The sequence below is a fragment of the Coregonus clupeaformis genome, chromosome 7 (genome assembly GCF_020615455.1).
Source record: "Coregonus clupeaformis isolate EN_2021a chromosome 7, ASM2061545v1, whole genome shotgun sequence".
In the NCBI taxonomy this organism is placed as follows: Eukaryota; Metazoa; Chordata; class Actinopteri; order Salmoniformes; family Salmonidae; genus Coregonus; species Coregonus clupeaformis.
Genome location: NC_059198.1, coordinates 22,098,158 through 22,223,157, shown reverse-complemented (window position 1 = coordinate 22,223,157; position 125,000 = coordinate 22,098,158). Strand labels below are relative to the sequence as shown.

At 44.1% G+C, this 125,000-nt stretch overlaps 5 protein-coding genes across 9 annotated transcripts; all 5 read left to right on the top strand.

The window, feature by feature from the left end:
* The first annotated feature begins 26,186 nt into the window (after positions 1-26,186).
* On the top strand, positions 26,187-27,765 carry LOC121570467 (C-C motif chemokine 20-like). Of its 2 annotated transcripts, none has more exons than XM_041881930.2 (4): positions 26,187-26,357; positions 26,555-26,654; positions 26,947-27,024; positions 27,227-27,765. In XM_041881930.2, the coding sequence occupies exons 1-4, from the start codon at positions 26,279-26,281 to the stop codon at positions 27,267-27,269; spliced, it is 300 nt and encodes a 99-aa protein (XP_041737864.1). In that variant the 5' UTR covers positions 26,187-26,278; the 3' UTR covers positions 27,270-27,765. The 2 variants fall into 2 exon arrangements, with proteins under 2 accessions (XP_041737864.1, XP_041737863.1); XM_041881929.2 differs by having other exon boundaries at positions 26,552-26,654.
* A 24,008-nt stretch (positions 27,766-51,773) lies between these two features.
* On the top strand, positions 51,774-52,859 carry LOC121570468 (C-C motif chemokine 20-like). The gene is made up of 4 exons (XM_041881931.2): positions 51,774-51,944; positions 52,123-52,225; positions 52,529-52,606; positions 52,733-52,859. Exons 1-4 carry the CDS (start codon positions 51,866-51,868, stop codon positions 52,773-52,775), a joined length of 303 nt encoding a protein of 100 aa, XP_041737865.1. The 5' UTR covers positions 51,774-51,865; the 3' UTR covers positions 52,776-52,859.
* Positions 52,860-53,674: 815 nt separating this feature from the next.
* On the top strand, positions 53,675-74,563 carry LOC121569276 (transferrin receptor protein 1). The gene is made up of 18 exons (XM_041880090.2): positions 53,675-53,790; positions 56,410-56,467; positions 59,302-59,521; positions 59,754-59,931; positions 65,672-65,809; positions 68,229-68,316; positions 68,542-68,667; positions 68,749-68,844; positions 69,164-69,303; positions 69,372-69,541; positions 69,766-69,885; positions 70,967-71,052; positions 71,801-71,864; positions 71,949-72,096; positions 72,224-72,314; positions 72,523-72,750; positions 72,895-73,044; positions 73,186-74,563. Exons 2-18 carry the CDS (start codon positions 56,423-56,425, stop codon positions 73,396-73,398), a joined length of 2,301 nt encoding a protein of 766 aa, XP_041736024.1. The 5' UTR covers positions 53,675-53,790; positions 56,410-56,422; the 3' UTR covers positions 73,399-74,563.
* Positions 74,564-75,861: 1,298 nt separating this feature from the next.
* LOC121569277 (activated CDC42 kinase 1-like) lies at positions 75,862-91,575 on the top strand. Of its 4 annotated transcripts, none has more exons than XM_045221241.1 (19): positions 75,862-75,965; positions 77,119-77,278; positions 79,248-79,330; positions 79,518-79,599; positions 83,247-83,395; positions 83,608-83,760; positions 83,873-83,968; positions 84,098-84,279; positions 84,417-84,543; positions 84,635-84,781; positions 84,922-85,016; positions 85,166-85,360; positions 85,687-85,778; positions 85,895-85,939; positions 86,074-86,291; positions 86,374-86,556; positions 86,652-87,338; positions 87,504-87,599; positions 89,919-91,575. In XM_045221241.1, exons 2-19 carry the CDS (start codon positions 77,119-77,121, stop codon positions 90,042-90,044), a joined length of 2,916 nt encoding a protein of 971 aa, XP_045077176.1. In that variant the 5' UTR covers positions 75,862-75,965; the 3' UTR covers positions 90,045-91,575. The 4 variants fall into 4 exon arrangements, with proteins under 4 accessions (XP_045077176.1, XP_045077177.1, XP_045077175.1 ...); XM_045221242.1 differs by having other exon boundaries at positions 75,862-77,015; positions 79,248-79,318; positions 79,521-79,599; XM_045221240.1 differs by having other exon boundaries at positions 75,862-77,015; positions 79,521-79,599.
* A 10,465-nt stretch (positions 91,576-102,040) lies between these two features.
* Positions 102,041-124,182, top strand: LOC121570469 (pinopsin-like). Its single transcript, XM_041881932.2, has 5 exons — positions 102,041-102,535; positions 102,870-103,058; positions 103,594-103,733; positions 122,046-122,279; positions 123,642-124,182. The coding sequence occupies exons 1-5, from the start codon at positions 102,169-102,171 to the stop codon at positions 123,927-123,929; spliced, it is 1,218 nt and encodes a 405-aa protein (XP_041737866.1). The 5' UTR covers positions 102,041-102,168; the 3' UTR covers positions 123,930-124,182.
* Positions 124,183-125,000: the final 818 nt, after the last annotated feature.

Sequence of the window (125,000 nt, the reverse complement as noted above, 5' to 3'; positions counted from 1 at the left end):
GGGCCATGCAATGTTCATGTATAAGTCACTCTGGGCCTTGCCTTGTATTAATGAGAGAAATTACACTTTCTGTCTCCTGCCAATGCTTTGAACTTTGGCACAAATGGTGTGAGAGCAACTCTGAGACACTGGTGCAGGTGAGCCTGGTGCGGTATTTGTGCCGCATGCACCATCTTTCATCAGAAAGTGACAGGGTCACAGTCACCAGCCTGCTCCTTCAAAGCCACATTTTCTTCCATGAGCTCATCTTTTTGTTTACCTTAAAGTAAGGTGTCAGCAACTTCACACATGCATGATTTTACCATCTCACCGTCTGAAAATGTTTTTTTTTGTGTTATCCCAAACCCCAAGCTATCCTCAATGAACACTCCATTGTGCTAGTTGGGTGTGAAAGCCAAACCTTGACCCTGAAAATATATATATATATACAGTGGGGAAAAAAAGTATTTAGTCAGCCACCAATTGTGCAAGTTCTCCCACTTAAAAAGATGAGAGAGGCCTGTAATTTTCATCATAGGTACACGTCAACTATGACAGACAAAATGAGAAAAAAATTTCTTCTGAAAATCACATTGTAGGATTTTTAATGAATTTATTTGCAAATTATGGTGGAAAATAAGTATTTGGTCAATAACAAAAGTTTCTCAATACTTTGTTATATACCCTTTGTTGGCAATGACACAGGTCAAACGTTTTCTGTAAGTCTTCACAAGGTTTTCACACACTGTTGCTGGTATTTTGGCCCATTCCTCCATGCAGATCTCCTCTAGAGCAGTGATGTTTTGGGGCTGTCGCTGGGCAACACGGACTTTCAACTCACTCCAAAGATTTTCTATGGGGTTGAGATCTGGAGACTGGCTAGGCCACTCCAGGACCTTGAAATGCTTCTTACGAAGCCACTCCTTCGTTGCCCGGGCGGTGTGTTTGGGATCATTGTCATGCTGAAAGACCCAGCCACGTTTCATCTTCAATGCCCTTACTGATGGAAGGAGGTTTTCACTCAAAATCTCACGATACATGGCCCCATTCATTCTTTCCTTTACACGGATCAGTCGTCCTGGTCCCTTTGCAGAAAACAGCCCCAAAGAATGATGTTTCCACCCCCATGCTTCACAGTAGGTATGGTGTTCTTTGGATGCAACTCAGCATTCTTTGTCCTCCAAACACGACGAGTTGAGTTTTTACCAAAAAGTTCTATTTTGGTTTCATCTGACCATATGACATTCTCCCAATCCTCTTCTGGATCATCCAAATGCACTCTAGCAAACTTCAGACGGGCCTGGACATGTACTGGCTTAAGCAGGGGGACACGTCTGGCACTGCAGGATTTGAGTCCCTGGCGGCGTAGTGTGTTACTGATGATAGGCTTTGTTACTTTGGTCCCAGCTCTCTGCAGGTCATTCACTAGGTCCCCCTGTGTGGTTCTAGGATTTTGCTCACCGTTCTTGTGATCATTTTGAACCCACGGGGGTGAGATCATGTGGAGCCCCAGATCGAGGGAGATTATCAGTGGTCTTGTATGTCTTCCATTTCCTAATAATTGCTCCCACAGTTGATTTCTTCAAACCAAGCTGCTTACCTATTGCAGATTCAGTCTTCCCAGCCTGGTGCAGGTCTACAATTTTGTTTCTGGTGTCCTTTGACAGCTCTTTGGTCTTGGCCATAGTGGAGTTTGGAGTGTGACTGTTTGAGGTTGTGGACAGGTGTCCTTTATACTGATAACAAGTTCAAACAGGTGCCATTAATACAGGTAACGAGTGGAGGACAGAGGAGCCTCTTAAAGAAGTTGTTACAGGTCTGTGAGAGCCAGATATCTTGCTTGTTTGTAGGTGACCAAATACTTATTTTCCACCATAATTTGCAAATAAATTCATTAAAAATCTTACAATGGATTTTTTTATCTCGATTTGTCTGTCATAGTTGACGTATACCTATGATGAAAATTACAGGCCTCTCTCATCTTTTTAAGTGGGAGAACTTGCACAATTGGTGGCTGACTAAATACTTTTTTTCCCCACTGTATATATCGGCCAATATCGAATCTCCCATTCTTTAAAATGTTTTGGGGAAAAAGCTGTTGCTCAGCAACTCACTGCCTTCTTGAAGAGAAATAATGTATACGAAACGCTCCAGTCTGGCTTCAGACCCTATTATAGTACTGACACTGCACTCGTGAAGGTGGTAAATCACCTTTTAATGGCGTCAGACCAAGGCTCTGCATCTGTCCTTGTGCTCCTAGACCTAAGTGCTGTTTTAGACACCATCCATCACCACATTCTTTTGCAGGTATTAAAAACCCTAACTGGTCTACACCGACAAGTTCTTCTGCATTGCTTGCTGTTTGCATTGCTAGGGTTTCTGTTTAAGGACATTGTGACATCTGCTAATGTAAAAAGGGCTTTATAAATACATTTGTGAAATGTCAGAATAATAGTAGAGATAATGATTTATTTCAGCTATTATTTCTTTCATCACATTCCCAGTGGGTCAGAAGTTTACATACACTCAATTAGTATTTGGTAGCATTGCCTTTAAATTGTTTAACTTGGGTCAAACATTTCAGGTAGCCTTCCACAACCTTCCCACAATAAGTTGGGTGAATTTGTAAATAATTGTTGGAAAAATTACTTGTGACATGCACAAAGTAGATGTCCTTTGTGGAGTGGTTGAAAAACGAGTTTTAATGACTCCAACCTAAGTGTATGTCAACTTCCGACTTCAACTGTAGGTGCATGAATGGTAAGATTGCATCACGTTGCATAACCAGTGTTCTAACTGCCATTACACCCCCCCCGCACGCACGCCCACACACACACACACACACACACACACACACACACACACACACACACACATTCCCTGTGTGGAGGAGGACTGATATAAGAAGATGTGGTAGGCTATAAACAGGTCTAGCAGCATGTTAAATCAGCCACTTTCACCTGACTCCATGACATGAAACTGATCCAACCCAAACCTCTGTCAGAATCCTTCAGTCTGACCTCCCATCTAGTTGGACTGTATTTTATTTTGTAATTTAACAGGGAAGACATATTGAGACCTAGGTCTCTTTTACAAATGTGCCCTGAATAATACAATATAAAAATACACATTATACAAAACAAATATATATATATATATATATATACAGTGGGGGAAAAAAGTATTTAGTCAGCCACCAATTGTGCAAGTTCTCCCACTTAAAAAGAGAGGTACACGTCAACTATGACAGACAAATTGAGAAAAAAAAATCCAGAAAATTACATTGATTTTTAATGAATTTATTTGCAAATTATGGTGGAAAATAAGTATTTGGTCACCTACAAACAAGCAAGATCTCTGGCTCTCACAGACCTGTAACTTCTTCTTTAAGAGGCTCCTCTGTCCTCCACTCGTTACCTGTATTAATGGCACCTGTTTGAACTTGTTATCAGTATAAAAGACACCTGTCCACAACCTCAAACAGTCACACTCCAAACTCCACTATGGCCAAGACCAAAGAGCTGTCAAAGGACACCAGAAACAAAATTGTAGACCTGCACCAGGCTGGGAAGACTGAATCTGCAATAGGTAAGCAGCTTGGTTTGAAGAAATCAACTGTGGGAGCAATTATTAGGAAATGGAAGACATACAAGACCACTGATAATCTCCCCTCGATCTGGGGCTCCACGCAAGATCTCACCCCGTGGGGTCAAAATGATCACAAGAACGGTGAGCAAAAATCCCAGAACCACACGGGGGACCTAGTGAATGACCTGCAGAGAGCTGGGACCAAAGTAACAAAGCCTACCATCAGTAACACACTACGCCGCCAGGGACTCAAATCCTGCAGTGCCAGACGTGTCCCCCTGCTTAAGCCAGTACATGTCCAGGCCCGTCTGAAGTTTGCTAGAGTGCATTTGGATGATCCAGAAGAGGATTGGGAGAATGTCATATGGTCAGATGAAACCAAAATATAACTTTTTGGTAAAAGCTCTACTCGTCGTGTTTGGAGGACAAAGAATGCTGAGTTGCATCCAAACAACACCATACCTACTGTGAAGCATGGGGGTGGAAACATCATGCTTTGGGGCTGTTTTTCTGCAATGGGACCAGGACGACTGATCCGTGTAAAGGAAAGAATGAATGGGGCCATGTATCGTGAGATTTTGAGTGAAAACCTCCTTCCATCAGCAAGGGCATTGAAGATGAAACGTGGCTGGGTCTTTCAGCATGACAATGATCCCAAACACACCGCCCGGGCAACAAAGGAGTGGCTTCGTAAGAAGCATTTCAAGGTCCTGGAGTAGCCTAGCCAGTCTCCAGATCTCAACCCCATAGAAAATCTTTGGAGGGAGTTGAAAGTTTGTGTTGCCCAGCGACAGCCCCAAAACATCACTGCTCTAGAGGAGATCTGCATGGAGGAATGGGCCAAAATACCAGCAACAGTGTGTGAAAACCTTGTGAAGACTTACAGAAAACGTTTGACCTGTGTCATTGCCAACAAAGGGTATATAACAAAGTATTGAGAAACTTTTGTTATTGACCAAATACTTATTTTCCACCATAATTTGCAAATAAAATCATAAAAAATCCTACAATGTGATTTTCTGGAATTTTTTTTCTCATTTTGTCTATCATAGTTGACGTGTACCTATGATGAAAATTACAGGCCTCTCTCATCTTTTTAAGTGGGAGAACATGCACAATTGGTGGCTGACTAAATACTTTTTTTCCCCACTGTATATATATATATATATATATATATATATATATACACACACACATTAAAATACAGAAACACAGTCAAGGTAAGCACAAATAACTCATCACAAATCACCCACAAAAACAGTTACATTCCTCCCAAAATAAGTCCCCAATCAATACTTTAAATTGCCAGAATGGCACCAGAACATCAAGATGAAATGTATACAGAACATAAATATAAACGCAACATGCGGCAATTTCATTGATTTTACAGTTCAAATGAAAAAAATATGTCAATTGAAATAAAGTCATTAGGCCCTAATCTATAGATTTAACGACTGGGAATAAAGGTATGCATCTGTTGGTCACAGATACCTGGCACCACACGGCCAGGTCTCTGACCTCCTCCCTATAGGCTGTCTCATCATTGTCGGTGATCAGGCCTACCATTGTTGTGTCGTCGGCAAACTTAATGAAAGTGTTGGAGTCGTGCCTGGCCATGCAGTCATGGGTGAACAGGGAGTACAGGAGGGGACTGAGCACGCACCCCTGAGGGGCCCCCGTGTTGAGGATCAGCGTGGCAGAAGGGTTGTTACCTACCCTTACCACCTGGGGGCGGCCCGTCAGGAAGTCCAGGATCCAGTTGCAAAGGGAAGTGTTTAGTCCCAGGGTCCTTAGCTTAGTGATGAGCTTTGAGGGCACTATGGTGTTGAACGCTGCGCTGTAGTCAATGAATAGCATTCTCACGTAGGTGTTCCTCTTGTCCAGGTGGGAAAGGGCAGTGTGGAGTGCAATAGAGATTGCATCATCTGTGGATCTGTTGGGGCGGTATGCAAATTTGAGTGGGTATAGGGTTTCTGGGATAATGGTGTTGATGTGAGCCATGACCAGCCTTTCAAAGCACTTCATGTCTACAGACGTGAGTGCTATGGGTCAGTAGTCATTTAGGCAAGTTAACTTAGTGTTCTTGGGCACAGGGACTATGGTGGTCTGTTTGAAACATGTTGGTATTACAGACTCAGTCATGGACATGTTGAAAATGTCAGTGAAGACACTTGCCAGTTGGTCAGCGCATGCTCGGAGTACACGTCCTGGTAATCCGTCTGGCCCTGCGGCCTTGTGAATGTTGACCTGCTTAAAAGTCTTACTCACATCGGCTACAGAAAGTGTGATCACATAGTCATCCGGAACAGCTGATGCTCTCATGCATGCTTCAGTGTTGCTTGCCTCGAAGCGAGCATAGAAGTGATTTAGCTTGTCTGGTAGGTTTGTGTCACTGGGCAGCTCGCGGCTGTGCTTCCCTTTGTAATCTGTAATAGTTTTCAAGCCCTGCCACATCCGACGAGCGTCAGAGCCGGTGTAGTACGATTAAATCTTAGTCCTGTATTGACTCTTTGCCTGTTTGATGGTTCGTTGGAGGGCATAGCGGGATTTCTTATAAGCGTCCGGGTTAGAGTCCCGCTCCTTGAAAGTGGCAGCTCTACCCTTTAGCTCAGTACGGATGTTGCATGTAATCCATGGCTTCTGGTTGGGGTATGGACGTAAGGTCACTGTGGGGACGACGTTATTGATGCACTTATTGATGAAGGCAGTGACTGATGTGGTGTACTCCTCAATTCTATCGGAAGAATCCCGGAACATATTCCAGTCTGTGCTTGTGTCGTAGTAAATATTAAAATGTTATAGCTTGGTCTGACTAAAATCTTGTGCATGACCCATTTTAATGTTAGGAGCTTGTTTTCAGTCAATGCTGTTCCTATGCAAGAACAATGGACAGAGCCAATATCTTCTCAAGGACAACTCCCACGCCACAGGCCACAATCTGGTTGCTCCCCACAAGACTTTCCTTTGAGAACATACACACATTCACACACACATCTCCATGCATACGCACACTCATCCTCATGCCTCACGAGTTACGCACACACACAAACTGCACATCTTTCTACTGGTCGGTGCCTAGGGCAGAGGACTCTGCCGTGCACAAAATGGGGCTTCTACTCTGGACAGAGCAGACCCGCCTCCTACGCTTCGGGAACCAATCAAGGGACTAGAAGAAGGACCCCTTCCTTTGTGTTGCATTGTATAAAGTAATGCTGAAAACTCTGTTTTTGATCCCTTTTCAACTGTCTCCATAAGAGGCAACTGAAATGGGTCCATGCATGTAGCTTGAGCAGATACCAGCTATCTCTGTGTTTAATAAACTGCCTTTTGCTTAAACATATTCCTCTCCGTCTAGCGTCGTTGGTTCTGTACTTCCTCTCCTGTATGGTTTCACCAACAAAAATGGTAGCAGAGGATGGTTTTTAATTCGATCTAAAAGTTGGTGCGAGAGGAAAAGGCAAATCATCGATCTAAAAACAGACGGAAGAGTGACCTGAAAATCCTGGAGAAATCAACTATTCGTCTTGGCTCAGGAAACCTGATCAGAGCGCGCTCTTCTAAAAAGGTATGCAGAGCCTGTTAAAACGAAATCTTGCATATTGTATTATAGACCAATACCAAATTTTGATCAGAAGTACTGAGCGTGAGTATGAATACTTGTTAAATAATTTCCATCCTAAATGAATTAAGGCATACATGAGATATCTCGTACTGTGATTTATATTAATTAATCTATGTGAAGGCATAGTGGAAATCATAGTATAGATCTATGTGGAAGTTAAATCTATGTGAAGGCATAGTGGAATCATAGTATAGATCTATGTGGAAGTTAAATCTATGTGAAGGCATAGTGGAATCATAGTATAGATCTATGTGGAAGTTAAATCTATGTGAAGGCATAGTGGAATCATAGTATAGATCTATGTGGAAGTTAAATCTATGTGAAGGCATAGTGGAATCATAGTATAGATCTATGTGGAATTTGCTGTGTTTTATATTTTAACGTGTCTGTGTTATATCTTAAACGTGTAATGGATGATGGGAAGTTATAGTGAGACTTATGAGACCGAACACCAATCTGTGGAATTGAGTGAATTTGACCTAGGGTTTCAGGAACCAGGGACTGGGGAGACTGATATTGAAGTTGTGCAATGATTCTAGAACAAGCGTGAGATAACTAAAGTGTGGTGTGTGCTGTGTGTAGAAATTACTGCATTGGTATATGTGACTGGAATTCTGACTTTTATGATAATGATTGCACTACACATAATATAAAAACAATCAGCCTCTTTATATACGAGGGTGTCGTACATGAGATAAGTCTGTATTTGATACCGATAATACATCCAAGATAGAGAAAGCAAGATGGCAGGACCAAACATAACCATACCCAAATTCAATGAATACTTAGAACAACGAATGACAGGGAGAGTAATGCCAGGTCCACCAAGGGAGGGAGGTCATATGCCCGCCCTTGATGTACAACAGATAGAAATGACTGATTATGTGTAGAAATTGACGGAATTTTCTGCAGCACTCTCTTCTCAGGTGCAGAAGGCCCAAGAGGGGAGCTGTCGGGAAGTACGCTGCCGCTGAAGGTAAACGTGGGAGACTGGGTAAGGGTTAAAGTCCACAAGAGAAAGTGGCTGGAACCCAGGTGGACTGGACCGTACGAAGTGAAGGAGGTTACTTCACACTCAGTCCAGGTCAGAGGTAAATCAGGCGCACCCTGGCACCATCTAACACACTGTACTCCAGCCCCCACTCCTTCCAGACCATTGTCTGAAGTAAGAGCTGATTTGAGCAGCGAGAACCAATCCTGACAACACAATGAAGAAACCCTAATGGGAACAACAATCTCACTCAGGGTGAAGAATAACTTTTTCCCCCTGGGAGAGATTGGGAGTGTCTGAATGTTTGTATGTATGTTTTCTGATAGGAATTGGACTCCTGCTGGGCACTCCTTATGAGGGGGTTGTTGTGTGAAGCTATTTTGAATTACTTTGAATTTACTTGTAATATAGAAGAGGTGGCTAAGGGATTTTTAACAGTACCAACCATGGGGGGGGAAATCCTCACAAGAGGTCCCAGAATTTACTGGGGACGAGAAATGCTTGATGTAATTAAAATGGAATCCAGAGATAGAAGAAATCTCCATTATATAACGAGGTGGAGGGAGAGGTATGGTTTTGAGGGACGTCTGGACGCAGATAAACTCGAATCCATGCTTAAACAGATACATAAGGTGTGTAAAGGAGAAATAAGCAGTGAGAGGGAGAGAGAGTAGGAGGGGCCAGTACCCACTGATAGCCTTACCTAATCTATTGGCGGGGGAATGATAGGGGCCCCAGCAACCTTAGATGTATACAGTAATAATAATAATATGCCATTTAGCAGGCAATCCATCAGACAGGAGAGAGGAGAGAGAAGTCCATCCCCCAGCTTTGAGTGTGAGAAAGAGGAAGATAAGGCGTGACTAGTCCTTGAGGGAGAAATAGTAGACTCTAGTGGGGGGGGAAGACTAAGGAACCCTTTGATCCAAATTGTGAGGTGTTTGAATTGGCTACTATTGACTTAGCACTTCAACAGGAACAGAGAAACCTAATTTGGCATTGACAGTAATGGGTATGAAAATTAATTGGATGATGGGGTTTTGTGTTGAATTAGAGACAGTGAGACTATTAGTCAATACCTAGGAGAGAAGAGAGGTTACGGTAGCAAAGACAGACAAGAAGGAAATAGTAATAGTGGAGACAGGAGTGAGTGGAAGTGTTACAATTGTGACAAAACGGGACATTTTGCTAGAGAATGTGAGGAACCGTGTAGTTACTGCAAGGAAAGGGCACCAGTTAAGAAACTGTAGGCAGAAGGGGAAGAGAGAAATCAGGAGTCCTCATGACCTGGCTGTTTGGTTGTTGTTTTTTAATTGGGGTTTTCAAATAGAAAACAACACACCTAGTATGATGTTTATAAAGCCTTGTTGTTTCAATTTTGGAGGGTTTTCAGCAGGTCAAGGGTTATAGGTCTTAAAGGTGCACACAGTGAATTTTATGGATTTTTTAGGTTTTGGCTGAGTTTGGGGTATATATGATTTCTTATGAGAATGAATGTCATGAGGACTTAATGAACACTTGGGATAACTAACATTTATGAGATATTTAGAATAATGGTAATTGTTTAGTATACTATGGGATTAAACAGTTCGTTAAATGATTTCAATGGCCTCTGAACTCTGTTTTAACATTCTGGTGTTAATTAATCATCCACACTAGTACATTCTAAAGGCATGAGAGGAAGACTTTAAGATAGTTTATTTTACTAAGTTGAGGGTAATTTATAGTACTGTGAAAATTGTGAAGAATATTATAATTTGGTAACAATATATTTGATTTGAACCATAAATAACAGAAGAGAGAGTGGAGGAATGGCAATTGGATAATGAAATACCAATATTAACTAAAGTGATTGTTTAGGTAGGTGGTAATATTGACACATGGCCAAATCATGTGTCAAAGAGGGGGATGGTTGGATTAAATATTAAATATATACGAAGGAGAGGACAAAATACTTTTAAAAAAAACCATGTATGATAGTTTATTAACCACACCTGTATGTCAGAGGTTTTGTGCCCCACAGGTGAACTAAAGGAGAAGGTGACCCACTCTATCTAACCAGGAGACTGAATCAGGCCTGGCGGGGAAGGGCCCTACCAAGTACTGCCTTTGCCAGCAGAATAGCTGAGAGATCCATCTGGGTGCATGTCACACACTGTACAAAACCAGCTACACCTGACGAACAAACACAGAGTTAGGAGAAAGATCCGATCACCACTATGGTTCGGGGGTTGCCTCCTTAACGAAGATTCCCTTACCCTGTCTGATCATCCCTGTGTGAGTTCGATAGAAGGTAAAGCAATGGGTTGGCCTCTGGCATCTGACATGTTCTCAGGGCAAGGGTGGGGATTCACAGGTCTCCCGGGACGGTAGGTAGCTGTCTGATTGTGGGGGCCATATTCCTAACACACACGGACCCTCCTGTTTCAGCCAGAAGTGGTAGTTAACCTAACACAAGTTGAAAAGGCATAGGAGACAGCTAGACGTAGGGAAAGGGGAAATTCTAGAGTAAACCTCTCTGAGGGAGTGTAGTGAGACCGGGGCTGTGATAAAGATAGTGCAAAACTATGGACCTGGAGGAAGTAGTACAGGTGGAAACGGGGTATAGAAATCTTAACCTGTGGTTGGAATGGATTCAGTATACGGAAAAAAAACTATGTCTAAAGAGGACTGTTTTGCCTGTAGGACAGCCAAACCAGGGATAACAACTACTCCGTTCCCCTTGACAGGCTTTAACTCTCTGTCAGGTTTTTTCCTCCATGCAAGCCACCTGGGAAAGAGTCTTATGGTAACTTGCACTATCTGTTTCCCCCGATAACAAAATCATCCCGACCTGGGTTGCCTCAGTTTGAAGTCACAGGGGATTCTAAATTGTTTTTCTAGGACTAGTAAGGATAGGATACAGGGTAGGGCATCTTAGCTCCTGCTCCCACACAGAGAATATCACAACTAAAAGAGACCATGATTAATCTCTCTCCTCTTTGTTGCAGCCAGAGGATTATAGGAGCCAAAAAACCAGACCCGTGCTGACATCTGATGGATGTGTGGTGATAACTGATTGTGAACTCACCTACATAAGCAAACAATCAAACGTGTCAGAGACTGGTGAGTTGTCACATAGAAAGTAGGACCTCCTCCGGGATCCTTTGATTAAAGGATATATATTGATGGGATCCACAATCAGATCGCAGCTGGGTTTGAATCAAGTATTTTCTGGTGGTCAAACAATTAATAAAAATGTAAATTGGATAAATTATATTTAATATAACCAGCAAAAGATTTATTAACCACACTCGTGATGCAATAAAGGGATTAGCTGAGCAGACAGCGGCAACTAGCTTAATGACATGGCAGAATAGAATAGCTTTAGATATGCTTTTGGCTGAGCGGGGACGGGGTTTGTGTTCTGTTTGGATATATGTGTTGTACTTTCATCTCAACAATATAGCACCGGACGGGCCCGTGACCAAAGCGCTTGAGTGACCATCACCACGCTGGAGAAACGAACTGGTTGAGAACTCTGGTATTGATAGCTCCATAAACGGTTGGTTTGATAACATATTTGGTAAATGGAAAACTATTGTTGTGACTATTCTGGGTGAAGTTATGGCCTCTATGGGTATACTTGTTCTTTGTGGATGTTGCCTTATTTCCTGGCTGAGTGACTGGTTTGGTGAGTACTCTTCTATGGTGGTTACTGGATTTCTGACCCTAGTGATTGTGTTTTTGCTGTTAATGTGTTGTGCTGCTTGCATCGTCCCCTGTCTCAGGAGGTCAGTGGTAGGAGTGGTGCAGGCGTCGGGTATGATGCTGTTGTTACCGGCCCAGGATGATGCAGGTGACTCTGCTACTGACTCTGAGACCAAGCTGGATGATCCATGTTTTGCCTAGTAAAATACATACACGCATTTATTTTCAGTTCTTGCTCATTTATTACCTTATGTTTTTACTAACCACTGTGATTGTTTATTCTTCCTGATGTGAAGGTAAAGGATTCCTGGGTGGCTGGTAGCCAACTCAGTACATGTTAGGTGTAGGGGAGGAATAGAGGGTTAAAATTATTATTTTTATTTTTTATTAACATTAAATGTTGTGATTTAATTTCCATATCCTGTTATTCTTAAGGGTGATTATACTCTGTTTAGAGTGACACCATAAAATTGTTGGGTTTTATTTTTTGGATCTGTATGTGATGAATAGCTTGGAAGGAATGCATTAATGAGGAGCACTGTACTGATATGGATTGTTTCACATAACAGGCTGATAAGAACACTCTCTCTTTGTTGTCTGTGAAACTGTCCTTGAACATGGGTACATGGAGTACAGTTTTTGGGGGTGTCTTTTGGGTGCTGACTGTTGTACTATTAATAAAAACGTCGATAGAATTAACTACATACATTAATGTCCAGAAATTAGAAAACTGGACTCAACAAGGTTTTGAGGCTGTTCATGGACAACTAGCTGCAACTTCATTAATGGCTTTTCAGAATAGAATTGCTGTTGATATGTTACTTGCTGAAAGAGGGGGGTGTGTGTGCTATGTTCGGGGAACAATGTTGTACTTTTATTCCTAATAATACTGCTGCAGATGGAAGCTTGACAATTGCTCTAGAAGGTTTGAGGACTCTTAATGGTAAAATGAAGAGCCACTCAGGGGTGGATACTTCAATGTGGGACTCTTGGATGGATGCGTTTGGTAAATATAAAACGCTTGTTTCTTCTATACTTGTATCCATCTCTGTTTTTGCTGCAATTCTAGTGCTTTGTGGATGCTGTTGCATTCCATGCATACGGACGCTGACAACCAGGATTATAACCACCGCTATTGATCCAAATCCTGCAGATAACGGTCAGATGTTTCCTTTGCTTGCTATTGACGATGCTGACCAAGGATATCTGGATGATGAATAGCATCTAAGCTTTTTGTCACGTCTCTTGTGAGACGTGAAGAGGGAATGTAAAACTTTATCTTCTGATAAAGTTTTCCCTATTTTGCCAATTGCAGCATTTAAGCTTTTTGTCACGTCTCTTGTGAGACGTGAAGAGGGGGAATGTAAAACTTTATCTTCTGATAAAGTTTTCCCTATTTTGCCAATTGCAGCATTTAAGCTTTATGTCACGTCTCTTGTGAGACGTGAAGAGGGGAATGTAAAACTTTATCTTCTGATAAAGTTTTCCCTATTTTGCCAATTACACTGTTAGCTTGTGTCACGTCTCAAGTTTTCCTTCTTTACTGTTACTTGGTCACGTCTCTGGGGAGACGTGAAGAGGGGGATTTGTCGTAGTAAATATTAAAATGTTATAGCTTGGTCTGACTAAAATCTTGTGCATGACCCATTTTAATGTTAGGAGCTTGTTTTCAGTCAATGCTGTTCCTATGCAAGAACAATGGACAGAGCCAATATCTTCTCAAGGACAACTCCCACGCCACAGGCCACAATCTGGTTGCTCCCCACGAGACTTTCCTTTGAGAACATACACACATTCACACACACATCTCCATGCATACGCACACTCATCCTCATGCCTCACGAGTTACGCACACACACAAACTGCACATCTTTCTACTGGTCGGTGCCTAGGGCAGAGGACTCTGCCGTGCACAAAATGGGGCTTCTACTCTGGACAGAGCAGACCCGCCTCCTACGCTTCGGGAACCAATCAAGGGACTAGAAGAAGGACCCCTTCCTTTGTGTTGCATTGTATAAAGTAATGCTGAAAACTCTGTTTTTGATCCCTTTTCAACTGTCTCCATAAGAGGCAACTGAAATGGGTCCATGCATGTAGCTTGAGCAGATACCAGCTATCTCTGTGTTTAATAAACTGCCTTTTGCTTAAACATATTCCTCTCCGTCTAGCGTCGTTGGTTCTGTACTTCCTCTCCTGTATGGTTTCACCAACACTTGCAAAACAGTCCTGTAGCTTAGCATCTGCGTCATCTAACCACTTCCTTATTAACCGAGTCACTGGTGCTTTCTGCTTTAGTTTTTGCTTATAAGCAGGAATCAGGAGGATAGAGTTATGGTCAGATTTGCCAAATGGAGGGTGAGGGAGAGCTTTGTACGTATATTTGTGTGTAGAGTAAAGGTTGTCTAGAGTTTTTTCCCCTCTGGTTGCACATTTAACATGCTGGTAGAAATCCCCGGCCACTAGTCCCCGGCCACTAGGAGTGCTGCCTCTGGATGAGCGTTTTCCTGTTTATTTATGGCCTTATACAGCTCATTGAGTGCAATCTTAGTGGCAGCATCGGTTTGTGGTGGTAAATAGACAGCTAAGAAAAATATAGATGACAACTCTCTTGGTAAATAGTGTGGTCTACAGCTTATCATGAGATACTCTACCTCAGGCGAGCAAATCCTCAAGACTTCCTTGGTATTAGATTTTATGCACCAGCTGTTGTTTACAAATATACACAGACCGCCCCCCCCCCCCTTGTCTTACCGGAGTCAGCCGCTCTATCCTGCCGATGTAGCGTATATCCCACCAGCTGTGGCGGGATATAATAGTACAATTGGTTAGAGCGCTGTAAAACGGCAGCCATCTTCTCCGGCGCCAAGTGTGTGATCTCACACTTATCATACGTTTGACCTGTTGCATACTGGGGCGGCAGGTAGCTTAGTGGTTAAGAGTGTTGTGCCAGTAACCGAAAGGTTGCTGGTTCTAATCCCCGAGCCAACTAGATGAAAAATCTGTCGATGTGCCCTTGAGCAAGGCACTTAACCCGACTGCTCCTGTAAGTCGCTCTGGATAAGAGCGTCTGCTAAATGACTAAAATGTAAAATGTAGAAATATGCCAGGAGTAGGCAGACAGGGTGTCTGAGGTTTGCTCTCACAAGGTCGGCTCAGCGGGAGTGGAAATTTGGCTGAACGCCCAGACTGTGGTTGCCAGGTGTTCTCCTCCTCTGCAGCCAGTTTCTGGGAGCAAACGATTTGCTGAGAAAGGATGCACTTGGCTATCTTTGTGTAAACTGTAGCGATAGTAAAGATATGCTGAGGGGTAAATACCTTGTCAGAGTTTCTGACTAAACTCTGTTTGTCTGTAATCTCTTCGCTGGAGTGAATAAACATAAATTCATTTAAGCTTGACTTTGGGGTCCTTAGTGGTAATTTCCACAGCAATCTGGTGTCACGACCAAGGATGTGTGATTCTGTCTGGGTAGGGCATCAGTGAGGGAAATTCCTGTCCGACCAAAGACGACTAGGACCCACCCTGACCAGAAGATAGGCAGAGGATAAAGGTAGCCTGAGAGCTACGAGTAGTGAAGATAGAGAAGTGTTGAATACTGTATAGTGGGGTGTTGAACATGCATGTATGAGAGAATAAGTGTGAATGACTAACCTTTTTGACAGGAGGAATAGCCTCCTGTGTGAATTAGGAGAGTGTGGATTGTTAATTCTTAGACTGTAAAGGATAAGATTAATAACCAATAAAATGAGTGTGACGCAAATAGTGAATATCCAACAGAGATTGGTTATAGTATATACAGTAAATGTTGGAGTGGATTAAAACACAAATTATTAAAGAGTGGAGGGAGGACAGTGGCCTCCCTGTGAACAGAAGGTATCGTGTTTTGTTTTGTCTGTAATTTAAAACTTTTTGGTTCACCTGGTAAAGTAACGTTAGACGGAAAGACAGAGGTCCTGTGGTCCTCTGTAGCTCAGCTGGTAGAGCACGGCGCTTGTAACGCCAAGGTAGTGGGTTCGATCCCCGGGACCACCCGTACACAAAAAAAAAAAAATGTATGCACGCATGACTGTAAGTCGCTTTGGATAAAAGCGTCTGCTAAATGGCATATTATTATTATTATTATTAGGTAGAGTATAGTAGAAATTGTAGAGGGAAACAAGTGTTGGAGTGGAAGAGAAATGGACTGGGTGATGGTGATTGAGAGGGCTTTCTGAGTTGAAGGAAACATATGTAGACTAGTGAAAGTAACAAAGGAAATGGGAAGTTAAATGGAAAGTGAAATGGAAAGTAAGAATTCAAATTTTGAATTGTTTGGACTGATTGAGATTTAGCAAAGTGAAAACTAATGAAATGTTTATTTTCTCTTTTAGGAGAGGATGGGGTGTCCCTATCTCTCCCTTTGAAATGTTTCCTGAGGCTGTTGCCTTGGGAGAGCAGTTAGTAAAATTATGCAGTTATATTAAGTATAAAGGTACACAGATCTGGCCGTAGAGGGAGCTCCCAATTAAGTAAGGCCTGGCCATTTGTTTGTTTTTGTCCTACGTTTTACCACACACACCAGCACACACACGCACAGCCCACCTGTTATGAATATTTGTTGGTTGTGTTAATACTGTGTTTTATTTATTGTGTGGGGTCTTTTATTTTGGTTTTAGTGGGGTTTTCACGGGTTAGAAATGATGCACCTTAAAGGGCAGTTTCTATTGTCAGAGTTTTGTTTGAACACATGTACATTCTCCTGATAAGAAATGTACTGAAAAACCCAATGTAAACCTGATACACGAAATGTTTGAAATGTATTTAAATAATGTCTGAGGTACAGGGGAAGAGAAGGGAAAGAAACACTCACTTAATGGGGTTGAATGACCTCTGACCTCTGTTCTGACTTTCTGGTGAGGTCTGATCACCCTCACTAGAGAGCCTAGAGACATTGGATGAGATTGAAATGTAATATGTAAACACTAATGATTAGGAAGGAGTTTATAATTTAGCAATAGTCCTATGTGTGATTCGGACCACGAGAAGGACAGACTAGTCTATTTTACTCTTTGACATGTGTCTTAGAAATCTGTATTAAGAACATTGGTAGTAGCAATAATTTGTCATTTGTCCTACAGTAAATCATTTGTCTGGATTTCTTGAATCAGAAATGCCCTAAACTAAACTGTAGTTCTGGTCTGTCCTCTCTCAAGGTTATGGCGAAGGTGACCACAGATGGTATCTAGATGCATGGAAGGGATAATTTGACCAAGAACAGTGTGAACCTCACCCCCTCTAACCGGCTGACGAAATGACAAAAATGGTGTTCACTATGGTCCTGTCTTTCACCACTTCTACTGTGAGACCTGAGTCCGAGCCAGCAACCTGTACACAGCATCCAGTCGACGCTATCAACTGCCTTTTCTCTCAATGCCTTTTCTCTTAGGAGTGCAACGTGAGTCCATGTGGAGTGAGCATGGAGAGAGATCCCGTCCAAACTTCTCTCATGCTGCTGGTGTACTGGTAGGAAAATGGACAACAGATGAATGTCTCAGATGAGAGATTCGTCTGTTGGGAAAATCAGATTATTCCCCAGATATTGAAATTGGGACATTATCAAGGGCCATCCACTTTGAACATGTGTGCCATTGGGAAGACAAACTATCTGAAGGAGAAAATGAAGACACGCCAGAAGAATGAGTGCCGCGAAGGAGGGGGGTGGTCAACCGTGCCCCAATAATTGATTTAGGCTTATCCAAACTGGTTATTCGGGGTATCAGGTAGATCGTGGAGGTCTGCACACTGCGAAATGTATAGTAATTTAAACTAAGAATGCATTGAGATACCAATCTGTCATTATCACAAATGGGGGCCGTGATGAGAAAAGTTAATGCTAGAAATATAAGATGAATATACTGTATGTCAATGTAAATATGCATTCTGCCAGTGTCAGTGTGTGCTAAGTTGAGGGTCTTAAATTCGAGTGATAGACTCAACGTGAAGCACAGGTGCTGTGTGTGCCCAGGCGAGGAGACGGTCCCGCACATCAGAGGGCATGTAGATACGTCCCTCGGTACAGTGGGCAGGTGAGGGCTCCTGTCGCAGGGCTTGACGGATGTCCGCATCCACATTCCACACGACAGGAGCCACAATGCGGGACAGGGGAATAATGGTTGTCACTTTCTTACTCCGATCCTCTGTGTCATGCACCCGGGACAACACATCGACCTTAACATTCTTTGATCCCGGCCGGTAGGAGAGGGTAGAACCAGGCAGTAGGTCGATAGTGCAGTTCCATGGGTGATGAGGGGGCAGGCACGTGGCACGTGTCTTCGAAAAGGCCACCTGTAGGTCCCGGTATTCCTCCGGCATAGGGACGTGGGTGGCCTGGTCCGTACTTTCCACGGAGGTGGCACAGATTGACACAGAGAGACACCTCCCCTGACACTCCTGCGACCAACTCAACAACCTCATCTCTGTCCACGATATACTGGGGTTATGCAACTGTAGCCAGGGGAAACCTAAAACGATGGGGTGTGCAGGAGAGTCTAAGATGATGAAAGTGATGCGTTCATGGTGGTTGTGATTAACTGTGAGGGAAAAGGGAATTGTGGTCTGGCGCACCAGTCCTGTTCATAGGGGACGATTGTCTAGGGCATGGACTGGGATAGGGGGTTGTAAAGGGACTAGAGGAATGCGTAATGATAAGGCCACTGACCGGTCTAGGAAATTGCCTGCAGCACCTGAGTCCACTAGGGCAGGACTCAGTAGGGGACCAGGATAGTCAGGGAAGGTGACAGGAAGGAGGACGGGCTGGGTGGACAGAGAGAAGCAAGGCACGTCCCGAGGCACTCCAGGCACGAGTCGTGGTGGCGGAGCTCCGCTCCTACAGCGGAGAGGTTGGGATGTCCTGCTGCTTCCTGTTTTGTTGGGTCGGTCTTTCTGTCACAGGTGTAGAGAGGAGTAGGCAGGAGGCAGTCGCAGGTTTAGATCTACTGAATTTATTTAAGCACCGTAGATCAAAGCGGGACGAAACCCGTGTGCTCTAAATATATCTTCATAAACAAAAAGGCAAAGGGCGATCCCAAAGTGCAAAATATAAAGTACTCAGGAAATAGTAGGAGAGATTCCTCTCAGGAAAACAAGTAACATTTACAATGACCGACAAAGACAAATGGCAGAGGGAGTATATATACAGTGATAGAGTGGGGATTGGAACCAGGTGTGTGTAATAATGACGAGACAAGTCTGGGGTTGATGAGTGAAGTGCGTTTGCCAGCAGTAGATTCGGCAGCAGCTAGAAGGCCGGCGATGCCGAACGCCTGAGCTGGACAGGAGGGGGAGCCAAAGCGAAGGCTTGTGTGACACCTGTGGAACATTTGAGTGATCATTGTTCCAGATGAGGGACTGTTGGAAACTGACTAATTGACTTGAGCACTTTTAGTATGTTTGTAACTATACAAGTGGCCTAGCAGTAGTAATTAATGTGTTATGGGTTAGATGGAATGATTTATGTGAAAATGTATTTGTGGCCGGAGGCAAAGTACAAAGGGGGCCTGTCTCTGAAACTAGTAGACTACTGCAGGCTGCAAGAATGTGCACTTCCTAATCTCAAGGCTTCTCCTGACTGATAAGAAGACATGGTAGCATACTGTGTCTTAACAATGTTCTTAAGACTCTCTTCCCACGGGTGAAGGCTTCTCTGCCCAACCTAGCAGGAGAATCTGAGCATTGTCTGCGCCCTGGAGACTTTGTGGTGGTAAACAGAAGGAAGAGCTGGAAGGATCCTCGTTGGAGAGGACCACACCAGGTTTTGCTGACCACTTCGACTACAGTGAAAGTAGCAGAAAGAGATACCTGGATCCACGTGTCCCACTGTAGGAGAGTTCCATCCCCAGAAGAGGAAGATGGCCCTGCCACTGCGTAGCACCATTTTCTTTTCTGTCTGTCTGTGTCTGTGTGTCTTTGCAGCAGTGACTCTCAGCTTCCCTTTTGGTAAGCTGCCAGAAGGACACACTCCACAGACTGATGTTGATAAATTGAGAAAGACTCTGCCTGGGCCCGGGACCCTAGTGACGGAAGAAGGTCCAGAGCGAAAAGGGACCGATGCAGGCCCGGAGTATAGGCCCAGAAGTTAGAAGCAGCAGACAGGAAAGGGCATTGAAGGAACCCCCCCCCCCCTGTGAAAGAACAGCACAATTTATTTCTGAGTAGAGCTGAGTTGGTGGCTAAAGCAACAGTTGGTGAGAGGTCATCTTGGGTCTGTGGGCTTGCTCCTGAAGGGCGAAACAAGGGACTACCATATATGGGGGTCCCCCTGGGAGTGAATTACACCCTAAGTGTGATGTCAGTCCTGCCCTTTAACACCTATCCCCCAAAGAGACCAGACGACATTACCTTTTACCAGATGTATGAAGCCCCCAAACTCTGTGAGTCTTATGCACGTCCTGGTAATAGTAGTATCCCTATTGTGGGTTCTCTGGTGGCCCCCTGGTGTATTAAAGGTAAAGGTAGTAATAATGTGGGAGAGATAGCCTGCAATTGTACACTGGACCAAGAGGGAGTCAACAATTGCAGCCTGACTGTCCATAGTCTGGCCACCGGAGCACCTTCTAATGTGTCTGTTGTTGTGAAAGTTAATGCTGTGTCAAGGAATCCCCTTATTTTAATAGGGGCGCCGAATGGAACATACTGGCTGTGTGGTAAGAATGCCAATTATAACCTGCACCCTAACTGGGGTGGTACATGTATGGTCGGTTTTGTGGTTCCAGCAATGAGGGTGCTAGAGGAAACGGATGCAAATGAATGAGAGAAGCCTGTTTGCTCTTCGTAAAAGGAGAACAAAGCGCTCCCTTGCTGGTATCACTCACGTTTAGACATCTGGCTCATGGTTTCTAGGTGTGCTCGTGCCTCAATATGGGGTTACTTGTGCCCTTGATCAAATTAGTGATTTGGCAATGAACATTTTGAAAATTGGAAATGCCACAAGAGATCATCTCTTGTACATCTAGCATTCCAGTGTTAATACTAATTGTAATTATATTTTGCACTATAGCCTATTTATTGCCTTACCTCCATAACTTGCTACATTTGCACACACTGTATACATATTTTCTGTTGTATTTTTTGACTTTATGTTATTTTACCCCATATGTAACTCTGTTGTTGTTTTTATCGCACTACTTTCCTTTATCTTGGCCAGGTCGCAGTTGTAAATGAGAACTTGTTCTCAACTGGCTTACCTGGTTAAATAAAGGTGAAATAAATAAATAAATAAAAAGAAATGCTCTGGTGGCTCTAAATGGGGAAGTTAAGCAATTGAGAATACTTGCCCTGCAAAACAGGGAAGTGCTTGACTACCTTTTGGCAGGCCAGGGTGGCACGTGTGCAATAATTGGAGATGAGTGTTGCACTTCTGTCCCAGATGTAGTCTTTGATGTGACTCATCTGGCCAATTTTATTGCAGACAAACGTCATCAGGGACCAGAGGGGTGGCAGCTTACCACATGGTCAAAGGGTTTGTTCGGGGCCTGGGGACCACAGATAGGTTTAGTTTTCTTGGTTGGTATTATCATGATGCTAGCCTGTTGTAAAGCGATCTGTTCGTCTTTAGCTTTTCGTATGACAGCAGTTGTTGTTCAATGCCCCCCCCCCCAAGGCAATGACTGTGATGATCAGCTTGTTTTTTCATGAGATGCCATTCTACCCTGAGGAGGAGAAGAACACACAGGAATGAGTGGTACTGTGCCTTGTTAAAGTATTTACAGTTGAAGTCGGAAGTTTACATACACTTAGGTTGGAGTCATTAAAACTAGTTTTTCAACCACTCCACACATTTCTTGTTAACAAACTATAGTTTTGGCAAGTCGGTTAGGACATCTACTATGTGCATGAAACAAGTAATTTTTCCAACAATTGTTTACAGACAGATTATTTCACTTATAATTCACTGTATCACAATTCCAATGGGTCAGAAGTTGACATACACTATGTTGACTGTGCCTTTAAACAGCTTGGAAAATTCCAGAAAATGATGTCATGGCTTTAGAAGCTTCTGATAGGCTAATTGACATCATTTGAGTCAATTGGAGGTGTACCTGTGGATGTATTTCAAGGCCTACCTTCAAACTCAGTGCCTCTTTGTTTGACATCATGGGAAAATCAAAAGAAATCAGCCAAGTCCTCAGAAAGAAAATTGTAGACCTCCACAAGTCTGGTTCATCCTTGGGAGCAATTTCCAAACGCCTGATGGTACCACGTTCATCTGTACAAACAATAGTATGCAAGTATAAACACCATGGGACCACGCAGCCATCATACCGCTCAGGAAGGAGACACGTTCTGTGTCCTAGAGATGGACGTACTTTGGTGCGGAAAGTGCAAATCAATCCCAGAACAACAGCAAATGAACTTGTGAAGATGCTGGAGGAAACAGGTACAAAAGTATCTATATCCACAGTAAAACGAGTCCTATATCGACAACCTAAAAGGCCGCTCAGCAAGGAAGAAGCCATTGCTCCAAAACCGCCATAAAAAAGCCAGACTACGGTTTGCAACTGCACATGGGGACAAAGATTGTACTTTTATGAGAAATGTCCTCTGGTCTGATGAAACAAAAATAGAACTGTTTGGCCATAATGACCATTGTTATGTTTGGAGGAAAAAGGGGGTCACTTGCAAGCCGAAGAACACCATCCCAACCGTGAAGCACGGGGGTGGCAGCATCATGCTTTGGGGGTGCTTTGCTGCATGAGGGACTGGTGCACTTCACAAAATAGATGGCATCATGATGAAGGAACATTATGTGGATATATTGAAGCAACATCTCAAGACATCAGTCAGGAAGTTAAAGCTTGGTCGCAAATGGGTCTTCCAAATGGACAATGACTCCAAGCATACTTCCAAAGTTGTGGCAAAATGGCTTAAGGAAAACAAAGTCAAGGTATTGGAGTGGCCATCACAAAGCCCTGACCTCAATCCTATAGAAAATGTGTGGGCAGAACTGAAAAAGCGTGTGCGAGCAAGGAGGCCTACAAACCTGACTCAGTTACACCTGCTCTGTCAGGAGGAATGGGCCAAAATTCACCCAACTTATTGTGGGAAGCTTGTGGAAGGCTATCCGAAATGTTTGACTCAAGTTAAACAATTTAAAGGCAATGCTACCAAATACTAATTGAGTGTATGTACACTTCTGACCCACTGGGAATGTGACGAAAGAAATAAAAGCTGAAATAAATCATTCTCTCTCCTATTATTCTGACATTTCACATTCTTAAAATAAAGTGGTGATCCTAACTGACCTAAGACAGGGAATTTTTACTAGGATTAAATGTCAGGAATTGTGAAAAACTGAGTTTAAATGTATTTGGCTAAGGTGTATGTACATTTCCAACTTACCAGTAAGGGTAATGGAATAAGGGTTAAGGCACACTGGTTTCCTGGGTGTTTTTTTCATTTGAGTTTCTGATTTTAGTATAGATACCTCCTTTTTGATAGACATGTGTAAAATATTGCTAATTATCACGAATAAGTGATAAAAGGAGGGAAGTGTAGTGGAATTTTACTGTGTCTCTTTCTGCTTTTTCAGTGTCTCACACTTATCATACATGTTTGACCTGTGGCATACTTAGAAATGTGCCTGTTGTATACAGACAGGGTGTCTGAGGTTTGCTCTCATAAGGTTGGCTCAGCAGGAGTGGAAATATTGGCTGAACGCCCAGACAGTGGTTGCCAGGTTTTCTCCTCCTCTGCAGTCGGTTTCTGTGAGCAAACGCTTTGCTGAGAAAGGATGCACTTGGCTATCTTTGTGTAACCCGTAGCGATAGTATAAATATGCTGAGGGGGAAATACCTCGTCAGAGCTTCTAACAAAACTCCACATGAAGTGTTGTTTGTCTGTAATCTCTCTGCTGGCGTGAAAAAACATACATTAATTTAAGCTTGACTTTGGGGTCCTTAGTGGTAATTTCCATGATAGAACCTCAAGAGTTAACCAATCCTGTGAACGGGTTAGGCAACTCAGGTGTCTATGCATCAACAGCAAAGTTAGATAAGACAGAAGTTTCTGAAGTAGGGCCTTGTAAACACAAAGGGAGTAATGTAGAGATCTACAGGTCTTTAGTGAAGTCCAGCCAACCTTTTGATACAAGATGCAGTAATGAGTATCAAAACCGTCACCTGTAACAAAATGAAGGGCACTATGGTAGATGGCATCCAAAGGTTTAAGAGTAGTAGCAGCTGCACTTTGATAAATAATATCACCATAATCTAGAACAGATAAAAAGGTTGACTGAATAATCTGCTTCCTACTGCTTAGAGAAAGGCACAATCTGTAGAAAAGGCCAACTTTAAATCTTAGCTTCTTAACCAGCTCATCTATTTGTTTTTAAACGTCAAATCCATATAAATCCAAATGCCAAAGTAATTATATGCGGGAATTCACGTTTGTTCGATTGGAGAACCATTTAATGTAATTCATCTAAAACAACATTAATTAAAACATTTCCTGAATTAAGCACAAGTTTTAAATCAGCAAGGGATTCCTGCATTGCTATAAAATCTGACTGTAGTTTTGATACAGCCAGATCAACAGTCGGGGCCATTGCATAATAGTATCATCCTCATACATATTACATTTACAATTTTTAACAGATTGACCAACGGTGTTTATATAAATAGTTAAGAGAACAGGTCCCAAAGTCGACCTCGGTGGTACACCTTTATGCACGTCAAAGATATTCAGACTTAACCCCATCAATCACGATGGCCTGAGTTCTGTCACTAAGATAATCATGAAACCATGAACAGGCGTCAGAGCTCAGGTCTACCGAGGACAACTTAGTCAATAAAATAGCATGATCAACAGCATCAAAAGCTTTTGACAGGTTCACAAACAAAGCAGCACATTTAATTTAAGTGTCCAAAGCATTGATAAGATCATTAACAACTAAAGTGGATGCTGTAATAGTGCTATGCCCAGGCCTAAACCCTGATTGGTTTACATTCAAAATACATTTCTCAGATAAAAATGAGCAAAGTTATACATTTACCAAGGATTTGAGAATTTTTGCTAGACAAGGAAGCCTTGAAATGGGGAGAAAATTATTAAGATCACTACTATCCCTGCCCTTATGGAGTGGCAGCACAAAAGCTGATTTCCATACTTTTGGAATATTACCTGACAACGATGTTAAATAAAAAATGTGGGTTATTGAGCCAACAATGATGGGCGCTGCACACTTAAGCAGACCAGGGTCCAATTGGTCAGCTCCTGTGGATTTCTTGTTGTCTATTGCTAGCAAAGCATCCAGGACTTATTTTTCTGTAAATAGCCTAAAAGAGAAGCTTTGACTATAATTTATCTGATAATTCAGCAAGTTTCCCCTATCAGCATCCAGCCCAACATCACTGTGAATAGGCTTAGAAGTTCTTTCAAAGAGATAGCCCGCTGAAATAAAATGGCGATTAAATGCATCAATGCATCTAGAAAGTAACCTGGTTGTAATCAGGTGATATGATGTCTTCTCAACCAGAAGACCACTTTACCACCAGAAGATGATGTCATTATGATGCTGGGTAGGCCTATGTATTCTAACCATGTTGATAAATGTGATAAATCATGGACGTTGAATCTCCACTAGCAGTGGTAGAGGGGGTGGCAGGTAACCTAGAGGTCAGAGAAGCGGTCCAGCAACCGGAGGGACGGCCGTTCAAATCCCAGCACCAACTGGGAAAGATCTGGTGGAGAGTGGAGGAGCGGGTGGAGTGTTGCTGGCATCAGTAATCCTATATACCATCTCTTACCGTTGTGTCCTTGAGCAAGGCACTCTAGGGGCACTGCACTGTGACTTACCCTGTCCTCTAACCTCTCCGTGGGTTTATGTATGTGTGTGTAAAGGAAAAATACACATTTCCATGTCTCCTTAACAATGAACAATGAAGCAAATCTTATGTAATCTATTGCTGTCGATGATAGTTTAGATCCAAAATAGCTACTTCATCACAGCTGTGACGTCAAACTGAGCAGTTTGTGAGGGTCATATCCTGTTAAGTCTATGGTCATGACATCAACTCCCATTCATTCAGCTGTTTACACACCCCTCAGATAAGATTGCTCCACTCTACTCCTACACACTGCTTACATTCCAGCATTACCTTTCAGTGAAAGAAAACAACATCATTAATCAGAATAAAAACCTGAGCATACCAACAATCACACCTGAGCACACCCCCCCAACACCCCTTGCCAATACATTCCATGGCACTGCTCTCTGGAAATCCAGCCAGAGCCCTACTTAAAGAACTTGAACTCCCAGTCAGAAACACACACTCGCTCACTCTCTCTCTCTCACACACTACAGACAACTCATCTACTGAAACACTCTATCTCACTCTCCCTTCTTTCTGTCTCTGGAACCCATCTGAAGATCAGGATGCTGCGCTGTAGAGTGTGTGTCCTGTCTGTGCTGTTATCTCTCCTCATCCTCACCCTCATCCCCTCCACACAATCAGGTGAGTGCTAACACAAACACACCATACATGCATACACACCATAAACAAACACAAACATGCACACATTGTCTCTCTTTCAGACACATATGCTCTCCCTATCTTACTGTCTAGTGTGTGTGTGTGTGTGTGTGTGTGTGTGTGTGTGTGTGTGTATGTATGTATGTATGTATATATGTGTGCGCGCGTGTGCGTAGCAGATTGCTGTCTAAAGTACACTCGGCGTCCAGTGCCATGCCGAATGCTGAAAGACTACATCTACCAGACCATTACCTCCTCCTGTGACATCCACGCTGTCATGTGAGTTATCCTCCAATCACAGCTCAGCACACACTGTGTGTAGAATACTGCCTGAATGTCAATTGTATTTCCTTGATTCCTCTTGTCTTTCCTTCTCCAATGCATTTTGAGGAGGTGAGGAGAGAGGAAAGACCATTGAGATTCACTCACTATCTGTGTGTGTAATGTGTATGTGTGTGTGTGTGTGTGTGTGTGTAATGTGTGTATGTGTATGTTTGTGTGTGGATGTGTGTGTTTGTGTGTGTGTGTGTGTGTGTGTAATGTGTGTTGACATTGTGCTGTGTTGTTGCAGCTTCCACACTCGGAGGGACAAGTTTGTGTGTGCCGATCCCTCTCAAGACTGGACCCAGAGGGTACAACGCTGTCTGCTGTGAGTACACCTGTGTGTGTGGTGTGTGTGTGTGTGTGTGTGTGTGTGTGTGTGTGTGTGTGTGTGTGTGTGTGTGTGTGTGTGTGTGTGTGTGTGTGTGTGTGTGTGTATGTGTTTGTTTTGCATGTGCACATGTATAGGTGTTGTAAAAGTTGTGTTTATGTTTGTCTAACGTTGTGTGTCTGCGTGTGTGTGTTCATAGCAAACGTCAGGAGAGGAAATCTAAACTCAAGAAAAGTATTTGATTTCATGACATCGTGACCTGGAGATGACATGGAGAGGATTGGGCTCTGGACAGATGTACAGCTCTACCTTTCATTATAGAACAATTATAGTATATATATATATATATATGTTATTTACCCTATTTATGCTTTACAAACGCCTAAATATCTCAATAATCATAAAGATACTGTTTCAGGATTTCCGTATTCATACAAATCATTTAATATCTGTGGTTATTATTGTTCATCATATCTGTATTGATTCTGAGGGTGTTTGAGTTTAATATCAGTTATCAATGTTGTTGGTCTGTTTTATAAACAGCAAGTGTAGTATTTCTGATACACATGGAGAAACATGAGTACCACAAAATATTTTTGTGTTGATGTTTCCAGAGAAAACCTTTTTGATTTTGTATTTTCAAAGTATCCAAATGTGTGTGTGAGTTTTACTGATGTGTACTGGGTTGCTGTAAGCTAAGAACTATGAAATAGACAATAAAATATGTATTTGGAAAAACTGTGTTTTCTACTCTTATTGTACGTGACCGGTCCGTGACAACCTCTAAAACTGGAAATGCCATCATCATCCACACAAGAAATTACAGACTGTAGGAAGGGATATCAAACACACACACAAGCACTGCTCAATGGCTGGGATTATATTAGTCTATGGACATTACATCAACTCCATTTCATTCAGCTGTTTAAACACTGTCGGGTAAGATTGATCCACTCTACTTCCACACGCTTCTTACATTCCAGCATTATCTTTCAGTGAAACACAGGTGGCTGGTTGCACCTTAATTGGGGAGGACGGGCTCATAGTAATGGCTGGAAAGGAATTGTTGGAATGGTATCGAGCACATCAAACAAATGTTTCCATGTGTTTGAAACCATTCCATTCACTCCGTTCCAGACATTATTATGAGCCATTCTCCCCTCAGCAGTCTCCACTGCAGTGGAAGTTAACAAGATCATAAACCTGGCAGAGCACACAAAACTCCTGAGCATACCAACAGTCGCTCAACAACAACCCCCCCACCTTTGTGTGAACACGTACTAGGACCTGTACCTCTTAGGTTTCTCTCTACTGTAAGTCATCTAGTGCTTTGGAACAACTCTTCACTCCACTCTCCAGAAAGAAGATTATTTTTAGAGACCACAAAAATTATGCTATGAAATTCTACACAATGGACTAAACCATGCATGGGTATCTGATGACTTCAACCAAAGAAACACATTTTAACCAGAATTTGATGTCAATTTCACATCCCATGCCAAATTCTGCCTGCTGATTGGTCCTGTATTGTACCAGGAAGTTTGTGGCATTAGCCAAGAGGCAGCAGGCATTTAGTTACACAAACAACCAGACAACCAGTCTGTGTATTCACTTGGTCTCTCTATTTCAGTACAGTGAGGTGGTCTATAGTGTAGAAGTTTGTAGTCAACACAGGTGTGTGGCTATGATGTTTTATTACAGGTGTGTGTCTATGATGTTTTATTACAGGTGTGTGTCTATGATGTTTTATTACAGGTGTGTGTCTATGATGTTTTATTACAGGTGTGTGTCTATGATGTTTTATTACAGGTGTGTGTCTATGATGTTTTATTACAGGTGTGTGTCTATGATGTTTTATTACAGGTGTGCGTCTATGATGTTTTATTACAGGTGTGTGTCTATGATGTTTTATTACAGGTGTGCGTCTATGATGTTTTATTACAGGTGTGCGTCTATGATGTTTTATTACAGGTGTGTGTCTATGATGTTTTATTACAGGTGTGTGGCTATGATGTTTTATTACAGGTGTGTGTCTATGATGTTTTATTACAGGTGTGTGGCTATGATGTTTTATTACAGGTGTGTGTCTATGATGTTTTATTACAGGTGTGTTCATGTTTCACGTGTTCAATACGATTTCAATGTGTTGCTTCAAAGTTGCGATATTTACAGCTGTACCATGGTCATTTCAATAAATTACATTGTTAACCAGTTTATATTAGCAATAAGGCACCTCGGGAGTTTGTGGTATATATTTTTATTTTATTATTTCACCTTTATTTAACCAGGTAAGCCAGTTGAGATCAAGTTCTCATTTACAACTGCGACTTGGTCAAGATAAAGCAAAGCAGTGCGATAAAAACAACAACACAGAGTTACATATGGGGTAAAACAAAACATAAAGTCAAAAATACAACAGAAAATATATATACAGTGTGTGCGAATGTAGTAAACTATGGAGGTAATGCAATAAATAGGCCATAGTGCAAAATAGTGACAATTTTGTATTAACACTAGAATGATAGATGTGCAAAAGCCAATTCTAGATCTAACTTTTGATTGGAGATGCTTAATGTGAGTCTGGAAGGAGAGTTTACAGTCTAACCAGACACCTAGGTATTTGTAGTTGTCCACATACTCTAGGTCAGAACCGCCGAGAGTAGTGATTCTAGTCGGGTGGGCGGGTGCAAGCAGCGTTCGGTTGAAGAGCATGCATTTAGTTTTACTAGTGTTTAAGAGCAGTTGGAGGCTACGGAAGGAGTGTTGTATGGCGTTGAAGCTCGTTTGGAGGTTTGTTAACACAGTGTCCAATGAAGGACCAGATGTATACAAAATGGTGTCGTCCGCAGAGAGGTGGATCCGAGCGTCACCAGCAGCAAGAGCGACATCATTGATATACACAGAGAATAGAGTCGGCCCGAGAATTGAACCCTGTGGCACCCCCATAGAGACTGCCAGAGGTCCAGACAACAGGCCCTCCGATTTGACACATTGAACTCTATCTGAGAAGTAGTTGGTGAACCAGGCGAGGCAGTCATTTGAGAAACCAAGGCTATTTAGTCTGCCAATAAGAATGCGGTGGTTGACAGAGTCGAAAGCCTTGGCCAGGTCGATGAAGACGGCTGCGCAGTACTGTCTTTTATCGATCGCGGTTATGATATAGTTTAGGACCTTGAGCGTGGCTGAGGTGCACCCATGACCAGCTCGGAAACCGGATTGCATAGTGGGGAAGGTATGGTGGGATTCGAAATGGTCGGTGATCTGTTTGTTAACTTGGCTTTCAAAAACTTTCGAAAAGGCAGGGCAGGATGGATATAGGTCTGTAACAGTTTGGATCTAGAGTGTCACCCCCTTTGAAGAGGGGGATGACCGCGGCAGCTTTCCAATCTCTGGGGATCTCAGACGTTACGAAAGAGAGGTTAAACAGGCTAGTAATAGGGGTTGCGACAATTTCGGTGGCTAATTTTAGAAAGAAAGGGTCCAGATTGTCTAGCCCAGCTGATTTGTAGGGGTCCAGATTTTCCAGCTCTTTCAGAACATCAGCTGTCTGAATTTGTGTAAAGGAGAAGCGGGGGGGGCATGGGCAAGTTGCAGCGGAGGGTGCAGAGCTGGTGGCCGGGGTAGTGGTAGCCAGGTGGAAAGCATGGCCAGCCGTAGCAATATGCTTGTTGACATTCTCGATTATTGTAGATTTATCGGTGGTGACAGTGTTTCCTAGCCTCAGTGCAGTGGGCATTTGGTAGGAGGTGCTCTTATTCTCCATGGACTTTACAGTGTCCCAAAACTTTTTGGAGTTAGTGCTACAGGATGCACATTTCTGTTTGAAAAAGCTAGCCTTTGCTTTCCTAACTGATTGTGTATATTGGTTCCTGACTTCCCTGAAAAGTTGCATATCGCGGGGGCTGTTCGATGCTAATGCAGTACGCCACAGTATGTTTTTGTGCTGGTCAAGGGCAGTCAAGTCTGAGGAGAACCAGGGGCTATAACTGTTCTTAGTTCTGCATTTTTGAAGATTGAGAGGAAAGCACTTTTAAAGAACAACCAGGCATCCTCTACTGACGGAATGAGGTCCAGGATACCTGGGCCAGGTCAATTAGAAAGGCCTGCTCGCTAAAGTGTTTTAGGGAGCGTTTGACAGTGATGAGGGGTGGTCATTTGACCGCGGACACAGGCAATAAGGCAGTGATCGCTGAGATCCTGGTTGAAGACAGCGGAGGTGTATTTAGAGGGTAAATTTGTCAGGATGATATCTATGAGGGTGCCCATGTTTACAGATTTTGGGTTGTACCTGGTAGGTTCGTTGATAATTTGTGTGAGATTGAGGGCATCTAGTTTAGATTGTAGGTTGACCGGGGTGTTAAGCATATCCCAGTTTAGGTCACCAAGCAGTACGAACTCTGAGGATAGATGGGGGGCAATCAATTCACATATGGTGTCCAGGGCACAGCTGGGGGCTGAGGGGGGTCTGTAGCAAGCGGCAACAGTGAGAGACTTATTTCTGGAAAGGTGGATTTTTAGAAGTAGGAGCTCAAACTGTTTGGACACAGACCTGGATAGTATGATAGAGCTCTGCAGGCTATCTCTACAGTAGATTGCAACTCCACCCCCTTTGGCAGTCCTATCTAGACGGAAAATGTTGTAGTTGGGGATAGACATTTCTGAATTTTTGGTGGCCTTCCTAAGCCAGGATTCAGACACTGCTAGAACATCAGGGTTGGTGGAGTGTGCTTACGCAGTGAATAACTCAAACTTAGGGAGGAGGCTTCGGATGTTAACTTGCAAGAAACCAAGGCTTTTTACGGTTACAGAAGTCAACAAATGATAACGCCTGGGGAGTAGGAGTGATACTGGGGGCTACAGGGCCTGGGTTAACCACTACATCACCAGAGGAACAGAGGAGGACTAGAATAAGGATACGGCTAAAGGCTTTAAGAACTGGTCTTCTAGTGCGTTGGGTACAGAGAATAAAAGGGGCAGATTTCTGGGCGTTGTAGAATAGACTCAGGGCATTATGTACAGACAAGGATATGGAAGGATATGAGTACAGTGGAGGTAAACCGAAGCGTTGGGTAACGATGAAAGAGATAGCATCACTGGAGGCACCGATTGAGTCGATCTCCGCGTGTATGGGGGGTGGGACAAATTAGCTGTCTAAGGCAGGTAGAGCTGGGCTGGGGGCTCTACAGTGAAATAGTACAATAAGAAATAACCGAAATAGCAATGAGCAAGTGTCACGCCCTGGCTCTGGGGACACTGTTATGTTGAGCCAGGGTGTGTAGATCTATGTATTCTATTTCATGTTGGGAGTTCTAGTTTGCTTATTTCTATGTTGGCCTGAGTGACTCCCAATCAGAGGCAACGAGTGTCAGCTGTCAGCTGGTTGTCTCTGATTGGGAGCCATATTTAAACTGTCTGTTTTTCCCGTTGTGTTTGTGGGTTCTTGTTCTAGTTGGTTTATGTTAGACCGTTGACTGTCACGTTATCGTTTTTGTTCGTGTTTCCTTCAGTGTTAATAAATATGTTTGCATTCAACGCTGCGCATTGGTCCTCTGTTCCCGACGAACGTGACAGAAGAACCCACCAAAACTGGACCAAGCAGCGTGTCCAGGAGCCATCGCTAGCAGATCTCGGGGCAACCTCAACTGGGTCAAGCCTAGTGAGGAGCAGAGAGGGTGGACTTGGGAACAGTGGAGGAAGAGCTTCGACTGGGTCAAGCCCAATGAGGAGCTGAATGGCGGGAGTTGGAAGCAGAAGAGCGAGAGTTGGGCGAGAATTATAGAGGCCTGGCCCACGGGGAGGAGAGAACCCCAGAAAATTTTTAGGGGGGGGCTCACGACATCGGGGCAGCAGGAGGCTGCGATAGAGCGGTCCAGCGGGTTGGCAGAGGAGGCCGCCAGGTTACGGGGGCCACTGGTCGAAGAGGGGATGGAAGGTGTAGAGGCACGGCGAGAGGTACTGGGGTGTGTTACCAGTCCGGTCCGGCCCGTTCCAGATCCCGGTGTAGGGCCAGTGGTGTGTGTCCCCAGTACGGTCCGGTCTGTTCCTGCTCCCCGCACCAAGTGTACGGTGCGCGTCGCCAGCCCAGCCCGGCCTGTTCCTGCCCCTCGCAACAAGCCTACGGTGCGCGTCGCCAGCCCGGCCCGGCCTGCTCCTGCCCCTCGCACCAAGCCTACGGTGCGCGTCGCCAGCCCGGCCCGGCCTGCTCCTGCCCCTCGCACCAAGCCTACGGTGCGCGTCGCCAGCTCGGCCCGGCCTGTTCCTGCTCCTCGCACCAAGCCTATGGTGCGATTCGCCAGCCCGGCCTGTTCCTGCTCCCCGCACCAAGCCTATGGTGCGCGTCGCCAGCCCGGTCCGGCCTGTTCCTGCCACTCGCACCAAGCCAGGGGTGCGAGTCGTCAGCCCGGTCCAGCCCGTTCCTGCTCCACGCACCAAGCCAGGGGTGCGTATCGTCAGCCCAGTCCGGCCCGTTGCTGCTCCACGCACCAAGCCAGAAGTGCGCATCGTCAGCCCGGTCCGGTCCGCTCCTGCTTCCCGCACCAAGCCAATGGTGCGCGTCGCCAGCCGGTTCGGCCCGCTCCTGCTCCTACACCAAGCCAGTGGTGTGCGTCGTCAGTCCAGCACGGCCCGTGCCTGTTCTCCACACCAAGCCAGTGGTGGGCGTCGTCAGTCCGGCACGGCCCGTGCCTGTTCCACTGGTGCCTGGTCCGGCACCGGTCAGATGCGTTACGCCGGAGCTAGAGCAATCCGCTCCATCAGTGTGCAGTCCAGCTCCGGCCAGCGGGCCAGACCCGGACCAGGGGTACTTTGGGGGGTTGGAGAGGGAGTGGGGATCAGGCCCGGAGCCGGATCCGCCGCCAAGGCGGAGTGCCCACCCGGTCCCTCCCCTGTGGTATTTAGTTGGCGCGGTCGGAGTCCGCGCCTTTAGGGGGGGGTACTGTCACGCCCTGGCTCTGGGGACACTGTTATGTTGAGCCAGGGTGTGTAGATCTATGTATTCTATTTCATGTTGGGAGTTCTAGTTTGCTTATTTCTATGTTGGCCTGAGTGACTCCCAATCAGAGGCAACGAGTGTCAGCTGTCAGCTGGTTGTCTCTGATTGGGAGCCATATTTAAACTGTCTGTTTTTCCCGTTGTGTTTGTGGGTTCTTGTTCTAGTTGGTTTATGTTAGACCGTTGACTGTCACGTTATCGTTTTTGTTCGTGTTTCCTTCAGTGTTAATAAATATGTTTGCATTCAACGCTGCGCATTGGTCCTCTGTTCCCGACGAACGTGACAGCAAAGCATATTGACATGGGAGAGAGGCATAAAGCAATCACAGGTGTTATTCGAGAGAGCTAAGACAACAGCTGGTAATGGCGACAAAGTTTGGGCTGAGGCTAAACATAAACAGGATGTGGTACCGTATAAAGGAACAGTCCAGCAGGCATCAGCTGTACAGCTGAGTTATCATGAGGTCCGGTGAACAGCAATAGGAGAGTTCGGAGGTAGTTCGGGGGCTGCTACAGCACTGGCGAGCAAGAGGCCCGGCTTGCGTGTGCTAGCGGGCCGGGGCTAGCAGATGGATCTTCGTGGTCGACGTCGTGATGGGAAGCCTGTTGAAACCACATCAGACAATTTTGTCTGCAAACCAGTCGTGTTGGATCGGCGGGGCTCCGTGTCAACACTAGGAGGTCCCGTCCGGTTGACAGAGAGGTAGATAGCCGGGAAATCGGCCTGGCTCGAGGCTAGCTCAAGGCTAACTGGTGCTTGCTAAGGGGCAATGGTCATTAGCCAACGACAACAGCCATTTGGTTGCAGCTAGCTGGTTGCGATGATCCGGTGCTAGGGTCCAGTGATTCCGGCAGTATATCCGATATGCTCTGGGTCGATAGCACGCTGTGCAGACTGGCCGACAAATTGTCCAGGCTAGAGCTAGAGCTGGCTGGTGGGTAGTGCAGGCCATGGACAATGGTGAAGACGCTAACGGTGGCTAATAGCAAGTAGCCATTCGGTTGCAGCTAGACTAGTTTCAGCTTAAGGTTCTTGATGAAAGTTATAAAGAAATAATAGAAATTCCACGTTGGGTGAGGCGGGTTGCAGGAAATTATATTTAGTTAAAGAATGAAAAGTAAAATTGAGAAATATATACAAAATAGACAAAAAACTAAAAAACGGGCTATTTACACAAGGACAGAAAAAAACACGACCACACTGCTACGCCATCTTGTTATAGTTAAGCAATAAGGCACGAGGGGGTGTGGTACATGACCAACATACCACGGCTAAGGGCTGTATCCAGGCACTCCGTGTTGCGTTTTGTGTAAGAACAGCCATTAGCCGTGGTATATTGGCCATGTACCACACCCCCTCGTGCCTTATTGCTTAACTATAACATATAGCATAAATGCCTGATGAGCTGCCTTACCCCATCATAACTCAAAATAAACTGGTACGTACATGATATAAACCAACTATAGTATGTGGTAAATATGAATACTTTCTGGTATGTTTTTGATCTGAGGGTTAACGAGAGATTAACCCAGAGATTAACTAGAGTTCTGAAGAGCAAACACACACACACACACACAAGACGCAGTCTCTATTGCACTCCACACTGCCCTCACCCACCTGGACAAAAGGAATACCTATGTAGAAAATGCTGTTGATTTGTCATAAAAACAAACTACGCCACCTGCTGGAGGTTTGGAGCACCAGGACTCTTAATTGTAAAACATTCAAGTTCTAGTGACCAGTTGGGAACCAAAAAGGGTCAACAAAAAAAACTAAAAATAATGTATAGGTAGATTGGAAATGTATCAAGCATGATGTAGGTCACTAAAGGGGTTAGGGTGGAATAGATCCCACTAAAGGGGTTAGGGTGGAATAGATCCCACTAAAGGGGTTAGGGTGGAATAGATCCCACTAAAGGGGTTAGGGTGGAATAGATCCCACTAAAGGGGTTAGGGTGGAATAGATCCCACTAAAGGGGTTAGGGTTGAATAGATCCCACTAAAGGGGTTAGGGTTGAATAGATCCCACTAAAGGGGTTAGGGTGGAATAGATCCCACTAAAGGGGTTAGGGTTGAATAGATCCCACTAAAGGGGTTAGGGTTGAATAGATCCCACTAAAGGGGTTAGGGTTGAATAGATCCCGCTAAAGTGGTTATGATGGAATTTATCCCACTAAAGGTGTTTAGGTCGAATAGATCCCACTAAAATAGTTATGATGGAATTTATCCCACTAAAGGTGTTTAGGTCGAATAGATCCCACTAAAATAGTTATGATGGAATTTATCCCACTAAAGGTGTTTAGGTCGAATAGATCCCACTAAAGAGGTAAGGGTGGAATAGATCCCACTAAAGGGGTTAGGGTGGAATAGATCCCACTAACGGGGTTATGGTGGAATAGATCCCACTAAAGAGGTAAGGGTGGAATAGATCCCACTAAAGGGGTTAGGGTGGAATAGATCCTACTGAAGGGATTAGGGTGGAATAGATCCCACTAAAGGGGTTAGGGTTGAATAGATCCCACTAAAGGGGTTAGGGTGGAATAGATCCCACTAAAGGGGTTAGGGTTGAATAGATCCCACTAAAGGGGTTAGGGTTGAATAGATCCCACTAAAGGGGTTAGGGTTGAATAGATCCCGCTAAAGTGGTTATGATGGAATTTATCCCACTAAAGGTGTTTAGGTCGAATAGATCCCACTAAAGAGGTAAGGGTGGAATAGATCCCACTAAAGGGGTTAGGGTGGAATAGATCCCACTAACGGGGTTAGGGTGGAATAGATCCTACTGAAGGGATTAGGGTGGAATAGATCCCACTAAAGGGGTTAGGGTTGAATAGATCCCGCTAAAGTGGTTATGATGGAATTTATCCCACTAAAGGTGTTTAGGTCGAATAGATCCCACTAAAGGGGTTAGGGTGGAATAGATCCCACTAACGGGGTTAGGGTGGAATAGATCCTACTGAAGGGATTAGGGTGGAATAGATCCCACTAAAGGGGTTAGGGTGGAATAGATCCCACTAAAGGGGTTATGGTGGAATAGATCCCGCTAAAGGGTTAGGGTGGAATAGATCCCACAAAAGTGAAAAAATAGTTCCTCCTGTTTTTAGGGGATGGGGGAACTCTGGCAGCCTGCCCGCTCTGCTGAACTCTGCTCCTCATTTTACTCCAATTCTGTCCACTAATCTGAGGGAGCCTCAACGGTAACATTCCAGTTTTCAAAGCAATAGATACAGTAAGAATCCAATCTTCAACCTCAATTCTCAATACTTAAAAGTAGTTGTCCATCCTTTTAACAGCATTGAGCCATGTACAGCAGATAAAAAGGAGTGAGATTAACAGCGTGCAATATTGGTGCTTTACCAGTCCAATAAAAGCATTTAAAACATTTCACATCACTTTTTACTTTGTGATCCAGTCCGGATTTTGCCGCTGATCAGTCTGATGCGCCTTCGAAACTCTGTTGTAGCTCCGCCACGTTTTTCCAGTTCCAATGTTTCGCAAGAGGTCCTTCCTGTCTCTGTGCCAAACCATTCTGGCACACATTGCTTCCATGGCAGGGGCGGTGTGTTCATTAGGGCGATATGGGCGACGCACTGCCAAACGGGAAAAGGAAGGGATTTTTTTTCTAATCAATTATATCACGGCAACAGTAGTTATCAGTGTTCTAATCTAGACGTCTGATCTGCCACTAAATGTCCAATCAGGCTAAAGTCGTGCTTCAAATGGCCCCGCCCCTTTTGGGGGCGATTTCAGTCAGGTTGAAAATCGCCCCAGAAGTCTCTCATAGACTCTCATGTAAAATCTTTTTTTCAAATATCAGAGCTTTCAATACAATCTCTATGGGTTCCGGGAGGGCTTGCACTTACGGCGCTTTCGTCATCCGTAACATAACCATGAACGTAACTAAGAAAAGAGCGGGTAGCAGCGTCAATCAATTCACGTACTACTGTCAAGATGGCTAGCGTTCAGTGCAACTCGATTGTCTCTTTGAAAGAAGTCCCTTTTTGTCGGCGAACAAATCAAGATAAATTGGCAACGAAACAATTAGGACCTCCCAGACCAAATTTAATAATTCAACAGGTTTCTACTAAAGGGGGAAAGTCCTACACCCGAGGATTTTCCAAAAATTGGTATGAACGAAAAACCTGGCTAGCAGGCTGCGATGTAGCTAATGCAGTCTTCTGCTACCCCTGCTTACTCTTTCACCCTGAAGGCGGCACGGCAGACAGCACCGCTTGGACAGCGACTGGTGTAACGGACATGCACCATCTTTCAGAAAAGATTAAGAAACATGAGCTGTCAAAGACCCACATGGATAGCTGTTTGAGATTGTCTGCTTTGGGGAGAGTGAACATTGCCACTCAACTGGATGAGGGATACAGGCTAGCTGTCCGCCGCCACAACGATGAGGTTAGCAAGAACCGCCACATCCTCAGCTGGCTAATCCAGTGTGTGAAGTTTTGCGGAGTGTTTGAGTTAGCTTTGCGAGGCAAAGATGAAACTGAGGGCTCCACCAACCCTGGTATTTTTCTTGGACTTGTCAACTTTGTGGCACAATTAGATGAGGTGTTTTATGGAAATGCATATTGTTTATGCAGTGTTGAGGAATGTGAAAGAACACCCTTGATTATTTTTACTGTGATAACTTATTTTGCTTTTGTAAGCCAACACTTTTGAGATCAGTCAATAAATGCTTCTGGTATTGACTTATATGCTGCCCCTGTCTTCATGTTGTTGCTGGACATATCTTTTTTAAAATGTGTGTAGGTCACCTAAATCATCAGAGAAATTGCCCCCCCTGAGAATTTTTTCAGGAGCCGCCACTGTTCCATGGCCTTTAAATACACACCTCAATCTGGTCAAGCACCAATAGGAATGTACATTGATTTATTTATACTTCTCAGGAGGGGTTGAGAATTCCAGGAAGTGGTGTGCTCCTGTATTCCCTCCATATTAGCACTCCTTGGTTGACAGCAGTGCTCCTGTGAGTAAACCGTGAAATACAAAACAAGGGAAGTGAAACATGCTTAAAAACACACTAAAATACATCTGTGCAAGAAAGGTATGAGAAAGCCATTTGATGTTGGAATGTGCAACAATAAGACCTCTGCATTCAACACCATAGTCCCCTCCAAGCTCATCACCAATCTCAGGACCCTGGGACTGAACACCTCCCTCTGCAACTGGATCCTGGACTTCCTGACGGGCCGCCCCCAAGCGGTGAGGGTAGGCAGCAACTCATCCACCACGCTTACCATCAACACGGAGGCCCCTCAAGGGTGTGTGCTTAGTTCCCTCCTGTATTCACCCAAAACTGCGTGGCCGCGCACGACTCCAACACCATCATCAAGTTTGCTGACAACTTAACGGTGGTAGACTGATCACCGACAACGATGAGTCAGCCTATAGGGAGGAGGTCAGAGATCTGGCAGGGTGGTACTAGGACAACAACCTCTTCCTCAACGTCAGCAAGAGAAAGGAGCTGATTGTGGACTACAGGAAACAGATGGGCGAGCACGCCCCCTTCCACATCAATGGGGCTGTAGTGGAGCGGGTCGAGAGCTTCAGGTTCCTCAGTGTCCACATCACTAAGGAATTAACATGGTCCACACACACCCACACAGTTGTTAAGAGGGCACGACAGGAAGCTGAAAAGATTTGGCATGGGCCCTCAGATCCTCAAAAAGTTATTCAACTGCACCATTAAGAGCATCTTGACTGGCTGCATCACTGCTTGGTACTGCAACTGCAAGGCACCTGACCGCAAGACGCTACAGAGGGTGGTGAGTACGACCCAGTATATCACTGTGGCCGAGCTCCTTGCCATCCAGGACCTCTATACCAGGAGGACTCCAGCAATAGACTGTTCTCTGTGCTACCACATGGCAAGCGGTACCAGTGCACCAGGTCTGGAACCAACAGGTCCCTGAACAGCTTCTACCCCCAAGCCATAAGACTGCTAAACAAGACTGCTAAATAGCTAATCAAATGGCTACCCACTGCTGTTACTGTCTATTAGCTATCCTGTTGCCTAATCACTTTAACCCTACCTATATGTACATAGCTACCTTAATCACCTCTTACAACCTGCAGATGGACTCGGTACTAGTACTCCCTGTATACAGCCATGTTATTTTTAGTCCTCATTGTTATTCGTTATTCATTGTATATTTATTCCTTGTGTCACTATTTCCATGTTTTATTTTATTTCTTATCTTTAACTCGGCATTGTTTAAAAAATCCCCATAGGTAAGCATTTCCCTGTTAGTCTACATCTGTGGTTATTTATAGAATGTTGTGATGTTCTTAGAATGTCCCTGATAACGCTGATGTGATCCCATCCTGCTGATGATGATAATCATTGATCAACTCTCTCTCTCTCTGTGTCTGATTACGCTCTACTCTGATCTTGGGTGATTATCCGCCATTGTGTGTGTGTTTGTTTGGTGTGTGTCCATGCGTGTGTGTGTGTGTGCGCGTGGGTGAGTGTGTGTCATCACAATATTTCTAGGCCTTGGCAAGGGCTTATGGGTTAGAGCTGTGGTCGAGTGGATAATACTTCCTGCTCTATGCACATGTACCATTCCCTGCCGTAGACTGGGGTTCAATCCCTAAAGTTTCCAAAACAATATTGGCCATCTAGAATGTTCCCTACACGGGTTAGATTTCATCACACACAAAAAACACATACTTAATCATGCCTACACATGTAAGAATTCAGGTGTGTCCACCTACACAGGTAAGAATGAATAAAGTTTCATAAACCAGTGTTCTAACTGCTAGTTCATGCACGAACGCACACACACACACACACACACACACACTCCCTGTGTGGAGGAGTAATGATACAAGAAGACGTGGTAGGCTATAAAGACGTCTAGCAGCATGTTAAATCAGCCACTTTTACCTGAGCCCATGACATGAAACTGATCCAACCCAAACCGGATGAACATACCCCAACCTCTGTCAGAATCGTAGCCTTCAGTCTGAACTGCCGTCTAGTTGGACCATCTAGAAAGTAACCTGGTTGTAATCAGGTGATATGATGTCTTCTCAACCAGAATACCACTTTACCACCAGAAGATGATGTCATTATGACGCTGGGAAGGCCTTTGTATTCTAACCATGTTGGTCCATGTGATAAATTATAGATGTTGATTCTCCACTAGCAGTGGTCGAGGGGGCGGCAGGTAACCTAGAGGTCAGAGAAGTGGGCCAGCAACCGGAGGAACGGCCGTTCAAATCCCAGCACCAACTGGGAAAGATCTGGTGGAGAGTGGAGGAGCGGGTGGAGTGTTGCTGGCATCAGTAATCCTATATACCATCTCTTACCGTTGTGTCCTTGAGCAAGGCACTCTAGGGGCACTGCACTGTGACTTACCCTGTCCTCTAACCTCTCTGTGGGTTTATGTATGTGTGTGTAAAGGAAAAATACACATTTCCATGTCTCCGTAACAATGAACAATGAACAATGAAGCAAATCTTATATAATCTATTGCTGTCAATAATACAATGCTCAAAAAAATAAAGGGAACACATAAACAACACAATGTAACTCCAAGTCAATCACACTTCTGTGAAATCAAACTGTCCACTTAGGAAGCAACACTGATTGACAATAAATGTCACATGCTGTTGTGCAAATGGAATAGACAACAGGTGGAAATTATAGGCAATTAGCAAGACACCCCCAATAAAGGACTGGTTTTGCAGGTGGTGACCACAGACCACTTCTCAGTTCCTATGCTTCCTGGCTGATGTTTTGGTCACTTTTGAATGCTGGCGGTGCTTTCACTCTAGTGGTAGCATGAGACGGAGTCTACAACCCACACAAGTGGCTCAGGTAGTGCAGCTCATCCAGGATGGCACATCAATGCGAGCTGTGGCAAGAAGGTTTGCTGTGTCTGTCAGCGTAGTGTCCAGAGCATGGAGGCGCTACCAGGAGACAGGCCAGTACATCAGGAGACGTGGAGGAGGCCGTAGGAGGGCAACAACCCAGCAGCAGGACTGCTACATCCGCCTTTGTGCAAGGAGGAGCAGGAGGAGCACTGCCAGAGCCCTGCAAAATGACCTCCAGCAGGCCACAAATGTGCATGTGTCTGCTCAAACGGTCAGAAACAGACTCCATGAGGGTGGTATGAGGGCCCGACGTCCACAGGTGGGAGTTGTGCTTACAGCCCAACACCGTGCAGGACGTTTGGCATTTGTCAGAGAACACCAAGATTGGCAAATTCGCCACTGGTACCCTGTGCTCTTCACAGATGAAAGCAGGTTCACACTGAGCACGTGACAGACGTGACAGAGTCTGGAGACGCCGTGGAGAACATTCTGCTGCCTGCAACATCCTCCAGCATGACCGGTTTGGCGGTGGGTCAGTCATGGTGTGGGGTGGCATTTCTTTGGGGGGCCGCACAGCCCTCCATGTGCTCGCCAGAGGTAGCCTGACTGCCATTAGGTACCAAGATGAGATCCTCAGACCCCTTGTGAGACCATATGCTGGTGCGGTTGGCCCTGGGTTCCTCCTAATGCAAGACAATGCTAGACCTCATGTGGCTGGAGTGTGTCAGCAGTTCCTGCAAGAGGAAGGCATTGATGCTATGGACTGGCCCGCCCGTTCCCCAGACCTGAATCCAATTGAGCACATCTGGGACATCATGTCTCGCTCCATCCACCAACGCCACATTGCACCACAGACTGTCCAGGAGTTGGTGGATGCTTTAGTCCAGGTCTGGGAGGAGATCCCTCAGGAGACCATCCGCCACCTCATCAGGAGCATGCCCAGGCGTTGTAGGGAGGTCATACAGGCACGTGGAGGCCACACACACTACTGAGCCTAATTTTGACTTGTTTTAAGGACATTACATCAAAATTGGATCAGCCTGTAGTGTGGTTTTCCACTTTAATTTTGAGGGTGACTCCAAATCCAGACCTCCATGGGTTGATAAATTTGATTTCCATTGATAATTTTTGTGTGATTTTGTTGTCAACACATTCAACTATTGTAGTGTATTAGGATTATGTCTTTGTTAATGGTTTTAAGTGGAACTGAAAGAATGTTGTTTATGTTAGTTAAAAAGTAGCCATTTGTGGGGTGACGCCCCAGGGGAGACCGGTGATTGGACCGCAGAGGGAGCAACCCATATTTTCACATTGTTTATAAGTATATGCTGGGGGCATAGGGGGTTAGAGCAGCCATTAGAATTCGAGGACACTGCTCTCCAGACCCTGCAAGTCTGTAACTCATGCTGAAAGCTTGTGATATGAATAAAACTTATGATCCAGGTTCAGTATGAGCGGACTCCTTTGTTTATCAGCAATAATTGCCAGCATTTACTCGATACGACAAATGGCGCCCAACGTGGGGCTGGTCTGCATCTCTCCTTTGCTTCATTCGTTGCCGCCAAGCTAACTCGTTCTGAAGTCATGGCCAGACAAGGGTGAGTTTTTCTTACCGCTTTGGAGGTTGTTAGTTTGGATACTGCTTGTGTACACTGGAGAGGTGTACCATTACGACCGAAATGTGCCTCGTGTGGCGTTATTGCTGAGAACGGGGGTCTGGCTAATCATTATCAATTGTTGCACTGGTAGACAGGGCAAAAGGGGGGAGAGTAGGCTTGGAATTTTAGAGCAATCGATGGTAGGGATTAAGGCAGATATTGGCAGAATAAAGGCAGGAATACGTATGCATTAGGGCACTGTACCATTTAAGACCCCGGAGTGGGCCATTTTAGGAATGGGCCGAAAATCCGTTTGCGCGTTAGAATGTGCAAGTCGGTGTGTTTTAAAGAAAAACTTGGGTTGATGGAATTTATCTGATTGTGATTATTGCTCGACTTTCATCCGACGGGGTGTCCGCTTTGGGGGAATCTCTCAGTAGATGGTCATTAAACCCACGGCATCACAAACGGTAGGAGAAATAGACAAAAGGTAAAAAGGGCAGTGAAAGGTACCTGTTGCGTGGTGCCAGCCACAGGTTAGCTAAAGGCTAATGCTAATGCTGATGCTAAATGCTAATTGTGTTGCGTGCTACATGCTAACGGGTGTCCTTAGGGGTGCCATTGCGATGGGATAAGCCTCTTAAATTATGGTTGTGTGTGTAGAATTCAGAGTTCTATGCGATATGTGAGCTCTGTTAAATGTTATTGTTTGACTATAAGTGTAAAATAGAGAGGCTGTGGTAGAATGCTGGCGTTCTATTGTTTGAGAACGTATTTTTGAATGTATCGCGCATGCGTGGGATTTTACTAGACTGGGCTGCAGGGGGAGACAGAGACACAGACGAGGGAACAAAGAGGAGAGATTTTAACACGAATCTTCTAGGTTTAAAGCGGCTGTTGTTTGAAAATGAAACTATTTGTTGAGATGTAGTGAATGTATAAATTAGAGATATGTTGACGGATTATAATAAATTAAATTAAATGACGATTAAAATAAATAATGTTTTTGAGCGATCTATTTAGTCCTGAGTTTAGTCTTAGAGCGATTGTGAGTGGGGGAATATTGAATATGGTTGAAGTAACTCAGTGATTGCATTAACTACTAAAATCTTTTTCTGTTTCTCTGTTCTTTTGTCATATGAGAGGAACGATGGAGAGAGAGAGAGAGGGGGTGCTGACGTATACATCACGTCACGTGACGCGACAGAGGATCGAGTCAAGGGGTTTTGGTACTGGTATGTTTGCAAAATCTTCCCCTACAGGATATTTGATGTTATGACAATTTCACAGAGGCTTGGCAACAGACTGATCATTTGAATAAAATTTGCATTTTAGAGTCTCTGGCATCACTTGGGTTTGATTGCAGTTGTGTTGGAAATCGAGTACTGACATTATTCTGTAAAATTAAGATAATTAGGTGCTTATAGAGCAAGGGGGTTTATGGGTAGTGTAGTAATGGTAAGGTTAAAGGCTTTGTTAGAGGCTTTGTTTTTAGGATTGTAGTCTGAAGTTGACTACTTGCATTTTCTTTCCTGATGGGTTGTGGTAAGATAGCCACCACTAATTGATAAATTGGTAAGATAGGATATAGAAATAAACATTGGTTTTAATTATTCATAATTTTTTAATTGATTTTTTTATTTTAATTAAAAATATTTTTTGAATAAAATTTTTAATTGAATTTTTAATATTCATAATTTGGTTGATTGATAAAAAAAAAATGTTGTTGTTGTTTAAGGTTATATTAATAATTAAAGGGGGGAAGCCATAGGCTATATAGGCTAAAATAAAATAAGTCACAATAAAGGAATATAAAAGAGTAGTTACAATGGGGAGAAAGGACAGCAAGGCTATGAAAGTCATACGCCGGTTGATATAGTTGAAAATAGTAATCCTTTAACTAAAGTAGTGCTAGGTTATCCGGCAAATGAAATAAAAGTTGCCCTTCATTCTCAAACAAAAACTGATAAAAGATTCCAGCGATAAGATAAACAAAGGTATAGAGGAAAATGCTAAAGGAAGAAAAGGCGACAGAAAAACTAATGGCAGAAGTTAGTACACCTTTCTCACATACGGATTCAGCAAAAAGACACCCACCTTACGAGAAGGAAGTAGAGCTTAGGGATGTTTATCCTCAGCTTCCAGTGATCATCCAGCAGGGTGATTATTGCATCAGAGATGAAGATGAACGAATAATAGAGAGAGGACAAGCAGAAACTACGATAAAGGTGAATCCAAAACTCCAGAAGGAAGAAAATGAGATGTCTGGAAGAGAAGAGTGAGGTTAAGGAAGATGGAACTTGAAGAAGATGATGAAGATGAAGATCAGAGTGATTGAGAAGAGATCATGGGTGGATATGACTCTGTGATCAGAAGGAAGTTGGCAAGAGAGGAAAGAAGGATACTAGAGATTTGATCTCTGATTGAAGTTGAAGGAAGAAGGATACAAGAGATTCGAGTTCAGATGAAGACAGCGATAAAGAGGAGACTAAAGGTGCTGTGTATTCAAAAGGATTTTATTCAACAATGATTGGCACAGAAGAAATAGAAGGAGATATAGACCGATGCTTATCATGCCTGGATAAAGCGAATAGTTTAGAAGAAGTAACACAACTGGATGAACAACTCAAGAAGGAGAAACTGCTGAGAAAAGAATCCCAAGAATTGGAGGAGAAGAATACATTGAGGTCAAGGAAAGGCCAATAGTAAGAAGATGATGGAAGATGATATTTCGAGGACAGAACTTAGAATATAAGCTTTTGAAGAATACTGATATGTCAACAACAGGAAGAACCGGATAAAGAAACTCTCAAAAATCTCAATCATACAACTGGTGGAGAAGGAGAAGAGAAGCTTTGGTTATGAAGAATCAGAGTGAACCAAATCAACAATCACTGTTACAGCTTCAACTGAACAAGATCAAACGCAATTGTACCAGCCACCAAGGGCGGTACCAGGTGTTTCATATCCACAGCCAGTTTCTGGACAGACACAGAATTGGAGAGGAAGAGGACGAGAAGGCTTAGAAGGAGGAGGAAGATTTCAGCTACACTTCCAGCAACTTTCAGAAGAGTGTTATAATTGTGGACAGGTTGGTCACTTTACCTGTGAGTGCAACAAGTCAGGAGGGAACATCAGAGGGAATTTCAGAGGAAGATACAGGGCCCAGTCAAGGTCTTTTGGAGGACATGTGAACCCCTACAGGGGTCCGGAGCAAGGATTCTAGAGGTGTCTAGAAGATACGAAGGGGGGTGTCAGCTGATAGCAAGAGAAAATATCTAACAATTTAAGTAAAAACAGAGGACTACGAGTAGTGATAGTGAATAGTGGAAAAGCTTTTATCTGTGTTCAGCCTAAAGAGGTTAAACATCTCACTATGTAAAATTAACTAATTAGGATAGGGATTTGAGGTAGTACAACAGCTAATTACTCTTAAGGAACCAATTGAGCTCTTCTATAAAAAATCAAAGAGGAATTAAAATAGACATACTAATATTAGGACATATACCTATTGCATTGTTGGAAAGAGATGCATTGTGTAAATTGAACTGTACAATAAGATGTACACTAGACGGCTGTCTGGTAGAATATTTTAAAAAGTAGGGTTTTTGGGAATCATATTTGCTTAAAAAGATAATATCATAGGAAGGATGATAATCTATTAGACTGCCTATTAGACAATCTGTCTGGGAAATAAAGTTAAAAGGGGTGAATGTTATTCTGGGTTACATTCCTACACCAAGAGATTTCAGGCTAGGCTAAAAGGTGTTTAGTCGTTTGCCAAGTCTTTGTGTAAAGAAGTCAGAAGCAGGTGGGGACTTCCCAATCACATATTCAAAAAATTGGTGGTAAAGGGATTTTGTGAATAAATCAGTGGGAAAAGGTTTTTAAAGGTTTTTAAAGATTAGATTAAAAAGTTAGGAGAACTAGGTTGAAGGAACTCTAAGACAGTAAGCTAAGTTTCAAAGTTAGTAGTAAGAGAGAGAACAGTGGTGAAGGACATTTTAGAGTAGGAAGATCAAGGTAATTGTAGGTGTATTTTTTATAATCAAAGGTTTGAAAGTGAGGGTTTAGAGTAGGAAGAGAGAGTGAATGTAAGTTACATTTACGTCATTTGACACTAGTGGTGATAGATGGAAGTACAAGCAAAGAGTTCAAAGCTTTGGGGAAAATGGATGAAGTAACAACAATGGCATCAACACTTCAGTCTATTAAAACAACAGTGAGAAGCAATTTAACTCTTTCAACATTGATAGTTATTAAAGCCATAAATATATCGCATTTGATTATAAGGGAACCAATAGCTCCAGCACCAATTTTAGAGGAAAAGACTGTTATTAGGGTTAGGATGGGGACGTTCCTCCCACATGGAGAGATAATTATGGAGAAGAAGTATTGTTATCAGGACCAGATGTAGAAGCTGTTGCACCTAATCAAAGGAGGTATAGTTTGTACAACAATATGAAGTGGAAGAGGGTTATGAGTGATTGTTCATTTATTTTGCGTAATGTTACAGAGAAAGATCAGGGAGAATATATGTGTACTTTTCTAGTGCAAGCATTAAAATTTGTTCCGGTTAAGAATTATTGGTTAAAAGGCTATGTAATTCGTGAATGACGCTTATAATGGAAGATTTGAAATCTGTTGAAGTTTCCACAGTCACCAAAGGAGTTCAGGAAGAATATGTTACAGTAGTCACTCCAACAGTAAATAATTTGTTCTAATAAAACATATGATGTAAGGGGTATGTTTATGGGAATATCAGATTGTGAGGATTATATGATAACTTTGGGTAAGCATGACCTTAAGGGTAGTAATGAGAAATATGTTACTTTTTATGTTCCAGTTAGTAAGAAGAGCAGGACTTTGATGGTTAAAAGATTAGCTTTTGCCTGACAATGTGACTATTGGGAATTTTAGAGATATTTGGAGGGTTTGTGGTGATAAAGCGTATATATTCTTACCCTATGGATGGACAGGATGTTGTTACATGTCAACGTTGAAGCTTCCATATGAGGTTTCTACCATTAAAAATGGGGTAGCACCGGACACAGATAAATCTGAAGCTAGGTTTGGAAATAGGATGAAAAGAGACATGGCGACATGTCATAGTTGTCAAGGTCGAGGTAAGGAGTAGACCAAGGCGCAGCGTGATGAACAAACATGACTTTAATTAGTTAAAGCGTCAAAATACAAAACAAAACACGACTCGTGACGTCCACGGTATCAATGACCGAACACGGAACAAAAACCCACAACCACAAAGGGAAAACATACAGTTTAAATATGGCTCCCAATCAGAGACAACCAGCCAACAGCTGACACTCGTTGCCTCTGATTGGGAGTCACTCAGGCAAACATAGAATACAACAAACTAGAATGAACACCAACATAGAAATACACACATAGAAATGAACACACCCTGGCTCAACATAATGGGTCCCAGAGCCAGGGTGTGACAATAGTCTTCAAGCCTATCATTGAAGGATAAATCTAAGGGAGAAGGGGGGACTTTTTCCATGGTATGGTGTAACATTTGGGAAGATCATATTGATAATATTAGTTATACTTTGAGTCCAGATAGTCCAGATATTATCACTAGGGTTATATATGCATTGAAGAATATAAGGGATGCATTTGGTAGATCTGAAGGAGCTGGATGGTCAGCGAAGACTTGGTTGCAAGATCAGTTAGGCCAGTAGGAGCAGTGATGGATTACATTTTAATAGCAGCTTTGATAACACTGTGTGTGATGTTTGTAATTTGTTACTGACCTTTGAGAAAGCTATGAGATTGAGATAGGTTGGAGTAGTGATGCCTGTAGACAACACTCAGATGCCGTTGTTGACTGTTCCTGATCTGGATGAAGATGGACAAGTGGGACTGGATGATAAATATCCTTTTTGAATATTTGATCATTTTTCAAAAAAAAAAATCAATATTATGGTGATTTTAGTATGATTGTATGAATCAAAGGGGGGAAGTGTATGAATGAATCACAGTATCCCTATTTCATTAGTCTATCATTTATATTGATTCATACATCATTTATATATAATTTTTATATTCTTAGTTGATATTGATGTTTAATTTGAAAGTGTTGTTTTGCAAAAGATACTGTTTGGTCTTTTCTTTTCTTCCAGAAGCATTTGGGGGAATATGTGGAGATTGAAATACTCAAACAAGGACAATATGAAAGGACAATGACTGGAGGAGATGGAACAAGGAGGGTGTGGAAAGATTCCGATTCCATCATCAACAATACATTGGAAGTCGAGACTACAGGGGAGATTAAGTGTGGTGGACTACATTCCAGTGTCTGCAATGAAATATAGACATATTTGCATGTGTAATACATAATTTGTGTCATATTCTTAGGTATAGATTTTTGTAGAATGATATTTGATGTTATTGGATACATGTGAGGAACTTAGATGTTTTTGTTTATTTCGTGAATGCTTAGGGACAGGGAGTCTAGGCAGGGAGAGGTCCACTGTAGGGTCCGATGGGTTGACCAGCCTTGGTGTGGACATTTCGGATAGGATTTTGTTTGCAGGGGCTTACATGTGTATTTAATTGCATCATAGTTTCAAATGCATTGATAGGGATTTATGAGTTTATCTGGAGTATCTAGGTGGTTGCCTGGGGCAGAGGGACCGTGAGAGAATTTTACTGTCTTGATTGATGGATGGATTTGGAATGAAGGTTGCCAGACAGTTTTTCGCTCTCACACTCCATAAAGATTTGTTCATATTTCATAGTAATGTATTCACACTCCATAAAGATTTGTTCATATTTCATAGTAATGTATTTCATAAACAGTTATTCATATTTCATAGAAAGGTATATACACTCTAGAGAAGAATGTTTTTTGGTTTAAGGTTAAAAATACTCAATAAGATAAATTGTTACTTGTCATAATCCTATTCTGTTTGGTTTCGAGACTTTTAGTTCGTCTCGAAGGGGGGAAATGTAGTGTATTAGGATTATGTCTTTGTTAATGGTTTTAAGTGGAACTGAAAGAATGTTGTTTATGTTAGTTAAAAAGTAGCCATTTGTGGGGTGACGCCCCAGGGGAGACCGGTGATTGGACCGCAGAGGGAGCAACCCATATTTTCACATTGTTTATAAGTATATGCTGGGGGCATAGGGGGTTAGGCCCTCAAAATTGTCAAAGACTCCAGCCACCCTAGTCATAGACTGTTCTCTCTGCTACCGCACGGCAAGCGGTACCGGAGTGCCAAGTCTAGGTCCAAAAGACTTCTCAACAGCTTCTACCCCCAAGCCATAAGACTCCTGAACAGCTAATCATGGCTACCCGGACTATTTGCACTGCCCCCCCACCCCATCCTTTTTACGCTGCTGCTACTCTGTTAAGTATTTATGCATAGTCACTTTAACTCTACCCACATGTACATATTACCTCAACTACCTCAACTAGCCGGTGCCCCCGCACATTGACTATGCAACGGTACCCCCCTGTATATATAGCCTCCCTACTGTCACTTTATTTTACTGTATATATAGCCTCCCTACTGTCACTTTATTTTACTTCTGCTCTTTTTTTCTCAACACTTTTTTGTTGTTGTTTTATTCTTACTTTTTTTGTTTAAAATAAATGCACTGTTGGTTAAGGGCTGTAAGTAAGCATTTCACTGTAATGTCTGCACCTGTTGTATTCGGCGCATGTGACCAATAAAATTTGATTTGATTTGATTTGATTTGATTTGATTTAGAACAGCCATTAGAATTCGAGGACACTGCTCTCCAGACCCTGCAAGTCTGTAACTCATGCTGAAAGCTTGTGATATGAATAAAACTTATGATCCAGGTTCAGTATGAGCGGACTCCTTTGTTTATTAGCAATAATTGCCAGCATTTACTCGATACGACACTATATAAAGAAAAAAGTATTTAATAAGATTATTTCATTCATTCAGATCTAGGATGTGTTATTTTAGTGTTCCCTTTATTTTTTCGAGCAGTGTAGTTTAGATCCACAAAAGCTACTTCATCACAGTTGTGATGTCCAACTGCAGACTTTGACACAATGGCTAGGATGATTTTACCTGAGCAGTTTGTGAGGGTCATATCCTGTTTAGTCTATGGTCATGACATCAACTCCCATTCATTACGCAGTTCACACAATCATTAATCTGCAGCCAAGGAGGAAGTGGAGAATAAAAACCTGAGCATGCCAACAATCACTCAACAGCCTGTCAACCCCCCTCCCCCCAACCCCCCCTCTCCCCCTCAACCCCCCACCTCAGCCCTACTTAAAGAACTTGAACTCCCAGTCAGAAATACACACTCGCTCACTCTCTCTCTCTCACACACTACAGACAACTCATCTACTGAAACACTCTATCTCACTCTCCCTTCTTTCTGTCTCTGGAACCCATCTGAAGATCAGGATGCTGGGCTGTAGAGTGTGTGTCCTGTCTGTGCTGTCATCTCTCCTCATCCTCACCCTCATCCCCTCCACACAATCAGGTGAGTGCTAACACAAACACACCATACATGCATACACACCATAGTACAAACACATGCACACACACACACATGCACACACCATAAACAAACACAAACATGCACACATTGTCTCTCTTTCAGACACATATGCTCTCCCTATCTTACTGTTTAACTCATGTGTGTGTGCGTGTGTGTGTAGCACGTTGCTGTCTGAAGTACACTCGGCGTCCATTGCCATGCCGAATGCTGAAAGACTACACCTACCAGACCATTACCTCCTCCTGTGACATCCACGCTGTCGTGTGAGTTATCCTCCAATCACAGCCCAGCACACACTGTGTGTAGAATACTGCCTGAATGTCAATTGTTTTTCCTTGATTCCTCTTGTCTTTCCTTCTCCAATGCATTTTGAGGAGGTGAGGAGAGAGGAAAGACCATTGATATTCACTCACTATCTGAGTGTGTAATGTGTTTATGTGTGTGTTTGTGTTTGTGTGTGTGTGTAATGTGTGTATGTGTGTGTTTGTGTGTGTAGTGTGTATGTGTGTGTTTGTGTGTGTGTATGTGTGTGTAATGTGTGTTGACATTGTGCTGTGTTGTTGCAGCTTCCACACTCGGAGGGACAAGTTTGTGTGTGCCGATCCCTCTCAAGACTGGATCCAGAGGGTACAACGCTGTCTGCTGTGAGTACACCTGCGTGTGTGTATGTGTATGTGTATGTATTTGTTTTGCATGTGCACATGTGTATGTCTTGTAAAGCTGTGTGTATGTTTGTCTAACGTTGTGTGTCTGCGTGTGTGTGTTCATAGCAAGCGTCAGGAGAGGAAATCTAAACTGAAGAAAAGTATCTGATCTCATGACCTCATAACCTGGAGATGACATGGAGAGGGTTGGGCTCTGGACAGATGTACAGCTCTACCTTTCATTATAGAACAATTATAGTATATATATATATATATATATATATATATATATATATATATATATATAATATATATATATATATAAATATATATATATATATATAATTATATGTTATTTACCCTATTTATGCTTTACAAACGCCTAAATATCTCAATAATCATAAAGATACTGTTTCAGGATTTCCGTATTCATACAAATCATTTAGTATCTGTGGTTATTATTGTTCATCATATCTGTATTGATTCTGAGGGTGTTTGAGTTTAATATCAGTTATCAATGTTGTTGGTCTGTTTAATAAACAGCAAGTGTAGTATTCCTGATACGTATGGAGAAACATGAAAACATCTGTTTTCACAGAGTACCACAAAATATTTTTGTGTTGATGTTTCATATCCTCTCTCCAATTGGAGCCAGAGAAATCCTTTTTAATTTTATATTTTCAAAGTGACCAAATGTATGTATGAGTTGCTGTAAGCTAATATAAAATATTTTTGTGTTGATGTTTCCAGAGAAAACCTTTTAAAGTATCCTAATGTGTGTGCGAGTTTTACTAAGCTAAGTGCTATGAAATAGAAAATAAAATATGTATTTGGAAAAACTGTGTTTTCTACTCTTATTTTATGTGGCAACATCTAAAACCGGAAATTCCATCATCATCATCATCCACACAAGGAGGGGATACCAAACACACACATACGTATGCATGCACAAACACACACGTACGTCTGGACGCACAAACACACTTATGCAAATGTTTGTGTGTGTGTGTGTGTGTAGGGGGAGGGGTAGTGGTAGTGTACGTGATCCCGGAAGTACCGGCAAGTACGCATCCCTATCCAAAAGCAGAGGGCAGAGCATGAGCAGCGCGTGGGTGTGACCTAGAACTGACAGTCAGTGGAGAAAAGTGACTCACTAGCTATAGTAGAAAGCTAGCTATCTAAAGGTAAAACTGGGTTTTTTATTCAACAGTCACTTTTATTGTAATGTTTTAAAAATAAGCTGTAGCAAAAATAATTGCTGTGCTAGCTACAACTGTCTAGTGTCTGGCTGTAAGGTTAACTAGCTAGCTACAGTAGCCGACTAAAAACTGAACGATTTAAGATGGATACATAAATAAAGTTGAATTTAATCGGCTACTAGCTAGCAAACTAAGTTACACCTATCATTTTATGGTTATGTCCCTTTCAAGTTGTCATAAGAATATAGCTAGCTACCTATTTATGATTATTATTATTAGCCAACTAGCCATAAAAGCGGCGTATGGTCGCTGTAGCCATGTGAACAGGGCCTGGCAGTCCGTACGACTTCGTTGCCATAGCTAGATGTCAAACTTGCTTCTTTTAGCTAGCTAACTCCGAATACAGTATTGCAATATGCAACGTTAAACTGTAGTTTGGTCCTAAATTGGTGTAGAGGTCTTTCTAAGGACATCTGGCAGATTTATCTTTGAACTAAAATCTGCCAGATTGCGGCCTGCAATTCGGGGTGTTCCTGCATGTGGGAATTTCTGCGTCTGCAGGAATCCCTCTTTATACTTATATTGGTCCATTTTTAAGTTAGGACAGGCAGGAGGCGGGGGCGCTCCAGTACAGTAGGTGCGTTAATGCACTAACGTTGGATGCCAGCCGCGGATAACAACGGTAGGTAGCTAGCCGTACGGTGTACTTCGCTCCCATGTATCAGGCACTGTTTTCCTGCAGTTCTGTTAATGATGGCGAGGGCAGGTGTTCAAGAGCTAAGGACACTGGCTACCGGTGTCACTCCCGCTAGCTAGCAAGTAGGCGGGGGCGAAAACTCAGATAATACTTTTATTTCCTGATTGACCCACATTCAAGTGTCACACAAGCATGAATATGTCGTGCTCGAGGGAGAACGCCCCGAATTGCGGGCTTCAGTTGCACACTGTTGCATAATATAAATAGTCTCAGGGGATGTGAGGTGTTGTTAGCTTGCTAGCACCCATATGCAATATCGTAAAGACATGATGATGATGATGATGGTGTGTGTGTGTGTTTAGTAGGGGTGTGCTGTCTTCTTTAGAGCCAGTATTCCCCACTTGTGATTCTCACACATGGTGTGTGTGTGGGAGGGGCGGTGTAGAACTGGTTCTGAGGGCTGTGTGTGTTCTCTCGCCAACCATGCGGAAAATGCAGTGAAAATGGTTGATCATTTCCTGGTTCTGAGTTTGGCTACGGCTCAGTCGGTTTAGAGATAGATGATGTTCAGGTTATGAGTTTCGTAGCCTTGCCCCAGATCTTGTTTTGCTGTATGGCCTTTGATGCTGGTGGTCCTCTGTAGCTCAGCTGGTAGAGCACGGCGCTTGTAACGCCAAGGTAGTGGGTTCGATCCCCGGGACCACCCATACACAAAAATGTATGCACGCATGACTGTAAGTCGCTTTGGATAAAAGCGTCTGCTAAATGGCATATTATTTATATTTATTATTTATATGCTGTGATGCTCGGTGAATCCCAGACCACCCCCTCGCCCTTACCAACTCACATGGAGGAGCCTTCCGTTGTCACGTGTTGCTGACGAAACTCCGAGGGTGACTTCCATAGAGTTGCTAGGGGATCAATAAACCCATCAACTTTGGGATATACTCCTGACTTGAATGATGCAATTCATGTTCCACTTTGAAATAATAAAACAAGCATGACATTCAAATTAACAAATTCCCCCTGTTGTTTTCCAAGATATAAACCTCAGTATCAGTTAAACGTTTAATTTGGGAGGTATTTAATTTGTTAAATGTGTCAAGCCTCGAAATCAGACTAACAAATGCATGTGGAATGTGCGCATCGGGATAGCACTAAGCTCTGGAGCCGGCTGGCTTGGCACCTACATTAGATCATTTTCACTTCCTCAGCTTTGGGACACTTGTGCATATGGCGGCGGTGGTGCGCGAGAGGAAGGGGGTGATTTGGGATTCAGCCTGTTTTGGCTCCTGTGTGTATTTTGGCTCCAATGTGAGAGAAGGCCAAGGTCCAGGCTAGTGTTTAGTCTTTGAAAGAGATGGGGTATATCATAGGCGGGAAGGAAGGTCTGTCTGTCTCTGTGTGTGATAATCTCTTGTGTTGAGTCATTTGTGGTGTCGGTTGGAAGCAGAAGTATTTCTGTGTCGGTTTGTGGCTTTGATTGTAACTTCCTGCCTGATGTAACCTGGGCTTGAAACACACACTTATGTGTGTCACCTAAACCCTGTGTATTTACAGAACACACATTCCTGGGCCTGATGTTGTAGCTCTGGTACAGTGAATGGCTGCTCTGTTTTGTTCAAAACATTGAATTGTGATGGAAACAAGAAACATGATGGAAACCAATCCAACAAAGTCCATGAGGGGGAGTGAAGAGGTGTACATTTCAGGGAGAAACGGAATGAGGATTTAACCTCAAATGACTTTAGAATAACCTGTTCTCGCTCTCTTTCTCTCTACGTCCTTCTTACCCTCCCTCTATCTTCTGTCTCCCTCCCTCTATCTTTCTGTCTCCCTCCCTCTATCTTTCTGTCTCCCTCCCTCTATCTTTCTGTCTCCCTCCCTCTATCTTTCTGTCTCTCTAGCTACCATCATATCATGGCAGCAACTATCAATCAAGCAAGGTCGGCACTTTCCAGAATGGTGAGGGTCTTTTCTTTTTTCCTATGTGTACTATGAGTTCCGTAGAACACTAACGCACAACAGGGCTCACACCCTCCTATACAAACGCACATACAGCTAGATAAAACACACATTCAGCCAAATACTGAACAAAAATATAAACGCAACATGTAAAGTGTTGGTCCCAGCTGAAATAAAATATACCAGAAATGTTCCGTATGCACAAAAAGCTTATTTCTCTCAAATGTTGTGCACAAATTTGTTTACATCCCTGTTAGTGAGCATTTCTCCTTTGCCAAGATAATCCATCCACCTGATAGGTGTGGCATATCAAGAAGCTGATTAAACAACATGATCATTACACAGGTGCACCTTGTGCTGGGGACAATAAAAGGCCACTCTAAAATGTGCAGTTTTGTCAACCAACACAACGCCACAGATGTTTCAAGTTTTTGACTGCAGGAATGTCCACCAGAGCTGTTGCCAGATAATTTAATGTTAATTTCTCTACCATAAGCTGCCTCCCAACGTTTTTTTAGAGAATTTGGCAGTACCTCCAACTGGCCTCACAACTGCAGACGTGTATGGCTTCGTGTGGGAGAGCGGTTTGCTGATGTCAACGTTGTGAACAGAGTGCACCATTGTGGGGTTATGGTATGAGCAGGCATAAGCTACGGACAACGAACACAATTGCATTTTCTCTATGGCAATTTGAATGCACAGAGATACCGTGATAAGATCCTGAGCCCATTGTCTTGCCATTCATCCGCCGCCATCACCTCATGTTTCAGCATGATAATGCACAGCCCCATGTCACAAGGATCTGTACACAATTCCTGGAAGCTGAAAATATCCCAGTTCTTCCATGGCCTGCATACTCATCAGACATGTCACCCATTGAGCATGTTTGGATGCTCTGGGTCAACGTGTACGACAGCATGTTCCAGTTCCCACCAATATCCAGCAGCTTCGTACAACCATTGAAGAGGAGTGGGACAACATTCCATAGGCCACAATCAACAGCCTGATCAACTCTATGTGAAGGAGATGTGTTGCGCTGCATGAGGCAAATGGTGGTCACACCAGGTACTGATAGGTTTTCTGATCCACGCCCCCTTTTTTAAAGGTATCTATTACCAACAGATGCATATCGGTATTCCCAGTCATGTGAAATCCATAGATTAGGGCCTAATTTATTTATTTAAATTGACTGATTTCCTTATACACTGCTCAAAAAAAGAAAGGGAACACTTAAACAACACAATGTAACTCCAAGTCAATCACACTTCTGTGAAATCAAACTGTCCACTTAGGAAGCAACACTGATTGACAATACATTTCACATGCTGTTGTGCAAATGGAATAGACAACAGGTGGAAATTATAGGCAATTAGCAAGACACCCCCAATAAAGGACTGGTTTTGCAGGTGGTGACCACAGACCTCTTCTCAGTTCCTATTCTTCCTGGCTGATGTTTTGGTCACTTTTGAATGCTGGCGGTGCTTTCACTCTAGTGGTAGCATGAGACAGAGTCTACAACCCACACAAGTAGCTCAGGTAGTGCAGCTCATCCAGGATGGCACATCAATGCGAGCTGTCGCAAGAAGGTTTGCTGTTTCTGTCAGCGTAGTGTCCAGAGCATGGAGGCACTACCAGGAGACGGGCCAGTACATCAGGAGACATGGAGGAGGCCGTAGGAGGGCAACAACCCAGTAGCAGGACTGCTACCTCCGCCTTTGTGCAAGGAGGAGCAGGGGGAGTACTGCCAGAGCCCTGCAAAATGACCTCCAGCAGGCCACAAATGTGCATGTGTCTGCTCAAACGGTCAGAAACAGACTCCATGAGGGTGGTATGAGGGCCTGACGTCCACAGGTGGGGGTTGTGCTTACAGCCCAACACCGTGCAGGACGTTTGGCATTTGCCAGAGAACACCAAGATTGGCAAATTCGCCACTGGCACCCTGTGCTCTTCACAGATGAAAGCAGGTTCACACTGAGCACGTGACAGACGTGACAGAGTCTGGAGACGCCATGGAGAACGTTCTGCTGCCTGCAACATCCTCCAGCATGACCGGTTTGGCGGTGGGTCAGTCTCGCCAGAGGTAGCCTGACTGCCATTAGGTACCAAGATGAGATTCTCAGACCCCTTGTGAGACCATATGCTGGTGCGGTTGGCCCTGGGTTCCTCCTAATGCAAGACAATGCTAGACCTTATGTGGCTGGAGTGTGTCAGCAGTTCCTGCAAGAGGAAGGCATTGATGCTATAGACTGGCCCGCCCATTCCCCAGTCCTGAATCCAATTGAGCACATCTGGGACATCATGTCTCGCTCCATCCACCAACGCCACATTGCACCACAGACTGTCCAGGAGTTGGCGGATGCTTTAGTCCAGGTCTGGGAGGAGATCCCTCAGGAGACCATCCGCCACCTCATCAGGAGCATGCCCAGGCGTTGTAGGGAGGTCATACAGGCACGTGGAGGCCACACACACTACTGAGCCTCATTTTGACTTGTTTTAAGGACATTACATCAAAGTTGGATCAGCCTGTAGTGTGGTCTTCCACTTTAATTTTGAGGGTGACTCCAAATCCAGACCTCCATGGGTTGATAAATTTGATTTCCATTGATAATTTGTGTGTGATTTTGTTGTCAGCACATTCAACTATGTAAAGAAAAAAGTATTTAATAAGATTATTTCATTCATTCAGATCTAGGATGTGTTATTTTAGTGTTCCCTTTATTTTTTTGAGCAGTGTATGAACTGTAACACAGTCAAATCTTTGAAATTGTTGCATATTGCGTTTGTTTTTGTTCAGTGTAAGTAAAGTGTGTGAGTCTCTGTGTGTGTGTGTGCAGTTTAACAGTGAGCGGTACAGCCGCTTCACTCTGCAGTCGTACGAAGAGAGAGATGGAGGGAGCCATGTGGAGGTGAAGCTGTCTGATGATGTAGATGACCACACCCCCTCTGAGCAGGCGGGCCAACCAGGGGGCTCTCCCTCATACAGGCCCCGCCCCCAGCAAAACTACCGCAACGTGTGTTACCTGGCTCTCGGAACCCTCTTCATCTTCATCATTGGTACATACTCTTCCTCACACTCTTTTTTTTATTTATTTGTCACACTCACCCTCTCTCCCTGGGCGAGTTCGTTTTGCATCACCTGGTGCAGTTTACACATTTTAGACCCTTCCATTGGTCCAACAGTGAAATCTCCAGCCACCTGGGGCACCTGGCGACGCAAAACTAATTCATCCACTCTCTCTTGTTTCACTCTCTATAACCAATCCCTGCTTCCGTTTCTCTGTTTCAGGTTATCTGATTGGCTATGTGAGCCACCGCTCTCCCCGCCAGGAGCCGATCACTTGTGATTCTGAGCAGGAAGTGGGCGTGGCTGAAGAGGCTGTAGTAGAATCCTCTCTATCCTGGAATGACATCACCAGCTTGCTGGCACAGAGACTGACTCCTGACGCCTTCAACAGCAGACTGAGGTACTTACACATAGGGCAGTTGACCGTATTACCACCACAGTGGCATTCACCAGTCATGACTGCAGTCAAATTCACTGTGACTGTTGATCATGGTAATCCTATCCAATTCTGCCAAATGAATGTCGCTATCAAACTTGCAAATGGCCCTCGCTAATGGCCTGGTACTCAGCGCTCTATTGTCCCTCTAATCACTCTCTAAACACTTGATGATTGAATTTGAATGAATCTGAATATTGAAGACAAATGGTGATGGGAGTTAGAGCTCCCATTCCGAAATAGACACGGGAAACCCTGGACCCAATATGAATAAATGCATTTTTTAAACCTGTCCCGAAAGGACCTGAAGGACAACCGATCCGAGTGAGGGAAGCAGCAGAAAAGCCTATTGTTTTGCTACTTTCTTAAACCGTAGCCATGGAGAAAGGGAGAGAGAGCGAGCAGCTGTAGCCTATTAGGGAGCGGAGGCCGTGTGGTTTGTGTAAGACACAGGAGGCTCGGACGTGCACGGAGGGAGAGACCGCAACCACTGTTATCTCGCGCTAGACTAACTTCTTGCTGTTTATTTATCATCCCATCCGATTGCATATTACCTGTCTTGACTGCATCAAACTGAGAGAAGCTAGCTAATTGAGGCTAGCCATAATGTTACTCCTCTTCTCACCGTCCTACAGTTAGCCTACACATAACAACAACTCCATTCAGATTATAAATAGCAGCCTAGCTGTTGGCTTTTGGTCATTGTAGCCTTTCTTTCTCATTTCACTTTTAATTCTGTCATTTTAATTCCATCTTCCATTGATTAGATATCCTCGAACTTGCTTGCCACACAAGCAGAGCAACAATGCACTTGTCTCTCTATCTCCGTGGAAAGGATCAGAGCGCATGCCTATTTTGCGACTTTTCCAAATCATTAATATGGAGTTGCATCATGCAACCCTTACATTTTGATTTCTAAGACATTCCCAGGTTTACAGGCCTATCACAACTAAATAACTCATGGATTTATTGTGATGGTTAGGGCTGGGCAGTATACCGTATTTTATGATATACCGGTATTGATGCACAGACCAGTTTGGGTTTTTACTTTACCTTCTATAACGGTATTTGAATGTTTCATTTGTTAAATGTGATAAGCCATGTGTAACGTCCATTTTTATAGTTTACTCTGCTACTTGAATCATCTCTGTCGCTTTCCACACAGACCTTTTTATTTATTAATTTTTTATTTCACCTTTATTTAACCAGGTAAGCCAGTTGAGAACAAGTTCTCATTTACAACTGCGACCTGGCCAAGATAAAGCAAAGCAGTGCAATTAAAAACAACAACACAGAGTTACATATGGGGTAAACAAAACATAAAGTCAAAAATACAACAGAAAATATATATACAGTGTGTGTAAATGTAGTAAGGTATGGAGGTAAGGCAATAAATAGGCCATAGTGCAAAATAGTTACACTTTCGTATTAACACTGGAATGATAGATGTGCAAAAGATGATGTGCAAATAGAGATACTGGGGTGCAAATTAGCAAAATAAATAACAATATGGGGATGAGGTAGTTGGGTGGGCTAATTTCACAATGGCTGTGTACAGGTGCAGTGATCGGTAAGCTGCTCTGACAACTGATGCTTAAAGTTAGTGAGGGAGATAAGAGTCTCCAGCTTCAGAGATTTTTGCAGTTCGTTCCAGTCATTGGCAGCAGAGAACTGGAAGGAATGGCAGCCAAAGGAGGTGTTGGCTTTGGGGATGACCAGTGAGATATACCTGCTGGAGCGCAGACTACGGGTGGGTGTTGCTATGGTGACCAGTGAGCTAAGATAAGACAGGGATTTGCCTAGCAGTGATTTTATAGATGACCTGGAGCCAGTGGGTTTGGCAACGAATATGTAGTGAGGGCCAGCCAACAAGAGTGTACAGGTCACAATGGTGGGTAGTATATGGGGCTTTGGTGACAAAACAAAGTAGAGTGTTGGAGGCTATTTTGTAAATGACATCGCCGAAGTCAAGGATCGTTAGGATAGTCAGTTTTACGAGGGCATGTTTGGCATCATGAGTGAAGGAGGCTTTGTTGCGAAATAGGAAGACGATTCTAGATCTAACTTTTGATTGGAGATGCTTAATGTGAGTCTGGAAGGAGAGTTTACAGTCTAACCAGACACCTAGGTATTTGTAGTTGTCCACATACTCTAGGTCAGAACCGCCGAGAGTAGTGATTCTAGTCGGGTGGGCGGGTGCAAGCAGCGTTCGGTTGAAGAGCATGCATTTAGTTTTACTAGTGTTTAAGAGCAGTTGGAGGCTACGGAAGGAGTGTTGTATGGCGTTGAAGCTCGTTTGGAGGTTTGTTAACACAGTCTCCAATGAAGGGCCAGATATATACAAAATGGTGTCGTCCGCAGAGAGGTGGATCCGAGCGTCACCAGCAGCAAGAGCGACATCATTGATATACACAGAGAATAGAGTCGGCCCGAGAATTGAACCCTGTGGCACCCCCATAGAGACTGCCAGAGGTCCAGACAACAGGCCCTCCGATTTGACACATTGAACTCTATCTGAGAAGTAGTTGGTGAACCAGGCGAGGCAGTCATTTGAGAAACCAAGGCTATTTAGTCTGCCAATAAGAATGCGGTGGTTGACAGAGTCGAAAGCCTTGGCCAGGTCGATGAAGACGGCTGCGCAGTACTGTCTTTTATCGATCGCGGTTATGATATCGTTTAGGACCTTGAGCATGGCTGAAGTGCACCCATGACTAGCTCGGAAACCGGATTGCATAGCGGAGAAGGTACGGTGGGATTCGAAATGGTCGGTGATCTGTTTGTTAACTTGGCTTTCAAATACTTTCGAAAGGCAGGGCAGGATGGATATAGGTCTGTAACAGTTTGGATCTAGAGTGTCACCCCCTTTGAAGAGGGGGATGACCGCGGCAGCTTTCCAAACTCTGGGGATCTCAGACGTTACGAAAGAGGTTGAACAGGCTAGTAATAGGGGTTGCAACAATTTCGGCGGCTAATTTTAGAAAGAAAGGGGGCATGGGCAAGTTGCAGCGGGGGGTACAGAGCTGGTGGTCGGGGTAGTGGTAGCCAGGTGGAAAGCATGGCCAGCCGTAGAAAAATGCTTGTTGACATTCTCGATAATTGTAGATTAATCGGTGGTGACAGTGTTTCCTAGCCTCAGTGCAGTGGGCAGTTGGGAGGAGGTGCTCTTATTCTCCATGGACTTTACAGTGTCCCAAAACTTTTTGGAGTTAGTGCTACAGGATGCACATTTCTGTTTGAAAAAGCTAGCCTTTGCTTTCCTAACTGATTGTGTATATTGGTTCCTGACTTCCCTGAAAAGTTGCATATCGCGGGGGCTGTTCGATGCTAATGCAGTACGCCAGAGGATGTTTTTGTGCTGGTCAAGGGCAGTCAAGTCTGAGGAGAACCAGGGCTATATCTGTTCTTAGTTCTGAATTTTTTGAATGGGGCAGGCTTATTTAAGATTGAGAGGAAAGCACTTTTAAAGAACAACCAGGCATCCTCTACTGACGGAATGAGGTCAATATCCATCCAGGATACCCGGGCCAGGTCAATTAGAAAGGCCTTCTCGCTAAAGTGTTTTAGTGAGCATTTGACAGTGATGAGGGGTGGTCGTTTGACCGCGGACCCATTACGGACGCAGGCAATAAGGCAGTGATCGCTGAGATCCTGGTTGAAGACAGCGAAGGTGTATTTAGAGGGTGAATTTGTCAGGATGATATTTATGAGGGTGCCCATGTTTACAGATTTAGGGTTGTACCTGGTAGGTTAGTTGATGATTTGTGTAAGATTGAAGGCCATTAGTTTAGATTGTAGGTTGGCCGGGGTGTTAAGCATATCCCAGTTTAGGTCACCAAGCAGTACGAACTCTGAGGATAGATGGGGGACCTAGTCCCGCCCCCTGTCACTCAAGGAGGGCATTTGTTGTTCCTCGACCAGTAGACACTTGCGTTCAGTCTACATGGTCAATGCAGAATTGTTGATGACAATGATGCTGTTTCCACTTTGCTTCTTATTAATATAAATCCACAACCGTTCTATAATTACACTATTCGTTTGTGTTTCTTACATCTGCCAAAAGTTTGTTGGTCTTAGCAAGTTGTGGCTAAATCGCGTTAGTCCCTAATGCTAATAGCTAACGTTAGTTAGCTAGCTAGCTAATAAATGTACAGAGTAAATGTAGCTAGCTATACAGCCTGATACCAGTAATGGTGTAGGCCTAAATCAGCATTTTGTTCGTGCAACAGTATCTTCTAAATCAAAGAGGAATAGGCGAAGAATGAATATGTTAGCTACATAATGTAGCTAAGAGAAAGATTATAGAGTCCCCTAGGAAACACTGATCAACACTTTGGTTCCTACCCTGTCACAATAACTCCTCTTTGGCATTTTCATTTGTTGTCATGTCAAACAACAATGTATTCAAAGTGCCCACTATTATATTCTAACTAACTATATTATATTCTAACTCTATTTCCATAATTCCAACAGTTCACCCAAGTGTTTTGTTCTAAATTGCAAGTCAAATCACAATTGCAACATTTTGAAAAAAGTAAGGCCTAGATTGTTTGCCTGTATTGCGCAGCCCAACATGGCAGTGTGGAAATTATATCAAATGAGTGCAAGAAATGCAGAAATTGGTGAAAATACAGAAAATGTTGGTTTAAGTTAAATTGAACAGTATAAAACATTCAGAATGGAGAAAGACCCTTCGGAATCACTTAGAATGTAAGACCAATCGGAATCACTTAGAATGTAAGACCCATCGGAATCACTTAGAATGTAAGACCCATCGGAATCACTTAGAATGTATGTGACGCCACTCTAGGGTCACGCACTACTTATAAAGCAAATGTAGAACTTTTATTATTCAAAAACATAAAATACCGTCATACTATACAAAATTTGAAAAATACTGTGATATGATATTTTGGCCATATTGCCCATCCCTAGTGATGGTGTAGGCCCTCAAACTCAACTCTGGACCTCCAAGCCAGTTCCACTGTGTTTTTTCATTGTTCCCCTCTATTCAGGGACTGATTTAGACCTGGGACACCAGGTGTGTGCAATTAATTATCAGGTAGAACAGAAAACCAGCAGGCTCCGGACCTCGTAGGGTAAGAGTTGAGTACCCCTTGTGTAGGCTATAGGTCCATTTTCAGTACACAACATACTGACGTCACGCACAAATGCCCGCGACTTTTGGCTGCATTAAGAAAGCCATCGGCATCTGGTTGAACTGGTTGACGTTTAAGTGTTTTTAAAGTATAATTCAGTTGATTTGCGATGATGACACAAACATTGTATTAAGCAAAACATTCATGCAAGCCTTAAAATCCAATTATAATCCAAAAGTAGTGTGAAATGCACTCATAAGCAACATGTAAATAGAGGCTTTTTTTTCTGGCGTTCTATAAGAACTCCCCCGTGTTCTGCCACCAACTTGTGCGCATCACCCTCGTGCAGCAACGTTTGCAAACACAGAAAGGGGTCTATATTAAATTGATTTATTAAACTTTTTTAAAAGGTAGGTGTTCCAAAGGCGCGCATCAGCGGCTTGTATGCATGGAGGCCCGGTGATGCTAAAAACAAATATGTTAACGGTCAATTACTGTGACACCGACAGTCATTTGCATGACAATTTCCAGCTGACAAAATTACATGACCGTCACAGCCCTACACACACAAATACCTGAAAAGACTAATGATCCCTCTCTCTCTGCAGTGATGTTGAACAGCCAGATCACGAGGCAGGGAGCAGTGGAGACGGCCTTCTGGGAAATCATGTGTTTGACAGCTTTAAGAGTCTGGAGATGGAGCCCTGGACTGATGTACACTATGTCCAACTACAGACACCCAACAGGTACACACACATACAGTGCATTTGGAAAGTATTCAGACCCCTTGACTTTTTACACATTTTGTTACGTTACAGGCTTATTCTAAAATGGATTAAATTGTATTTTTTCCCTCATCAATCTACAAACAATAGCCCATAATGACAAAGCAAAAACAGGTTTTTATAAATGTTTGCAAATGTATTACAAATAAAAAACGGAAATATCACATTTACATAAGTATTCAGAAACTTTACTCAGTACTTTGTTGAAGCACCTTTGGCAGTGAATACAGCCTTGAGTCTTCTTGGGTATGACGCTACAAGCTTGGCACACCTTTATTTGGGGAGTTTCTCCCATTCTTCTCTGCAGATCCTCTCAAGCTCTGTCAGGTTGGATTGAGAGCGACGCTGCACAGCTATTTTCAGGTCTTTCCAGAGATGTTCGATCGGGTTCAAGTCCGGGCTCTGGCTGGGCCACTCAAGGACATTCAGAGACTTGTCCCGAAGGCACTCCTACATTGTCTTGGCTGTGTGCTGTGACGACCCTCCCACTCTGTCTGCCGTATTCTCTCTTTGTTCTTGTTTCCTTATTAGGATGCCGGTGGGCGGAGTTGGGAGGGTCGTCAGCTACATGGGAAACACCTGGGCCGGGTGTGTCCCAGCATAAATGGACCTTTTCCCCATTCATTGAGGAGACTCTCTCCAGGCAGATACTTTGACTTTGGTTGTGGTATTTTTGTGGCCTTTTTTGGTTGTTTGCTTTGGCACCTCTCAACACTTTTCCATATTACATTTATGCATGCAAACACTCACTTACACTACTGATTACACACACCATTGTTATTTGATTTAGTTTACTTTAGTTAATAAATATATACTTTGAGTATTCCTTGTCTCCACGTGTCTCCCTTTTGTTACGAACTTGTCACGAGTTCGTAACAAAAGGGAGACAAGGAATACTTAAAGTATATATTTATTAACTAAAGTAAACTAAATCAAATAACAATGGTGTGTGTAATCAGTAATCAGTAGTGTAAGTGAGTGTTTGCATGCATAAATGTAATATGGAAAAGTGTTGAGAGGTGCCAAAGCAAACAACCAAAAAAGGCCACAAAAATACCACAACCAAAGTCAAAGTATCTGCCTGGAGAGAGTCTCCTCAATGAATGGGGAAAAGGTCAATTTATGCTGGGACACACCCGGCCCAGGTGTTTCCCATGTAGCTGACGACCCTCCCAACTCCGCCCACCGGCATCCTAATAAGGAAACAAGAACAAAGAGAGAATACGGCAGACAGAGTGGGAGGGTCGTCACAGTGCTTAGTGTCGTTGCCCTGTTGGAAGGGGAACCTTCGCCCCAGTGTGAGGTTCTGAGTGCTCTGGAGCAGGTTTTCATCAAGGATCTCTCTGTACCTTGCTCCGTTCATCTTTCCCTCGATCCTGACTAGTCTCGAAGTCCCTGCTGCTGAAAAACATCCCCACAGCATGATACTGCCACCGCCATGCTTCACCGTAGGGATGGTGCCAGGTTTCCTCCAGACGTGACACTTGGCATTCGGGCCAAAGAGTTCAATCTTGGTTTCACCAGACCAGATAATCTTGTTTCTCATGGTCTGAGAGTCCTTTAGGTGCCTTTTGGCAAACTCCAAGCGGGCTGTCATGTGCCTTTTACTGAGAAGTGGCTTCCATCTGGCCACTCAACCATAAAGGTCTGATTGGTGGAGTGCTGCAGAGATGGTTGCCCTTCTGGAAGGTTCTCCCATCTCCACAGAGGAACTCTGGAGCTCTGTCAATGACCATCGGGTTCTTGGTCACCTCCCTGACCAAGGCCCGGATTGCTCAGTTTGGCCGGGCGGCCAGCTCTAGGAAGAGTCTTTGATGGTTCCAAACTTCTTCCATTTAAGAATGATGGAGGCCACTGTTCTTGGGGACCTTCAATGCTGCAGTCATTTTTTGGTACCCTTCCCCAGATCTGTGACTCAGCACAATCCTGTCTCGGAGCTCTACGGACAATTCCTTCGACCTCATGGCTTGGTTTTTGCTCTGACGTGCACTGTCAACTGTGGGACCTTATATAGACAGGTGTGTGCCTTTCCAAATCATGTCCAATCAATTGAATTTACCACAGGTGGACTCCAATCAAGTTGTAGAAACATCTCAAGGATGGTCAATGGGAACAGGATGCACCAGAGCTCCATTTCGAATCTCTTAGAAAAGGGTCTGAATACTTATGTAAATAAGATATTTCAGTTTAAATATCTAAAAACCTGTTTTCGCTTTGTCATTATAGGGTATTGTGTGTAGATTGATGAGAAAGTTAAAAAATGTATATATTTTAGAATAAGGCTGTAACGTAACAAAATGTGGAAAAAGTCAAGGGGTCTGAATGCACTGTAATTCCACTTTGCTTGTAACGTTCTCCTCCCCAATCCCCTTCCCCACAGTGAGAAGCCAAACCGTGTTCTGATTGGCCAAGAAGAGCTGTGCCAGCCTAAGGGCTATCTGGCCTATAGCGCCACAGGAAAAGCTCAGGTCAGCCAATCAGATGTCCACAATTAATTATATTGACTGATCATATTTTTTTGATATTTTGGGCCAATATTTTATAGTGTGAAATCGGAGCCAAAATAATCTGTTAGGGTTAAATGCTTGGAAAGTGTCATGTTTGCAACATATTTTCTGCCACATTGGATGTTTGCAATCACAGTTGTTGCCTGAATCTCACAAGGTGGAATTGTTTTGTGTGTCTGTCTGCAGGGCAAGGCAGTGTATGGTAACTATGGGAGACAGGAGGACTTGGTGCTGCTACAGAGTCTGAAGGTTGAGCTGAACGGCACCGTGATTCTACTGAGAGCTACAGGACAGATCAGCCTGGCACAGCAGGTGTGTGTGTGTGTGTGTGTGTGTGTGTGTGTGTGAGTAAGAAAGTGAATTTCAGTGTACTCCTGCGTGTTTGTGTTCCAGGTGGCTAATGTAGCAGCGTTGGGAGTATCTGCTGTGTTGATTTTCCTCGACCCTAAAGACTACAAGTTACAACCAAGTACTGAACTATACGGACATGTGAGTACATACACACTCACACCACACACCACTGCAAGGTGAATCTTACAGAGCCTGATTCAGAGATGCTGCTTCAACTGCAGCCATTTCAAATCAAATAAAATGTTATTTGCCACATGCGCCGAATACAACAGGTGTAGACCTTACAGTGAAATGCTTACTTACAAGCCCTTAACCAACAATGCAGTTTTAAGAAGAAAAAAAAAGTGATAAGTAAAAATGGCAAATAATTTAAAGAGCAGCAGTAAAGTTCTATGTTGATGTTCTATCTGACATTATGTCTCTCATTCTCTGAATGTTCTGTGATGTTCTCCTGTAGGTCCATCTAGGTTCTGGAGACCCCTATACTCCAGGGTTCCCCTCCTTCAACCACACCCAGTTCCCTCCCACCCAGTCCTCTGGTCTGCCCACTGTACTGGCCCAAAGCATTACTGCTGCCACTGCTGCCAAGATACTAACGTAAGACCACACACAAAAAAACTCACACACACACACACACATACACCTAACTGTTGATCACTCCCCAGGCGTATAGGTGGGCCTGAGTCCCCTCTCAGTTTTAAAGGCGAACTGGACAATGTGAAGTACACCGTGGGAGGGGCCAGTAGTGATGATGTCACAGTGGAGGTGAACAGCGTGTTGCAGGACACAGAGATCCACAACGTCTTTGGAGTCATCAAGGGCTTCACTGAGCCAGGTACGTGTCTGTGTTTGCGAGTGCATCCATTTTAGTGTGTGTGACTCGAGCAGGAATCAAGCCTAGGACGCTGGCGTTGCTAACGTCGTGCTCTTTCCAACCAAGCCACACAGACCACTCCAAAAGACGATCTATGAACTCTGTACATTTTTAACAGCAATGTTTAATCTCTATGGACCGTGTTTGTGTTAGTGAGTGGGTTTTGTGTTAATGTTATGGTGTAGATCGATACGTGGTACTGGGGGCTCAGAGGGATGCGTGGGGTCCAGGCTACGCTAAAGCTACTGTCGGGACCACACTGCTGCTGGAGCTGGCTAGAGCTGTGTCTGAGATGGTACACACAGGTAACACACATCAATACATTAACACGCATCAATACATTAACACACATCAATACGTTAACACACACATCAATACGTTAACACACACATCAATACGGTAACACACATCAATACATTAACACGCATCAATACATTAACACACATCAATACGGTAACACACATCAATACGGTAACACACATCAATACATTAACACACACATCAATACGTTAACACACACATCAATACGGTAACACACATCAATACATTAACACACACATCAATACGTTAGCACACACATCAATACGGTAACATGCATCAATACATTAACACGCATCAATACGTTAACACACACATCAATACGGTAACACGCATCAATACATTAACACGCATCAATACATTAACACGCATCAATACATTAACACACATCAATACATTAACACGCATCAATACATTAACACACACATCAATACGGTAACACACACATCAATACGTTAACACACACATCAATACGTTAACACACACATCAATACGTTAACACACATCAATACGTTAACACACATCAATACGTTAACACACATCAATACGTTAACACACATCAATACGTTAACACACATATCAATACATTAATACACACACATCAATACGGTAACACACACATCAATACGGTAACACGCATCAATACACACATCAATACGTTAACACACATCAATACATTAACACACATCAATACGTTAACACACACATCAATACGTTAACACACACATCAATACGTTAACACACATCAATACGTTAACACACACATCAATACGTTAACACACGCATCAATACGTTAACACACATCAATACGTTAACACACACATCAATACGTTAACACACATCTACATTAACACACACATCAATATGGTAACACACATCAATACATGAACACACACATCAATACATTAACACACACATCAATACGGTAACACGCATCAATACACACATCAATACATTAACACACATCAATACGTTAACACACACACATCAATACATGAAAAAACACATCAATACATTAACACACATCAATACATTAACACATTCTGACATCTGTGTCTGTGTGTGTAGATGGTTTCCGTCCCAGGAGGAGTCTGGTGTTTGCCAGTTTGAGTGCAGGAGAGTACGGCAGTGTTGGAGCTACAGAGTGGCTGGAGGTGAGAACCACACACACACACACACACACACACACCTTACAGTTCAACACACACACACACACACACACACACACCTTACAGTTACACACACACACCTTACAGTTCAACACACACACACACACACACACACACACACACACACACACACACACACACACCTTACAGTTCAACACACACACACACACACCTTACAGTTCAACACACACACCTTACAGTTCAACACACACACACACTTTACAGTTCAACACACACACACACACACACACCTTACAGTTCAACACACACACACACACACACCTTACAGTTCAACACACACACACACACACCTTACAGTTCAACACACACACACACACACACACCTTACAGTTCAACACACACACACACACACACACCTTACAGTTCAACACACACACACACACACACACACACACACACACACACACACACACACACCTTATAGTTCAACACACACACACACACACACCTTACAGTTCAACACACACACACACACACCTTACAGTTCAACACACACACACACACACACACACACACCTTACAGTTCAACACACACACGCACACATACACACCTTACAGTTCAACACACACTCTGGGTGGAAAGTATTCATGATATGGCAGTGTTTTAGCTAATGGAATTTGGTGATAATAATATGTTGCTGGAAGGCGCTGATTAGACCAGCCTCTAAACTAGCAGGGTGTTGTATGTAATGTCGTGTGTGTTCCTCTCCAGGGTTACCTCTCCTCTCTGGACAGAAGAGCTTTCACCTACATCAGTCTGGACGGAGTTGTCACTGGTGAGTACGCATACGCATACAACCACAAAAATACTTAATACAAAGTATCCTTCTAATCTAATGGTGTGGGTGTGTGATCTTCAGGCCATGGTGATTTTAAAGCGTCTGCCAGTCCCCTGCTCTACAGCCTTCTGGAAAGCACTATGAAGGAGGTGAAGAATCCCATTGGTGTCGGCGAGTCTGGGAAGTCTCTGTATGAAAAGGTGTCTGGAGTCAACTTTGAGGAGGCAGTGTGAGTACACCACACCTAGCACTCCAATGATAGATCACCCCAATGATAGATTACTCCAATGATAGATCACGCCAATGATATGTGTGTACAGTAAACATACTCTAACTTGACGTGTGTGTTTTATCAGGTTTGAGCCCATGCAGATGGAAGACTCTGCATATCCCTTCCTGGCCTTCTCTGGAATCCCCTCTCTCTCCTTCCGCTTCATCTCTCAGGGCGTGAGACACAAACACACACACTTTTTAACAAACACTAACACACACACACTCTTACACATTCACACACACACACACACAGATTCTCTGTCAGGCTTAGATGTTTTGTTTACAAATAGTTTGATTTCGATAACTGTCTCTAATAGAATAGTCTGTCTCTGTCTCCCGTGTGTGTGTGTGTGTGTGTGTGTGTGTGTGCGCGGTGGTGCAGTCTGAGGCCTACCCGTACTACGGCACCTCTCTTGACAACAAGGATCACCTTGGTTACGCCACCGCCCATCGCCTTAGTTCCCTAGCCACTGGGGCGGGATTGGTCGCAGGTCAGCTGGCGTTACGATTGGTCCACGACCACGTGCTGCGTCTGGACGTGCAACGCTACAAGAATGTTCTCAGGCAGTCGGTGGTCAAGATCAACCAGCGCCTCAAACAAGCCACCCGGGTTTGTTTATATGACATGATATATAAAATGATATGATAAATAAATAAATAAATAAAATACATGATTGTTTTAGTTTACATTGTTGTTTATATTGTTATTGGGTGTAACGTTAGGTATAATTATAATGTTATTGTGCTGTTACAGGATGGTTCTGCCGAGGGTCTGTCAGCCCGTTGGCTTGTCATGGCCTTGGGGTCCTACAGTAGAGCTGCTGCTGACCTCAACACTGACCTACTCAACACCGATCTCACTGACACACTGGCCTGCCACGACATCAACGACCGCATCATGAGGGTGAGACACACACAAACACACACCCTTGTAATCTAACAGATCAGTGTCATAGGGCTCCAGTTTTATAGTGAACACAAGTCAATCAGTAGTGGTTCTGTCTTGATTCATAAACTAACATTGGATTCTCCTCTCTCCCCCAAGGTGGAGCACAACCTCCTTTCTCCGTATGTCTCCCCCAAGGAGGTTCCATTCCGCCACCTGCTGTATGGCTGTGGTTCCCACACCCTGGCAGCCCTGTTGGAGGGGGAGGACAGAGAGGCGCTGCGGACCCAGCTGGCCCTGGCCACCTGGACACTGCAGGGCTGTGCCAATGCTCTCTCTGGAGACATCTGGGACATCGACAACCAGATCTAACTGTGTGTGTGTGTGCGCGCAGGGCTGGTCGGGGTTCAACCTCGTCCTCGTTCACTATAAAATCCAGGATGAGATGAAGAGGGATTGGTCAGGGCTGATGATGTCATAAGAGTCCAGGAAGTACTGTCATTCCTTCCAGTTTCAGTTACTAGACTTCCTAAAGAATGTTGAGATTGATGACATCACTGTCTGATCCCTCCTCATCTCACTCCAACCCCCAAACTGAAGCCTTGGCTGTTACCATAGAGACGACCTCTAACTCCTCGACACAGAGGAGCCTATTTATACTTTATATATTTATCAGTGGCAAAGTCCACTATAAATGTTCTCAGTTTTAATGGTGATAAAGTTCTCGTTTATTTTTATAAAGTTATCGGAAGCAGTGCCTTCCAGACTTATGGCAGTTTCATGTCGTTAGTTTGGGTTAAGAGTTTATTTATTTATCAGTGCCAGTGCACACTATAAATGTTTAAATGTCGTTAGTTTTGTTTTTGATAAAAAAAGTTATCGGGAGCAGTGCCTTCCAGACTTAACGGGTATGTGTTATTTTCATTTGGTTTTTGATAAAGTTATCAGTTAATTTGATAAAGTTATCGGGAGCAGTGTCTTCCATACTTATGACAGTTATACTGTCTCCTACTACGGCAGCATCTGCTGAAGCAACAGAGTTAGGTATACAGACAGTGTGACCATCCAAGATCCCATGACATTTGGTTTAAATATTGCTTTTCAGTTTGCCTTGCAGTTTAAGTGAGAACAGAATCTAATGGGGGAACAGAATTGAGGCAGACACAGAATCGTTTTGACACGGATGAAAAACTGTCCAGCTACATATGGTCAGACCTCCTCTGTATACATGACTCTGTTAACAGAAATACACCACCTACTGCTACCACACATTACTATGGAAACAGAACCCCGCAGAAACTGGGTATCACCACAGAAACCTGGTACCCGACGGCGGCTGTAGTCATGACTGTCACATTTTGACTTGATGAAATGCATGTACTTAAATTCCATGGTGGATTTACTCATTCTTAGCATGTTTTAGACATGTAGGGGAGGTAGCTACTTGGATCACGGCTGAAATTACACACTATTTTATATATAGCCTTAACCCTCCCGTTGTCCTAGGGTCAAAATGACCCGCCACTGTGTTGAACCAACTTTATTTAATTTTTATATTTTTGGGATCATTTGTGAAAAGGAGGCAGTGAGACTTTAAAGACAGTATCACTGCCTCCTTCTCACAAATGATCCAAAAAATATAAAAATTAAATAAAGTTGGTTCAACACAGTGGCGGGTCATTTTGACCCTAGGACAACGGGAGGGTTAAATGGCTCTAGTGCAGTATATAGGTATTAGGGTGTAATTTCAGATGCAGCAAGGGCAAAAAAAAAAAAACATGCTCAAATCTCGCCTCTCTGAGCTGAACTTATAAAAGTAGCTTTATATAGTTTATATCTGAGCTTTATATCCTGAAATAATATCATTCAGGCAGCGAAATAGTCATTTCTGTTAACCAGTCTTATTTTGGAGCAGTTTATATTTCTGATTTGAACCATTATCGGGAGCAGTGTCTTCCATAATGACAAGCGTTGATGGTAGTTTTTGCCTACCAGTGTGTGTGCGTGTTTGTATCGGGGGCAGTGACTCCCATATTTCACTGAAGGGTGAAGTAACTCATCGGGAACAGTGTTTCCCAGAGTTTTATATCTGTGTGTATCAGGGACAGTGACTCCCATATTTCACTGAAGGGTGAAGTAACTTATCGGGAACAGTGTTTCCCAGAGTTTTATATCCGTGTATATTTTTTTCTTCTCTCTTTGTGTTAGATTAGTATATCTGATCTGTGTGTGACGTACTACTGATCTATTGTTACCCTCTGAATGGGTTGTAATGGAAACGTCCTACAGCATTTTACTGTATTTTCCCTTACAAATGCAATCCATACAACAGACATTCCCATTCAGGTCAATAGGAGTCTCTTCCTACGTATTTTCCCATGCATGAATTATCAGACACTGAAACTCCTGTTGTAGCTGTCCACTAAATAATGATTGTTCTCTTTTGATTATTGATCACACTCAGTCGATCAGCTAACTAGTGGAGCTTGTCAGTGCTAGTCTGAACTCGTACATATTCACCTGACTTTTCTCCCACTCACTTGGTGTATTACCATGCTGTAGAGGACAGTGTATGGGTGTTTAGAGGTTTCTGTACCGTTGATGAGTTGTTCAGTTTTTCTGTTGTGCTTCAATAAACCCTTTGGCTTAACGCACTAGACTGTGTGTGTGATTATTGTTAATTGATCGTCGTTGGAAGCTAACTTTCAAAAATCACCGATAGTCTATCCCTACCTAATCGATCATGCAACGTTGCAATGCAATGTTGGCGGCCTGGAATTTACCGTCTCTACGTGCGCAAAACGTGGTGACGCCACGCCAGTAATCCGAGCAACACGCGACCAGGAATTACAGGAGAGGAGAGGGAACAGACAGAAAACAACCGAATGCTTATTTTACCAAGTGAAAATGAAGGTTTCTGAAAACAACAATTGATTAAGGCGAGTTTTTGCGAGGTGGAGGAAATAGGGAGTCTGACTTTCTCTCCCCATCTCTCTTTCTATCTCTCTCGATGAGCGTCTGCATGACCTATACCGTTATCTTGATTTGGATCTCTGCCTCTAATGAGGTTACCGTTAATAGGCTAGTCAGTGTATGGATCAGTTATGCGACATGTCCTATTTAACATTTCAGTAGATGAGTTATAAAAACGGATTAAATGCGCATATCTCTTAGCCTATTGTCGTGTGCGTCTTCAACAAGAGCAACTGTTTACTAGGAAAGAGAGGGAGGAGGGTTAGCGTAGGCTTGTTATGTACGGTATTCTCCCTAAAGCAACAGTAGTCTGCACTGCAGTGCTGTTTTATAATGCAGAGCGAGAGAGAAGGAATCGGGGAATACAGGCTATATTTAGCTTTCCATATTCAGACTCAGAGTGCCCTCAATAAAAACAGAGACCGATAGAAAGCACTGTTTCTATCTCCCTCTCTCTCCGTGGATGTTGTATTATTCAACAGTAGACAGAGGATGTCTCACTCAGTCAGAGTGAGAGCGGAATAGAGAGGTTAGGGAGGAGTGGAAGTGTCCTGTGATGTGCGTAGTGGTGAGTCAGCATAGATGGAAAGGGACAGTTTATAGACAGCTTAGCTTGGCTGATGGAGAGAGGAGAGAGTGGTGTCAGATGTCTCCTGGTGTGTGTGTATGCGAGCGCCTGGGTGTGTTTGTGGATGGGTGTGTGTGTGTGTGTATTGATTAGGCAGAAGGTCGTGAGGTTGTTGAGGGGAGATCAACACTGGGCAGACTTGCAGCAGAGTGACCTTAGACTTACCACTGCTTTAACACATACACACACGGCTGAAAAACCAGGACAAAACCCATAGAGTATTGAGAGAGGGAAGGAGGGTGAGGGGAGATTGGAGGACGAGTGTGGGGTGAGCAGCAGCCAAGGTAGAGAACTCTATGTACCAGCGTCTGTCCTACAAGATAGAAGAAGAGGGGGAGGCGAAGAGAGGAAGGAGAGAGTAACGAAGGAGAGAGGGGGAGAACAGATGGTAAAGTATTTTATATACTGTGTTAGACACTGGTTGATGTTGTTGTTAGTATATTGACTGTGTGTGGGTGTGTGCACGTTTGTGTGGGTGTGTGTGTGTGTAGATGACGGAGGAGGGGACAGAGTGGTTGGTAGATCTGTTAACAGACGTTCAGCTGCAGCAGTACTTCCTGCGTATCCGTGACGAGCTGAACGTGACGCGCCTGTCACACTTCGACTACGTTAAGAATGAAGACCTGGAGAAGATCGGCATGGGAAGGCCAGGTGTGTGAAGTATATCATATTTTAAAATATTAAAAATATCAAGGAAAGCTATAGTAGTGGATTTACCAGGTCTATTCCTCTAGAAACGGTCACAATCACAGTCACAACGTGGGTATATCACAGTCACAACGTGGTCATATCACAGTCACAACGTGGTCATATCACAGTCACAACGTGGTCATATTACAGTCACAACGTGGTCATATCACAGTCACAACGTGGTCATATCACAGTCACAACGTGGTCATATTACAGTCACAACGTGGTCATATCACAGTCACAAGGTGGTCATATCACAGTCACACCTTCCTGACTCTCCTCCCTAATCTCTTTGTCCTGTAGCAATCCAAGATCTCACATACATAGGGGATGGGGTTGCAGTTTGTCAGAGGTAGGCTGACCGTATGTGTAATGTACAGTCGTGGTCGAAAGTTTTGAGAATGACACAAATACTAATTTTCACAAAGTCTGCTGCCTCAGTTTTGATGATGGCAATTTGCATATACTCCAGAATGTCATGAAAAGGGATCAGATGAATTGCAATTATTTGCAAAGTCCCTCTTTGCCATGAAAATGAACTTAATCCCCAAAAAACATTTCCACTGCATTTCAGCACTGCCACAAAAGGACCAGCCGTGAGAGTGTTGACGAGGACAAGGCTGGAGATCACTCTGTCATGCTGATTGATTTAGAATAACAGACTGGAAGCTTTAAAAGGAGGGTGGTGCTTGAAATCATTGTTCTTCCTCTGTTAACCATGGTTACCTGCAAGGAAACACGTGCCGTCATCATTGCTTTGCACAAAAAGGGCTTCACAGGCAAGGATATTGCTGCTAGTAAGATTGCACCTAAATCAACCATTTACCGGATCATCAAGAACTTCAAGGAGAGAGGTTCAATTGTTGTGAAGAAGGCATCAGGGCGCCCAAGAAAGTCCAGCAAGCGCCTGGACCGTCTCCTAAAGTTGATTCAGCTGCGGGATCGGGGCACCACCAGTTCAGAGCTTGCTCAGGAATGGCCGCAGGCAGGTGTGAGTGCATCTGCACGCACAGTGAGGCAAATACTTTTGGAGGATGGCCTGGTGTCAAGAATGGCAGCAAAGAAGCCACTTCTCTCCAGGAAAAACATCAGGGACAGACTGATATTCTGCAAAAGGTACAGGGATTGGACTGCTGAGGACTGGGGTAAAGTCATTTTCTCTGATGAATCCCCTTTCCGATTGATTGGGGCATCCGGAAAACACCTTGTCCGGAGAAGACAAGGTGAACGCTACCATCAGTCCTGTGTCATGCCAACAGTAAAGCATCCTGAGACCATTCATGTGTGGGGTTGCTTCTCAGCCAAGGGAGTGGGCTCACTCACAATTTTGCCTAAGAACACAGCCATGAATAAAGAATGGTACCAACACATCCTCCGAGAGCAACTTCTCCCAACCATCCAAGTATAGTTTGGTGACGACCAATGCCTTTTCCAGCATGATGGAGCACCTTGCCATAAGGCAAAAGTGATAACTAAGTGGCTCGGTGAACAAAACATCGACATTTTGGGTCCATAGCCAGGAAACTCCCCAGACCTTAATCCCATTGAGAACTTGTGGCCGATCCTCAAGAGGCGGGTGGACAAACAAAACCCCACAAATTCTGACAAACTCCAAGCATTGATTATGCAAGAATGGGCTGCCATCAGTCAGGATGTGGCCCAGAAGTTAATTGACAGCATACCAGGGCGGATTGCAGAGGTCTTGAAAAAGAAGGGTCAACACTGCAAATATTGACTCTTTGCATAAACTTAATGTAATTGTCAATAAAAGCCTTTGACACTTATGGAATGCTTGTAATTATACTTCAGTATACCATAGTAACATCTGACAAAAATATCTCATAACACTGAAGCAGCGAACTTTGTGAAGACCAATACTTGTGTAATTCTCAAAACTTTTGACCACGATTGTATTCTGTGTGTGTTGTAGGACAGAGGAGGCTTTGGGAGGCAGTCAAGAGGAGGAGAGCTCTCTATAAACGCAAGTCCTGGATGAGCAAGGTACAGCACACAGTGAGTTTGAATCCCTTTTAGCTGTGTGTGTGTGTGTGCGCGTGCGCTTGCAGGCGTTTGTGCATGCATGCATGGCTGAGTGTGTGTGTGCATGGTTGTGTGTGTGCGTGCATGCGTTTTTTGTGCATGTGTGTGTGTGTGTACGTGGTAGAGTCACTCTAAGCTGTAGTCACTGTATTTGGGCCAGCAGGTGTTTCCAGGGAAAAGACCCGACTCTGACTCCGACCCCCAGCAGCCCCGGGGGGCGTCGCCCACCTTGACTACTCCAGGTGTGTGTGGGTGTTTGACATATTCTTTACGTTATCCCAACTCCAGGTTTATAATTGAGATGATTCTGACCTACTCATGTTTATAAGTGACCTATAAACAGTACTGTTTTAAGGAGTTGTAATTGGATAATGTTAACTTACATACAGTGCATTCGGAAAGTATTCAGACCCCTTGACTTTTTCCACTTTGTTACATTACAGCCTTGTTCTAAAAATGATTAAATACATGTTTTCCTCATCAAGCTACACACAATACCACATAATGACAAAGCGAAAACAGGTTTTTATAAATGTTTGCAAATGTATAAAAAATAAAAAACATAACCTTATTTACATAAGTATTCAGACCCTTTGCTATGTGACTCGAAATGTAGTTCAGGTGCATCCTGTTTCCATTGATCATCCTTGAGATGTTTCTACAACTTGATTGGAGTCCACCTGTGGTAAATTCAATTGATTGGACATGATTTGGAAAGGCGCACACCTGTCTATATAAGGTCCCAAAGTTGACAGTGCATGTCAGAGCAAAAACCAAGCCATGAGGTCGAAGGAATTGTCTGTAGAGCTCCGAGACAGGATTGTGTCGAGGCACAGATCTGGGGAAGGGTACCAAAAAATGTCTGCAGTATTGAAGGTCCCCAATTACACAGTGGCCTCCATCATTCTTAAATGGAAGAAGTTTGGAACCACCAAGACTCTTCCTAGAGCTGGCCGCCCGGCCAAACTGAGCAATTGGGGGAGAAAGTCCTTGGTCAGGGAGGTGACCAAGAACCCGATGGTCTCTCTGACATGGCTCCAGAGTTCCTCTGTGGAGATAGGAGAATCTTCCAGAAGGACAACCATCTCTGCAGCACTCCACCAATCAGGCCTTTATGGTAGAGTGGCCAAACGGAAGCAACTCCTCAGTAAAAGTCACATAACAGTCCGCTTGGAGTTTGCCAAAAGGCACCTAAATACTCTCAGACCATGAGAAACAAGATTCTCTGGTCTGATGAAACCAAGATTGAACTCTTTGGCCTGAATGCCAAGCGTCACGTCTGGAGGAAACCTGGCACCATCTCTACGTTGAAGCATGGTGGTGGCAGCATCATGCTGTGGGGATGTTTTTCAGCGGCAGGGACTGGGAGACTAGTCAGGATCGAGGAAAAGATGAACAGAGCAAAGTACAGAGAGATCCTTGATGAAAACCTGCTCCAGAGCGCTCAGGACCTCACACTGGGGCGAAGGTTCACCTTCCACCAGGACAATGACCCTAAGCACACAGCCAAGACAACGCAGGAGTGGCTTCGGGACAAGTCTCTGAATGTCCTTGAGTGGCCCAGCCAGAGCCCGGACTTGAACCCGATCGAGCATCTCTGGAGAGACCTGAAAATAAGTGTGCAGCGACGCTCCCCATCCAACCTGACAGAGCTTGAGAGGATCTGCAGAGACGAATGGGAGAAACTCCCCAAATACAGGTGTGCCAAGCTTGTAGCGTCATACCCAAGAAGACTCGAGGCTGTAATCGCTGCCGAAGGTGCTTAAACAAAGTACTGAGTAAAGGGTCTGAATACATTTTATATATATATATTTTTAATACATTTGCAAAAAAATCTTAAAACCTGTTTTTGCTTTGTCATTATGGGGTATTCATTCGACCTCATGGCTTGATTTTTGCTCTGACGTGCACTGTCAACTGTGTGACCATATACAGTGAGGGAAAAAAGTATTTGATCCCCTGCTGATTTTGTACATTTGCCCACTGACAAAGAAATGATCAGTCTATAATTTTAATGGTAGGTTTATTTGAACAGTGAGAGACAGAATAACAACAAAAACATCCAGAAAAACGCATGTCAAAAATGTTATAAATTGATTTGCATTTTAATGAGGGAAATAAGTATTTGACCCCCTCTCAATCAGAAAGATTTCTGGCTCCCAGGTGTTTTTTATACAGGTAATGAGCTGAGATTAGGAGCACACTCTTAAAGGGAGTGCTCCTAATCTCAGTTTGTTACCTGTATAAAAGTCACCTGTCCACAGAAGCAATCAATCAATCAGATTCCAAACTCTCCACCATGGCCAAGACCAAAGAGCTCTCCAAGGATGTCAGGGACAAGATTGTAGACCTACACAAGGCTGGAATGGGCTACAAGACCATCGCCAAGCAGCTTTTTGAGAAGGTGACAACAGTTGGTGCGATTATTCGCAAATGGAAGAAACACAAAAGAACTGTCAATCTCCCTCGGCCTGGGGCTCCATGCAAGATCTCACCTCGTGGAGTTGCAATGATCATGAGAACAGTGAGGAATCAGCCCAGAACTACACAGGAGGATCTTGTCAATGATCTCAAGGCAGCTGGGACCATAGTCACCAAGAAAACAATTGGTAACACACTACGCCGTGAAGGACTGAAATCCTGCAGCGCCCGCAAGGTCCCCCTGCTCAAGAAAGCACATATACAGGCCCGTCTGAAGTTTGCCAATGAACATCTGAATGATTCAGAGGAGAACTGGGTGAAAGTGTTGTGGTCAGATGAGACCAAAATCGAGCTCTTTGGCATCAACTCAACTCGCCGTGTTTGGAGGAGGAGGAATGCTGCCTATGACCCCAAGAACACCATCCCCACCATCAAACATGGAGGTGGAAACATTATGCTTTGGGGGTGTTTTTCTGCTAAGGGGACAGGACAACTTCACTGCATCAAAAGGACGATGGACGGCGTCATGTACCATCAAATCTTGGGTGACAACCTCCTTCCCTCAGCCAGGGCATTGAAAATAGGTCGTGGATGGGTATTCCAGCATGACAATGACCCAAAACACACGGCCAAGGCAACAAAGGAGTGGCTCAAGAAGAAGCACATTAAGGTCCTGGAGTGGCCTAGCCAGTCTCCAGACCTTAATCCCATAGAAAATCAGTGGAGGGAGCTGAAGGTTCGTGTTGCCAAACGTCAGCCTCGAAACCTTAATGACTTGGAGAAGATCTGCAAAGAGGAGTGGGACAAAATCCCTCCTGAGATGTGTGCAAACCTGGTGGCCAACTACAAGAAACGTCTGACCTCTGTGATTGCCACCAAGTACTAAATCATGTTTTGCAGAGGGGTCAAATAATTATTTCCCTCATTAAAATGCAAATCAATTTATAACATTTTTGACATGCGTTTTTCTGGATTTTGTTGTTGTTATTCTGTCTCTCACTGTTCAAATAAACTTACCATTAAAATTATAGACTGATCATTTCTTTGTCAGTGGGCAAACGTACAAAATCAGCAGGGGATCAAATACTTTTTTCCCTCACTGTATAGACAGGTGTGTGCCTTTCCAAATTATGTCCAATCAATTGAATTTACCACAGGTGTACTCCAATCAAGTTGTAGAAACATCTCAAGGATGATCAATGGAAACAGGATGCACCTGAGCTCAATTTCGAGTCTCAGCAAAGGGTCTGAATACTTATGTAAATAAGGTATTTCTGTTTTTTATTTTTTATACATTTGCAAACATTTCTAAAAACCTGTTTTCACTTTGTCATTATTGGGTGTTGTGTGTAGATTGATGAGGGTAAAAAATCATTTAATCCATTTTAGAATAAGCCTGTAACGTAACAAAATGTGGAAAAAGTAAAGGGGTCTGAATACTTGCACTTATTGCGCCTGGTGTTTTAAGGGTTAACCCCGTCCAGCGATGGGCCGTCGTCGGGGGCAGCCCTGACCTGTCTGATCCGGGAGGCGGAGCTTCAGCTGTGTGAACGACTCGGAGACGGAACCTTCGGAGTCGTGAGGAGAGGAGAGTGGACCGGACCGACTGGACAAGTGGTGAGTGAGTGAGTGAGTGAGTGAGTGAGAGAGAGACAGAGAGAGAGAGAGAGAGAGAGAGAGAGAGAGAGAGAGTAGATTTAATCTTAGTACAGAAAACTATTTTAACAACAATATATTAGTGGATGATTTCATCTGACGGCTGGTTCACAATGTAACATTCTCTCCTCTCCTCTCTCTCCCTCCCCCTCCCTCCATCCTTCCCTCTCTAGCTGTCAGTAGCAGTGAAGTGTCTGAAGACAGACAGTGTGTTAGACACTGAGGGCTTGGATGATTTCATCAGAGAGGTGAACGCCATGCACTCCCTCAACCACCAGAACCTCATACGACTCTACGGAGTGGTGCTGACTCACCCCATGAAGATGGTGAGTCACACACACACACACACACACACACACACACACACACACACACACACACACACATACTCATTAAATACGTTGTATGAATTAATGTATCTCTAACGTGTGTGTATAGGTGACAGAGCTGGCTCCTCTTGGTTCTCTGTTGGATCGTCTGAGGAAGCGACAGGGACACATCCTCATCTCCTCTCTGTGTGGCTACGCTGTACAGGTCAGTGCGTGTGTGTGTGTGTGTGTGTGTGTGGGGGGGGGGGTCTGTGATGTTACTGCATGATTAGCTAGCGCTCACTAGCAAGTTAGTTCACATCTGCTAAGTGTGTGTGTGTGTGTGTGTATGTAGGTGGCGTGTGGCATGGCATATCTAGAACAGAGGCGGTTCCTCCACAGAGACCTGGCTGCAAGGAACGTCCTGCTGTCGACCAATGAGACGGTGAAGATCGGTGACTTTGGCCTGATGAGGGCGCTGCCATCACACCAGGATACATACGTTATGGAAGAGAGTCACAAGGTGCCCTTCGCTTGGTGAGTGAGTGAGTGAGTGAGTGAGTGAGTGAGTGAGTGAGTGAGTGTGTGTGTGTTCTCACTGCATGATCCTGTACTAAACAATACGATCTCTTTCTTCCTCCCCCATCTCTCTCTCTCTCTCGCTCTCTCTCTAGGTGCGCTCCAGAGTCGTTGAGGAGCAGGAGTTTCTCTCATGCTTCAGACACCTGGATGTTTGGAGTCACTCTGTGGGAGATGTTTACACACGGACAGGAGCCATGGCTAGGACTTAATGGCAGCCAGGTATGAACACACAGACACACTCACACACAATCTGTGTTTGACGGTAGTGCTTGATGAGTTTGTGTGTGTGTGTGTGTGTTTCTGTGTGTAGATCCTCCATAAGGTGGATGTGGAGGGGGAGAGGCTGGTGAAGCCAGATGACTGTCCCCAGGATGTTTACAACGTGATGCTGCAGACCTGGAGCCCTCAGCCTGATGACAGACCAACATTCACGGCCCTCAGAGACTTTCTTCTGGAAGTAGGGACACATTTATGGCATGGTTCACCAAGTGTCCAGCAGAGGGCACTGTAGCTACGTGAGTGGTTGCAAGACCGAAGTTGCCCACCTAGTGGCAATAATGATTGTTTGTGTGTGTGTGTGTGTGTGTTTGTGTGTAGACCATGCCTACAGACATGAGAGCGCTGCAGGACTTTGAGGAACCGGACAAACTTCAGATCACCATGAATGACATCATCACCATCATTGAGGGCAGGTCAGTGGGTGATTGTGTGTGGGTGAGGGAGGAATGAGTCATGTTTCTGAAAGTCGGATAGCTATATCATTTGTAGAACAGACGTGCTTCTCTGTAATGTGGAATAGGGAATCATATCAGTGTGTGTCCATGTGTCTCTGTGTCTCCAGAGCAGAGCTCTATTGGTGGAGAGGTCAGAACAGGAGGACATTGCGTGTGGGACAATTTCCTCGCCACGTGGTCACGGCGGTCAGCGGCCTGTCTGCCCAAGACATCAGCAGACCACTCACACACTCCTTCATTCACACTGGACACGGAGACACTGACCCACATAGGAGCTGGGGGCACGCTGACCGCATAGACAGGTACACACACACACTCACACTCACACACACACACACACACACACACATAGACAGATACACACACACACACATAGACAGGTACACACACACACACACACATAGACAGGTACACACACACAAATGGCTGTTACCTGCAAGTACAGTGCCTGACCACTAGAGTGCAGCAGAGCCCTGTCAGTACTGCTCTTGTTCTTTAGATGTCAGGCCCAATGAGACCAATTAGAAAAGTACCCAAAGTGCAAACTGCATGTCATGTAAGTTTTATAAAGACAATTTGAAGTATTGTGTTTACGCTGCACTACATCCCTGGCCTCTACCCCCCTCAGCTTGTACTTGGGAAACCCCATGGACCCCCCTGATGTTATGGGAATGGATCCTTCCACTGCCCGGCCCACCAAACTACCCAACCGCACCAAGAGTGAGTAGGCTACACACACAAACACACATTTATTCTCTCCTTACAATATCTAACTACCTCATTCTTTTTTGTATTAATTCCTGAACTCTCTCCCTCTTTCTCTTTCTGTCCATCAGAGCAGCCTCCTCCTCGTCCTCCCCAGCCTGCTGTCTTGATCAAGAGTGAGTATGTCTCCCACGCTGGGTGTTTATTTACCTGTATATGTTGAGCTGTCTGATTGCTGATAATGATGACAGTGTGTCTGTGTGTGTGTGTGTGTGTGTGTGTGTGTGTGTGTGTGTGTGTGTGTGTGTAGAGCCATTCTATGACTCTGTGTTAGATGATGATAATGAATATGAAGGTGCTTCATCGGGGTTGAAGAGGCTGGGCCTCCAACTCCGCCCGTGGGAGGGGCCAGGTGTAAGGTCAGCCAAAAGCGAGGTCTCGCTCATCGACTTCACCGATGACAGCTTTAGCTCGGCCACGCCCTCCCCTCTCACTGAGACATGCCTACCTGACCAGGACACACTCAAGGTACACACACACACACACACACACACACACACACACACACTCCGTGGGCAAAATAACAGTCTTCTCTTCTCTCTCCCTCCAGGACCTTCCTTCCATCCTGGACTGGCCCCTCCCTCTTCCTGCCTATGACGAGGTTGCAACAGAGGCTGAGGGCCAATTGGTAGACCAGGAGGTTCGATCCATCACTGGATTGTCTGAGGGGATTTTGGCAGAGGGGAGGGGCTTAACACAGTCAGCTGATCTGTTCAAGGAGCTGCAGAGAGAGGTACGAAACACATAAACACACACACACACACCACAGGTTTGTAATTTGAGTTTGGCGTTTTAAAGTAGATTTTTTCTCTTCCTGCTGACCTGCAGGTGATGGTGAAACTGCGTGTTCCCATGACAGCCGGCCGTTCCCTCCCCTCCTCCCCCCTCCCCCTCTCCCTGGCCCCGCCGGCCCCTCACAGACAGATCTACCTTCCTCCCCCCTCCTCCTCTTCTTCCTATGAGGACAGACCCATGCTACCTCCACGCTCCCCCATCCCACCCCTCCGCTCCTCCAAACACGTTTCCCTAGGTGAGAGGGAAGACACGCCCCCTCAGATCCCTCCCAGAGACCACGCCTTCTCTCAGCCCTCCCCTCCCTCCTCCTCCCCCCTTTGTCTCCCCCCCCCTCCCCTCTCTGTCTCCCCTCGTCAGAGGACAGGGCTGTATGGTGTTGTTGGTCCTCTCGGCTCTCTAGTCTCCTCCCCCTCTTCCTCTCCTCCCTCCTCCTCCCTCTATTCCTCCAGGCTCACTGCTACCCCTCCCCCCAGCGCCTCATTGGATCCCCTCTCTGAGGGGCGTGGCCTGTCAATGCTTATTGACAGCTCTCTGAGTTCTGAACGCCCCGCCTACCTGGAGAGATATGGAGCCGCCAAAATGGCCACCGTCCGACCCATGATGCAACAGCAACCTGGCGGGGGTGGGGCCAGGCCTAACACCTCTTTCAACAACAACAACCACAGGACTCAGCATTTAACTACAGCTCCCAGCAGTCAACGGGAGAACAGCCTCATTCAGGTTAGAGATGTTCAGAACAAGCAGTGTAGAATGAGGCTGCATTCAAGTGCTCTTTGTGTTTATCTGTTTATCATGTCAGAAATGCATTTAAATGCTTTTTGAAGTCGCAAGACTTCTGAACCTATGAGATCCTAAAACAGTGCGTGTGTGTGTGTGTGCGTGTAGGTGCAGGTGGCAGTGCATGGTGTGACAGCAGAGGAGTGTGAAGTGGCTCTGGAGACTCACAGCTGGAACATCCCTCAGGCAATATGCCAACTAAAGGTACACGCACACACACTCTCTCTCTCTAACATCTCTCTAACATCTCTTCTAACATCTCTCTCTAACATCTATCTTTCTCTCTAACATCTCTCTAAGATCTCTCTCTCTAAGATCTCTCTCTAACATCTCTCTCTCTAACATCTCTCTCTAACATCTCTCTCTCTCTAAGATCTCTCTCTGTCTCTCTCTCTCTAACATCTCTGTATGATCTCTCGCTAACATCTCTCTCTCTAAGATCTTTCTCTAAAATCTCGCTCTAACATCTCTCTCTAATATCTCTCTCTCTAACATCTCTCTCTGTCTCTCTCTCTCTAACATCTCTCTCTCTCTAAGATCTCTCTCTAACATCTCTCTCTCTCTAAAATCTCTCTCTAACATTTCAATTACATTTCTATTTAAGGGCTTTATTGGCATGGGAAACGTATGTTAACATTGCCAAAGCAAGTGAAGTAGATAGTAATCAAAAGTGAAATAAACAATAAATATTGACAGTAAATATTACACTCAGAAGTTCCAAAAAAATTAAGACATTTCAAATGTCATATTATGTACAGTGGGGAGAACAAGTATTTGATACACTGCCTATTTTGCAGATTTTCCTACTTACAAAGCATGTAGAGGTCTGTAATTTGTATCATAGGTACACTTCAACTGTGAGAGACGGAATCTAAAACAAAAACCCAGAAAATCACATTGTATGATTTTTAAGTAATTAATTTGCATTTTATTGCATGACATAAGTATTTGATACATCAGAAAAGCCGAACTTAATATTTGGTACAGAAACCTTTGTTTGCAATTACAGAGATCATACGTTTGCTGTAGGTCTTGACCAGGTTTGCACACACTGCAGCAGGGATTTTGGCCCACTCCTCCATACAGACCTTCTCCAGATCCTTCAGGTTTCGGGGCTGTCGCTGGGCAATACGGACTTTCAGCTCCCTCCAAAGATTTTCTATTGGGTTCAGGTCTGGAGACTGACTAGGCCACTCCAGGACCTTGAGATGCTTCTTACGGAGCCACTCCTTAGTTGCCCTGGCTATGTGTTTCGGGTCGTTGTCATGCTGGAAGACCCAGCCACGACCCATCTTCAATGCTCTTACTGAGGGAAGGAGGTTGTTGGCCAAGATCTCGCGATACATGGCCCCATCCATCCTCCCCTCAACACGGTGCAGTCGTCCTGTCCCCTTTGCAGAAAAGCATCCCCAAAGAATGATGTTTCCACCTCCATGCTTCACGGTTGGGATGGTATTCTTGGGGTTGTACTCATCCTTCTTCTTCCTCCAAACACGGCGCGAGTGGAGTTTAGACCAAAAAGCTCTATTTTTGTCTCATCAGACCACATGACCTTCTCCCCATTCCTCCTCTGGATCATCCAGATGGTCATTGGCAAACTTCAGACGGGCCTGGACATGCGCTGGCTTGAGCAGGGGGACCTTGCGTACGCTGCAGGATTTTAATCCATGACGGCGTAGTGTGTTACTAATGGTTTTCTTTGAGACTGTGGTCCCAGCTCTCTTCAGGTCATTGACCAGGTCCTGCCATGTAGTTCTGGGCTGATCCCTCACCTTCCTCATGATCATTGATGCCCCACGAGGTGAGATCTTGCATGGAGCCCCAGACCAAGGGTGATTGACCGTCATCTTGAACTTCTTCCATTTTCTAATAATTGCGCCAACAGTTGTTGCCTTCTCACCAAGCTGCTTGCCTATTGTCCTGTAGCCGATCCCAGCCTTGTGCAGGTCTACAATTGTATCCCTGATGTCCTTACACAGCTCTCTGGTCTTGGCCATTGTGGAGAGGTTGGAGTCTGTTTGATTGAGTGTGTGGACAGGTGCAGTTAATATAGGTAATGAGTGGAGAACAGGAGGGCTTAAAGAAAAACGAACAGATCTGTGAGAGCCGGAATTCTTACTGGTTGGTAGGTGATCAAATACTTATGTCATGCAATAAAATGCTAATTAATTACTTAAAAATCATACAATGTGATTTTCTGGATTTTTGTTTTAGATTCCGTCTCTCACAGTTGAAGTGTACCTATGATAAAAATTACAGACCTCTACATGCTTTGTAAGTAGGAAAACCTGCAAAATCGGCAGTGTATCAAATACTTTTTCTCCCCACTGTATATATACAGTGTTGTAACAATAATCTCTCTCTCTCTCTAAGATCTCTCTCTAACATCTCTCTAAGATCTCTCTCTAACATCTCTCTCTCTTTCTAAGATCTCTCTCTAACATCTCTCTAACATCTCTCTCTCTCTAACATCTCTCTCTCTCTCTAAGATACCTCTCTAACATCTCTCTCTCTCTGTTCTAGGTAGAACAGTTGTTCCGCCTGGGTCTGCATTCTAGATCAGAGTGCCAGGAGGTTCTAGAGCGTTGCCAGTGGAACCTAGAACAGGCAAGCACCCTGCTCCTGGACTCTTATGGGAAAGTAGGCTGAGACAGACTCCAGGACTACTGACCTTTAACCCTACAGACCTAAAGCTACAGACCAGAAACTACAGACATGTCCCTATAATTACAGACCTTTAACCATAGACCTAAAGCTACAGACCAGCCCAGCTGTATACTAGAGAACTCTGACAGGCAGGTGAAGCCAGTAACGTTAGCTGACTGTGGGCCAGACATAGAAATAGAGGTAATAGAACAGAAGGGAAACAATAGACAAGCACAGAACTGCATGCTCAGTAGTTAAGTTATTATATTGTCATGTTATATAGTTATTTATTTAGATATATCATTGTTAGTATTACATAGTCGCTCACAGGGTCAAAAATATGAGGTATGAATATTTATTGTTTGGATATCTAAGGATTATTTATGTTGCTGTCATTTCAGCTCTCAGTGTGTGTGTGTGTGTGTGTGTGTGTGTGTGTGTGTGTGTGTGTGGGTATTTCTGGCAGGTCATTTGGGGGGCATGAATTTGTCACCAGCCGGAGACACACTCAGTCAGAGATAAATATAGCAGTGCAAATCACACAAGCACACACGCAGACATGCTCAGACACAAGGACAGGATAGATTTGTATCACTCACTCTTCCACTCACTCTCCACTTGGACTCTCCAGCAATTCCCTGCTTCCCGCTGTCTCCGAGATCAAGGGTCAGAGGTCAGGTCACCGTGGTAACAGTAAACTGGCTGATGCTGGCCTGTGTGCTGGCAGGGGGGCAGGGGTCAAACGTTGGAGGTCAGGAGGGGAGTGGCCGTTGGATGGGAGGTGTGTGTAAATACCTGCTGTAATTGCTCCTGCTTTTACAGTTGATGTTCTGCTATGATCAGGGATATAAAACCATACATTCTGGTGTATCTGTAGCATGACTTCAACACTGAGTCCATATGTAGTGTCCTGCACGGATATAACGTGTCAATGTAAAGTATGATAATAATGTTGTGTTGTAGATAATGTACTATTGTGATGTTAATAATACATGGAATACAAGTATATATGTGTTGATAAGGACCGTATACAGTATAGTGTTTAATGGTGTGTGACAAACAGAAGATGTTAAGATGAAAATAATGCTCTGTCTGTGTGTGTGTGTGTGTGTGTGTGTGTGTGTGTGTGTGTGTGTGTGTGTGTGTGTGTGTGTGTGTGTGTGTGTGTGTGTGTGTGTGCGTGCGTGCGTGCGTGCGTGCGTGCGAATAGTGATTAGAATTATACGCAATCATACACCATATTAGAGACATATCTACAGGGAGGTACAGATACTGCAAGGTGTGTGTGTGTGTGTGTGTGTGTGTGTGTGTGTGTGTGTGTGTGTGTGTGTGTGTGTGTGTGTGTGTGTGTGTGTGTGTGTGTGTGTGTGTGTGTGTGTGTGTGTGTGTGTGTGAGAGAGAGAGAGAGTTTATGCGTGTGTGTTTGCTCTTGCTAGTAGTGCTATAAACTGATGGTAGTAATATCATTCTGCAGGACAACAGATCTGTAATACAACATGTCTGATATTTTATAATAAACTGATTTTTGGATCAACTCTGGATTCTATTCTGGTTTCCTGCTTGTCTTGGAAAAGACAAAACATAGAATAACAAGCAATCAACAAGACAACAGAGAAAGGGGGATGATGAGAGAGAGAGAGAGAGAGAGAGAGAAAAGGGTAAGAGAGAGAAAGAGAAGAGAAACAGTAGGAGAACAAAATGATATATATAGAGAGAGAGAAATAGTAGGAGAACAAAATGAGATAAAGAAAGAAAGAAAAAGGAGAAAGTGACTCATCCTTGAACTGGACAGAAATCAATGGGATCAAGTGGAGGGGAAAAAATGTCTTCCCTAAGGAAGGGAAGGGGATCTGTGAGAGAAGAGAGGAAGAGGAGACGTCAGGGAGGTAGGAGAGGGGGAGGGAGCGGAGGAGTAGAAGAGGGAAGGAAGGGAGAGAGGGAGGAAGGTTTAATGGGGCAGGGTTTACCTCTACCGCTCTTGAAACCCACACACACCACATGCACACACACACCACACACACAACATGAGCGATGAGTAGCAGGCCAGATAGTAATGGCCAGATAGTAATTTAGCACTTCAGTGAGATTAATGACGTTACTCTTCAAATACTGTCCCTATCAAACACCTTTTCTGTCTCTCTCCCCTTTTTTTAGTTACACTGTTTATACACACCGCATATTTATTTATATACTGGATTCTTGACATAGCTGTCTCTAATATATCTACTGCTGTACATATAATTCCTAATATATCTACTGCTGTACATATAATTCCTAGTATATCTACTTCTGTACATATCACTATTTGTATATCTACTGCTGTACATATCATTCTTAGTATATCTACTGCTGTACATATCATTCCTAGTATATCTACTGCTGTACATATCATTCCTAGTATATCTACTGCTGTACATATCATTCTTAGTATATCTACTGCTGTACATATCATTCTTAGTATGTCTTCCGGTGTATATACATATATATTGCATTTGGATTACTGTTACTATTTGGGTAAAAAATAATAATACATTGATTGTTTGTGTACTCGTTTGACATTTTACTGCATTGTTAGGAGCTAGTAACATACGTATTTGGCTGCACCCGCTATAACCTCTGCTAAACTGTGTACGCAACCAATAAACTTTGATTTGTTACGTTCCCCAGCAAGAAAACCAAAAATTGTCGCTCAAACAGAAGGAGTCACTGACAACAACCAAACGAAACAGGTGGGGTTTTAGGAGGGGTTCTGAAAGACACTCATGGGGGTGTCCACTGAAAGTTGACTAGCAACAACAACTGGGACCTAAAAGACACCCACCATGAGCGCCCACTAAATCTGCCCAAGAAGAGGCAAACAGAAGAAAAACCCAAACCAAACTGAAAGACAGGAAGCAAACCACACAGTGGAGCAAAATGAAAACAGGGAAATCAGATAGGGAGAGACAACTAAAGGTGTTAACACTCCACGTCTCTCAAGCCCACTGGAGCACAAATGTCTCGCGGCCATTTTAGGGATGTGGCAATCCGCTCAAACAGAGTAAAATATACGTCCACCTCCTTTTCATTGAAAGGCGGTACAAGTTGGCTGTTCCGACTAAGATCAAACTCTGTTGAGGTTGCAGGATGGCCTGACTGGATTCGGAGTGCTTCCAGATCTATCTCTTAATCGAATGGCTGCTCACTTTCCTGTTCCTTTTCCTTGTGCTCAAGCTCTAATTTCTGTTGTTCCCATTTTGCCTTTAGTTCTACCTCTTGCAGTTGCACGTCTATGGGGTGTACACTACCACCCGTAGGACCCCTTTTCATCATCCTAAACTAACTCTTTGACTACTGCTTCGAATCGGCATGTGCAACTTTGATGTCATAATGATTTGCCTTCGTACATTTATCTAGCATGTCCCATGTAGGGTTTTCCATAAATGCTTCCAACTTAAAATCCATGTTTTTTGTTTATTTTATTAGCCTGTGTGTTTATGCAACTTTCAAAATGCTTCCACCAATCTTATAACCCCGCTGGGTGGATGTTAGTGACAGAAACTCTACCACAGAAGTGTATGTTGAACACTCAAATATCTGGGCACAGCAGAGCTTCAGAGTAGGTGACTAGAGTGACTACCATACTCATGGGAAACAAGGTCCCGGACGAGCCCCCATTTTGTTACGTTCCCCAGCAAGAAAATCATCTCTCCATTTCTCACCTCCTTGTACTTGTCCCTTGTCAGTAGGGACAGTCCTCTTATGTTTCAGCTCTAAGTGTGTGTGCGTGTGCGTGTGTGTGTGTGTGTGTGTGTATGTGTGTGTGTGTCAGGGTTTGTGATTGTGATAGATGTGTGTAATGGTGTGTGTAAATGGCTCCTGATGTGTCTCTGAACTCAGGCACTCACTCACACACAGCTTAACGAGTCCCTTGACAGGAGGAGGATAGAGGGAGAGAGAGAGAGGGGGGAAATAGAGGATGGGAGAGGAGGAGAGAGAGGGGGAGGAAGAGAGTGTGAGAGAGAGAGGGGGGAGGTAGAGAGAGAGTGGGGGGGAAGAGAGAGGGGGGAGAGAGAGAGGGTGGAAGAGAGAGAGGGGGGGAGAGGGGGGAAGCGAGAGAGGAGGGGAGAGAGAGTGGGGGGAAGAGAGAGAGAGGGAGAGGGTTTGAGTTTTAAAAAACCTTTATTGGGTCTGGGAACCCACAACACAATAAACACTCAAACAAACAAAAACATGGTTAAACATCAATTAAAAACACAACACCAAATCTTCCTCCACAGTAACTAAACACAACAACCTCTGAATACCCCATCTGCTCATAAACAGCCCAATGTAATAGGCAAACTCAACCCTCAGTCTTGCTGCCAAAATCCCCTCCAGCATGCCCACCACATGCACAGACTCCTGTCCCCGGATACTGTTCTTTCATGTCTTCCAAATTGCTAATTTAGCTGCCTCTGACACTAAGTTAAGTAAGAGACACACCCGCCCACCTCGTCGATTTTACTCCTTCCAGGGAAGAAGCACGGGACACTTTTACACATATTATGTACATGGCCTTCTTTCCCACCGCCTTGAACTCCCCCAGCTCCGGGGTATCGAAGGAAAGCAGCATCCCCACGTCCTCCTCTAATGCCCCCGCCGCAGCACTAACATTCAGCACAGGGAACACATAATCCAGACCCTCCGTCCACCGATCAGAATTGAAAGTGTCAGTCACATACTGCTGATGAAGTACTGGCAAGGAATCGCAGACCTCAGCTACGACCTTCCTGAGTAGGTGAGATGATCTGATCCCCGCTCTTTCTCTCAGCTCCTCCAACGATCTGCTCCTGCTCCGCATCATATGACCCAGCTTGGTGCACCCCACACCTAACAGGCATGAACCTAGGCTGGCTGAACCCATAGCACGAGACTGGATAGTGTTATAAAAAAAGAGGCTCTTCAAAAAGCCACATCCCTGGTGGCGTGCTGGCCTTACGGGACATGACAAACTCTCCAAGCCGCATAACAGACTCATAGAATGGAGTCAGGCCAGACAAATCACACCCCTCTAGCTTTAAGAGGAAAAGGTGCTTGTTTAAGCCCAAACAGCCCGCTCTCCTCATCAATGCATAGGCTGCATCGACCCAGCTAGAACCGTCACTGTACAACAGTCTCAGGGCTGCTTGAAGCCGGAAAGCCATGATCCTAGAAGAAATGTCCACCAGGCCTTGCCCACCCTCGTGCAGTGGCTGCAGCTTTAATACAATGTTGTCCAGACCAGAAGAAATTGACAAGGGTCCTCTGAAGCTCTTGTATAAGGTGGCTGTATCGGCTAGGTTATTGGCAACCAGCACCCTTCCCCTATAAGACAGCTGGGGTAGCACCCATTTCCACCTAGACAATCTGGCACACACCTTCTCCACTACACCCTCCCAGTTCTTTTTTTGAAAGACATCGGAGCCATAAAAAAATAAAAAATAAAATTCCATCTCTGCCCCACTGAAGCCCCCCTGGTAACCATGGAGCCGACCCTATCTGAAGCTGACCTGCCCACAGCGATTCACTCTTTTCCCATTTGACTCTAGCTGAGGAAGCTCCCTCATACACCTTTAAAGCGTTTGAGAGAACCTTACTGGTTTCTCTGTGCCAGGGGTTATGAAGGGTCCCACGATAGCACTGTCTGCGTATGCAGATGACGTGACAGTTTTTATTACAGGGGGTGAGGATGTTAAGCCTCGCTCTTAAAAAAACAAAGCATTGGTTCAATTGCCAGACAATATAACTGTCCTGAAATTGGGCACCCCTGCCTGGTACCCCTTTGGACGGGGACGGGGCAGCTCAAACCACCCCCCACCTTCACCAGACATGAGGCCCCAACATACAGTAAACTCATCCAAGACAAAAAAAAACATCCCCAAACCCAAAGGCTTTCATTGTTTTGAACAAGTACTGGTGGTCCACACGGTCAAAAGCCTTCTCCTGATCCAAAGAAAGCAAACCCACATTCACATCAGACAGTTTACAAATGTCTAAAACATCTCTTATTAGAAACAAGTTATCAACAATAGAGTGGTCATGTACACAGTAAGACTGGTCCTTGTGGACCAACAGCCCCAGATATTCTTTCAACCTGTTTGAGAGACACTTAGATATACTTTTATATTCTGCACACAGCAATGCAAAAGGTCGGCAGTTTTTCAAGAGCCAAATGCTACTTTTTTGGCAACAATGAAAGCACAGCACGTTGACAGGATACAGGAAGAGAACCCTCATGAAAAGATTCACACACCACTTCATAAAAATCCCCCCCAATAGACCCCCAAAAGTGCTTATAGAAATCAGATGCTAAACCATCGATGCCAGGGGCTCGGCCTGATGAGAGCTGCATAACTGTAGTGGACAGCTCCTGCAGAGTAATGTCAGAGTCCTGAGCATCTCTCTGCTCAGGGCCCAATTGAGGAAGTCTATGTAACAACTGTTCAGCACACAGAGGATCACAATCCTCCGCCTTATAGAGGGCAGAGTAGAAATCCACGGCATGTTGGCACATCTCACCGTCATCCGTGGGCACCTTCCCATCAGGGAGACGAAGGCATTTGCGTTGCAATGTCGACTGCCCCAGGTTTTTTTTTAAAGCGCTAGTAGCATCCATATCCTTGAGGGTAGCAAAGCGAGACCTAATCAAGGCATCCTTCACTCTTTCATGTAAAAACGACCTCAGTTCATGTCTCTTGTCCTGTATGTTCATGACTAGTCCGGGGTCATTCTGAGTGAGCAACTTCAATTCAATAGAGTTGATGTCCTGTTCAAGGGCCCTGATAGTCTCTTTAACTTCAATACTAGACAAAGCAGTATACTGTTGACAAAACACACGTATTTGGGCCTTCCCAACCTCCCACCATTGTCTCAAGGACTCAAAATTCAATTTAATAATCCTCCATTTTCCCCAAAACAACAAATAATTTTCAAAAACATGGCGTCATGTAATAACTTAACATTAAAATACCAATATGGTGATGACCTTCGTGGACAAGTGAATGTCAACAGTAACAATATGGTGATCAGGAAAACCCACAGGAGTGATGTCACACCTTACAACCCTACTACAGTAGTGCTCAGATACATACAACCTGTCTAACCTTGCTGCACTGACATGACCTTCATTAACTTTTAGCCATGTGTACTGCCTAACTTTTGCATTTCTTCCTTTCCACACATCAGAAAGCTCAAACTCAGTTAATAGACCAGACAGACAAGTACCTGACCGCAGGTGAGGTTCTTCAGCAGTGCGATCAACAGTCAAATCCACTGTACAGTTCCAGTCCCCCCCCCTAAAACCATACACCCCTCTTGGTCACACTGTCTTAAGGTTTCCTTTATGTGATCAAATACAGCAATACGCTCTGTACCCTCATTAGGTAGTGGGTTCGATCCCCGGGACCACCCATACACAAAAAAAAAAATGTATGCACGCATGACTGTAAGTCGCTTTGGATAAAAGCGTCTGCTAAATGGCATATTATTATTATTATTATTATTATTAGGAGCATAAACATAAAAAAATATATATTTTTAAAACCCATAACATCTGCCTTGACCAATAAAACCCGACCCTTGACAATCTCTGTTTTAGATACCAGTCACCCATAAGCCTGAGGAAAACAAAATTGCCACCCCAGCACTGAAATTAGTACCATGACTGAGTATATGCTGCCCCTCCCACCACATACCCCAGTCAACCTCATTAGCCTCATCACTATGTATCTCCTGTAAAAAAAAAAGAAGACATTAAGCCTTTTCTGTTTTATTACTTCTAATACCCAAGCCCTCTTATTCCTGTCCCTTCCCCCATTAATATTGAGAGAACCTACCCTTAGTACCTCCATATAGAAAAGAGAAAGGAAAAACAGAAGAAACCATAGAGAAAACAGACAAAGAGAAAAAGCACCCTATGATGCATGATAATCATCATTGTTTTAATTTTCTCTTAACCTCACCACGTTTCCCACTGCCTTTTGCTGCCGTGACAGCAGTAACACATTTCCTCCAGCGGAAACGCTTCTTCACACTCAACTGGTCTAACCCCACAGTCTTCAGTAACACCACAGCTGACCTCACAAACTTATCAATATCAAAACAATCTGCCAATTTAACAGATTTCCCAAAAGTCTGGTCCAGGAACCCATTTACCTCATCTAGATTGTAAATTGAATCATCGCCAGCTGCTATCATATCAACAGGGATATCAGAAAATTCCATATCCTTCTCCTGATCCTCCTCAACTGAGGCCACAGACCCCTGACTCCCCTCTGCCACATCCTTCTCAACACTCCCCACTTGCACCCCATCACTCGTCCCGGGCATCTCCTCCACTGCCTGGGAGACTAGCCCCACCTGAACCCCCTCCTGTACCCCATTACTCGTAGTGGACATCTCCTCCACTACCTAGGAGACTAGCTCCACCTGAACCCCCTCCTCTATCCCATCACTCGTACTGGGCATCTCCTCACCAGTCTGGGGAAATGGCTCCACAAATCCGTCCTTACCTCCTACAACAATATTTTTCTGCTGCACATCAGACGCTATGTTCCCGTCTGGTACAAGCTGCAACTCAGTTCCCTCAATACAAACAACTTGTTCCTCAACAACAGGTGCTTGTGGCTGCTCTACCGCTGTCAGCCCACCTCTACCTATATCAGTGGGCCCAGGCGTTATGAGGACCACCTGCGTCCCGCCCTCCGCCTTCTCCCTTTTCGGGCAAGCATGTTGCTTTTGGCCAACATCCCCACACTCAAAACACTGTTGACTACCCGTACTAGCATAAGCCATATACAGTCTGTTATCATACTTGACTTTAAACAATAACTCCAAAATCCGCTCCAGTGAGTCCAAAAACATAAACACCTGTCGCCGAAACGACATAACCTGTTTCAGAGCCAGGCGTTTGCAACCCAGCGGGACAATTTTAATTGAACTTGCAAACTTCCCAAACCGCAATAACTCACGCTCCAACAGCTCATTGGGAATTTAAGGCGGTACATTCGAAATCGTAACCCTTGTTGACGGAGAAAAAAGCGGCGTAACTTGAATAAACATACCTTTAAGAAGCACGCCGTGCTCAACCATCCGATCGACAAGACGCTCTTCTTTAAGAAAAACCACCACCGCTGTATTCATCCGCAACGCATAAGCAACATTTTCATAGCCTACCTTCTCTCCTACGGTGACCAGAAACTCCTCCACAGGGACAGTAGCTTCAGTAACACACCTGAAGCCGTGCCGAAGTGACAGGGACGGCCTCCCCATGTGGGTCACCATCCCCACCAAAACCAGGGCAATTCCAACAAGAAATACAATATAGCTAATTCTACCACTGAAAAAACCCTTAATCATGCATAGAAAAAGGATACAAAAAGAAAACACAGAGAGAGAGAGAGAGGGGGGAGAGAGAGAGGGGGGGAGACTGGATAGAGAAAGAGGGATAGAGCGAGAGATAGGGGGGAGAGAGGGGGGAGAGGGGAGAGAGAGAGGGGGGAGAGAAAGAGAGGGGAGAGAGATGAGGAGAGAGAGAGAGGAGAGAGATGAGGAGAGAGAGAGAGAGAGAGAGGGGAGATAGATGAGGAGAGAGGAGAGAGAGAGAGAGAGAGAGAGAGAGAGATGGGAGAGAGATGAGGAGAGAGACAGAGAGAGAGAGAGAGAGAGGGGGGGAGAGAGAGAGAGGGGGGAGACTGGATAGAGAAAGAGGGATAGAGCGAGAGATAGGGGGAGAGAGAGGGGGGAGAGGGGAGAGAGAGAGAGGGGGCGAGAAAGAGAGGGGAGAGAGATGAGGAGAGAGACAGAGAGAGAGAGAGAGAGAGAGAGAGAGAGAGAGAGAGAGAGAGAGAGAGAGAGGGGGGCGAGAAAGAGAGGGGGAGAGAGAGAGAGAGAGAGAGAGAGAGAGAGAGGGAGAGAGAGAGAGAGAGAGGGGAGAGAAAGAGAGGGAGAGAGAGAGGAGAGAGAGAGACAGAGAGAGAGAGAGAGAGAGAGAGAGAGAGAGAGAGAGAGAGAGAGAGAGAGAGAGAGAGAGAGAGAGAGAGAGAGAGAGAGAGAGAGAGAGAGAGGGAGAGGGAGAGATGAGGAGAGAGAGAGAGAGAGAGAGAGAGAGAGAGAGAGAGAGAGAGAGAGAGAGAGAGAGAGAGAGAGAGAGAGAGAGAGAGAGAGAGAGAGAGGGGAGAGAGAGAGAGAGAGAGAGAGGGGAGAGAGATGAGGAGAGAGACAGAGAGAGAGAGAGAGAGAGAGAGAGAGGGAGAGAGAGACAGAGAGAGAGAGAGAGAGAGAGAGAGAGAGAGGGGAGAGAGAGAGAGAGAGAGAGGGGGGAGAGAGATGAGGAGAGAGAGAGAGAGAGAGGGGGGAGAGAGAGAGAGGGGGGAGACAATGTTCCCAGAGAGACATAAACATGATAACAGCTAGTGATCTCTTTCTTTGTCACTTTGTCTCCTCCCTCTCTCTCTTTTATTTGATCTTTCTTTTTATCTCTGACCCTGAGTTCCAGAACAGCAAAGACAACAGTCTAGAAGAGGTGTGTGTGTGTGTGTGTGTGTGCGTGTGCGTATGCGTGTGTGTGTGTGCGTGCGTCCGTGCATGTGAGATAGAGAACTAATCAGTCTCCATCATCATGACCTTGAGCTTGCCATGATCCCTCTTCCTTAAAACACACAGAGACGAATGTGCTCTCTCTTTGAATATTAGCAGAGCAATGTGATGTGGAAGTGCATGAGTTCCCTGACTGTGTTTGAACCCAGGTCATCTGCACGTCACAAGACTGTGCTAACTCGCTGAGCTAAAGGGTATTAGCTTTGGGAGCTAAGTCTTCAAAATAACAACAACTCACTCTGACCTGATTAAATGTGTGTGTGTGTGTGTGTGTGTGTGTGCGTGCTTTTGTGTGTGTGGCCAGCCGAATAGCATTGATTTCCCAGTGCCCTGACAGTACATTACATTGGCTGACCTAACCCAATCAGAATCATCGCTCTAGCTACTGCTTTTCTATTGCTCCGAAATTGTTCTACATTTTCTCCCTTATAATAATAACTAGAAGAATCAGAAATCACTGTTTCAGAGAAACTAAAATCTGGCTTCCATATGTCCATCAAACGTTCTGCCTGAAAGGTGCTGTCCAAGGTTCTGAAATATGCAGGCTACATCACATCGACCACGCATCTGTCATCTATGTAGGTTCAGTATGTTTGTTTTGAAGAACAACAGGTTGGTGGGAACCCAATTCATTAGAGAGGAGAATGAATATGGCAGGTTTGGAGAGAGGTATTTCCAGTTTCCTGTTTTGTTGAAAGGATATATCATCAACAAACATCAGTTTTATGAATAAAACACTGAGGAAGAGAGACATATCCTCTCTCTCCCTCTCCCTCGATCTCTATCCATCCCTTTCTCTCTTATCAGCGTTGAGCCAGTAACTAAGGTCGCTGGTTCGAATACCTGAGCCGACAAGGTGGGAAATCTGTCGATGTGCCCTTGAGCAAGGCACTTAGCCCTAATTTGCTCCAGGGGCGCCATACTACTCAACTACTATGGCTGACCCTGTAAAATAACATATTGCACTGCACCTATTTGTGTATGTGACAATGAAACATTATTATTATTATTATTATTATTAAATTACCCCTTTTGCTGCCCGTGCTCCCTTTCCCAACCAATCATTTTCCTAACCCTCTTTTGCATCAGGATATGTCACGTCACATCTTTAAAAGCGCGAGCAGACTCCCGGTGTCCGGCAGAGCACAATAACCTCCGAGTACACACGGTGGAGCGCGGGGAGGTAAACACACACACATCCTTCACTGAGAGTTAACAGAACTTTACGCAGCCAGTCGGTGAGCGGTGCGCACGAGAGGACTGCCGTTTCTACCCAGTGGAATTCGGAGTTGCTTCACTTGATGAAGAGATGTTGTTTTTCAGCTAACAGTGAAAGGAAATTAACTTTTTTAGCGGTGTCCTTTTTCTCTCCAGCCCATGAGGCGAGTTGGATGTGAGTAAACACTACAATGTTTCACGCGGCTGTTTATGCTCATCTCGTGATGGGCTGACAGAGAGAGAGACCAAACCAAATGGATTATCTCTCCTCCAAACTCCACCCGCCACCCTTAGAGTAACTAACTGGGCCGGTATGATAGTGTCTAACGTCAGTCTGAGCTGCGGCGTGAGCTGCCCATGGGAAGTCAGTGACAGTAAGACGGTGGTCACGCAGGGAGGAGGTTCAGGTTCTCTGAGTCCTACTGGACATCTCGTAGTGGCAGTGTGTCTGGGGTTCATAGGTACATTCGGTTTCCTCAACAACCTCCTGGTGTTAACGTTATTCTGCCGGTACCGTACACTGCGTACGCCCATCAACGTCTTGCTGTTGAGTGTGTGTGTTTCGGACCTGCTGGTCTGTGTGCTCGGGACACCGTTCAGCTTCGCCGCTGCCACACAGGGCCGGTGGCTGATCGGTAGGGCGGGATGCGTCTGGTATGGCTTCATCAACTCCTGTTTGGGTGAGTAGCATAGTGTGCGTGTGTCGTAACCTATCACATTTATCGACTAAACTTAGCCTTCCACAACCCCTAACCCTAACCTTAACCAATTGAAATAATGTCATTTTGCCGACCAACCCAGCTCAGCTGAAAGTATTCACTAAATGTATTTGGCCTGGCCAGGTCTAATGTTTTAATGTTCAGCAGAGCTGCATCAGCACTTTTGTCGGGATCTTGAATCAGATTTTCTTAATGAACTTCAACAGTAGCATAAAGTGATTAAGCATACAATTAACTTCGGGGTAGGAGTATAGATCTCCCTCTTACTCTCCGGACACTTGTGTGTGTGTTCCAGGTATCGTGTCTCTGATCTCCCTGGCAGTGCTGTCCTATGAGCGTTGCTGTACCATGCTGTGTCGGACGCAGGCGGACGGCACTGACTTCGGTACAGCGGTGGCCGGAGTATGTTTCTCCTGGGTCTATGCCCTGGCCTGGACACTACCCCCGCTGCTGGGCTGGAGCAGCTACGGCCCCGAGGGCCCAGGTGCGTGCGTGCGAGCATGCGTGTGTGTGTGTGTGTGTGTGTGCGTGAAGGGACAATAAGAAGTCTTCCATTTAATGAAAATCTGTGGCATATGGAACTACAGTATTTATTATCTAGTAACAGTATTCATAGTAAAAGTATGCATAGTAACAGTATTCATAGTAACAGTAATAGTATTCATAGTAACAGTCTTCATAGTAACAGTAACAGTATTCATAGTAACAGTATTAATAGTAACAGTATTCATAGTAAAAGTCTGCATAGTAACAGTATTCATAGTAACAATATTCATAGTAACAGTAAAAGTATTCATAGTAACAGTATTCATAGTAACAGTATTCATAGGAACAGTATTCATAATAACAGTAACAGTATTCATAGTAACAGTATTCATAGTAACATAAATAGTATTCATAGTAACAGAAACAGTATTCATAGTAGCAGTATTCATAGTAACAGTATTCATAGTAAGAGTAACAGTATTCATAGTAACAGTATTCATATTGACAGTGTGTATTGTTGTACTGTGTTCTAGGGACCACCTGTTCAGTGGACTGGAGGACCCAGACACCCAACAACATCTCCTACATCGTCTGTCTGTTCATCTTCTGTCTGTTACTGCCTTTCTCTGTCATACTGTACAGCTACGGCAAGCTGCTCAGCGCTATCAAACAGGTAACTAACCCCCGACCTCTGACCTCTTCTAACCCTTCACTCAGTTTACAGTTTAGAGAGTTGAGTTTAGAGCTTAGTGCCTGGGGTTGGTGTAATGGTTAGCACCTCCACCTGCGGAACATTTACTCTCCATGTCCGTGTCAATTTCTTGCCACACGACTATTTTGACACACACTTCTCTCCTCACTTTCCTGTCTCCTCTCTACTGTTCTACGTGTTTAATAAAAATATATTCAAATACAAAAAGTGTTATTTCCCCACACATATTAAAATAGTTTAGAGCTTAGAGAGTTAAGTTTAGATGTGACAGTTTAGTTGAAAAAAACATCTAGCCACCTGAGCGGTTGGCTTGGATGCCGTCACCCACTGTGGACTTAATGATGATAGTTAAGGTTCTGACTCACTGCAGCCTGTCTGGCCAGAACAGTACAGATGCTTCTCAGTCCAGCTCTTTAATTATATTCCTCACCACCACATGTAGTAATTACACACACATAATCTTTTTTTACATTAGGAATGGAACTTGTGGTTCTGATATGGAGGACCAAAGCTGCCATAATTATAATTTAATTAATTAATAAATACATGCACACATAATTAGATAAATAAATTAATGGATGAATGATTGCACACATAAATAGATAAATAATTATTTAAAAAAGGAATCCCACTTTCTTTCATTTTATTCATTTATATTATTTATTTATTTCTGTATTTCTTCCTCCAGTATAATAATGAGGTGGTGTCAAGCAAATGTATGTGGGTCACACCATTGGTTGATCAATGCCATGGCGCGATGATCAATTACATTTGCCTGGGCTGCATTCAGTATGACAGAACGGGTTCAAAGTTTAAAGGCCATGTTTCACATTATCACCCCCCAAGCAATAGTGTGTAGCACATATAGCTATGTATCAATATGATGTTACTTTTTGAGGGGAAATTGGAGATAAAATATATTATATGCTGCTGTGCCTCACGTGCACCATAATAACACACAAAAAGAACAAATGGAACATTGTCCTTGCTCTATGTAGAAACAGGTGAACAGTTTTGAAATACTGAGCCATTGACTGCCTGCCTGCACCAGGTGGCTGGGTTACGAGTGGGTTGCTTTTGACAATAAGGCACCAGACCACAGCCATATAGTTTTAAACCTAGAAGAAGACCAAGAGTTAAGAAGGAGTCGCAAGAAGGAGCCGACCGGGATGGGCGAGAGGAATGTCCAGTTGTCCAGAAAAGCATGGTAAGCTAACATTACCAAGTATCAAGCTAGCTTGGCTCCAACTGATAAAGTCGAGTTGGCTAGCTAGCTGCATTTTACAGCCAGACTCAGTTTTACACTTAGCTAGCTCATAGCTACATAATAAACTAAACTGAAATTATCATAAACCATTATTATCTCGGTAGCTAAATATCTGTCAGATGTAAAGCAAGCAGGATTGCGTCATGTCAGAAGCAATGCATGTTTGCTAGCTCACGTTAACTAGATCACTTATTTACTGATGCTCTTTAATAGTTTGTTATTTGTATTTTTTTACTTATCTATTTTTTACTTAACACTTTTTTTCTTCTTAAAACTGCATTGTTGGTTAAGGGCTTGTAAGTAAGCATTTCACTGTAAGGTCTACACCTGTTGTATTCGGCGCATGTGACCATTTTTTATATTTGATTATTAAGCAATAGAGTGGATACTTAGCTAATTAATAAGCTAGCAGCTAGCTAACTACAGTCAAGTAAGGACGAGCAAGTTGTCAGGATGGAATAAGTCACCTATCTGAAGCTAGCCACAATACGAATTAGCCACTATAGTGGAATTTACTGTTCGCCTTAGCAATTGTTAATGTAGTGAGATGAGACGTGGTGCTCTAAAATATCAATAATATCTTAGTTAGCTATAAATTCACATGTATGCCATGTAATTTGTCATAGCCGTTATCACAAAATGGCATGCAGACTTTTAACCAGATCTATTGTCATTTACAGACATGAATGTGAAATAGGCATACTGATACATTATCCTAAATACAGGTACCATTTTATTGTTCATCTCTGCAGGTTTGTCATCTGATTTCTTGGATCCTTGTGGAGATGGATGCAACCACACTACAAGGCAGGACATTTCTCTGCATCCAGGTTGAGGCTTGCTACCAGCAGGAACATGGAGCACTCTGTAGTAATGATATTATTGTTTTCCTTTACATTGTATGATACTAGGCAGGAGGCCCTGGGCCAGTGGGAGGTCAGGGGTGAGGGCTCTCTCTCTTTCTAGCACTCATTACCTCTATCCATCTCTCTCCAGGTGCTACAGAGACAGAATGGTTCAAGGTCCTCCAGAGCCTTCTGACCAACTACCTGCGATCTCTCCAGAGCAGTAAGCTACACTCAAAATAGTATACTTGATGCACCATGTAAACCTCCTTCACTGTGGCAGTCTGCCTGTATGATGGCATAGCATATTATCCAGAGCCACTGGTTGGATTGGATTTACTGTACTCACACTCTCCTCCCTGTAAAAGTCTCCCAGACTTCTATCAAAACTAACATGTCCATCACCCTATCCCCAGGTGAGTCTGCTGGGCTATGGAAATCTAGAGCAGTACATGAACAAACCTGCCACCCTGTTGTCAGCTATATGCAGACAGTTCCCTGAGGAAGGATGCCACAATCAAGGCTTTTAAAGGACACATTTTGGGGATGACCAAATGCAATACAGTTTTGTATAAACTATTTTTTATTTGATTGTTAGATTACAAAACAACAACTTTTTCGTAGCATGTTTGTCACACTAACTTTGACTAACTTCTGTGCTAACTTAAACGCAAAGACAACACTTATGATTCAAAAGGTCTAAAGTAAATGCAAGTCTCATGGCCAGGGTGAATACCTTTTTATTCAAGTATATCAGACATCACACAGGTGTGTCAACTAAAATATATATCCCAGACAAGATAGAAGAATGGGACAAGTAGACAAAGTGAATATAAGTCAGTGCTTACGTCCGTAGCTGTTGGTATGAATTTGAGTGGTTACATACACTACCGTTCAAAGGTTTGGGGTCACTTAGAAATGTCCTTGTTTTCGAAAGAAAATCACATTTCCATTAAAATAACATTAAATTGATCAGAAATACAGTGTAGACATTGTTAATGTTGTAAATGGCTATTGTAGCTGGAAACGGCAGATTTTTTATGGAATATCTACATAGGCGTACAGAGGCCCTTTATCAGCAACCATCAGTCCTGTGTTCCAATGGCACGTTGTGTTTGCTAATCCAAGTTTATCATTTTAAAAGGATAATTGATCATTAGAAAACCCTTTTGCAATTATGTTAGCACAGCTGAAAACTGTTGTGCTGATTAAAGAAGCAATAAAACTGGCCTTCTTGAAAATAGTTGAGTATCTGGAGCATCAGCAATTGTGGGTTCGATTACAGAATCAAAATGGCCAGAAACAAAGAACTTTCTTCTGAAACTCGTCAGTCTATTCTTGTTCTGAGAAATTAAGGCTATTCCATGCGAGAAATTGCCAAGAAACTGAAGATCTCGTACAACGCTGTGTCCTGCTCCCTTCACAGAACAGCGCAAACTGGCTCTAACCAGAATAGAAAGAGGAGTGGGAGGCCCCGGTGCACAACTGAGCAAGAGGACAAATACATTAGAGTGTCTAGTTTGAGAAACAGACGCCTCACAGGTCCACAACTGGCAGCTTCATTAAATAGTACCAGCAAAACACCAGTCTCAACGTCAACAGTGAAGAGGCGACTCCGGGATGCTGACCTTCTAAGCAGAGTTGGAAAGAAAAATACATATCTCAGACTGGCCAATAAAAATAAAAGATTAAGATGGGCAAAAGAACACAGACTCTGGACAGAGGAAGATTGGAAAAAAGTGTTATGGACAGACGAATCGAAGTTTAAGGTGTTCGGATCACAAAGAAGAACATTTGTGAGACGCAGACCAAATGAAAAGATGCTGGAGGAGTGCTTGATGCCATCTGTCAAGCATGGAGGAGGCAATGTGATGGTCTGGGGGTGCTTTGGTGGTGGTAAAGTGGGAGATTTGTACAATGTAAAAGGGATCTTGAAGAAGGAAGGCTATCCCTCCATTTTGCAACACCATGCCATACCTTGTGGACGGCGCTTGAAGAAGCAGTCAGCTGGTATTCTGTCTATAATGGAGTGGCCAGCACAGTCACCGGATCTCAACCCTATTGAGCTGTTGTGGGAGCAGCTTGACCGTACGGTACATAAGAAGTGCCCATCAAGCCAATCCAACTTGTGGGAAGTGCTTCAGGAAGCATTGGTTGAAATCTCTTCAGATTACCTCAACAAATTGACAACTAGAATGCCAAAGGTCTACAAGGCTGTAATTGCTGCAAATGGAGGATTCTTTAACGAAAGCAAAGTTTGAAGGACACAATTATTATTTCAGTTAAAAATAATTATTTCTAACCTTGTCAATTACTACATTTCCTATGCATTTTGCTATATTTCCTATTCAAACTCATTTCATGTATGTTTTCATGGAAAACAAGGACATTTCCAAGTGACCCCAAACTTTTGAACGGTAGTGTACATGTTGACCGAATGGCTGCGAGACAGAGAGTGTACCACCGAAGGCCACAGTCTTCAGTCAGGCAGCATGAAGATGTGTCACCAATAGGGAGATGACAATAAATGCATTATGTACCTTTCATCACCAAAGCCGTGTTAGCATTTACTGCACATGTTGCTGAACAATTCAACCCTTTTGTTAGTGTCATTGATATATGGAAATTCACATGCAATATTCAGTTCATAAGCATGGAACCCTGGTCCTGGAGTGCCGCAGGCACTTCATGTTTTTGATTTAACCGACCTGGAAGACCAGGTTTGTTGAATCTAGGCAATCACTCAACTGATCAATTAGTTATTTGTCAGGGCTGCGTTCAGTACATAAAAAAGTAATCGAATGTTCAATTGAACGGAAACGGTGCTGTACTGAACAACTAGTTAAAAAATGGGGAGGGGTTGTGGGTTCAAAATGCACCGCTGCCCGTTAAATACTTCACTCATTGCTTCAAGCCACACCCCGGCACGCACACCCACCGAAAGAAGCAAACGTATCTCAGTTTGTTCAAGAACGTACAATAATGTTTTGGGAAAACGTGGCGTACAATACAAACCGTTCCGCAACGTAGCAAACGTTCAAGCGAACTGAACGCACCCCTGGTGTTGTGCCTAGTTTAAACTAAATCCTGCAGGACTTCAGGAACAGGGTTGCCTACCCTGGACTGCTGTGCAAGGTATTGGCCAACAGCTTTCTTCCAGGACCCATATTCACAAAGTGTCTCAGAGTAGGGATAGTGATCTAGGATAACCTCCCCCTTGTCAATGTAATTGTACTCGGTGTAAAACGTATCCTAAAATCGGTAATACTCTGAGATTCTTTGTGAATATGGGCCCTGGCCTGTCACCATGCTGGCCTGTCAGCAATGCCACTCCACCTGAAATGAATCAACAAAAACATGAACAAGAATTAGCTTAGTCAATCAGTAACTTAGTTAACCAGCTAATGAAACAGTAATGTAAATGTGCACAAGACCCCTAACCAGCCAAATTAAATGAAAACACAGCCTATTTGCAGTAAAATTAGGAGGGGCATTTTTCTTGCGAACTTTCAGTCACAAAAGCATAAACAGGCAGGGGAACACAGTAGTTTGACAAAAACTGTTCAAATAGTCAGTAACTAGCTACCAATATATAGCTAGTTATTTTCTAGAAACCTAGCTAGAGTCCATTTACTGTAGCTAGCTAGCGAAGATGAACTGTTGGTGGGGGGTAGCTAGCTAGCTAAGGTAAACTCTTGGTGGGGGTAAGCTAATGTTAGCTAGCTTTCACCCAGCAGTTTCAAGATAGCTGGCTAATTAAGGGAATTTTTTATCAACTTTATCAATCAGATGAATAGCTAGCAAATATATTAGTTCACCTATGTGTCCCTTGTAGCAGCTAGCTGACCCAAGTTTTCAATGCATACCTCCACACCAGTGGCGGTCAGTGCTGTTTAAGATGAGGGAGGACGATTTTTTTTTCATAAGCATGGCCTTTTTTCTATTACAGCATATTGGATGACTGTCATTCATATTCCATTCACCCAGTTCAATGTAACAGTGATAGGTGTAGGCTACTACTACATGATCCTTGAATTTTCCCTGTACCCATCATGAGGTTGCTACAACCTAGCCTATGAAGGAACGTTTACAACGCAGGTGCACACAGGTTAAGAGAAAATTGAGGTGACAGACAGTGACAACACTCTTGCCTGCGTCTAGCTGATATAGGGTGTAATCATTAGTCTAACAGTTGCAAATTAGAGTTTCTATTGGACAAATTCAGGTATGTTTTGTTCCGTTTGCTTCCGTTAAAGAAATTTTTTTCAACAGAATCGATGGAATGAATACACCCCTGATCACACGTAAACATAGTTCACTTTCATAGCAGCCACGCTGTATTTCTTCTCACATCTATGCGCTCTGCTTCTCTCATCTTTTCCCTTCGCTTGTGTACTTCAATGTACAACACACCAGGCGAAAAAAAACTTTCCAAGCCAAACCATATCATAACCGCTACACACAGCCTACATCGTTGTCACCATATTAGCTAAAGTAACGTCATAGTCATAGCTAATAGAACTAGCGCGTTACTAAACCCGCTACAATCATGCAGTAACGTTACAATGAACAGTCAGTAAGCAGTTTAGCACTTACACCGGCAGGCCCCGGTGGCAATAAATTAGTAAAACCAAAAGCTTACCATGACTTGGAAGAGATCCAGTGGTGTGTTGGATAGTCATAGCCAGCTGGCTAACATAGCATCCCAGTGTTTGAGTAGGCTAAACTAGCTAGCTGCATTTGTAAGTGAAACAGAAAGTGAAAATAAATGACAAAATCTCTCTCTTTCTATCTCTCTCTTGCTTCTCCTTCATTTTGGAAGAAATTAATTTGTTCAAAACTGTTGAACTATTGTCTTTCCCTCTCTGAGTCAACTACTAACCACATTTTATGCACTGCAGTGCTAGCTAGCTGTAGCTTATGCTTTCAGTACTAGATTCATTCACTGATCCTTTGATTGGGTGGACAACATGTCAGTTAATGCTGCAAGAGCTCTGATAGGTTGGAGGACGTCCTCCGGAGTTGTCATAATGACTGTGTAAATCTATGGAAGGGGGTGAGAACCATGAGCCTCCTAGGTTTTGTATTGAAGTCAAGGTACCCTGAGGAGGACGGAAGCTAGCTGTCCTCCAGCTATACCATGGTGCTACCCTACAGAGTGCTGTTGAGGCTACTGTAGACCTTCATTACAACATAGTGTGTTTTAATCAATTATTTGGTCAAATGTGATTATATTTAGTATAGTTTTATCTAAAAAGGATAACTTTTTTAATGTTTTACAATTTTTATGAAATTCACTGAGAAGGATGGTCCTCCCCTTCCTCCTCTGAGGAGCCTCCATTGCTCCACACAGAAAAGTAGGTAATCTGGAGATGCATGGTTTTCAGCAGCAGCTAGCACTGTATGTGAAGCTAACCACAATAAAGATTAGCCACAATAGTGGAATTTGCGGTTTGCCTTCAAAATAAAAGCTCAGCATTGAAACGGACACAAATAGTGGATTCATGCCATATTTGCACTAGATAATGCTAACCAAGTTTGGAATGTTATATAAATTCAACAAAATACAATAAGTTAATTTGAGAAAAAATGACAAATCAGTAGAAATCGCACTATGGATGTATTAGACTTCATAATGACTGTAAGTCGCTTTGGATAAAAGCGTCTGCTAAATGGCATATTATATTATTATTATAATTGCACTGGGGGCATACCTATATTTCACTGTAGAGCCTTATCTATGGATTATGGATCAATTAAATGAGTATCAGCCTATTCAGTGACACCCACAGAACACAACTGTGAAGAGTTTACACACATATTAGCGTCGTAGCTCTTATTGCAGGACTTTGTGGGAAATCACCTCACAATTCAGCGCATATTTAACATTCATATTGCAATGTACAGCCTTACATATGGATTGTGGATCAATAAAATGGGGTATCAGCCTATTCAGTGACACCCACAGAACACAATTGTGAAGAGTGTACACAAATATTACCGTAGCTCATATTGCAGGACTTTGACTGTGGGAAATCACCTCCCCAGTCAGTCTATTGTGCGTATTGGACATTCATACTGCAATGTACAGCCTTACCTATTGTAAAAAATGGCTAGCTGGAGCTGTCTGAGCGGTCGGCTGGGAATGCCCTCACTCGCTAGTGCTTAATGTGATATAATTGGTTCTGACTCGCTACAAGCTGTCCAGGAAGAACACTACAGATGCTTCTTAGTCCAGGACTTTTATTATCTTCCACGACACACTATAGTATTCACACTCACACATACATCTTCAGTTTACATAGGATGGACTTGTGGTTCTGAAAGGTAAGAACAAATATAAAATGTTTTAACAATATGAATATCTACACAGGAAAGAATGGCATAGCATCTATACAGGGATATTCACATAACAGCATACACATTTACAGTAGTATGTGCAGTGCTTAATTTGTGCCGGATCCTGCCGGAACAGGATCCGGCACTTCTCCTTTTTGGACTGTTTTGTTCCAGGACCTATTGGGCCGGATCCAGTACCTCTCATGGCATGAAAAATAATTTGCACTTTTTGCAATCTAAAAATTATAATAAAAGCGATCAAAGTTAATTCGAGTTGCCTCTTCGATAGTTATCGTAACTACACCATGATATTGTACGAAATTATTCGGATTGGGCCGGCCCGAGCTTATTATGGTTTGCTCAACATTGTAACCTATGTTTGAGACCATCGCGTCTCTCTCACAGAACTGGAACGAGATTCACTTTCAATGATCTCTCTCCCTCTCTCTGCTCTGATAGACATGAATGAGCCTGCAACTCTCATCTCTCCAGCGTTGCACGTCATTCATTTCCTTACAGAATCATTGTCACAATCGTTTATGGAAGATACGGACCAAGGCGCAGCGTGATAAGCGTACATTTTATTAAGTACTTAACACACGACAAAACAACAAACAAACGAAACGTGGTCCTAGGTTACACAAAACAAACCTTAACGGAACAAGATCCCACACCGACTAGTGCCAAACAGGCTGCCTAAGTATGGGCCCCAATCAGAGACAACGAGATACAGCTGCCTCTGATTGGGAACCACCCTGGCCAACATAGATCTACACGATCTAGAAAACACAACATAGAAAATAAGACATAGAAACTCCACACCCTGGCTCAACATTTAAGAGTCCCCAGAGCCAGGGCGTGACAGTACCCCCCCCAAAGGCGCGGACTGCGACCGCGCCACACAAACACAACAGGGTAGGGGCCGGGTGGGCATTCCGCCTCGGAGGTGGATCCGACTCCGGGCGTGACCACCACTTTCTCTCCACCTCCCCGTTGCGCCCCTGGTCTGGTCTGGCACCGCTGACTGGAGCTGGACCCGACGACGGTAGATCGATCTGTACAGGCTCCGGACTGGAGCCGCTGGCCGGAGCTGGACTGGGCACCGGTGGAGCGGATTGCTCTGGCTCCGGAGTGGATCCGCTGACTGGAGTTGGACTGGGCCGGACCGGGCTGACGACGCGCACCACTGGCTTGGTGCGGGGAGCAGGAACGGGCCGGACCGGGCTGACGACGCGCACCACTGGCTTGGTGCGGGGAGCAGGAACGGGCCGGACCGGGCTGACGACGCGCACCACTGGCTTGGTGCGGGGAGAAGGAACAGGCCGGACCGGGCTGGCGACGCGCACCACTGGCTTGGTGCGAGGGGCAGGAACAGGCCGGACCGGGCTGGCGACGCGCACCACTGGCTTGGTGCGAGGGGCAGGAACAGGCCGGACCGGGCTGGCGACGCGCACCACTTCCTTGGTGCGAGGGGCAGGAACAGGCCGGACCGGGCTGGCGACGCGCACCACTGGCTTGGTGCGAGGGGCAGGAACAGGCCGGACCGGGCTGGCGACGCGCACCACTGGCTTGGTGCGAGGGGCAGGAACAGGCCGGACCGGGCTGGCGACGTGCACCACTGGCTTGGTGCGAGGGGCAGGAACAGGCCGGACCGGACTGTGGAGGCGGACTGGAGGTCTGGAGCGGAGAGCTGACACAACCCGTCCTGGCTGAATGCCTACTTCCACACAATACGTGTGAGGCATCAGCACAGGACGTACGGGGCTGTACACTCGTACTGGCGCTACAGCACGTGGCACTGGCGCAGGATATACGGGACCGAGGAGGCATACTGGAGACCACGAGCGTTGAGCCAGCACACCCCGTCCTGGCTGAATGCCCATCTTTGCACGACACGTGCGTGGTGCTAGCACAGGACGTACAGGACTGTGCTGGAACACTCGCGGCACAGTACGTGGCTCCACATAACACGGAGCCTGCCCAGTCACACGCTTCCTAGCCTGAGTACGGGGAGTTGGCTCTGCTCTAACCCTAGGCTCCGCCAACCACCCTTTTAGCTCCCCCCCAAAAAAAATATATTGGGGCTGTCTCTCAGGCTTCCTCCTCGGCCGGTACCCTCTGCGTTGCCGCTGCTCCTCTCTATAGCGCGCCTCCACAGTCTCCTCCCAAGGACGGCGATCCATTCCGGCCTGAATCTCCTCCCAAGTCCAGGATCCCTTCCCGTCCAGGATCTCCTCCCAGGTCCAGGCTGTCTGTTCCTGGACACGCTGCTTGGTCCTCTTTTGGTGGGATCTTCTGTCACGATCGTTTAATGACTCGTGGAACCAAGGCGCAGCGTGATAAGCGTACATTTTATTAAGTACTTAACACACGACAAAACAACAAACAAACGAAACGTGAAGTCCTAGGTTACACAAAACAAACCTTAATGGAACAAGATCCCACACCGACTAGTGCCAAACAGGCTGCCTAAGTATGGTCCCCAATCAGAGACAACGAGATACAGCTGCCTCTGATTGGGAACCACCCTGGCCAACATAGATCTACACGATCTAGAAAACACAACATAGAAAATAAGACATAGAAACTCCACACCCTGGCTCAACATTTAAGAGTCCCCAGAGCCAGGGCGTGACAATCATAGCAGCGCAAAGTGTTCTGGAGGAGCTGCAGCACCCCTGATAAATTGAAAGTTATAGAGTTACTGCTATCTGTTCAGAAATAAATGAAATAATTCAGAATAGCCTACTACACCATTAGAAAGCATATAATTTTGCCACAGAGGATCAAGCTGTGGAGTGTAGCCCAATAACAAGGTATAGCCTACAGTCGGGAACGCGCGGCAAATCTGTCAGTGAACAAACAGCAGGCAGACAAAACAGGCCTATCGCAATACTTCAAATACAAGCAAATGGCTCCTGCTGAAAAGAGAAGATTCTAATCTGTCTGCTGTAGGCTATCAAAATATTTGATCAACTTCCAAATAGGCCTATTGTTTTATAAAGTAACACAAGAGAGGGGCTTTTGGCACGTATGCATCGGCCATCACCAGCGAGTGAGCTGCGCATCATTAGGTGAGTCAGTGAAACTGGAAAGCATTTTTAGGACTATAATTTCCTCCTCATATTGTAGCCTACAATGTGTCTCCACACACCTAGGCCTAGGCTATTGATGGATTCAAGACAAGGTTGTTTTTATTGACCTCTGATTCTCAGTTTGTCAGTGTCAAAGTAGCCTGTCATTTCGATCATTTGTGCGGTATTATGGTGCTTTCATGACAACTGGGAACTCTGAAAAAAACGAGGTGGAATTTTTTTTTTTTACCAAGTTCCCAGTTGTCCTTAACGCACTCAAGTCGGAAGTCGGATATTTCCAGGTTCCGAGTTCCCATGTTTTGAACGCGGCATTAAAAATTATTATGGCAAAATCTCCAGTCATGTAAAATGATGTAGAATTGCATGAAATGCATTTATAAAAGGCCATATTTTTCACGGACCCTAGGCCACTAAAAATGGGGGGGGGGGGGCGGGGGCGGGAGCGCCCAGGACAGTTTATGAAAACGCAATGGTAAAGTGCGCACACAAGCTATCTCTAAATAATAAAATCTACTGCAAACCACTCATGCATTCAATGCAATACTGGCACTTATAAACGACATGCACATGGAGTATCTGAAATATACATAAACTGCAGCAGTAATATACAGCTAAAGATGTAACAAGGTAATTAGGCCTAAGGTAATTGCATGCAGTCAATCACTATAATGTAGCATTAACCCTTCTGATAATAAACCCCACAACTCACTTCTTGAATGCACACACAATCTTACTAAAAGAAACACACTGATAACTTGGTTGGCAGCCAAATTTGCATCTTCTTCTTCTTCTTTGAGATTGGGCTGGCAGATCACATCCAACTTTTAAGGTAGCTAGGCCTACACCGCCACCTACTGTACTGGAGTGTGAGGCCAGCCACAGCCTACCTACATTAAATTATCTTCATTAGCCCTGTTCCTCTAAGAAAGTGAAATAGAGCCCTAGACACCACTTCCCTCCCCCCACTACACCACCCAAACCCCAACCCCATCCAGCCTCTCTAACCCTTTTCACACAATCTCTCCCTACCTACGTCATACAGTTCACAAAATATCAACACATGCTCCACCGTTTCCTCCACTAAAACCCTCATCACACAGACAACTTGCGTCTTCATCTGCCGACAACGATAGCCACTCTTGTGTCGCGTTCAAAACAACTGGGAACTCGGAACTGGGAACTCGAAAACCAAGTTGGAATTCAATTTTTTTTCAGAGTTCCCAGTTGTTTTGAAACACTGAAGTCGGAAGTCTGAGATTTCCGAGTTCGCAGTTGTTTTGAACAAGTCATCTGACCTGGAGTGGGAGGGGTCAGAGTCCAAATGTGCATTCGGGCATTCTGATTGGTGGAAACCAGGAAGCTGTGATAGACAGCTGAGAAGAGGACTGTGGGGAAAGTCACGTGCACAGGCCTTTTTGACACATATGGATCTTGTGTCCATGAAATTAGGTATCAGCCTATTCAGTGACACCCACAGAACACAACTGTGAAGAGTTGACACAAATATTAGTGTCGTAGCTCTTATTGCAGGACTTTGACTGTGGGAAATCACCTCACTATTCAGCCTATTGACTGTTGAGCTAATGTGGTTCATTTAACAGTGGTGTCAAAGTCCTGCAATAAGAGCTACGACGCTTATATTTGTGTAAACTCTTCACAATTGTGTTCTGTGGGTGTCACTGAATAGGCTGATACCTCATTTCATGGACCCAAGATCCATAGGTAAAGCTGTACATTGCAATATGAATGTTGAATAGTGAGGTGATTCCCAACAGTCAAAGTCCTGCAATAAGAGCTACGATGCTAATATTTGTGCAAACACTTCACAGTTATGAACATTTCATGGACCCAAGATCCTTAGGCAAGGCTGTACAATGCATACAGTATGCCCACGATACAATTCCGAAGTCTAATATAGCCACAGTGCGATTTCAACTGATTTAGATTTTTTGGCCAAATTAACTAATTATTGTCTTTTGTTGAATTTATATAACAACAATCCAAACGTGTTAAGCATCCAGTTCAAGTATGGCATGATTCCACAATTTGTTTCCGTTTGTGGCAGTTTCAATGCAGGACTTTTATTTTGAAGGCGAACTGCAAATTCTACTATTGTGGCTAATTGTTATTGTGGCTTGCTTCACATACACTACATGTCCAAAAGTATGTGGACAGCTGCTTGTCGAACATCTCATTCCAAAATCATGGACATTAATATGGAGTTGGTCCCCTCTTTGCTGCTACAACAGTCTTCACTCTTCTGGGAAGGCGTTCCACTAGATGTTGGAAAATTACTGCGGGGACTAGCTTCCATTCAGCCACAAGAGCATAAGTGAGGTCGAGCACTGATGATGGGCGAGTAGGCCTGGCTCGCAGCCGGCGTTCCATTTCATCCCAAAGGTGTTCGATGGGGTTGAGGTCAGAGCTCTGTGCAGGACAGTCAAGTTCTTCCACACCGATCATCGACAAACCATTTCTGTATGGACCTCGATTTGTGCACAAGGGCATTGTCATGCTGAAACAGTAAAGGGCCTTCCCCAAACTGTTGTCACAAAGTTGGAAGCACAGAATCGTCTAGAATATCATTGTATGCTGTAGCGTTAAGATTTCCCTTCACTGGAACTAAGGGGCCTAGCCCGAACCATGAAAAACAGTCCCAGACCATTATTCCTCCTCCACCAAGCATTACAGTTGCCACTATGCATTGGGGCAAGTAGCGTTCTCCTGGCATCTGCCAAACCCATATTCGTTCGTTGGACTGCCAGATGGTGAAGCGTGATTCATCACTCCAGAGAACACGTTTCCACTGCTCCAGAGTCCAATGGCGGCGAGCTTTACACCACTCCATCCAACTCTCGGCATTGCGCATGGTGATCTTAGGCTTGTGTGCTGTTGCTCGGCCATGGAAACCCATTTCATGAAGCGCCCGATGAACAGTACTTGTGCTGACGTTGCTTCCAGAGGCAGTTTGGAACTCGGTAGTGAGTGTTGCAACCGAGGACAGACTATTTTTTACACGCTACGTGCTTCAGCACTTGGCAGTCCCGTTCTGTGAGCTTGTGTGGCCTACCACTTCGTGACTGAGCTGTTGTTGCTCCTAGACATTTCCACTTCACAATAACAGCACTTACAGTTGACCGGGGCACCTCCAGCAGGGCAGAAATGTGACGAACGGACTTGTTGGAATGGTGGCATCCGATGGCGATGCCACGTTGAAAGTCACTGAGCTCTTCAGTACGGGCCATTCTACTGCCAATGTTTGTATATAGAGATTGCATGGCTGTGTGCTCTATTTTATTCACCTGTCAGCAGCAGGTGTAGCTGAAATAGCCAAATCCACTAATTTGAAGGGGTATCCACATACTTTAGTGTAGGTGGTGCAGAAGCAGGCAAAAGCAGTCGAGCAACGAGCCGTGACATTGATCAACCAATGGTGTGTTAGACACCACCCACAGACATTTGATTGACACCCCCTCATTATCATATTGGAGGAAGAAATACAGAAATATATAAATGAATCAAATCAATAAAAGTGTAATTATCTATTTATATGATCATTTATCCATTTAGTTTTAATTATGGCATGTTTGGTCCTCCATATTCTGAAAGGTAAGAACAAATATACAGAGTTGAAAACTAAACCATAGGAATATCTACACAGGAATGAAGATCCTGACATTACACCTGAAAAGGAATATTCACATAGGAGAGAGAACTAATTACTTAGACAGGCAAGATTTATGGCCCTATCTCTCCAGCCTGGTGGAGATCTTATCTGGTGCCACAGTCATAAATTATACTGCGCCTGCGTGAGCCCTCCGAGACTTCTAGCAGGTTCTAGAACTTGAACTATGAAAGTCCAGCATATTCATACGCTAGCAGGGTTCCCCAACTGGCGGTGAATTTGGCACGTGGGTGATTGTATTTGGCCCCCCAAGTTTTCTGAACAAATATAACGTTTTTTATTTTTATAAATTTTATTGTTGGACATAAAATACTTTAGAAACCAGCAAATCAGCCCCAAGTGATTTTAATTTTGGAAATCTGTTCCAAAGTATTCCCACGCATAATAGAGAGATATGTGATTGTATACAAACGTAAGCAAGGTTTGAAATGATTATGTTTTATTCAAATATTACATCTGTTTGGGCTTCTTGCGGTCAATTTGCAATCTACAAATTATTTGTAGTTCCGGCCCCCTGACCATCTGCTTAAAAAATTATTGGCCCGCGGCTGAATCTAGTTGATGATCCCTGCCCTAATGGTTATACAATATCCATCTATAAATAATACCATCTTCTGTATAAATACTTGTGCAATCAATGCGATACCGGCACTCAATATAAACAACATGCACATGGAGTATCTGAAATATAGATAAGCTGTAGGATAACAGCAGTGCTATATAATACAGGTACAGATGTAACAGAGTAACTAAAGATCATTAATCATTACGTAGCATAAACCCTCCTGACAATAAACCCCAAAACTCACTTTCTTGGAGTCACGCACAATCTTCCTTAAGTAAACACAGTCAACTTGGTCGCCAGCCAAAACTAAAACATTCTGATCTGGAGTAGGAGGGGGCAGAGTCCAGATGTACATTTGGGCACGCTGATTGGCTGAAAGGAATAGCCTTTTTTACATTAGTTTAAAGTTACAATAAGTATTCATTAGAGGAGAGTACAGGATGAAGTAATTAGAGGAGTCCTGGGGACTGAGGTTGTTAGGGAGACTTCTGAGGATCATTAATGCACACAAACACACATTGTGAGGCGTGTCTCTGTCCAGTCATTAGCAGAGTTAAAACCTCCAACAGACCCTCGTGTGTGTGTGTGTGTGTGTGTGTGTGTGTGTGTGTGTGTGTGTGTGTGTGTGTGTAAGCAAGAGATTATCGCCCAACAGGAGGCGTAACCCTACACCCCAAGAGACACAATAAACATACACACACACACACACACACGTCCCTTTGTTAAAGTACAATGGGAACCGATCTTGATGCCAATTTTCCTCAACAATCTCTCAAACACACACACACAGATGCAGAGTCTTGATTAAACTTGGCTGAGTAAACAAAAGTAACCTGAGTCCCAGACACCCAATATCAGAGAAAGACAGAAAACCAATTGGAGGGAAGAGAGAGAGGAAAACAGAGGGAGGGAGAAAGATTGTTAGCACTACAAGTAAGGTGCTAGGGGTCAAGGTGCTAGGGGTCAAGCAGACAGGTCTGGAAGTCATTTATGATAAAAGTGCCTTCGTAAAAGCCCAAAAGGTACTGTTGGACCCAAGACATCAGAGACGGCGGAAGTAGTCGGCGCGGTGGCTTCTCTGAACTAAAAATAAATATTTGGACACTGACTGTAGGCCTATAACTTTCACATTTAGCCGAATATAATATTATTTCTTGCAGTAAAATGATACACCAAGTAGAAATGGAAGAGAAAACTTTACTGATGTCAACTAGATTAGCCTTATTATTGATGCATTCATTCTATCAATTAATTACATTGTTATGGTGAGACCGGCTTTTTTTGTTTTCTAGGGCAACAAGTAATGACAGAAGAGAAACTGCATGTAGGCCTGTCTAATTATAGACAAGTTGGCTAACAAATAGGCTACCTAATGTAGGACATTATATGCAGAAAATATCTAAAATAGGAGTGAAAGTTGCCTGAGTAGGCAGAGATGACTGGCCGGACCGTGACCCGCGCTGACAGTAGTGGACGCATTAATCAATTCAAGCTACACATGTGACCTAATGACAATCACCTAATGTCATTCCACTTCTGGTGTTTTAATAGAGATCTCTTTCCATTCATCAAATGATGGTGCTTGTGTGGCTTCCCTATCACCATGGCTACCTTTATTGAGAAACACTATTTTCACGCCACTTCGATACGGAAGTTACTTTTCCGTAACAGGTTAGGAGAATTTACGCAGCACGTTAGGAGACTGAGTTTAAGGTTAAGAAAAGGGTTAGGGTTAGCGAAAATGCTCTCCTAACCTGCGAAGTGGTGTGAAAAGAGTGTGTCCCTATCTTATTTGCACAGGGTCCTTTGTTAGCAAGGTCCGTCGTCCCCATAGTGACGCATGGCGTTGTTTTGATGCGTGGCTATGTGCGTGGATACGCTACGTAGCTACGCTGGCATGAATGAGTAAGCTTTATGTTGTGACTTAAAAACAAAATAAATGTGCGGGATATCTTGTACACCAGCTGGAAGATGGCTAACGTTAGCTAGCTAAGCTAGATAATTGATTAGCTAGCTAAGCTAGATAACTGATTAGTTAGCTAACTGTTATGTTTGTTCCTTGATCAATGACAAACTGGGGCGTAGGTTTATCTACTTTTAATAACTAGATACTGTACTTCAGCTACAACGGTGGGAAGCCATGCAGGCGACTACCGACTGACTGATCTACAAATCACCTTGCATCATAAATAACTACTCGTTATTTGTAGGTCAGTTAGTCATTCACAATTTACCCACAACGCATCATGGATTTGATAGTATGGCCATACTATCAACAACCACTGCGTGGGTGGTGCATTGCATTATGGGTAGCATAGTCTTTATATTATTAACACATAACAACACACTAACTAGCTTGTTTTTCTAGCTAGCCACGCACTTTTCAACTGGTTGACTTGCTATCTAAAATGAGAATGTGTTAACAAGCTAGTTAAAGTCTATACAATATAAAACGTGTGTGTGTGTCATCCCTCCAGGTGAGCAATGTGAGCACGGCGGTGACCCGTCGTCGTGAGCAACGTGTGTTGGTGATGGTGGTAACCATGGTAGCGTGTTACCTGTTGTGTTGGCTGCCGTACGGTATAGCGGCCCTGCTATCGACCTTTAGCCCCAGCGACCTTTTGACCCCTGAGGTTACCATCGTCCCCTCGCTGCTGGCCAAGACATCTACAGTCATCAACCCTGTTATATACATCTACATGAACAGCCAGGTACACACACTTACACACACACACACACACACACACACACACACACACCCTGAACTCCTGTGTGGCGTTGTCAGTCTTCAGTTCCTCCCAGCCGTATCCATGGTGACAGTTAGTTGAGATGAGCTGAAGACTTAAAAGGCTGCACGGACTGCCACAGAGAGCGTGTGTGTTCTCTGTAAAACAAGATGTGCCTGTGTTTTGAAAGTATCCCTGCCACCAAAGACAAACGTGCCCTATCGCACGTACCGATTCACAACGCGGTAGAGACGCAGATTGTTCATCAGCAGATAGTACATCCCAGCAAACACACAACCACCACATAACGTTGTCTCAGCGTTAAGGTCTGATTTGTCCTGGGTAAATGTAGTAGACTACAAGTATACGTGTTGAACTGGAAAGTATACTAAGTACACTATGTTTATTCAGGTGTTATACACCCTGCTTGTATGTTGTGCGTGTCAGTGTATGTACTGTGTATGTGTGTTTGTGCGGCCGTGCGTGCGTGCGTGCGTGCGTGTGTGTGTGTGTGCGTGTGTGTGTGTGTGTGTGTGTGTGTGGGATGATACAATAAAATCCTCCCAAGTCCCTTGATACCTAACATTAGCATAATATAATAATTTGCACCGATCCAAACACATGCTGTGCTGTGATCTGACTCTTTTATTTGACCCTCAGATCACTTCTCAATGCAGTAATCAATGTGTGCATGCGTGACTACGTGTGTGCATTTGTGTGTTCATGCGATGTTGGTGTGCGGGAGTGTGTGTGTGTTTCCCACTCCCCCTCTCTCCCTCTCTTTCCATCTCTCTCTCCCTCTCTTTCCATCTCTCTCTCTCTCTCTCTCTCTCTCTCTCTCTCTCTCTCTCTCAGTATAGTGTTGCACAATGAAATCTCCAATGAAAAATAATATAGACAGAGAGAGAGTGTGTATTGCGTCATCCCCAGGGCAGTGATGATATGAGCAGGTATATGGCAGGCCTTGACTTATGGGACCAGCTCATATTACATTTGACTGATGGCCCTTTGAGATCTAGAACAATCTGGCCAGACAACAACACACACAGAGGTCTTATGACAGGTTGATAAAGGCTGAATAATTGCAGATAAGGGTGTGAAGAATGTATAGTGGCTGAAACACACCTGACTGCATTGACAGGGAGGGGTGTGTGTGTGTGTGTGTGTGTGTGTGTGTGTGTGTGTGTGTGTGTGTGTGTGTGTGTGTGTGTGTGTGTGTGTGTGTGTGTGTGTGTGTGTGTGTGTGTGTGTGTGTGTGTGTGTGTGTGTGTGTGTGTGTGTGTGTGTGTGTGTGTGTGTGTGTGTGTGTGTGTGTGTGTGTGTGTGTGTGTGTGTGTGTGTGTGTAGTTCTACAGGTGTTTCAAGGCTCTCCTGAGATGTTCTATTCCTGACCGAAGCTCCAGTTTGAAGGCATCGTCACCGGCGACCAAAACACTCGGGACCATTCGCAATGGAAACGGACACGACGTGCCGGTTGTTTTGGCGTCAGTAGGCCCGTCCACTCCCCCTGACTCTGCCAACAGTTCCTTAGCGGTCCAAATCACGCCCCCTGTCCAAACCACTCCCCCTGTCCAAACAACGCCTACTGCCACTCCCAAACCAAGACTGACCCTGGTAGCTCACTACAACGGATAGAGAGAGAAAGGCTTTGTGTTCCCAAGACACAATGTATGTTAGGAGTAAGAAGGGGCTACGTCATGATAAGATAGAGGTATTTCTCTCCCTGGAGTAGTGATTTGAAGCTGTGCAGTTAGTGGTTTTGTTCTTATCAATGTGAATGATCAGAAGTCTGATTGATTTTTTAGAGGTCAGGATAAAGTTCCCAGGTGTCTTACTATAATCACTTTAATTGATCACAGTCTCACACACACACACACACACACACACACGCACAACCACACACAAACACACACACACATTGGCACATACAGTTGAAATCGGAAGTTTACATACAACTTAGCCAAATACATTTAAACTCAGTTTTTCACAATTCCTGACATTTAATCCTAGTAAAAATTCCCTGTCTTAGGTCAGTTAGGATCACCACTTTATTTGAAGAATGTGACATTTCTGAATAATAGTAGAGAGAATTATTTATTTCAGCTTTTATTTCTTTCATCACATTCCCAGTGGGTCAGAAGTTTACATACACTCAATTAGTATTTGGTAGCATTGCCTTTAAATTGTTTAACTTGGGTCAAACATTTCGGGTAGCCTTCCACAAGCTTCCCACAATAAGTTGGGTTAATTTTGGCCCATTCCTCCTGACAGAGCTGGTGTAACTGAGTCAGGTTTGTAGGCCTCCTTGCTCGCACACGCTTTTTCAGTTCTGCCCACACATTTTCTATAGGCTTGAGGTCAGGGCTTTGTGATGGCCACTCCAATACCTTCACTTTGTTGTCCTTAAGCCATTTTGCCACAACTTTGGAAGTATTCTTGGGGTCATTGTCCATTTGAAAGACCCATTTGCGACCAAGCTTTAACTTCCTGACTGATGTCTTGAGATGTTGCTTCAATATATCCACATCATTTTCCACATAATTTTTTAACGTTAATCTCTAGGAGACAGAACACGTCTCCTCTCTGAGCGGTATGATGGCTGCGTGGTCCCATGGTGCTTATACCTGCGTACTATTGTTTGTACAGATGAACGTGGTACCTTCAGGCGTTTGGAAATTGCTCCCAAGGATGAACCAGACTTGTGGA

Excerpts from the sequence above, each read along its gene's own strand:
- LOC121569277 (XM_045221239.1), top strand. Across the intron at positions 77,279-79,247 it reads GATCGGCATGGGAAGGCCAG|GACAGAGGAGGCTTTGGGAG; the intron begins GTGTGTGAAGTA and ends TGTGTGTTGTAG. Across the intron at positions 83,396-83,607 it reads CCGGACCGACTGGACAAGTG|CTGTCAGTAGCAGTGAAGTG; the intron begins GTGAGTGAGTGA and ends TTCCCTCTCTAG.
- LOC121570467 (XM_041881929.2), top strand. The coding sequence starts at position 26,279 with ATGCTGCGCTGTAGAGTGTGTGTCCTGTCTGTGCTGTTATCTCTCCTC. Across the intron at positions 26,358-26,551 it reads CATCCCCTCCACACAATCAG|CAGATTGCTGTCTAAAGTAC; the intron begins GTGAGTGCTAAC and ends GCGTGTGCGTAG. Across the intron at positions 27,025-27,226 it reads AGGGTACAACGCTGTCTGCT|CAAACGTCAGGAGAGGAAAT; the intron begins GTGAGTACACCT and ends GTGTGTTCATAG.
- LOC121570468 (XM_041881931.2), top strand. The coding sequence starts at position 51,866 with ATGCTGGGCTGTAGAGTGTGTGTCCTGTCTGTGCTGTCATCTCTCCTC. Across the intron at positions 51,945-52,122 it reads CATCCCCTCCACACAATCAG|CACGTTGCTGTCTGAAGTAC; the intron begins GTGAGTGCTAAC and ends GTGTGTGTGTAG. Across the intron at positions 52,226-52,528 it reads TGTGACATCCACGCTGTCGT|CTTCCACACTCGGAGGGACA; the intron begins GTGAGTTATCCT and ends GTGTTGTTGCAG.
- LOC121569276 (XM_041880090.2), top strand. The coding sequence starts at position 56,423 with ATGGCAGCAACTATCAATCAAGCAAGGTCGGCACTTTCCAGAATG. Across the intron at positions 59,522-59,753 it reads CCTCTTCATCTTCATCATTG|GTTATCTGATTGGCTATGTG; the intron begins GTACATACTCTT and ends TCTCTGTTTCAG. Across the intron at positions 69,304-69,371 it reads ACTGCTGCCAAGATACTAAC|GCGTATAGGTGGGCCTGAGT; the intron begins GTAAGACCACAC and ends ATCACTCCCCAG.
- LOC121570469 (XM_041881932.2), top strand. The coding sequence starts at position 102,169 with ATGATAGTGTCTAACGTCAGTCTGAGCTGCGGCGTGAGCTGCCCATGG. Across the intron at positions 103,059-103,593 it reads CTACGGCCCCGAGGGCCCAG|GGACCACCTGTTCAGTGGAC; the intron begins GTGCGTGCGTGC and ends ACTGTGTTCTAG. Across the intron at positions 103,734-122,045 it reads TGCTCAGCGCTATCAAACAG|GTGAGCAATGTGAGCACGGC; the intron begins GTAACTAACCCC and ends TCATCCCTCCAG.